Here is a 144,179-nt window from a genome sequence, read left to right as displayed (position 1 = left end):
TGCCAGGAGCCGGCACACGAAATCCCACCCATGACAAGGTCATGAGGGAGAAAACCTGACAGGCAAGGTAGATCAGGTTTTCAGGGATTCCAAAAAGCTGCCCCCCACCTCTGGCGCTCACCTTAAAGATGATATCTGTCTTTCTGATGCTTGCTTCAATAGACTACTCCCTAATTTCTGTGACACAGGCAGAAGGCCTTCCCCGATCTCTTCCCAAATAAGAATCAATTTAGAACTTTAATCAATAAGTTTCCCGGGTGGTGGTATCTTATGAGATTATCCAGGGTGAAAGGAGTGTTTTAATTTAAACTCCTTTGCTGGTATTTGAGTTTTAGTTTGTTTGGCAAATGCGTTTATGCCCTTGGTACTAATATGCATGATTGCTCATAATACCCTAATCATTAAACAGCAAAAAGAACCTGATCATGTAAAGGCCCTAGTAGACATAGAGCCCTTCAGGGAGTGAGGAAGTCCTATTAGAAAACATAAGAAAAATTATTCTAAAGGTGGTTATCAGGTTGACGTTTGCTTGCTGTGTTTTGCTTTTAATGTGCTAAGGTTGTGTTATAGAAACCATTGTTAATATAGTTAAAGATCTAGAGAAATAAGAGCTTAGCCCTAGTGTGGTAACAATGAGATGGTTGTTAATTGTCAGCCAGGAGTGCTAGGCAGAAGCTGCCTCACCAAAGTCGCAGAGTCAGTGTGGGGTAAACTTCTTAGATAAACACAACTGACAACTTCTACAGAAGAATTAATTTTTATATTAACAAGGTTATACTTCTACTCTGTACTGTTGCCCTATGAGACTGCTACCTTTCAGTTAAGGTCACCATAGAAACGGAAAATAGGTTTACATTCACCTGACCTCCATAAAATGTTAATAGGCCCCAAGGCCAGAAGATAATGTACAAGACCCTCATAAACAAAGACGTATGCAGAAAACACCCTGGTTTCGTGAAGGACAAGCTGATGTAATGTTAAACTATCTTCCCCTTAGAAATGTACTAACTTAGGTTATAAAAGCTACGGTAAAAAATAAAACATTGCCAGACCCTGCAAACACCCCCGTCTGGTTACTCTCTCTCTCTCTCTCTCTCTCTCTCTCTCGTCATCCTGAGACTTGGCCCTATCAAGGCTGGTCTCCCATGTGTCCTCTCTCTCGCCAACGCCGTTGATGCTGAGGGTACCCCCTGGATCCTGCCGAGGCTGGACCCCGGCAGTTTATTTACCATATTTTGTTAGTTTCAGTTGTGTTGGTTCCAGGTATACAACATGGTGACTCAGTTATGTACACACACACATATTCCCTTTCAGATTCTTTTCCCTTGCAGGTTATTACAAGATATTGAGTCTAGTTCCCTGTGCAGTCAGTAGGTCTTTGTTTATCTATGTTGTATATAGTAGTGTGTGTCTGTTAATCCCAATTTCATAATTTATCCCTCCCCTACCCACCTTTTCCCTTTTGGTAACCTGAAGTTTGTTTTCTATGTCTGTGGGTCTATTTCTGTTTTGTAAATAAGTTCATATGTATAGTTTTTTTTAGATTCCACATATAAACAATATCTATGATTTTTTTTTCTTTTTCTGGCTTCACTTAGTATGATAATCTCTATGTTCATCTATTTTGCTGTTTTTTTTTTTAAAGTTAAAAAAAATAAACATGGGGGTTTTATTTGAACATGGGTCTAGAGTGACAAAGTGACCAGTTAAGCTTTCTTTTGCAGTTCTACATATCTTTAAATTCTGGACAAAGGTTGCATTTTGTCTTGAATTATGCTGAAACATCTTCAGTTTCCATTCAGATACTTGTGTTCTGTTGGGAGAGCCTCAATGAGTCAGGTTGGAGCAAGAAGATACTCATTCAACATTGTGCCTTTATTCCATAAGACACTCAGGGATCACATTTCAGGAGATAAAGAAGTTATCCGGTTAACATTGGCACTTAGCTCAAAGGCACAAAGGCTCATGGGTGAAATGTTTTTGCCTAAATAAGAGCACCATTCTTATTTTACATTTAGGTAAAGAAGACAGCCGTTAATGGTCCTTCTGATAAATTTATTGCAGGTCATTCCTGACCTGTCCCACAGAGACACTTCAAGTCATTGATATATATTTTATATCTTTGGAATTGACATCTGTATAGCAAATCTAACAAAAAGTAACAGGTGCTAGTCCTGTCCGGTTGATTAATACAATGTCTGGCCCCAAATCCCATCTTATTATTAGAGTAGATATTACTTGTTTTCTGAAGGGAATCTACATAAGAAGCCAGGAACTGAGCATCTAAAAAGTTCCTTTTCTATATTTGAACAATTAGAGAAATGTAATGAGCATGTTGGAAAAAGAGGATTGCTCTTCAGTGTCTGTTGAAAATTAGCTGTCTTTGTACTGTATACAAGTACAATCTGTAAAATATCACATTCCTCAAAGGTGAATTAATGAAATTCTGAAACCGTCTAAATATGATACACCTCTTGGGTAATCTGACATGTATTAAAATTATTAGAGACATTTCTGTATCACTATACATTTCTGTATGACCATTTGTGTGTGTGTGTATGGAAAAAAAAGGGAAAGAATTCATAAAAGTAACATTAAGTCCTCAGTATGTGGTAAGTCCATCAGCTACATGATAAATCTTTTTCAGTGCTATACTCTGTAGGGTGAGAATGCCTCTTCTCCTCTTCTGCTACCTGGCTTTCAAAAACCCAGTACTTCAACGTAAAATTGAGCTTTGCAGCAAAGCAAATTTCCAAAGGCCCCCAGTGAGCAGTTTGTTCCTTGCTGAGTACACTTTAAGGTTGTATTTTGATTTGTTTGCCTTTCCTGCCCTCGAATGCCATGAAACAGTTTACTAGAGCAGAATTGCTTTTATGTGTTCTTTCTCTTTCATGTCCCTTGCTGGCTGGCTCTTCAATAGTGTGGCCGTTGGCATGAGCCATAATGCTCGGGTAACTGGGCAAGCGTTTAGTCGAGTCAGACAGATCTTCCTTTTTTTAGCCAGGCTCTCCTGGCTTCTCCAAACACAGCCAGAGAAACAAAGACCCTGGGAAGCAACCAAACAGTAAGTCACTTGTTTCTTTAAGAGAAACAAACTCAAAACATCATTCATTGTTGCCATTTTGTAGTTGAGGACAAGATGCGTTGAGGACGAGCTGCTTCAGCAACCAATGCCATGAGGGTAATGTTGGAGGGGATGGCTGGATGCCATCCTAGCCCAGACTTTCCTATGCTGACTCCTTGGTGCCACCCTGCCTCCACTGTAGCACATCGGCTTGGGAAAAACATTCAAGATTTCACATCAACCTATGGCTAGTGGGAGAAGCTTCTGGAAATCTCCACAGACAAACGAGAAGCCAGCCTGAAAGGGAAAAACTGTGTGAGACACCTCTTCACACATTTTAGAAACAAATGCCAGATGAGGGCTGGAGCTGTTCTGAGAGCCTGAGGTTTATTCCATCCTGGAAACAAAACCAACTAGAGGAAAGGGGAAAAAAATCCAGATGTAATTTGTAGACACAAAAGGAACAATTGAATTAGGAAGAGTAGGCAAGAGCTCAAAGGTAAATCGGAGCATGCATTCTGTAGGCACAGGATCAGATGAAATGTATTTTTTTCCAAAGCTTTCCAAACCTCTGTTGCTTTTGAAACACAGTTGACAAAATGGAAAAAGCATAGCTAGAAGCTCAGTTGAAGCCAGGAGAGTAGAAATTCTTGGATCTAGCAGGCTGAGCTCATTTCAGGGATGGGGAGTGAAGAGCAAAAGGAACTGTGTTCCCACATCGTCCCTGTGGAGTACACAAGAGCTGGAGCCTCACCCGTCCTTTGTAGACACCATGTGGGATCAGTCTTGGTGATGATGATAAGTCCTTGGTGACTGATATTTCCCTTTAAGATCATTCAGATTTGACACGAGACTGGGGTAGAATGGAAGGGCAGAGAAGAGGAGGGAGAGAAAGGGATCACTGGGGATGAAAGAGGGTAATGAATTTCAAACACACCGCGGAAGGACAAAAGATTGGACTCCCCAGAAAAGTTTCAACACTTCCAAGAAAAGTAAGTTAGGGAAACCTCATGAAATGTGCTGCCCATAATTTAAGGTAGTAAACGAATGGGTTCTTTTGTACTGTGCTTTCTGAAAGCTGGAATGATTCTGGTGGATACTTTCGCAAATAATGCTGTAATTCTTTCTTTCTCAACTTGCTGGTGCTTGCCACCAAGCAGCACGCCTAGGACGAAGCTGCTTTGTATATTTTTCCAGTTTACGAGAGCACTCATGAAGGGAAGAGCACTAGGTTAGGAGACAGCAGATCTGGGTTTCTGCCGTGACTTGTGCGACCTTAGGCTAGTCAGGTAGCATCTCTGAACCTGCTTTCTAATCTGTAAAATGAAGGCTTTGTGTTGGATGACCTTTCAGCACCCTCTAAGTTCCTTATGCCCTCAGATGTAACATTCTATGGCTTTATTTTATACCTTAGTCATCCCTCTGGCAGTTTCCTCAAAATTCTCTTGAAAAGGAAAATTTTGTATAAAGTATTTCTCATATAGTGATGGCATCACCACTCAATGGACATGAGTTTGAGCAAACTCCAAGATATAATAAAGGACAGGGCAGCCGGGAGTGCTGCAGTCCATGGGTCACGAAGAGTCAGACATAACGACTGAACAACGAATAACAAATATAGTGAAAGAGTTCAGAACACACCACCTCCAAATATGCTGATCTTGCATATTGGCTATTTTGAGTTAATGGCATTTGAAAAACATCTGATGGAAGAAAGGCATTCTGACCTTCCTTTTCCTTCCTGAAAAAAGGAGATAAAACTTGCACATGAAAGATGTCCTCCATATACCAGGAGGAAAGAAACATTTTTGTCACCAGGGATGGAGAGAAATTTGTTCAAACAAACCCTGCTAATGTCATCCTTAACCTCCTAGTCACTTCTCCACAATTAACTATTTAGTCCAAGCCCCTTTGCCTTGTCATATTTTCATGATATACTCCAATTTAACTGTCCAACTTAACATATAAGCTTTCGGCTTTGGCTGTTTCTTTGGATCTTCATTTCTCTTGTGAGGGCTCCAATGTACAAGTTTAAAAAAATGCAACTTGTGTGCTTTTCCTCTATTAATCTTTTGTAATTCTAATTATTTAATTAGACCCAACTGGAGACCCAAAGAGGGCAGAGGGGAAATTTTTCTTTCCCTTCAATGGGCAGTGTATGTCTCTAGTTTTTATTGGCTAAAGACATGTGACATACATTGCCATCCATAGGCATGTGGTTCTCTTCCATGTCTTTCTTCTGGGGGCCAGCCTTCCTTCCTTTCTGTTAGCAATTGCAAATGATGAGGTCCAAGTAGAACCCTTTAAAATAATATAGAGTGAAAGGAAGGAAAGGAAGAGAAATGTGAAAAGGAAAGTCTGGTTAAGATGAGAGGAAAAGGAGGAGGATACGAGGGAGGGTTTGGTGAGGGAAGGAGCTCCCACCCTGCCCTAAGGAATGGATGTGGTCCCTGGGGACCCCTCAGGATGAGAGGATCTCCACAGTGCTGAGTCCAGCAGCTCTCCAATGGGTCAAAATTTCTACAAAGAACTAGAGATGCTTTAACTAGTCTTGTTGTTGTTCAGTCACTAAGTCATGTCTGACTCTTGGCAACCCCATAGACTACAGCAGGCCAGACTTCCCTGTCCTTCACTATCTCCCAGAATTTGTTCAAACTCACGTCCATTAAGAGAAGATACCATCCAACCATCTCATCCTCTGTCATCCCCTTCTCCTCCTGCCCTCAATCCTTCCCAACATCAGGGACTTTTTCAATGAGTTGGCTCTTTGGGGGGCTCCTAAGTTTCATGCAAGCCCCCGAATTACCATTGGACCCATGGATAAAGCTCGCTCTGCCTCTCCATTCATTTTCCCAACCCAAACAACTCACACACTCAGGGTTGCCACTAGACCTTTGTATGAGATGGACACAGTATCCCGCCATGACCTGGGCTGACCACAGGGGCCAGGTTGGAACTCAGCTGGGGCCCCCTGTTGGCAGCTGTGTTCACCAGCCCTGCTCAAGCTCTTCCATATGGGAATTCTTGTCCAGGTGCATGGGAGGCAAAGCTCAAATCGCCACCCACTAATCAGCAACTCATAGTGCTTCAGAGAATTAGAATCTGGTAAGGTGCAGGCAGTATAATGTCAGTGTTATTCCCCTGGAGGAGAAGCTCTGTTTGGAAAAACCAGTACTTAGTTTTCCTCTCTTAAATCTCCTTCGAAAGTGAGCTTCCTTCTGTAAAACTTGGCTTTGTTAAAGGTCAGGAGAGTGGTTAACCTTGGCTGGGGGCCAGGGAAGGCGTGGCCATGATTGGAAAGAGCAGTGAAGCTCCTGAGTGCTGGTAATGTTCTCTTTCTTGATTTGGGTTCTGGTTACACACATGTGTTTGGTTCAGTACAACCATGATTCATGTGCTTTCATGTGTATATGTTAAGTTTAATTTACAAGGTTTTCTTTAAGAAGTGCCCAAGTTGCACTCTTTTTGAGGCAAGGGACCATGATGCCATTCACACTGTATCCCCTATTTAAGCACAATGTCTGGCTCATAATAAATACTTAAATAAGTACTTTTTCAATGAAACCAAAAGGAGAGAATGTCTTTCCTCTGGTATCCCAGCAGCAACCATTTGCCATCCTTCGAAGCATTGGCTTCTGACCCAGAGAACTGCTACATCCATACAGTTTATAGAAGTCAGAGGGTGACAATCTCATAGCACTACTTTGATAAGGAAACTCAATAGACAGGTGCCTGGCCTTTTTGTGTTCTAAGTTCTCTTAAGCAGGATGGATGGATTTTAAGGATGGATTTTCAAGCCTGGAGAAACCATGCTGATAATATATGTCAGTCTTTCAGGACAAGGGCTCCATGGTGGAGAAAAAACCAGACTTCAAGTATGAAGACCCAGCTGTTCTTGGAAAAGCCAAGAGAACTGCCCTGGCAAGTTCTGTGTTACCCACAGTGGGTAGAGCAGCCAGACACCTAATATTTCCAGGTCAGCCTTGCTGTTTGGTATTACGTTGTCACCATGGGACACATTTGTCCTGGCGCACACACACACAGTTACTTAGAATCTCATTGGAACAACCACAAACTTACAGAAAAGTTGAAACTATTATATGAAAACATTAAAAAATGAAAATAAACCAAACATCTATCAAAAGGCTAATAAATAAGTAAATGGTGGCATATTCATCCAATGAAGAACTACTTAGGAATAAAAAAGGAAGGAGATAAGAGGAGTGAATCCCAAAAGGATCATGCCAACGGAAAGAAGTCAGACCCCTAAAAGTACATGTTGTGTGTTTTCATTTAGATAAGAATTCTAGAAAAGACAAATCTGCATGATGAGGCAAGCGGAACAGTGGTTGCCTTGGGCTAAAGGTGGGATTAGGGATCAAAGGGGATGGGCACAAGGACCTTTCTATGACGAACAGGATGTTTCCTATCTTGATTGTCATGGTGATGCTATAGGTGTATATATTTGTCAGAAGTTCTTGATATATATCTTAAATTGGTATGTTTTATTGTATGTAACTTTTAACTTAACAAAATTTTTAAAAATTGCAAAAAGAAAAAGAAAGTTGAAACTATGGTATAAAAGCATTTTTTTCTGAACTATCTGAGAATAAGATGTGGATCGGATGCTCCTCATCCTTGAATACTTTAGTGGGTATAGCATGCAAACAAGGGCATTTTCCTATCTAGCCACAGTACTACTATTAGATTGGTATTAGGTCAGGGTATTAGCAAATACATCCTTGCCACCTAAACTGTAGCCTCCACTATAGTTTCACCAGCCGTCTCCATAATGCCCTTTATTGTGTGAGAAAAGATCCAATTCAGAACCATGCATTGCATTTAGTTATTATACCTCTTTGGTTTCCTTCATTTAGCTGCAGTTCTTCAGTCTTACCTTGACTCTCTTGACCTTCACACCTTAAAAGAAACAGGCCAGTGATTTAGTAAACTGTCCGTCTATTTTGGTATCTCTGCTATTTTCTCATCATTAGATTTGGGTTACCATTTTGGGCAGTGAAATTGCAGAAGAGAGGCTGTGTTCCTCTCATTGCAGCAGATCAGAGGCACAAAGACTTGAATTTGTCCCATGATCGCTAATATTCACTTTGATCACTGGATTAGGGTGCTGTGTGCCTGGTTTCTCCACCATATGGTTGCTTATAAGTATTTTGGGGGGAGATAATTTGAGACTGCGTGAAACTACTCCATTGAAACTATCCCATTCATCATCAAACTTTCAATTTGTTCATTTATGAATTACGTCTGTGTGGACTCATCCCTTCTGTCCTCTTTACTTAGTGGGCATTGCTATCATTGTTCCTTTAAAAGCTTTAATTTTGAGGTCCCTCAATTTGATCAGTGGGCCTCCAAGCTGACTTCGGTGTCCGTTTGACATGTGTTCATCATTCTTTGAGTACTTTTGTATTTTGGTGTAACTTTCATTTCTTCTAGGCACATCTTGTGTTTCCCCTGCTCCAGTGGGGAATATGCCTTTTCTCCCAGGAACAAGAACAACACACACACACACACACACACACACACACACACACACACACACACACACACACATCTTTATTTCTATGACTTTGTGCTAGTGCTAAGTTGCTTTAGTCATGTCCAACTCTTTGCCACCCTATGGACTGTAGCCTGCCAGGCTCTTCTCTCCATGGGGTTTTCCAGGCAAGGATACTGGAATGGGTTGCTATTCCCTCCTCCAGGGGATATTCCTGACCCAGGGATCGAACCCGTGTCTCTTGCGTCTCCTACATTGGCAAGCAGGTTCTTTACCACTAGCGCCACCTGGGAAGGCCCTTCTATGACTTTGTCTTTGGAAAACTACAAGTTCACATCTGTCAACTAAGAAATATATTCAAAACCTAAAAGTTGAGAGTTTTGTTTTATTCGGCAGGAACTTTTAGGACTTCAACCCCAGGAGGCAGCATCTCAAGTCTCCCTGAGAGAACTGGTCTGAAGAGGTGGGGCAGGGAGGGGGAAGCTAGGATATAAAGGAGTTTTGCAACAAAGGGCACATTAGTCTGAACTAAATAAAACCAGATATCTCAAGTTAAGGAACTGAGTGCTTTTCTATGTGTGGGAAGATGCAAGAGTCTGGGCTCACTGAAATCATTCCTTTGATATTCCCTCAGCTTTCTGGGGCCAGTATCTGGTGTTTTCACATCCTGAGTTTCCTCAGGGCTCACCTTAGGGTGTGGCTGCAGTCTGATGGCTGCTGGATGGCACAAATTCTTTGTTTTCTTCCTGCATTCCCTCAGGGCTTATGAGCTCACCATCTCACCTTTGGTGGTGGCTGCAGTCGCAGATGGCTGTGACATCCTTTGTTGACTGACAAGGCAGGAAATATTCCATGCATCATGTTCATGCCCCTAATTCTAGCCCAACACCAACATCACACGGTTCATATCTGTAGTTTCCCTCTCCAACAGTCAGAGACTTGACTCATGAGCTTTAACATATTTGCTTATTTGATCTATCTTCTTGAAGATAACTGATCTCCCTTCCATTCCATCTCCTCCTCTATAGGGGACCCCTCCAAACCCTCACACCCTGCCAGGAACCCCACATCCTTTGCTGGGTCACCTCTCCATCTGGCCCTTCCTCACCCTTCTTGGGCTCTGACATCTACACTAAACCACCTCACATGGGATGCCCTCCTGTGCTACTCCATCTCTGGCTACCTCTGCTGCCCCCCATTTTACATTCTGTGCTGGACTGACCTGCATGTGGGGACCCTCCTTACCCCATCTGAGCGATGACGCCCTGACGTAGCTGCATCATCCACATATGGCGCAGTCTCATCCCACCTGGACCCTGACCTCTGCTCTGGGCTCTGCAGCTCCCATCTCTCTCCCACTGCCAGTGTGGAAGTGAGGCGGGAGACAGGCGGGCCCCCAGGGTAAAGCAATTGGAGATTCATTCTCCATTGACCAAAACTCCAAGACAAGAATAGCAGGGCAATTAAGAGAGGAGGCTGGGCCCTGCCGGGACTACATATTTCTTTTCTCAGAGTCAGGAGACCACCCGACCACACATGCACAGAAAAGGCTCCCTGGAGACCAAAGAGGAGCCATGTCAAGAGATGTTCTACCCAGATGCCTTTTTGGTTGGATCCATCTTGGCTATGAGAGGCTTGGACACACATGGGAGGATCCAGAGATATACCAAACATGGGCTGTGAACCAGACAAATCAAAATCATTGGCCAAAGGAAATCCGGAAGAAATGCCCCATAAAAGTAATTCAAACTGCCACGAGGGCGTGACTCAGTAACTCAGGGACTCTCCGTCTGAGTCCGCTTGTGTGTTTGTCCACACATACTGTGCTCTTTTTCCTCCTAATAAATACTTTGCTTGCTTCACTACTTTCCATTTTTGTGGAAATTATTTTCTGCAAAGTTGAAGGGCCAGGGCCCTTGTCACTGACCATTGGTCCAGTGGCTAGGATTTGGTGCTTTCACCACCGCAACCCAGACCCAGTCTCTGGCTGGGAACCCAAGCCCCACTCCAAGCCATTGCAGCTGAGATAACTTGAGATCAGAAGCCTGCCTCGGTCTGCCCCACTTAATGGCTTTAGGATCGAATTCTTCAGGAAAGGAAGGAAACAGAAATGAAGGGGAAGGGGAATTGGGGAGAAGGAGAGCTTTCTCCTAAATTTTGCCGCGCCCCCCCCACAAAAATTTTAAAATGTGTTCAGCATAATTGTTTTAACAGCATATTATGTTCTATTTAGATACTGAAGGAGGAAACAGAACAGGCTCCCTCTAGAAAGCAGGACTCCGTCTCGGGCCGGACTGTGGACTCTGAGCTCTATGCCCAGTATCTATGGAAACGACATACCAACTGGAAATCCGGGCCCCCTGGATGGAAGAGCCCCAGGGCTCATACCTAGACTCTCCTGTTGCCTAAAAGAATACCCTAATTATCGTGTAACTGAATAGAATCATAAATTCTATTATGCTTATTGGGGTATGACCACAGGCCTATTGATAATTGTCTACTGTTAACCACCTAGGCTTAAGGCATATGAATCACAGGTTAACTTTGATTGTATCTTTCTTTTCCTTTGTTCAGACTAGTTTCAGAGAATTTGGGGCGGTGGGTTTGAGCATGTACACAGGGTATGTAAGGTTTTCACAAAAACTGGTCGGAGTCCTTGGCTAAGAGGAGACTCTGCCTGGGGCCCGCCGGTATAATAAACTGCACTCCACTATCTGCATTGTCCTTCTGAGTGAGTGTGTTTCCCGGAACACGTGGCTACAACAATACTTCACTCATATATTTTGACTTATAACTGAGAAAGAGGTATCTTTTCAGACTAGTAAGGAGAACTGCCTGATTCTTTTTATCATACTTTTCAGAAAAGTGTTTACCATGTAAGTCTTACTATGATTTCAAATAATCCTGATCAATCCATCCAGGCGGAGAAAGATTGAAGAAGTGAGTAACAATTTCAGTAAGAGCAGAGGAAGATGTTGCTTTTAATGTGTGGCTGTTAATCAACAGTCTCCAGAACCCAGCTGGCCATCCTTCCTTCTCCCAGAGATATCCTGGTCACACCACAGAGTCTGTAGGCATTGTCTGGGTAGGAAGCGGGTGGGGTGAGAATGGGGTGGGGTTCTGTTCCCCTGTACCCAGGGATCGGCCTCGGGGGCATTCCAGTGGCACTGCCTTCCCACGCACCTTACTTTTCCCTGCTTCTCGATCTTGTTCTATCTCAGAAAAACCCTTCCCACCTGAAGGCACTCCCAGGAGTTTGGAGCCAGCTTTTGGGTCTTTTTTCCCATTTGAGATGCTTAATTTGGAGTCCTAAGAAAAAATATCAGTAGCAATGCCATTATCAACATTTCTTCCAGAGATCTTTTATGCCAAAGTTCTCCTGGAGACTTGTGCTAGTAAGCCAGAGGATCACACTGTCTTCTCTAACTCTCCCTGTTGTTGTTTAGTTGATAAGTTGTGTCTGACCCTTTTGTGACCTCAGGGACTATAGCCTGCCAGGCTCCTCTGTCCATGGGATTTCCCAGGCAAGAGTACTGGAGTGGGTTGCCATGTCCTTCTCCAGGGGATCTTCCCCTTGATCAGGAAAGGGTCAAACCCATGTCTCCTGCTTGGCAGGCTGATTACCACTGAGCCATCTGGGACGGCTGTAACCCTCCCTATGTTTGTAATAATCAGTAATATCAGTACTGGTTTTAAAAGATGCAGAAATGATGTAGTAAGAAATCTCACAATGAATAATAGCTTCATGGAAATAATACCTGCATGGAAAAAATGCAGGTAGAATGATCAGTAGTGACCTTGTTAATGCTTATTAGTTCCTTTTCCTTTAAGCCTACACGTAACTAAAAATTGAATTCCTAACCATTTTTTTTTTTTTGGACTTATAGCCATTGCTATGCATCATCTCTCCCCTGAATAAGGTTACATTGGGTCCATCACCCTAAACTTGTTATAAGAGCTTACCTAATTATAGTCAATTAGTCATACAATTGTTTATTTAATGGCTACGTTTTCTACTAGACTTTAGCCTTCTTGAGGGCATGAATTTTATTAGGCTTATTTACCACTTACAATCCCAGTGCTTAGCATAGCACTTTGCCCATAGAACTTGGAAAAAAAATACTTGTTGAATGAACAAGTTATGTTTTCTGAGCTATGATATTGTTGCAGGAACCAGTACTCAAGAGACCAAGCACCACACTCAGAGAGTTGGAGGACTCAGGTTTACTACGCCGGCGGGCCCAGAGGAGTTACCATTCCAAGCTCTGAGCCCCGAACAAAGGGATTACAGAGTTTTTATAGACAGGTTATAGTGGGCAACACTAGCTGTTAATAGGCTGGTTTACACTAAGGGGTTTCACGTGCACGGGAATAGCAATCAAGATGGAGGGGGGATGCCTGACCTTTACACTGACAGGCATGATTAAGCACGTTTGCAGGGGCCGGGTGATTGCAAAGAGCAGGACAAGGGTGAGTGAGTTAAACTCCAGTTCCTAGTATTGCAAGTCCCCACTTTCTGAGACTACGTGACCTACATGATCTAGACTTTGCAAGGGGCAAGCTGAGTTACAGAGGCAGAAGGAGGTTATGTAAAATTTTAACTTTTCCTCTTCAATATTACTGACTTCACATTATTTAATCCGAACAACACCCAATTTTATAGATTGGTAGACAGGCTCTGAGAAATTAAGGAACTTATGCAAGTATGTGTAGATTTTAAAGAGTTGACTCTGAATTCAAACCCACTTAGAAAAAGGATAACTTGTAGTAGTTAAGAGCATGGGTTCTGTAGCCACTGCCTGTATTCAGGAACTTTACAGGCTGTTATGAGGACTGGATAAACTAATGAAGGCAAAGCATGTAGAAGAGAGCTTGGCACAGAATCAACAGTCAGGAAACATTAGAGATTAATATTATTTTGCTTCTTACCCTGTGTCTTTTCTGTTCTAACATGTTGCCTCCTCTCCTTAGTGAAGAGACTAGCCCATGGGCTAAACCTCCTCTCCCTTATTATCTAAAAGACTAATCAAAATTAATGTAAATTAATATACCATTTATGGACAATAATCGAGAAATAATCAAAGTCTAGAGTCTAAGCTAGAAGATGGAGGGAGCCTGGGTCCCTGAGTCACTGTGTGGAGGAAAATTGCCATCCAAGAGGTGGGTACCCACCACAAATTAACTTATACAGGTCTCTAAATTTGTCGGTTTACTTGTTACAGCAACTAGTAATACCCTGATTAATACATCTTTTTTGTACAAACAATGGGGTGGGTAAACTCAACAATAGTTGCTTTGCAAAATTTATTATTTCTATCTTTGTTTCTCTCTTCCATTCATTCTCTTTGTCTTTATCTTTGTCTCAGTTACTTTCCTGTGGAAATCTCACCTGAGCATTATTTAGATTTTGGAGGAAGTGGAGAAAGTAAACAAGAAGTCCTATATAAATTTTCACATCCAAACAAACCCTATATTGGAGTATTGGGACTTGCATAGATTTTGTTCCAGTTATTAATTTTTTACTATTATTCCGTTAGGATGAAAATTCTGCTGTGAGGAAGGTGGTGGTTAGGGAAGGATTTGAAATTCCTGGATCTCCATTGATAATATGATCATAAAAACTCACCTCTAAGCTCCATAGGCAGAGAATTGCCTATGTATTCCAAAGAGGGAATTTCATATAAAAGCTTGTTGCTTTCTGTTTCAATTAACCCCACCTATAAGAATCCTGGCTGTTTGGGAAAAAAAGATTATGAGATGATCCCACTTGTAGACTAACAACTCAGATAAAAACCATTGGAGTCTCAGGCTTAGTACCACAAGTGAACTACAAGAGTTTCATACTTAGCCTGAATTATATTTATAACCAGAGGAAGAAGCTGCTTTCATAAAAACAAAACAACGGCAGTAACAATAAACCCAGAAGTATCAGGCTTATTTTTGGAATGTCTTATGTTAGACACTGAAAATCATCCTATTGCCTTCTCGTCCATCTGTCTAACTTGTTTAGGAATTAACTCGATTGATGGACACACTTCCTGACATTCACCATAGAAATTACAAGGAATACCATGTGGTTATGGTAGGTTTTTTAAATATATATTTTTATTATGATTATAAAACTAATACATTATTATTATTTAAAAAATCCGTAAATAGCCCCAAAATGCAACAAATACTATAAAAACATCTGTAACTTCACCACTTACTTAAAACCCTTTTGTATTTGATATCTCCCTGTGGTTTTCAATTTTTTTTTCAAAATCTGTTTCTCTATTATACATCTATCATCTAGATACCTACCTATCCAAAATTGGAGTCACAACTTACATATAATTTTTAACCATATTTTCTCATTTAATATGCACGAGAAGAATTTTTCCATGTCCCTGAATGGTTGTGTAATGTTTCATTATATATATATTTGTTCTCCAAATATTTTCTGAGCTCCTACTCTGAACAAGCAAAGATCTGCTGTAATTTATTTAGTCATTTCTCTGTTGTTTGAACATTGTTCAAACTTTTAAAAACATAAGTCAAATCATATCTGTCTGCTCCAAATATGGTTCCCCATTTTGCTAAGAGTAAAAACTTATGTTTTGAGTTCCCTGGTGGTCTAGTGGTTAGGATTTAATGCTTTCACTGCCACGGCCAAGGTTCAATCCCTAGTCTGACAACTGAGATCCTACAAGCTGTGTGACATGGCCAAAGCTTAAAAAAAAGCCAACATTTCTTAGAAAGCTTACATCCTTATGATGGTCTTTGAGGCCCTTCACCATTGCCCCCAGTCCTTACCTCTCTGGCTTCTACCCCTCTCATTGCCCAGCCAGACCAAACGCACTGGACTCCCTGCTCTCTTTCTAATTGCCAGACAGGCTGTGCTCCTGGGCCTTTGCACTAGCTGTTCTCTCTGCCTGGAATGCCCAAGGCCCCACTACCCAGATTTCTCACCTCCTTAGAATTTTTGCTCAGGCATTCTCAGGAAGCAAACTGTTCCTTTTTGTCTTGCCTCTAGCCACTCCTGATCACTCTTGCTCTCTTTTGTCTTTTTTATTTTTCTTCAGTATCTATTATTTTCTCACAAAGGATTATACTTTATTTATTCAGTTTACCATTTATTGTCTTATCCTCCCACAGTAATGTAAACTCTATGAGGGTAGAGTATTTGTCAGTTTTGTTCACCAATACACTGCAGGTGCTCCAAAGACTGCTTCGCAAATAGTTAGTTGCTCAATAAATGTTTGTTGCATGAATGTATAAATGTTTTTGCATTTTTAGCTACTTGTGAACAATGCTATATAGGGTCTAAATCTTTAACTGAATCTCTTGTGATTCTGAGATTTCATGGGGTTACTGAGTCGAACAAATTTTACGGCTTTATGATATATATCATTGAATAGCTTTTTAGAAACGCTCTGATTTATGTTTTTAGCAGCATAATTTCATCTCATCACATTAATACATGCAAAAGTTAACCTTTGTTAACCTGAATGCTGAAGAATACTACTCATTTTAAAATTTTACATTAAAAACTTTCACAGCTATCTGACTACTAGTAAATTTGAAGATTTAAAATTTAGCTTATTAGTTATTGATCACCTGATCACATTCCTTATTGATGGCTTGTAGCAAATATTAAGATTTATTTTCATTTTTGTTAGGTATAATATGTGCACACCAAGCAAATATATTTAGGGAAAAAAATACTCTTAAACCCACCACCCAGTTTAAGAAGTAGGACATCATCAATTCTTTTGAAATCCCCGTGAGTGTCTCCCAGTCCCATTTCTCAACATCTTTACAGAGAAACATTGCTTTTTTTATGTGTCCCAAATGGTATATTGTTTAGTTTTGACTATTTTGAAGATGGAGTCATACTGCACTTCAACATTGTGTTTCTAAAATGTTTGATTTCTACAACTGCAATTCATTTACTTTTACTGCTTTATCCTATTCTCTTATGTATATATACCACCATTTATTAATCCAGTGTCTTATCAATGGGAAGTAGGGTTGTTTCTAACTCTTTGGTATGATAAATGACACTGCTGTAAACATTCTGTTTATGATTTCTGAGCCATTATATGCAAACTCTCTGTGGGTATATACTTAGGAGACGAATTTCTGGGTCATCGAGGATGTGGAGGTTCAACTTTTCAAGATAATGTGAAACTTTTCCAGTTTGGTTGTATTAATTTACGTTTCTAATAGCAGTAGAGGGCTTCCCAGGGTGCTCAGTGGTAAAGAATCCGCCTGCCAATGCAGGAGACACAGATTCGATCCCTGGGTCAGAAAGATCCCCTGGAGTAGGAATCGGCAGCCCACTCCAGTATTTTTGCCTGGAGAATCCCATGGACAGGGGAGCCTGGCGGGCCACAGTCTGTGGGGTCACACAGAGGCGGACAGGGCTGAGCGACTGTGCTTGCAGCACTAGCAGTGATGGGCTTCTTCGTTGCGTCACAATTTTTCTAACGCTTGGGACTGAACTGGAGTGGCTGAAACATGGTATCTCATTTTGGTTTAAACCTGCATTAACTTTTCAGATGATTATTGGCTATTTACCTTTCTTCTTTTTATTTAAAGAGTGATGGTCACGGTTGGATGGCATCACCGACTGAATGGACATGAGTTTGGGTAAACTCTGGGAGTTGGTGATGGACAGGGAGGCCTGGCGCGGTGCAGTCCACGGGGTCGCAAAGAGTCGGACACGACTGAGCGACTGAACAGCAACAACAATATATTCAGTTCAGTTCAGTTCAGTCGCTCAGTCGTGTCCGACTCTTTGCGACCCCATGGACTGCAGCACGCCAGGCCTCCCTGTCCATCACCAACTCCCAGAGTTTACCCAAACTTAAGTCCATTCAGAAGGTGATGCCTTCCAACCATCTCATCCTCTGTCGTCCCCTTCTCCTCCTGCCTTCAATATATTACAGACCTGTATTTCTTCCAAATGATGACAAACTGTATTTCTTCACATCTTTATAACATGTGACTTGAGACCCAAGGCTAACGTGTAATCTTGTTAGACAGTGGGTAATTTGACAGTGCATAGCTAATTTCTAAAGTTGATCCTAGGTCTTTCAGAGATTAAAAAAAAATCACTAATAATTGTATGAAAAAAAAATTTCTAGAGTTAATCTCCAGAGCCATTTTCTTGTTATGTTAGCAGAAAGGAAAAGGTCAATGGCATTTTTGTCACTATATCTAGAATGACTTAAGAAATCACTTACACATCAGAGTACTGGCTGGAGCAAGGTACAGCCCTCTCTCAGAGGGATTGTCTCCTGAAGGAACCTATTTTTTTAATGAATATTTTTTTCTGTTGGATATCTAAAGGGGAGTTGGCTGATGGTTATACAGGTCTGGAATTTTAGAAAAAGGGAATGTCATTATTGTTTCTTTTAAATGAATCAATCTAATGAGCATCTATTTTTAGTCTGCTTTATAAAAGACCCTAAGACCTGAGATGTTTGAGAAAAAAGAGAATATTACTCCTATTTCCACTCTGTTTCCTTTTAAGTTAGAAGATTTCAAACTCTCAAAAATAGGATTCATTCACTTTTATTTATTGCAAACAAATTTTTTGTCATTGATGTGTACCTCTGATGTGTAATCATTAAGCCAAGGTTAGGTTAGGTGGCCTGGTTGGTCCCTAAATACATAGAAAGTCATCATTTTAAGAAATGTTTTCAATAATACTATGTCAGAGTTAAACAACCAGCCCAGAGCTTTCTGTCCATCTTCTTGTGAGAAAACCCATAGGAAATAACGTGGAATTGACCCAAGGGGACATGGGAAAGTATTATCATTGAGCTATGGAAGGCTTGGGCTAGACTACTGCAAGCTAAACAGGTCTTGACCCCCAGAACCCCTCTACCTGATGGAGAAGGCTCCAGCTGGCCTGACGGAGAGCTATATATTGTGGAAGTGGAGATGGGTGACTTGCTTTGCTGACACTCACCTTTGGGCCAAGCTAAGCTCAGTAAGTCCACTGGGCCACAAGACTCCTGGTCTCCAGGCAAATGGCCAAGGGTGGATATGCAGGAGATCAAGAAAGGAGCAGAGGAAAGAATGACCCCATGGACCATGGGGCCAAATCTGAACCTGACCTTTCCCATTGCACCTCTGGGTGGGTCTTCCCTTCGGCTGTCTGCCAACCCAGATTACACACACAGCATTGACACACACATATTCCACACTCATATTCTTTTCAATCTTTACATCACTCACTTTACCTTTAGCATATGTCGCCTTGTGCTATATTCACTTCAAAAGATAATTTCATTGAAGTGTAATTTGCATACCATGAAAGTTACCCATCTTAACTGTATAATTCAATGATTTGGGGGGGGGGGGGGTAAGTTTACTGGATTTTGCAACCATCACCAAAATCCAGTTTTTCAGTAGTTCTGTTACCTCAATAAGATCCTTCATGTCCACTGGCAGTCAATCCTTGTTTCTCACCCTCCAGGCCCAGAATCAACTAGTAATATGCCTTCTTATAGATTTACATTTTCTGGACACTTCATTTGAATGGAATCATGCAAAGTGTGATCTTTTGTGTTTGACTTCTTTTCAGTGAGCATGACGTTCTTCCATGTTGTAGCATGTATCAGTTTTTCAGCCCTTTTTATTGCTGAGCGACTGGTGTTCGTTGTGTTCAATCACTTGCCAGTTGATGGACATTTGGGCCGCTTCCATTGGGGGCTGTTAGGAATAAGGCTGCTGTGAACAGTCATGTGTAAGTCTTTGTATAAGCACAGTTTCCGTTTCCCTTGGGTATATACGTAAGCGTGGAGTTGCTACATGATATGATGTCTGTGTCTAACTTTTTAAGAAACTGCCAACCTGTTTTCACATCAGCCGCACCATTTTACGTTCCCTGTGATTGACTTCTTATGAGCTCTGTTTCCATTTTTAGGCTGTAGTTTCTTGGGGACAGCACTTCCTGCCTGTAGCTCTGGGCAACCATAATTCTCAGCATAGAGTAGTCTGTGGTCCTTAATGATGATCACTGTAGTGGGTTGAATGGTGGGTCCAAAGATATATTCACATTGTGATTCTTGGAATCTATGAATATTATGTTATATTGTTACAGGAAGGGGGATCGCTTCCAGGACCTGAGAGTGGGCTTTTGTCTAAAACTTGGAAATGAATTGTCCAAGGAGACACATGTGTAGACAAAGCAAGAGGTTTTATTGGGAAGGGGCGCCCAGGTGGAGAACTGCAGAGGAAGGGAACCCAGGAGGACTGCTCTGCTGCGTGGCGACATGGACAGGCTACAGTCCATGGGGTCGCAAAGGGTCAAGCATGACTGAGTGACTAACACTTTCACATATAAAGAACGATAAAGGCTGAAATTAAAATTTTTTCTTTATTAGTCTGGAAAAGCCCTATTACTAACCTCGGATCCTGTCTTGTTCTCAGGAATGATTAATTGCTGTTAGAAGAGACCCATATTTAAGGGCATGAGCACCCAAGAACAGCAGGGATTTAGAAGCAAAGTGAAGGGAATGTGAGCTGCTCCACATCTTTATTAGAGTGCTTGATGCATTCAGAGCACTTTGGGCTTGAGAGCTAACTCTTAGGAATAAAGGAAGGGCCCAGAGAGGGGCATAAGTAGGGCAACATCTAGCTTAAAATGTGCCATATTGGAGGTCTTGGGGAAGAATGACTACCTAGAGAGTGACAGAGCTGGAGCTTTTTGTTCCCAGTCTATTAATCTTTAGATAGACTTTTGTTCTCTGTCCACCCCCTCCACCTCTGATTTAAAGTTGACTAATTTTTAAGAAGCAGTGTGGCGATTAAAAATTGATGAATCACTGTAAACAAAGTAGCAAGGCAACTGACTTAGAGACATGTGCTTTAGCTAGGTAATTCACACGGGCTTCCTGAATGTTGGGTGTTACTTAAATACCTAGAAAATTAACTCACGATAGGGATCCATTTATCCTTCTGTTGATAAAACTAGTTCTGTGAACTACAAACTTAAATCTAAAGTTTAAAAGTACTTATAGTAATGGAAGTGTTTTTTAATAATCCTTTAAATGAGTAAAGCCAGAATGTTCAATTCATTCTGGAATACATAGTGGGAAAATAAGCAAATTACCTAAAACCAACTGATTTACAATTTAAATTGCAAGTTCTTTGTGTTGTGAGCTTAAAATTTCAGTTTTCCTTGGATTACCTTCAGACAGATAGAATAACATTAAAAATTCTGAAGGAAAAAAGGGTGTGGTAAAGAACCCCCCTCCGGAGACTTCAATCTGTTCTAGGGTTTTGCTCCCCTAAGTGTGCTGTGTGGAATTTTATTCCTGGGAAATGCTTTAGAGCAGAAAGATCTCTGAATAAATAAGTTTGGGGACTGCGACAGATTAGTCCCCTCTTGAAGGTATACAAGGCTCATTAGTACAATCTCTGAGCGGTGCTATCATAAAGACAACTCCCTAATTTTCTGTAACTCTCCATCTCTTGGGCTTCCCAGGTGGAGCCAGTGGTAAGAAAAAAAAAACCAGCTGCCAATGCAGGAGATGCAGGAGACGCGGGTTTGATCCCTGGGTCAGGAAGATCCCCTGTGTATGAAATGACAACCGACTCCAGTATTTTTTTCTGGAAAATTCCATGGACAGAGGAGCCTGGCAGGCTACAGTCCCTGGGGTCACAAAGAGTCAGAAACAACTGAGAGTGTGTGTGCGCATGTGTACACACACACACACACACACACACACACACTCCATCTCTTAGACTTATTTGACCCCAGAATCCTGTTTTCATGTAACTCTTATTAACATCTTGAGCAATCAGTGTTCTCCAGGACACAACTTTGGAATCCCCACCACTAGGATGATTATTATTGTTTCTGAGTTATTTTATGATCTTCAGCAACCCCCAGCCTCAGTTTCTCCTTTGAACTAATAACCCCCTCACAGACATGCCGGGAACCAAAAGCTCCACAGAAAGGTGCCCTAAAAACTTTGGCATGCGGTTTCTGTGCTGGACTAAGTTCACTTACCGCAAAGCCACCCTGTTAGTTCTCCTGTTACCCCATTCTGCCAGGACTCCCAGTAATGCCCCTCTGTGGAATGTCCATCTCGAGTTGGCACCCACATAAAAAGCATGGACACACAGCAAAGCCAGGAAGGCTACAACTTGCTTAAATTTCAACCTGATGGTCCATTTCAAAGGTCGTCCTTTTTTCTTCTAAAGGCGCAACCGCGGCAGTCATTTCCTTTTGAGCATTTTTAGCCACTTACATCGAGACGAGTTGTCATGGAATAACCTGTGTTCACATCCTCCTTTCAAGGGCGGCTTAAATGTGGAGCCAGGATGGCTGTAGCCTTAAGGCTCACCTCGGCTGGTTACTCTGAAGCTGCTTTCTCAGTCTGGTTTTGGTTTAGAAACGAGGTAGTACGTAATCCAAATAAACAAGCCAGGGCAGAAGATCCAAATGGCTGAAAAGCAAAACAGCTTTAAAACTCCACTTGGATCCTTGGGGTTCAGTGCTTGTGACCCAAGCCAAGGATTCATTATTCACCAAGGTGCCCCAGGGACCAGGCACCCACGGTTGCTTTGCTTCCACAGGGCCAGTGTTTGTTACTTCCCAAAGTGTGTTATATTTCAGGTTTAAATGCAAACTCTGAGTAAATATCTTTACAAAGTAAGAAAAAGATCACAGATTTGCTTTTTAGTTTTGGGGTGTTCCCTCGGAGTGAGGAAAGACTAATGTGGACTTTGAGGACATTTGTCTTTGGAGTTTCCGGAGAGTGTCATACGGCTTTGCATTGACTCAAGCTTCCATGGGTGGAGATGAACTTAATTTTTATCGCAAGGCTTAAGATCTCAACTCCAGCCAGGTTTCTGCCTTCCTGTCTCCTAATAAAGAACACCAGTTAGAAGTTAGAAAACCCCAAGATTATCTTTTTGGTTAAAATGGATTATTCACAGAATTCTGAAATTCAGCTTTTCCTTGTGAGCTGTAAACTTAAAGCTATAAATTCCTTCTCAAGCAGCAACTGAGGAACTTGACTGGATTGAAGCATAAAGCAATAAGTATTTATCCCTTAATCTGTCCTCTACTTTCCTTCCTGTTTTTGTGTGTGTGATATTAATACAAGAGAAATTTAGTAAATGGTCACTGACTTTGGTTTGATAGCTACCAAGTCGTCCATTCTCAAGGCTCGGGTTCTCGAGTCGGGAGAAGGAAAGACGAAGGAAGAGCTCATTTGGTCAGTGTCTAATGAGAGGTGATGCTCTACGTTTTACTGAAACCGCCTTGTCCATGGACCAGCGGCCTCGCTCCAGGTCAGGGCCGGCCTCCTGGGTGTGTGAATTGTGCGATTGCCTGAGGACCCACACAGAGAAGGGTCCCAGGCTCCGTTCAGTGCCTCGTCACCATCTTCATAGTGCTAACACTTTTTTTGAACAAGGGGCCCCACATTTTCACTTTGCTCTTAGCACCTCAAATTTCATAGCTGGTCCTTCCCCTGGATTATGGTTCATTAAGGCTCTCTGCTGTTCTCTGCTCTTTTCTCTCCCTTCCCCTGCCACCATGACCCCAGTGAACAGAAAGTGTAGGTGTTAGTTGCTCAATCATTTGCAACCCCATGGACTGTAGCCTGCCAGATTCCTCTGTCCACGGGATTCTCCAGGCAAGAATACTGCAGTCGCTTGCTGCCATTCCCTTCTCCAGAGACCTTCCTGACCCAGGATTGAACACTGGGTCTCTCACATTGCATGCAGATTCTTTACTGACTGAACTGTCAGGGAAGCAGTCCATGACCCCAGATTCAGCCTCAAGACCATGCTCAAGGCAGGACTGTCCAGTGTCATGTCCATTGAAGCAGGAAGCTGAGTATTCACCCTGCGGTGAATCAACTTTCAATGATCCTCCTGTGGATTTTACAGATTATTTGTCATTTCAGGGTAGCTCTTCTTGGTTTGGATTTTTGATACATGCCAGATAATTTCAATAGTCATTCAAGCCAAACACCATTAGGAAGAGAAATGTGTTACCAAGGAACAATCCTGTAATGCTAATGCTTAGTAAAGAATATTTTCCATTTGTAATTTTGATATTCTTAAGATAAACCAGTAAACAGGTGCTAAGTCAATTTACATTTTAAGTTTACATTAGAATTTTTAAAAATCTTGCTGAATACCCCAATACTTTATGATGTCATTTCCTGTATATGGTTTCTATTTTTTTTATCTTGAGCCATATGGAGGACATTTATTCAATATGCTTATTAAACTTTTATATTTGTACCACTTGCATAAACTGTCTAAAATTATGATGATGAAACTCCTGTCTTTGGATAGTCATTTGTTTTCCTTTCTTTTCTTTTTCATTGCCTCAGGAAATTCTTCTGAAACGGCCGTGTTTCTCATTTACCCAATTTAAAAATTGCTCACCTGGCGATAGCCCTTTCCTCCTTACTACTTTGGTAGAAAAGTTTTCATTAAACTGTACTTTGTTGTGATGATTTGTCCCTTCTTGAAGAATATGGAAAGAAACAATCCTATCTATTGTTACTCTGTCGATATGACTGAGAGCGTTGTGTATTACATCACATTCTGATCTCTTAGGAGAACCTGCAGGAGACATTGCTCTCTGCTCTCAGTTGGAGCTGGTATAAATGCAGGCCCACCTAGGGCTATGCGAGCATGTCGGTCTCAGACTGTGTCATTAGGCACACTGGACATGCAATGAGAGAAAAAAACCTAGTTCATACGTGTCTTATTTTACATTCCACATATAAGTGACTTCATACGATACTTGTATCCTCTTTCTAAATTACTTCACTTAATATGATAATCTCTAGTTGCATACATGTTGCTGCAAATGGCACAATTCCATTCTTTTTTTATGGCAGAGTAGTATTTCATCAAATATAGGAACCACATATCTACAAACATAAACAAACTCACAGACCTAGGGCACACACTTGTGGTTGCTGGGGGTTGGGGGCGGGCGGAGGGGAGGGGGAGGGAGAGGGGTGGTCTGGGAGCTTGGGGTTGTTGCTCAGTCGCTCAGTCATGTCCGACTCTTTGTGACCCCATGGACTGTAGCCCACCAGGTTCCTCTGTCCATGAGGATTCTCCAGGCAAGAGTACTGGGGTGGGTTGCCTTGCCCCCAAGAGGGATCTTCCCAACCCAGGGATGGAACCCAGGTCTCCCTCATTGCAGGCAGATTCTTTACCATCTGAGCCACCAGGGAAGCCCTTGGGGTTGGTAGTTGCAAGCTATTACATTGAGAATGGATAAACAACGAGGCCCTAATGTATAGCACAGGGAACTATATTGAATATCCTGTGATAAATGGAAAAGAATCTGTAAAAAGAATGTATTGCTATATGTTTTTAACTGAGTCACTTTGCTGTTATAGCAGATTGGCAACACCATTGTAAATCAACTCTACTTCAAAATAGAAAAAAATCTGATAGAACTTTTTAGGAGGAGTACTGTATATGGTCAGAGGAGATACTTTGTGAAGCCACTTGCAGAGGTGTTAAGAATTTCAAGGGGTGTGATCAAGTAACAGTATGCTCAATAAACTCCCCTCTGAGTAGCAAAACTGGACTTAACTAGAGAGCTTTTGTCTGCTGGGTGGGGCACAGAATTCAACAGTCAGAGACAAATTGCCTGGGATATTGGATGAGAAGCTGAACGCTGTCAGCAACCCTTATTTAAAGACCTGTCATACATGCAGCTCCTCTGTAATGTAAATAAATGTGGAAATTTTAAAGACTATCAACTTGAAGGTGTGCCAAAAAGGAGCTTTCCCACACACCTACACATCTTGATCTAGTGCTAATGTGAATTCCTTACATAGTTTAACTTCCCCTGAGCAACTAGTTCATTTTTGTGTTTATGATCTCTGGGCCTCATTACCAATAATGGTTTCTTCTTTGAGGTGCTGGAGCATAGCTTAGAGCCATGTATATGGTCCACTTCTCTCAAGTGTGAAAAGTCCCTGTATACCTCTGTCCTAAGCTCATCCCTGGGTCCATTTTATTGTCTAACTTTTTTATTTCCTCTTGCCTCACTTCTCCTAATTATTTTATCTTACCAAATGGTGTACATCTTCTCAGACTGCCTTCATTCAGTCCTACTTCAGCTTTTAAATTATTATTTGTGTGCTTGCTAAGACACTTCAGTTGGGTCCAATTCTTTGAGAACCCTATGATCCGTAGCCTGCTGGGCTCCTTTGTCCGTGGGATTCTCCAGGCAAAACTACTGGAGTGGGTTGCTGTGCCCTCCTCCAGCGGATCTTCCCAACCCAGGGATTGAACCCATATCTGAGGTCTCCTGCATTGGCAGGCAGGTTCTTTACCCCTTCCTCCTCCTCCTTCATTGTCTTCCTCCTCCTCCTCCTCCTCCTCCTCCTCTTCTGTGGTAACATCATAAGAGTAACAACAAAAGAGCTGACCTCCACTGTTGTGATTCTACATAAACTGACAGTGACCAAAGGGAATATAATTCAGATGAAAATTCATAATGCATATGGTGGAGGGCAAAAAGGCAGAATGGCTCAATCAATTTGCCCAATAGTAAAGGCCACATTGTTATATAAATAAACATACGTAGGTAGGCAGCAAAGTATGTTAACTGTATGTAGAATCTAAAAGCACAATAAAACGCAAGTTAGTCATACTGCCCCTCACCAAGTAAAGCTAATATGTATATTGTTATTAAAAGTAATTCAATATATAATGAGTATCCTTCATTTATAATATGACTACTAGTCAATGAATTTTTGGGCCTAACCTCCTAGCTGTATTTCCAAATGCCTTAGCAAACAACTCCACCAAAATGTCCTAAAGGCACATTAAACTTAACGTCTTCGAAACCAAACTCAGCATCTCTGGAAAGGCACATCCCTGCTCACTCTTGTTCCTCCTTACTCATTAGCATCCCTGTCCAGGTTCCTTTCTTTTCTTCACCCTTACATCCCATCAGTCATCTAGTCCCCTGTTTAGATTTGATGTTTCTTTTGAGTCTAGGCTCTCCTCTCTGATGCTAAAGCCATTTCAGATCCTACTATCTCTTCCCTTTACCTGAAGTCTCCTATGGGGGCATGTGTGTACTCCAGGTGTATGTAAAGTTACCTTTAAGGGTAAGTGAAGGAAATAATATGTTAGAGATGCTACATATATTTTTACCTCTTCCTTTTTTAAAATTTATTTTTATTGAAATATGTTTGACTGCGTGTGTGCTAGTCACTCAGTTGTATCTGACTCTGTGACCCCATGGACTGTAGCCCACCAGGCTCCTCTGTCCATGGGATTCTCCAGGCAAGAATACTGGAGTGGGTTGAATGCCCTTCTCCAGGGGAATCTTCCTGACCCAGGGATCGAACCCGGGTCTCCTGCATTAGCAGGCAGATTCTTTACCATCTGAGCCGCTGGAGAAACTCAGCTGCTGGGGAAGTACAGTGACTCTGGTGTTGTGTTAATCACTGCTCTATTACAAGGTGATTCAGTTCTTCACACACATACATACATTCTTTTTAAAAATATTCTTTCCCATTATGGTTTATCACAGGCTATTGAATATAGTTTCCTGTGCTACACAATAGGACCTTGTTGTTTTTTCATTCTGTGTATAAAAGCTTACATCTGCTAATCCTGATCTCCCACTCCATCTCTCCTCCAACTCCCTTTTCCCTGGAAACCACAAGTTTGTTCTCTGTGTCCGTGAGTCTGTTTCTGTTTCATAGTTAGGTTTGTACCGTGTTTAGTTACTCAGTTGTGTCTGACTCTTTGCGACCCCATGGACTGTATGTAGCCTCTGACTCTTTGTGAACCCATGGACTTAGCCCTCCAGGCTCCTCTGTCCATGGGGATTCTCCAGGCATGAATACTGGAGTGGGTTGCCATGCCCTCCTCCCGGCGATCTTCCCAACCCAGGGACCAAATCCAGGTCTCCTTCTTTGCAGGCAGGTTCTTTACCGTCTGAGCCACCGTAGTTAGGTTTATTTGTGTCATATTTTAGATTCCACATATAAGTGATATCATATGGTATTTGTCTTTCTCTTTCTGACCTACTTCCTTTAGTATGATAGTCTCTGGTTTCATCCATCTTGCTGTAAATGGCATCATTTTGTTCTTTTTTATGGCTGAATAGTATCCCACTGTATATATGTATGTATGTATGTACCATATCTTCTTTATCTATTCATCTGTTGATGGACATTTAGGTTTTTTCCATGTCTTGGCTATTGTGAATAGTACTGCTATGAACATAAAATATATTTCTGACCAAAACAAATGATCCTTTCATATGTTAGACTCTGGGAGAGAAAAGTAAAAGTGCTTCAGAACAAGTTTTAAATATTTAATTCTTCTAAGAGCTATTTCTCCCAAGGTTTTAAAGTTGTCAAATAGAGTTCTTCTGTTTGCTTAAAAAACAACACCTTCTTAAGCAATAGATTTCTCTTGAAGGGTGTATGAATCTTTTTGAATTATAGTTTTTTCCAGATATATGCCCAGGAATGGGATTTCTGGATCATATGGAAATTCTAATTTCAGTTTTCTGAGAAACTTCCATACTGTTTTTCATAGTGGCTGCACCAGCTTACATTTCCACCAACAATGTTGGGTTTACCTCTTCCTTTTAACATTTCTGGCTTTTATAATGTACATAGTGGTACAGTAATACATGTAAATAAATAACAGTCATATATAGGACTATGAGGGGCTTCCCAGATGGCACTAGTGGTAAAGAACCCCCTGCCAATGCAGGAGACTTAAGAGACGTGGGTTTGGAGGAGAGCATGGCAACCCACTGCAGTATTCTTGCCTGGAGAATTCCATGAACAGAAGAGCCTGGTGGGCTATGGTTCATAGGGTCGCAAAGAGTTGGATACATATGAAGCGACTTAGAACGCACGCACACATAAGACTATGAACTCAAAAATTTCTGCTGGAGTGTGCAGTCAAAATGGTTTGGAGATGACTCACCTAGACTATTGCAGTTTGTCACCATGCCTTCAGTCCAGCTTCCTTACAATTCTATTCTTCATTATGAGTTAACACAAATAAAGTGTTCAGAATAAACTAAGCACTATATGTGTCAGCTATTATTATTATCCTATTCCCAAAATTAACTTTCTGCTACCTCTCAGATCCTCATAATCATGCATCTGGACATTTATTTAGAAGTCTTTAATAAGTAAGCCAGTTCTCATATTAGGATTTCCTGGCTTCTGGTCTGCTTTGCCAAGTCTATGTGAGCACAGGCTGACACTCTGGGCTCTGGCTAGTTAGAGGAGAAAGACTGCTGTGGTCAACCACCTCAGCAAGATGTGATCACTCTGCTTCCAGCCTGTTCCTTGATCTCCTCCTCTGACACATGTCACTTCCCTATATCACACAACTGATTATGTCATTGTCCAGTGTAAAAAAGCTTGTGAACTTTAGACTATCTATAAAATATGGTCTACATTCCATTGGGAGAATGAGGCGAATAATTGGTTGAGAAGTTGCTACCTAGGATTTATAGAGTTTTGTGTTCTGCTCTATTTGCTGAGAAAAGGAAGAAGAGCACAGTATTAAGGCTTCAGAGGCAAGTGGCATGAACTCAAGCCCATCCCTATTATGCGTGGTCTTGGGTAAATCTCTTCCTGTCTCCATGACTTGGTTTTCCTCTATGCAAAATTGCATGATGATACCTGCCTTATAGGATTCTAAGATAACACATTTCATATTCTTGGGAACCAATAGGTTCTTAATAAATGGTAGCACTTTAAAAAAAAGTTGAAGTATGGTTGAATTACAATTTATGGTAGTTTCTGATATATAGCAAAATGATTCAGTTTATATATATATATATATATATATATATATATATATGTTCTTTTTCAGACTATTTTTGAGTATGGTTTATTACAGGATATTGAATTTAGTTCCCTGTGTCATATAGTAGGGCCATTGTTTATCTGTTTAATGTATGGTAGTGTGTATCTGCTAACCTCAAACTCCGAATTTATCACTCCTCCACCCCCTTTCCCCTTTGGCAAACAGATTTGTTTGTTATGTCTGTGAGTCTGTTTCTGTTTTGTAAATAAGTTCATTTGTATCGTACTTTAGATCCCACGTGAGTGATAGAACATGGTATTTGTCTTCTCTGACTTCATATAGTGTGATCCTCTCTAGGTCCATCCATGTTGCTGCAAATGGCAGTTTCATTCTTTGATGCATGAGTAATATTCCATTGCATACCACATGTTCATTGTTTAAATTAATTTTATATTGGAGCATAGTTGATTAATAATGTTGTACTGGTTTCAGGTGTACCCCTCAAGTGATTCAGTTATACATATACATGTATCTATTCTTTTTCAAGTTGTTTTCCCATTTAGGTTATCACAAACTATTGAGCAGTGTTCCTGTGCTATACGGTAGGTCCTTGTGGGTTACTTTTTAAAATTAACTTTCATGGGGGTACAGTTGATTTTCAACGTTGTGCCAGTTTCCACTGCGCCGCAAAGCAACCCAGCGACACACAGACATCCACTTTTTTCCCAGTTCTTTTCCCAGATAGATCATTACAGAGTACTGAGTCAACTTCCCTGTTCTGTACAGTAGGTTTCTATTAGTTATCTGTCTTATATATAATAGTGTGTATATGTCGATCCCAATCTCCCAGTTTATCCTTCCCCATATTTTCCCCTTTGTTACCATAAGTTAATTTTCTATATCTGTGACTATATTTCTATTTTGTAAATAAGTTCATTTGTACCATTTTTTTTAGGTTCTCCATATACGAAATACCATTGTTTATCTTTGTCTGATTTACTTCACTCAGTATAATGATCTCTCAGTCTATCCATGTAGCTGCAAATAGCATTACCTCATTCTTTTTGTGGCTGAGTAATATTCCACTGTATATCCTACATCTTCTTTCTCCTTTCATCTGTTGATGGACATTTAGGTTGGTTCCATGCCTTAGGTATTATAAATAGTGCTGCTGTGAATGTTAAAATGCATTTATCTTATTGAATTATAGTTTTCTCCAGATATGTGCCCAGCAGTGGGATTGCTGGATCATATGGTAACTCCATTTTTAGTTTTTTAAAGAATCTCCATACGGTTTTCCATAGTAGCTGCATCAATTTACATTCCCAGTTGGTAACACTTTCATTTGTAATATTTCCCCACCATGAGAAAGTCTTCACTAACGGGATATTTAGCATATTCTAGTTAGAGAAGATTTCTTGAAAGAAATGACAGCAAGCTGGGAGCTGACATAAATAGGAGTGTTGCAGGCTCTGACGACAGAGTATATATAGGGTGGCATGGCTGAAGCAGAGAGAGAACTGGGAGGGCAAGATGAGGCTGGAGAGCTAGTCCAGAGTCAGGGAAAGGATATCTTCTCTTTTTCATGATATTGCAAAGTTTTCTATTCAACTGCAACCAACTTTATTTCCATAAACTAGCACACGCAAAGATCACTCCATACCACGCTCAGAAAACTAAAGCAGCATCTTTATTTTATACATACAAACAGTATAAAATGTTTACGTAAGAGCTGTGTTTTGTTTACAATATATTATATTGCTTCAAGCCAATGCCAAAAGTTCATACATATATTCCCTATTTTGTTGTGTTTACAATATATTATATCATTAAATGTCACTACCATAGTGTTATTTCTTTCTCTTTCTTTTTTAATACTGAATTCTCTGGAATCATGATAAGGTCAAAATGTATTGTGAGTTTAAGGGGAATTTTTAAAATGTGACAAATGTCTAAATATATAACAAAATAAGTTGAAATGCGAAAACTTCAGCACTTTCAACTGCTTCATCCAAACCCTTGTGATTTATGCATTTTTGTTCCAGTTATCTTCTCTAATGTTGCCCAGCCCCTCAATACCGTGAATACATTGTACTTTTGGAAATTATCTGCCAAGTACACATTGAAAAGACAAAAATTTAACCTGAACAACTGACATAACATAAAGTTGGTCCCAAAGCACCGAAACAAGAAAATCTATACCATCATGCTACAGATGTACTTAGAAAACTTAAAAGGAAGAGTAAATATCAGCTCAGTGATTTATAATGAAGCTAATAAAATTCAGGCCAGTATTCTTAACTGTAATAAACATTATTTGAACATTCAACACATGAAAGGTTAACAAAGGCTATGAACTTGGTGTAACTTAAAATGTTTCAGATGTCGGAGTTCACCAGATGTAATTGGATTCAGGTGGGTCCTGCCGCTCCTCGGCCTTTTTAACTGAAGGCGTGTGCTGCCTGAGCCGGGCGCCTGCTGGCCTCAGGGCATGCAGGAGGCTGGCTCCATACCCTGCAAAATTATTCACAGCTTAAAAGAAAAGAAACTACAAAAACACGCTCTTCAGATTCATTATTCACCATTCAAATAAAATCCATTTTCTCTTTCCAACCCAGAGTGAAAGACCACAGCGACCACAAAAAGCTACCTGAATGATGAGATGTTACAGGTTCAAGATCTCTTTTAAAAGAAATTCATTTTACTAACTCCATCAAATCTGGCTTCCATTGAATCTCTGATTCACTATATATTTTGGTCATGCCACGCTTGAAGCAAACTTGGGATGAATGTTATTGAATGAAAGGATTCTCCATCCAAGGGCTAGTAAGGATTGAGCACTGAGGTCCCATTGCAGAGAATGTTGTCATTGATCCTTTCGTTGCCTTGCAAAACCAACCTCCATTATTATTGATCTGCTTCAATAATAACAACCCCTATTCTTCATACAGATCACATGATTAGGCATTGCTATTGCATTTATCCAGAATAGGAATTTTACAAAAATCAAGGACTTCCCATAAGTCAGACAGAGAAGGAGAATTATTGTATGACATCCCTCATATGTGGAATCTAAAAAGAAATGATACAAACAAATTTACTTACAAAAAAGAAAGAGACTCAGACTAGAGAATGAACTTAGGGTTGTAGGGGGTGAAGGAGAAGGATGGGTAGAAGGGATGGCTAGGGAGTTTGGGATGAACATGTGCACACTGCTATATTTGAAATGGACAACCAACAAGGACTGCATAACAAGGGCTCTCAGTGTTATATGGCAGCCTAGATGGAAGGTGAGTTTGGGGGAGAATGGCTACATTTACATGTGTAGCAGAGTCCCTTCGCTATTCACCTGAAACTATTACAACATTATTAACTGGCTATACCCCAATACAAAATAAAAAATTTTTTAAATGAATCAATCTAAAAGAATTTAGGAAAAGAGAAGTGTTAAAAAAAAAAAAAAAGTACTTCCAGTACACAGATTGGAGAAGGGTTAGGATTTGAACGGACTCCTTCTCAGTGGGCATTTGTGAGCTTTGGTCAAGATGGGTGTCTACTGATAGCATTTCCAGTTCATCGTAAGAGGAGTGTAACACAATTATACAATGTCAGTTGTGAGTTACACAACTCAAGGCTTCTTTTCTTATTACTTATGAACTTCTGAAGATGCCTGGATCACTGACTCACTTCTGCTGATTTCCTAAAACTGATCTAAGACAGCAGTTAAAAATCTGCCTCCATCTTCCTGTGCCTTAGAGTCAAGTTTGGCATTTCATTTGTTCCCTGTGGTTTTTAAATGCAAGAATGCCATTAAGTCACTGCTGAGAACAGAATACTTTGTTCTTGAATGCTTTTCTTTGAATTGTCAGTATGTAGGCTAGTAGCTCAAGGACCCGCCAAGACAATGAGCCAACAATCCCTACCCCGCTGCTCACCCTGCCACCCATGAAGCAGAGCCCAAGCCAGGAAGTCTGTCTCCAGTATTCTCCCTCCCAACTAGGATGTCTGGGTGCCTGGGACCTCCCAATGTGTCGCCCCACTGGGAATCTGTTCTTAGCAGAACTGTGCCTCACAGCTTCCTTGTCATCTCCTTTTAAGCAAAATTAACCTCATTCTTTCAGCCTGATTCTCTCAGCCACTGTACAAAATGGCTGGGGGGCCTCTTCTGTAAAACATGCTTGCATTTTAATCAAGTACCGAGGCATCTTCTTGACATGCATGCCTGAATCTGAAGGCGGCCGAGATGACAAAAGCTTTCAGCAGCCAAGTCTACAAGTGAGCGTGCTCCTGGGGCTGGCAGACCTGTCAGAACTGCTCATCTAAACTGCATGCATGAGGGCCTCTCACTTGCCTTCTTGGAATGGTTAATTTTCTATAGGTCATTTACCTGAAGGAAGGTCCCTTTCGCCCCATATGGTACCATTCCATCATTCCCACCTGGGTAAAGGAGCCATTTTCCAGAGGAACTCCACTTGTTAAGCTATGTCCACCTGAAGCCAATTCAATCTACCATCCAGTGAAGCAACAGTGAAAAAAAAAGACTCAAATCAATGGCTCAGTGTAGCCTAGGCCAGACACCAATATACTTTAAGACAAACAAACATATAAAGCTACACATAACTGGTTTTATACATATCAGAATAGTACAATGTGAGTTATAAAATATGTACAAAAAGAATTAGAGATTGAGATATATAACTATACATAAAAAATTCCTACCTAAATGTAATAAAAGAACATAAAATATTTTTTAAAATGTCTTCAAACTAATATTTTTCCCTCAGCACCCCAGATGATCATTCCACACTCACTGGGCTATATGCATCACCCTTTGGAGACCACTGATTTAGAAAAAACACCTGATATGAAAGTGATCTGTTCACTTTGTGTGCACTATTTTGGAAACAATTTGATAGGCACAATCTGGACTTCTATTAATCAAGGGAGCTGCGTGACTGAATGAAGCCTTCCTTTGCCCACAGAAAGTAGCCAGTGGATCCATCCTCAGGAGACAGAGTTCAAGCTGCAGGATGAACCTGCAGAGATGCATTATTTATTTCCTCCACTTGCTGATCGACTGCCCCTCCGTCTTGAATCTGGGCCCCACCAGGCAGGGTCTTTTCTGTCTGTTCACTGGTAAGTTTCCAGTGCCTGGATCCATGCTTAGCACAGAGACGATATCAATCAAAACAGAATGATTGAATTTAGCAACTTTAACTTTCATTTTGTGTATAAAACAGACCAGTGGTTTATTATCCTATAGCTAGTCCATGTTGGGTGGTCAGTAAATGTGGAAGAAATACAACTCCACGTTAACATCTCTCCTGTACTTCACAGACCTTTTCTCTCCCTCGAAAGAACCCATTTAAAGCATCCCACAACCAACACAGCGTAAAGATTTTACACAGCAAAACTAATGCTCCTTGATCAATCCTGAATGATGAAATGAGAACCGTGTAGCTACTGATCTACATGTGATTTAGAAATCTTACTCCTTTCTATCAAAGTTAGCATATCATATTACCAAACCAACCTGTAGTATTAATTTAACCTGGAAAATATCTGTGATGATGTTTTACAGATGTAGTGGTATCTTACAGTGATGCTTTCTTTCCTCTACAGGCGAAAGCTAGAGCGTTCTGGTGGTGGGGGGTCCCACTGGAGAGAACAGGAAGAGGAGGAGAAGCTGGCTTTATGCAGCGGAAAGCAGGGCTGAGTTATGGCTTGTCTGTCCTGGCCCTTGGAGCCAGGAAATAGACGTGCAAGGGTCTGGCTCCCCAGACAGTTCACACTCACTTTTATTGCAGTACCTCCCATGCCAGCCCTCCTGACACTGGCATTTGTTGGGTTCATGGCAGGTTCCGCGTGTACCACAGCCAGGCTTGCAGACAGCTAGAGTCAAAGGAGATAAAGAGAATGTTTCCTGAGCTGTCACCGGTTAACAGAATTACGCAGCCGACTTTCCTGCAGTTCTTTCCAATGTGTTAGTTTTGGCTTCATCCCTTCATGTGTTTTTCTAAGTCAATCTCCAGCTAGAAGTCAGTTTTGGACTCTCTTGAGTCAGTCCTGAAAGTGCTCTAGACTTGATGTTTCTCATCGACAAAAGACACTCAGGAGGACATTGAAACTGCTAGGCAATGGAAGTTTATCTTCCTTAAGAAAATTCCTAATAGCTAAAAAGTTTGGTGGTGTGTGCAAATGTGTCTAAGTTTTTTTTTTTTTTTTTTTTTTAACATGCATGGATTTCATGTCTTTGGTCTACCTCAAGAAACATAAATGTCACTGAAGAAAGGTTAATTGTGATGCCTCAGCAACATGCAGTAGGTACAGAAGTTAGGAAGTAAGGAAGAGATCCCTGCTAGTTTAACTGTCCCATAACACAGGTCAGCTGTGTGTACAGGGTACTTACGCTTTGAACAGAGGTCTCCTTGGTAGCCTTTGGAGCACTTGCATTTGTTTTTACCAATGCATTTACCTCCATTTCGACAGGGCTGTGGGCATTTGCCTGAAATAGAAGAATGCAAATAAGCAAGGAACTCTGTTCTCCTTTCAGAGGCAATTACGTTTTTTCAAAGGAATTGCAAGGCTTTGAGAGGATCAATGCTTTTAAGTGGCAGTTATTTCCACTTATTTCAGATCAACCCTGGCTTTGTTACTGTTTGAGCTTCGTTTTGGGGACAAATAGGCTCATATTTTTACTTATGATTTTGCATATGAATCTTCCACAATGAATATTGTTCAAATGCTGTATTTACATCACTTTTTTGACAAACAATGTTTTAACTGATTCATAAAAACTTGTAATTTAAGATATATTAAAAGTGAAGATATGGATGGCCCCCTAAGTGATCTTTCCTCTGAGTTCTGATTTTTGTATGTCACTATTTCTGAAAGCAGACCTATACCTGGACATGATGACTTCTGCCTTAGCCTAGGATTCTCCAGAAATAGGACCTGCCTGCAGAGTTTATCTGGGGAAGTGATCCTTGGAATGAGGAATAGGGGGCAGGAAGAGTAAACAGCAGAAGAGAAAAAGCCAACACAAAAGTATGTCTGTAGGTTGTTCATCACTAAGGCAACTGGGCTCTATTCTGCAGCATCTTTCTGAGGAGTGAGGTAGATGGACTGCTCCTTCAAGTTGCCTGAAAGAAGGGAGAGGGGAGCGTTTATTCATCCGCACCTGTGTCCACTGACCGAAGGTCACCCCATGGAATAACTTTCTTGAATTTCTAGTCTGTGACTACAGATTATATACGTATTATCTGTATACATGTGTAGTTGCTCAGTCATGTCTGACTGTCAAGAGTCTTCTCCAACACCACAGTTCATCAATTCTTTGGCGCTCAGCTTTCTTTATGGTCCAATTCTCACATTCATACACGACCACTGGAAAACTATAGCTCTGACTATACAGACCTTTGTCTGCAAAGTAATGTCTCTGCTTTTTAATATGCTCTCTAGGTTTGTCATGGCTTTTCTTCCAAGGAGCAAGCGCCTTTTAATTTCATGTCTGCGGTGACCATCTGCAGTGATTTTGGAGCCCAAGAAAATAAAATCTCTCACTATTTCCATTGTTTCCCCATCTATTTGCCATGAAGTGATGGGACTGGATGCCATGATCTTCATTTTTTGAATGCTGAGTTTTAAAAGCCAACTTTTTCACTCTCCCCTTTCACTTTCATCAAGAGGCTCTTTAGTTCCTCTTCACTTTCTGCCATAAGGATGGTGTCATCTGCACATCTGAGGTTATTCATATTTCTCTCCACAATCCTGATTCCAGCTTGTGCTTCATCCAGCCCCGTATTTTGCATGATGTACTCTGCATATAAGTTAAATAAGCATGGTGACAATATACAGCCTTGACATACTCCTTTCCCAATTTGGAACCAGTCTGTTGTTCCATGTCCAGTTCTAACTGTTGTTTCTTGACCTACATATAGGTTTCTCAGGAGGCAGGTAAAGTGTTCTGGTATTCCCATCTCTTTAAGAATTTTCCACAGTTTGTTGAGTTTTATATATATATATATATTTATATCCAGTACTCAGGAGTCTCTGGTGGGAAGCAACAGACGTGTGGCTCAGCTCAGGTGCAATCAGCCTATGTTTGTACAGAATAGGTCATAGCAGTGATGGAGGGAAAGGCTGGCTGAGAAGGACATGAGGTGGGGCACACAAAGTCCTTGATTCCACACCTGGGCATTCTTCTGGAATGTCTCAGATCCTAATGATACTTCATGCTTTTATCTCTGTGCCAGATGAGGAGTGCTGATATTTTCACAGATCTCTGCATCCCAGGATTTTAGAACTGGATGTAGATATAAAAGTCATATTTTTCTTCTTTCTTACTTCTGAAGCCATTTATTCTCCATTTGCAATCGAGAATTTGCCATCCTAAGGCTGAAGTTTTTTCCGGGTAAGCATTATGCTTGACAGACATGAAGTGAATCCCATATGAAAGTCATTTTGCTAAAAACACTTTCTTTTATTTATCCAAAATGACTTTCCTCACATGTAAATAAACCAACATGTACTCACTGTGGAGATTAGAGAGACAATTGAGATGTTAGTGTCTCTCAGAAAATTGAAATGCCATTAGAGCTATAGGCTTTTCTGACACAGAGATGTTTCCCAGAAAGGTATTAAAACAACCTTAATACTTGAATGCCACCTTTCTATCAACCGTTAAAATCCAAAAGAACACTTTTTGCTAGGTTTGGACACAAAGAATAGCATTTACTCTGTGGTCAAGATCCAACTTCAATTTAAGGAAAGGAATATCTGCCTCTGAATTTCCATTTGTATCAAAGGACCATCTGATCCCATCATATGCTCAAAATTGGATTGTATCACAGTACTCTGCAATGCACTGGGGTTTTTCAACTAAGCAAGATGTGGGACAATAATCATATGGCAGAAAAGATAGAGGATGTATTGTGAACTACTTGGGGGGCCCAAGGTTCCCCATATTCTATGAGATGTGAACTTAGTATCCAGAGAGAATGGAGAGAATGGCTGATAGAATCTTTCCATTGCCTCCAAGGATGTTTTTGTTCCCTTGGCAAGAGGTGAGTGAGGACCCTGAGACTCACTGCAGCCAGCAAGGAAGACATTCTCTCCTGGTTATCACAGAACAGAAATCTCTTTGCAGGTGACTGTTAGAAGGCCATTCCTATTTCAAGCCTCATGGAGCCAAAATATCATGAAGGGATGACTGTTTTAAAGTTCAGAATTCTATAAATATCTTTAGTATAGACTTCCTTTTCCTAAAACTATATTGCAAACCAATTCTTATCATTGGACAGTGGAAACCTGAGTCAACGTGAGAGATCACACATTTTTACCCAAAGGAGACTAAGCACTGCCTGAAGACAAATAGATTTGACTAATTCTAAACAGTTCGAATTTTACCTATAACCAGTGAGGACAGTGAGATAAGGTATTGACAAAATAAAGATATTAAACTTCCTCCACCCATCAGATTGTGAAGTAAATTTGTGACTATCCTTCACATAGAAAAAAGATTAAAGTGGTTTACCATAAGTGCCAACAACCACCATCTCTGGGTCTTAGAATTTTACAAGTGATTTTTAACTGTTTTATCCAATATTCTAATTTTTTATGGCAAGCACTTTATATAGATTACCTTTACAATAATAAAACCCATTAAGGTATTAAAAAACCCACTTATAGTACAGTATAAATAATTTGGTTTTTTAAACTGAAGGTTTGTTAAGGAATCTTATAATGTTTATGAACCTTAAAGAATAAGAAAAACATATGTACATATATCCAGATACTTCTGATCATAGTCTTATTCGTTAACCTGCAAGTATATCTCACAATCAAGTCAGAATGAAGTTTGAGAAGCCATCAACTTTAATAGAGACCAGGAGAAATGATAATAGCGTCAGAATACATATTTTATTTAAAAAAGACAATAACAAATATTGGTAAGGATATGGAGAAATTGGAACCCTTGTACATTGCTGGTGGGAATGTAAAATGGTACAGCCACTTTGGAAAATAGTTTGGCAGTTCCTCAAAAAATTAAAGAGTTAACATATGGTCTAGCAATTCCACTCCTAGGTACACTCAGGAGAACTGAAAACATGTTCACACAAAAACTCGTACACAAGTATTCATAGCAGCACTACTATTTGTAGTAGCCCTGAAGTGGGAACAGCCCAGGTGCCCATCAGCTGATGGATGGGTAAACAAAATGTAGTTGGTATATCCACACAATGGAATATTATTTAGCAAGTAAAAGGAAGTAATGATATATGTAACAATAGAGGTGAGCCTTGAAAATATGCTAAGTGAAAGAAGTCAGACATAAAAGGTCATATATTGTATAATTCTGTTTATATGAAATATCTAACACAGGCAAATCTAAAAAGACACAAAGTACATTAGTGGATTCCAGGGGTTTGGGGTGAGGACCATGAGGAGTGACTGCTGATGGGAATAGGGTTTCTTTGGGGGATGGGAACATGTTCTAGAAGTAGATGCTGCCAACTTTGTGAATATAATCAATATCAATTGTATGCTTTAAAACAGTGAGTTTTACATATGTGAATTATATCTCAAGTTAAAAATAAGATATATAATTCAACTTTTTGTCTCTATTACACTATAGGCACTTTTCAGTACAAGGCCCATTTTAATTTTTCCTGGCAATATGGTTCTGGTGATAGAAAAAAAAATTTCCTAAAAGGATCTGAGTATAACTTGTGATGGCAATAATCAAGAGCTTTCAAAGGCCCACATTTTTGGTGCAATTAGGGGAAAAAAAAAGAATAGAAAACATTATCTCTGCCAATGGAAAGGTCATAAACCTAAGGGCATGAAAGAGCATATGTCCATGAAGAGAAAGGAACCCATGAACAAAGATTCATAAACATGAACCAATTAAGTATGAGAAGTCTGAGTGTAAGTGTGTGGAGAAAATTGAGGGGAGTTAGTTCAGAGATATCTTTATCAGGGCAGGGTAATTAATAAGAACAGAAACCACATCCTGACAATTAATTACATGTTCTATGAAAACTTCAGAAGTATTTCATTTGAACTCTATAAAAAAAAAAATCGTCATTTCAGCTATTACTCATTAAAGTGAAAAAATCCCCACAAACAAATTAGAGGTTGAAAGTTAAAACAATAAGTCAGTATTATTTAATTCTGAACCCAGTACAACTTCAGAAACTATGGCTAGAGCAAACACAGTGGTGTTTTACGGATATAATACAGCTGGAGGTGAAAATGCCATATTCCAGAACTTCCAGAAAAGTAGGGACATGCTCACTCACATCCCTTTTGTTTCTTTCTGAGCCAGGCTTTGGTGTTCTCTGTTTTCTGGGTCACAGAGCAACCTAGCGTGAGGTTGGCTCATTTCTGAGTTGAGCAGAGAGCTTCAGTGACGGGAAGGTAACAGGGCCAGGGCAAAGAGTTTGGTATCCTGATTCCCAAAACAATGATTATCCACCACATTCCACCCTTAAATTTGTTTTTTTGTTTTTTTTTTTGTATCACAGCATGACAAGCATCTAGAGAAGGCATAATGTGCATTGATTTTATCAATTAACTGTTTTTTGTTTTACCATAAACAAACACTTAAGAGACACTTCCTCAATCTGGATACAGAGCATTTTAGGCACACCATAAAGTTCTCTTGTGCCCCAATCACTATTCTGGTTTCTATGATCATCTATTACTTTTGCCTGTTCTTGAACTTCATGAAAATGGAATCATGCAGCATGCATTGTCGTGTGTCTAACTTAGCATAACATCTGTGCGATTCATTCATGCTGTTGTGTGTGCTATTAGATGTTTTTGGTTTTTATTGCTCTTTGCCTTACTTCCCTCCTTTTTCTTGAGTCTATCCTTTTCTCTGAGATGGATTACTAGGCTCTGTCTGGTTGGGAAATGTGGCGGTGAGTGCCAGAGTGGGGGAAAGAAAAACTCTCTATGTCTGCAGGTAAGTGAACAAATTCCAGCTGTCCTAAAGCTCTGGTCTACATTTCTAGTCTGAAACTATGGACTCTCCACAAGAAACAGTGCAACCTGGAGAACAGCGCAAAACCAGACATAACCGAGTCAGGGTGTTTAATAAGTCAATTGAGCTGATCTATGTCCCTCCTCTATCCCACTGTTAGCCAACATGGATGGTGGCTGAACCTAGTAAAAAGAAACCACTGGCCCCCTGAGCTGATCTATGTCCCTCCTCTACCCCACCATCAGCCAACATGGATGGTGGCTGAATCTAGAAAAAGAAACCACTGGCCTCCTGAGCTGATCTATGTCCCTCCTCTACCTCACTGTCAGCCAACATGGATGGCGACTGAATCTAGGAAAAAGAAACCACTGGCCTCCTGAGCTGATCTATGTCCCTCCTCTACCCCACCGTCAGCCAACATGGATGGTGGCTGAATCTAGGAAAAAGAAACCACTGGCCTGAGACCTCAGACAAGCTATTCATTGTTTCAGGACTTCAGATTCCTCATCAATAAAATGAAGGGGTTAGATGGTGCTTCTAATGTTCCCCACCCCAAACAAAGACATTGCAGGTCAGTACTCACTTATTTCACACTGTTCTCCCTCTAGTCCTGGAGGGCAAATACACTTTCCAGGGTAGAAACAGGTCCCTCCATTAAAGCAGGTGGCTGAGCAATTTGCTGTTAGAATGAATAACAGGGTATTGCATTAGATAGTCACTTAAATCTAACAACAACATTTCATCAAGGCTAAGTGATACTTCTTAGGCATCTGCTACTTGCCCATTTACTTATTTAATAAAATAAGCCATATTACCCAGACAGCAGTGGTAATCAACTGCTTGACCATTTGCAGATTCAGGCAACATAACAGGATACCACACACGTGACACCAGACCCACCTCTAGGGGTTTGCCTCTAGGCTCTGTCTGGTTGGGAAATGGCAACAGTGGGTAAAAACAAATATCTTTTTAATTTTATTGTAAATATCTATGCTCTTAAAAGGAGAAGAATGATATAAACCCAAGAAAATACTTAAGATGAATGAGGAGTAAAAGGAGAAAACCTTCTTTGGAACAGATAAAAGGGAGAGAAGTCATAAATATTAGGATTGGACAAAGGAGAAAGCAACTTTTTTCCTGGTTAGGAAGAACAGAGATGCATCTTCTATAACAGAAATTTTTGAAAAAAATAAGTTTTTACGACGTTTGCAAGAAAGAGTAATTGTATTTCAGGAAAGGGCAGCCTATTCCCCTTTATGAGATCCCGTAGGCAGGGAAGCGGCAGCAGCATGAGCTTGGGGGATGAAGAAAGTGGGTATGTGGTTGTGGGAGTCCAATAAACTAGATTTTCCAGGTGATAATCATACTGCTGGTAATTCATCCTAAACCCTCCTTATTAGAGTCAGCTTCTGGAGTTTCACTGCTCACTGGCACCTAAAATAGAGGCGGGACAGAAATGAGAACGGGGGAGAGCAAGTATCTAAAAATAGACAAGTTGGCTCATTCTATAAAGGAGATGAAAATAAGAACTCAGCTATTCCAGTTTTACGGCCTATTTGTTCTTGGCCTATATAAAACAGGCCAAAATTGGCTGTAGGTGAATGAAAGCTGGAATAAGCATCCAGGAAGAAAATCAGAAAGGATTTCCAAAAGTTCTAAGTGTGTGCTTTCTTTGTGGAAATGAAATCCAACTAAAATATTCTATGAATATCATGCTTCCTAAATGATAAAGCTTTTGTTAAAAATCGTAAGCATCTCCTAGCTTAAGGCCATGCTGTACTTGCCTTGGCAAAATCAAGCTTCCTGTCATAGAGGGTAACAACAGCACTGGAGGACAGAATTTAGGATTTAGGAGAATCAGATTTTTGAGCTTCCTCTTTGTTACTTGCTGTTAATATTGTTGAAAGTGAAGTGTTGCTCAGTCCTGTCTAACTTCCGCATAGGCTGTAGCTCACCAGCCTCCTCTGTCACGGAATTCTCCAGGCAAGAATACTGGAGTGGGTAGCCATTCCCACCCTTCTCCAGGGTATCTTCCCCACCCAGGGATTGAACCCAGGTCTCCTCATTGCAGGCAACTACCATCTGAGCCACTGAAGCTAATATTAGGGCTGGACCTTTTTTTTTTAAATGGAATGTTTCACGAACTTGCCTGTCATCCTTACACAGGGGCCGTGCTAATCTTCTCTGTACTGTTCCAGTTTTATCATGTGTATTGCCAAAGTGAGCATAGGACAGTTGTCTTTGTGAGCATGTCCTATCTACCCACTTGTCCCTGTTTCTCCTGGGGACAATAGGAGATGAGAAAACATCAGGATCTGTGTCCACTTGGCCGGATCTCCCTGGGCACTATCCCTACTAACATGTAGAATGCAGTGACCCTAGGAGTTTAATTAAAAGTTACAGAATGTGACAAACATCACAAATGTGTCAAAGCTGATTGTTGAATCTGGCCACACCCTTCATATTTGCATAATACTGGAGTTTCTCTCTGTTGTGCGATGATTCTGGACTAAGAAAATGAGCCAGAGACACCAAAAGACTTTCACTGGGGCTGAAGGTGTGCTGGGCCAGTGTTTAACCACTCAACTGTTAACAGTTACAACAGATGGCCCAAGAGCCAATGAAAGTTAATCTTTAGTGTTTCTTTGAATATGTAGTGCTAAGGTCTAGTTCCATGCCAGTAATTAAACCATTTTTCAGAAGCTCTATACTCCCTCCTGGATAATATAAATGCATCTTTTGGTTGAGATAATAAGAAAACATTATTTCTTTTAATGTTCCCAGATCTCCAGTGAGACCAAGTGGAATTTCAAAAGACTTTCCAAAAGAATAAGAAAAAGTTACTGGAGTCTAACAAGTAGGAAAACCTTTCATCTGAAAGGTAAAATATTACAAATGTAAAAGGAACTGGAATACACAGAGATATTTTCCTTCATAGGACCATGCAGTGTGGAGACACCCTGGCATAAGAAAGACATTACTGTTGACAGTCAGTCTATGCACACTACACCAATAATAAGCCTCACAAATGGTCTTTTAAAATCTGATAGTACCTTCGTTCTTCATCCAAATTTCTGAAGGATTGGCTCTATTGCCTAATAAATTTGAGATAATATGAATTTAATTCTGCTTCTAGAATTAAATTCTGCTCAATTCTGAAGGGCTGAATGCTAAATTTAGACAAATGAAAAGAAGCTGCGCAATAAAGAATTTTAGTCACTGGCTATTATTATCAGTGCCATTAGTGATTAATCTTTATGAATATAAAATTTTTAAATTGTTTTCATTCCAATGCTATAGTTTTCAAAGACCACCTACAAATAAAAGGTAGAGATGTGAACATGTGCTCTCAGTTAGCTTAGAGATGGGGGCCCAGGGGTCATGGCTTAATTTCCGTTTACAGTTAGGAAAAGCATGGCCCACAGAGATTGGTTTCTCTACTCAGAGTCACTTGTAGAGGAGCCAGGTTCTGAAACAGGTAGCCTGAGTTACAACATGGTACAGTGGAGGGTGTGAATTTGGGTCAAGCTACTCAAGGTCTATAAACTTTATTTTGCTTATCTGGGACTATGATGAATAATTATTTACACATCTCAAAAAGATTGTTAGAATTAAAGTCAGGTAATTGTATGGAGGTACTTTGCATATCACAAAATAACAGACAACCATAAATGATTATTCTGACTCATGCTAAGGGCTCTTTCCTTTAGCTTTTCTTTCATTTTAAAAAAGTTGCTCATTTCCATCTTAATTGGTGCTATCTGTATTATCACTAAAGAGACACTTCTCAAAAATTAAGCACACCATTTTATTTTGGCCAATCCAATATTTATTTTAGAAAATAGTGCCCTACTCATGCGATTGGCTTTTCTGGTGACTCAGTGCTAAAGAACCCGGCTGCCAACACAGGAGATGTGAGTCAGTCCCTGGGTCGGGAAGATCCCCTGGAGGAGGAAATGGCAACCCACTCCAATATTCTTGCCTGGAGAATCTCATGGACAGAGGAGTCTGGTGGGCTACAGTCCATGGGGTTGCAAAAGAGTCGGACACAAGTTAGCAACTAAACAATAACAACAACTGACACAATTAGCATTTTTGACAAAAGGATAATTTCATTAAATACACATACTTTAAGGATGTTAATTTTTTTCCATCATACACTTTAAGGATGTTAATTTTTTTTCCATAAAAGACGTGAACCAGGCAAAGTAGATAGGTGTCTTGCAAGAGTATGAATCACACTATTCTACTCTAGAGCCATGTTTGAATCTACTTTCTGAGAGTAATATCTGGCTATGCTGCTACTTCATAGGAAGGAGGGACCCAAGCTCTCAGGGATGTGATCTGTGAGCAAAGAATTAAATGGGTGATCAGTGAACTTCTAGGTCACGCAATTTGGAAAAGATTGTTTTATTTCAGTCTTTGAAGCTCACCCATAAAACTGATTTGGGACATACAAAAACAGCAATGGGCCAAGAGTAGCTAACTGTTCATGAAACGTCACGCTCCCCTTGCCTAAAGGGAGACAGCTGTCCAACCAGGAATGACATTTCTCCTGCTTGCATCCAGGTAGGTCATCAGGCTAATTCCTATCCAGGGAATGTGGTTGAAAGTTTTGTGCATCACTTTTGGGCTTTTTTTTTTTTTTTAAGCAGTGCCTATTCCAATCTTTTTCTGTTTATTGGCTGGAACCAGAGCACTCCAAAGCTCTCAGCAGGATCATAGATGGAAGGTGCCTGGGCCCCCTAGTCATTGTATGGAGAACTGCCCTGCCCACTGATCAGGTTCCTGCACTGGAGCGTTCTGTGAGTGAATGGAAACCTGTACTGTGTTAAGCTACACTAAAATTTATGGTTAATGTTAAAGAAACCAGCAAAGTGATACACCCTATTTATAAAGCTGTTATGAAGGGTATTGATATAATAAATATACTTCTTTTAATTAAAACATATATATTACCATATGTAAAACAGATAGCTAGTGGGAAGTTCTTGTATAACATAGGGAGCTCAAACAAGTGCTCTATGATGACCTAGAGTGGTGGGAAGGAGGTTCAGGGGGAGGGGACAAATGTGTCCTTATGGCTGATTTACCTGGTTGTACGGCAGAAACCAACACAACATTATAAAGCAATTATCCTCCAGTTAAAAAAAAAAGTGAAAAGAACCTTGTTCTTAAGAAGTTACCTTTATCACAATTGACTCCATAGAATCCAGGAGGACAGAGGCAGAAACCGGGAGTAACACAGAGCCCGCCGTTCATGCATCGTGGTGCGCAAAGGACTAAATGGAGAGAGAATTCTAATTAAGGCCAAAAGGGTTTCACAAACAGGACCACTTTGGAAATGTCAATAATATGATAATATAACAGGTCTACATTTTTGAGCTTTGGGGTTGACTCTAAAGTGGTTGCTCTGTAAAGACAGGAGTTTGCTATATTAAAATTATTTTTGTGCAGTAAATAAGGTTATTTTTTAAACCAATTTCATAGAAGAGAATTTTGGAATTGTTCCATTTGAATGGCTGATTAAAATTTGCCCAGAATCATTTTTTTTAAGTAAGATGTGGTCTTCTTTTTCTGCCTTATTTCCTCAATCTTTCAATTTCAAAATCAGTCCAGATGGAGATCAGAACAAGATGGCGGAATAGAAGGACCTTGAGCTCACCTCCTCTCATGAGAACACCAAAATCATAACTGCTAAACAATCACTGATGAAAAAAAAAACACTGGAACCTACCAAAAAAGATATTCTACATTCAAAGATATAAAGAAAGAACCACAACAAGAGAGTAGGAGGGGACACCCTCTACACAATCAAATCCCATATCCGCTGGGTGGGTGACCTGCAGACTGAGAAGATTGCAGAAGTTCTCCCACAGGAGTGAGAGTTCTGAGTCCCACGTCAGGCTCCCCAGGCTGGGGGTCTGGCATTGCGTGCAGGACTTGAGTGCAGGAGCTCTGCTGGACTGCGGGAAGCAGAGACTCCACTCTTGGAGGGCATACCAAGGTCTTGTGTTACCAAGACCCAGGGCAAAAGCAGTGACTTTATAGGAGCCTGGGCTAGACCTACCTAGTCTTGGAGGGTCTCCAGGAGAGGTGGGGGGAAGCTGTGGCTCACTCTGGGGACAAGGACGCTGGTCAGAAGATTCAGGGAATTTTCACTGGCATGAGCTCTCTTGGAAGCCAGGCCAACATTTTGGCACCAAGACCTGAACCCACCCAGCAGTCTATAGGCTCCATTGCTTGTACACCTCAGGCCAAACAATAAACAGGGTAGGAACACAGCCTGCTCATCAGCAGACAGGCTACTTAAAGACTTTGTGAGCCCACAATCACCTCTTCTTGTTCAGTTGCTAAGTCATGTCTGACTTAGCGACTCTTTGCGACTCCATGGACTGCAGCACAGCAGGCTTCCCTGTCCTTCACGATTGTTTAAACTCATGTCCACATGTCAATGATGCCATCCAACCATCTCATCCTCTGTTGCCCCCTTCTCCTCTTGCCCTCAATCTTTCCCAGCATCAACCACCACTAGAGACACCCCTTGACATGGCCCTCCCCACCAGAGGGCCAAAACCCGGCTTCACTCACAAGGCCCCTCTCCACAGAAAGCCTACACAAGCCTCTAGACCAGCCTCACCCATTGAGAGGCAGATACCAGATGCAGGAAAATCACAACCCCTCAGTCTGAGGACCTAGCCCACCCACAACAGGCCAGACCCTACCCTGGGACCAACTGGGCCCCAGACCTGCAACTAGCAGGCCAACACCAGCTTTGGGACACCATGGAAACAATCCCACTTACCATCACATCAAAAAGAATAAAATACCTAAGAAGAAACCTATCTGAGAAGACAAAAGATCTATACTCAAAAAAACTGTAAGACACTGATAAAAAAAAAATTGAAGACAATACAATCAGATGGAAAGATATACCATCTTCTCAGATTGGAAGAAACAATATTGTTAAAATGACCATACTACCCAAGGCAGTCTACAAATTCACTGTAATCCCTATCAAATTACAAGTGGCATTTTTCATAGAACTAGGACAAAAATTTTTAAATTTGTATGGAAACACAAAAGACCCCTGGAACAGCCAAAGTAATCTTGAGAAAGAAAAACAAAGCTGGAGGAATCAGACTCCCTGACTTCAGATTATACTACAAGGCTACAATCATCAAAATAGTATGGCACTTGCATAAAACCAGGCACAGAGATCAATGGAACATGATAGAAAGTCCAGAAATAAACCTATGCACACCTATGGTCAATTCATCTGTGACAAAGGAGGCAAGTCCATGCAATGAAGAGAAGATGATCTCTTCAATAAGTGGTGCTGAGAAACATGGACAGCTCCGTGTAGAAGATGAAATTAGAACATTGTCTAACACCATACACACACACAAACATAAAAACCAAAATGGATTAAAGACCTAAAGATGAGACCAGACACGATAATACTCTTAAAGGAAAACATAGGCAGAACACTCTTTGACATTTGCAGCAATATCTTTTGGGATTCATCCCCTAGAGTAATGGAAATAAAAACAAAACCAAATATGACCTAATTAAACTTAAAAGCTTCTGTATAGTAAAGGTAACCATAACAAAATGAGAAGACAAGCTGCACAAAGGCAGAAAATATTTGCAAATGATGTCACCACCAAGGGATTAATTTTTGAAGTGTACAAACAGCTCATACCAGTTCAATATCAAAAGAACAAACAACCTAATCAAAAAATGGGCAGAAGTTCTAAATAGACATTTTTCCAAAGAAGAGATAGAGGACTACCAGGCACATGAAAAGATGCTCAATATCACTAATTATTAGAGAAATGCAAATCAAAGCTACAATGAGATATCACCTCACACTGATCAAACTGGCCATCATCAAAAATTCTACAAATAATAAATGTTGGAGAGGGTGTGGGGAAAGAAGAACCCTCCTACGCTATTGGTGGGAATGTAAATTGGTGCAGTCACTATGGAGAACAGTATGGAGGTTCCCAAAAAACTGAAAATAGAATTACCATATGATCCTGCAATCCCACTCCTAGGCATATATCCAGAGAAAACCAGAATTTGAAAATATACATGCACCCCAGTGTTCATTGCAGCACTATATATAATAGCCAAGACATGGAAGTAACTTAAATGTACATTGACAGATGAATGGATAAAGACATGGTATACATACACACACAGTGGAATAATACTCAGGCATAAATGAATAAAATAATGCCATTTGCAGCAAAATGGGTGGACTTAGAGATTATCATCCTAAGTGAAGTAAGGAAGGGAAAGACAAATATCATATGGCATGGCTTATCATGTGGAATCTAAAAACATGATACAAATGAACTTATATGCAAAGAAGAAACAGACCTATAGACATAGAGAGCAAACTTACGGTTACCAAAGGGGAAAGGAGGCCCAGAGAGGGATAAATTTGGAGTTTGGAATTTATATATTTATACCACTATATATAGAACAGATAATCAACAAGGACCTAGTGTAGCTTAGGAAACTATACTCAGTATTTTGTAATAGCACATAAGGGAAAAGAACCTGAAAAAATAGATACATATGTATGAATAACGGAATCATCTTGCTGTATACTTGAAGCTAACAACATTGTAAATCAAATACTTCAATCCAAAAAATAAAGAAAAAAATCAATGCAAACAAGAAAAATTCTTATTTTTTTGAAGATGAAAAATACTTTGCTTATTCTTGTTAAATAAGCTCAGTATATGTGAGCTTGTGGTTTATATACCTTTGTGGTTGAGAGTTGGACACAACTGAAAGACTAAATATGCATCCAGTCATGTGATTAATAAACATTTTCATGTTCATCTCTTTTTTTCGTATAACTTTCTTAGTAGTGATTTCACTGGAACAGATATATTTACTACACAAATGATCTTCATCCTCCCTTTTTTGCCTAGAGCACCTTCATAACTCAGGTGTAGACTTAACTGTGATTCAAGCTACTTTTAATTGGAGTAGATACTTTCAAATTGGTCACAATACTCTTTTAAAAACCCATTTTAGTGGAGGGAGAAAAACTCAAAACTTCTGTAAGATTATGCCAAAGCAGAGTGTATATAATAGTGAACCCGGGTGGGGGGCGTGGAGGAGAGTAAAAGTGGCCACAGAGAATGAAGACCTTGTGCCAGCTTTCTGCGCCTGCCACCACATATTGATTTAACAGAAAACCACTCCTAGGAGAAACACTTTCCAATAGCTTTCCTGTGGCTTTTTAAGACTGCAAGAATCCATATAATGTGACCAGAAAGATAATTTCAGGGGATGGGCTAAAAATACATGCGGGGCTCCCGTGTGACACCCATCTCACTAAGGAGCAAGCCAGGGGAGCCGGCTGTCCGTGTCTTTACCTTTCTCACAGTGAGGGCCGTAGAATCCATCGGGACATTCGCAGACCCGCCTTTCATTACAAAAGCCTCCATTTCGGCATCCTCCTGGGCACTCAGCTTCACCAAAGAGAAACAAGCTTTATATAGCCACTTTTCAAAACATATGGAGTGAATTACGGGGAGCATGAAGAGGTGAGCGGTCACATTTTCCCCAGCACACCGACTGTAATTTATTGAATACCAATATTTCCACTTCATTCTCTCTACATCACTTGTACTTTCTTAAGTTTTCAGGAAAGTAAGACGTTGCTTCTCTCAATCCTACTTTTGACAGTAAGGGGCTCATGGAAGAAGGCAAAGCAAGCTTTATGTTCTTCCTTCATCTCACCTATCAATTTACTGCACTGAACCTTCAATTCACACTGAGACAGAATGATGGATATTGCCCTCTGTATTCATTTTCAGAGGGGGTAATGACCTCTTGGTACATCTCTAGGGCACTGAAAGCCTCCAGAGCTAAAATTCTGTGCTGGAAGAGCTTATATCAGAACAGGGAAGGGGACAGGCCTTCCTTTCCCTGGTTCCCCGGGCTGTGGTGGGAGGTGACTTTGCCTGGCAGAGATCACTGGTGAGATGGCAGTGACCTCTTTTCCATGAAAGTCAGAAGGATCAAGCGTTTGGCAGTGGGTATGGGCAGTGGTAGTTGCTGGTGATGACTGGTGACCTTGCTATGAGGTTGAGGACTCCCAAAGACTATGCTGGAAGAGGGAGATAAAGAGGTGAAGGACAGAGCATTTTGAAGGGTACTGGCATCCCTAAAATTGTGAGTGGGGTCAAAGTAGAGCAAGTCTATCTTAGTACTATTCCTGGACCCTGCACTTAGCAGTCCCCCTTCCCACTGGTGTGGTTATAATTATACAAAATAATTAGCTAGCTAGCTACAATTTTTGGTCCAAATCACACCTGGAAGTTTTATGTCTTCTCTCGAGTCACCGTCACTGATTACCTTGTTGACATGTTTTAAAGAAGATGGCATTCTGAGGTGTCTGCAGGATGGTGTTGCCTTCAGAATTCATGACAATCACATTCACTTCAAATGCTGCCACTCCATCTTGTTTGCCGAGACATGGGAAACCAACTTGAACAACTAAAGAAAAAGGAAGTATGGAGAAACAGCTTATCTAGTTGATTCCATTCAGACACCTCAGTAAGAGAGCAAAGAACAAAACAAAAATGTTTCCATTCCGTTATTTGACATTCTTGTTTCTCCACTAAAGTAAGGGCTATATTTTGACTATCTGGGCATTCACCCTAGAACATGTACATTGTGCTGGGTAGAGAAAGAATTAATGATCCTCATTAATTTGTCCCCTACTAATATAAAACTGAGGATAATCTGTTCATAGTCTGAACTTGTACCATCTTGAAAAAAAGATCGTAAAATTTTCTCTGAAAAGTAAAGGTGCAAATAGGTAGCTTAGATTAATTAGTTAATTAATTAGGAAAAGAAACTTTGTGAGCATCTTTACCAGCCTCCATTTAATTCAAAAAGAGCTAAAAATCACATTCCAGAAGCCATTAAATAAAGCTCTATAAGCTGGTTTACTTTTACTCTCTATGGTTGAAAGTGACAAAGTATCTCATTTGGAAATATACTACAACTCAGACTAGACCCTAGTCATTGGACCGAGTTAATGAAGTTAGTATTTCCTCAGGCTATTGGTCAATATTAAGAAGTGTTCACATCTTAGGGATTTAGAAGAGAGTTTGCTGTGGTGAAATAATCTCACAATAGACGTATATCTAATGGTTTAGGTTCCTGAATAGGAGCTACTTCTTTTCAGTGAGATGGATGATCACTTGGGGATCTGGGTGTGACTCTGCAGAGAGTGGGAACTAATGCTGGTGTACAAGGGGGTGAGGGGGCCACCAACTGTGAAGTACCCACAAGTCATTAGGCAGAAACTGGCTCAAGCCATTGGCTGAGAGGCTGACTATATAACATTTCTGAAATCCACAGGATTACCATCACATATCCACTGGGGAAAACTGATCTAGCTGATCCACTAGATTCCAGTTCTTCCTTATGAATAGGAGAAATATTACTAAGGGGCATACATATGAAATTCTGCTTCATTTTGTTTCTGTATGGCAGGTTATGGTTATTGCCAAGCTTGGGAAAATCATACCACACCAAGAAAAATTCTTTCCCTTAAGAGTTTTTATAAACCTCTCCCTAGGTTTATAAGAAGAAATGAGCTAGAAACTGATCTTCTGTCTTCCATAAGGCACTGCACACCAGCTGGTCATAAAATCTTCTTAACATGCTTGGCAACTGAAAACCTACTCTCAAGGCTTTGGCATTGTCAGTGTTCATTACTGTGCCCTTCTCCAAATAACATGAATTTCTTTCCTGAATCTTGAGATCTGACCATTGCAAATAATCAATTAAATGGTGGGGGGGTGGGGGACAGTTTAACAGAACTATAAAGAGAGGAAAAACCAAAATTGTTTCTGAAGTTCCAAAGTAAAAATGTCCCCATGGAAAACCTTGGTTAAATGAAATCTTATATATGAAAATGTAAGTTTACAAAACACTAAAATCCATTGTAGGGATTTCCATTTCAAAAGAAGGTGAAGGAGCTGACAGGTAATTTCTTTCAATTGTTAACTCTACAATGCATTTTCACTTTGTTCAGATATAAAGTGTTTTTCTCATGACTCTTGGACAGATGGGTAGGCCAGTAATTGTCTGGAACATGGAAGAACCTAAAAGACAGAACTTTCAGAATCTGCTTTACCACACTGTTCAGATTTATCTTTTTCTTGGACCTTACTGACCTCTACTTTGTAGCCCACCTAATTCTCTTCAAGGCACTTCAGAGTTTTTTTAGCTTTCAAAATCTTCGGATGGAAGAGAAGATCCTTGTATGCAAACTCATCTTCATTTCTGTTTATCAGCATTGTTAAGTTGCAAAACATATCTTAGATATCAAATATCAGAACATGTCTTATATATGTATGGGAAATTCACTTAAGAATAATTACTAGTTTGTCCATATTTCCAGATGTGCTAAAAGCAAACCATTTACAAATCTAAGTTATGACTACATGTCCATGTGCTCAAGTCATCAGGGGGTCTTCTAGACAATCTGGAACATTCTCATGTAAATGTGTGATTAGTCAACATAGCCTCTAAGTTCAACGTAGGTACCAAGATGCACAGAGTTCCCTGGCCCTAAACAATATGAGTGAGTGTCAGTCACTTAGTTGTATCTAACTCTTTGCCATCCCATGGACTATAGCCCACCAGGCACCTCTGTCCATGGAATTCTCCAGGCAAAAATACTGGAGTGGGTAGCCATTCTCTTCTGCAGGGGACCTTCCTGACCCAGGGATAGAACCCCAGTCTCCTGCATTGCAGGCAGATTCCTTACCGTCTGAGCCACAAATAGTCCCACCTAAACAACATGGCTCTGAGCAATCCCACAGAAGGAAAATGAGGATGTAAAGTCCAACAGAAAGAAAACATGCCATAAGTAACTTCTTTAGAGTTTTCAAGATGAATTTTTCCCTTTAAATGGATAAATACAAATTTGAGTCAAAATACAAGCAGTTTTCAGGTAGCACTAGTGGTAAAGAATCTGCCTGCCAATGCAGAAGAAGCAAGAGACTCAGGTTCCATCCCTGGGTCAGGAAGATCCCCTGGAGTAGGAAACGGCAGAGCTGGACATAACTGAGCTCACACAAAGGGTTCATCCATTCAGTAAACACTTCCTGATGTTACCATGTGACACCGTTCTAAGCAGGGGGGTGCTTTAGCAAACAAGATTAAAAACCCCAGGCTTTTGTGGCACTGACGTCTCAATGATTTATTTTGGAGATATTTTGCGACAGTTCAATATTTTAATCATTCAAAACATCTAGAAAAATAAAGCAAACATTGACACATGTTTAAAGCTACAGACCAGTTAGAATTCAAAGTAGCTTAATGTTTGAGTCTGCAACTATTGGAGTCTTTGGGTCTCAATTTTTATAACCTAAGTTCAATTTGCCTATATTGTAACTTCACAACAGATGCATAAATGTCTTAGGAGCATATTGTCTAATGCTTAAAACAGGATCAGGTGGAGAATTGCACTTGCTGTGATCCATTGATTTGGATGGATCACATGGTCTAGTTAAACTTCTCAGGCCTCAGTCTCCTCCTTTTGCCATAAGATCAATAATAATACTACTAATGTAGTTAAAAAAAATTTTTTTTTTTTTGGCGTGGAAAGACCTGTCATTGGAAAGGTTAAAACTGCAATGTTACTGTTCACCATCAAACATGTCTTTCATTTTAAAAAGTTATTAAAAAAACACACATATAGCATAGTTCTGCAAAATTAAGCCAAATGCAAACAGAGGAAAATAAAGTCTTTTATCTTTTTGAATAGGAAAACTTGAGGCAATCTTGGCAGAAAACTAAAGATGTGACATCTTCATCTTCTGAGTAAATAAATAGAAAAGAATTTTTTTTACCAATCTAAGATTATACTCAATGAACATTAATATAACAGGAAGTATTTTCTATCTTCATCATGTAAAGGTATAATAAACTCTAGGTTTAAAATTGTGCTTATTTTACTTATATATTGTAGTTTCAACCTGACAAATTCAACTTCCAGTGAAAGATGAACAGATGAAAAATCCTCTCACCCTAGGTAAAAATATTTTCCTACGTATATTCACCTCTTTTGATATAGGAGGCATGTAAACATAACTGTTATGTTAACCTCAGTACAGAATGATTTGAAAGGAACTAGGAAATAAAGTTCAGAAGTTAGGAGGGACATAGTTTATGAGTTTCAATAAATTCACTTTTAAAGTAAAAGTAGAAATTAATGAAAGTTGTATAAATTGCACTAATTACACTTGCCCACTTTTCAGCTTTGAAATGTGAAATAGAAATTTTATTCCTTTTCTGCAAATTCTACTTGTCCTGTTTTCTGTTTATAAATTTTATCTGTAAGACCGTTCAGGTAATATGAATTATAATTGAACACCTTTTTAAACATATTTCAAAGAATTTTGCTTAGAAAAACAAAACCTGACTTTAGTTAGCCTCATTTTCAGTGACGTGTATATAACCTGTGCTCAACTCAAAATAGATTCTTTCAGTTCCCAAACATGTGGTGCATGTCCGCAGTGCCTGACTCTGCACACCCCTTCTGCTGCCTGGAATGTTCTTTCTCTTTTCTGTCCAGAGTTCTCCCACTCACCTCTCAAGACCCAAATTAAACAGCACTCGTTCTCTGTAGGTTTCCCTAACACCCCCCAATGGCATCATTTCACATATACCTCTGTATACAGTTGCATTATAATCTAATGAGATGATTATGATTCTGCATCCTTTGCTAGGCTTCCCAGACAGCTCAGTAGTAAAGAATCCACCCGCCAATGCAGGAGACGCAGGTTTGATCCCTGGATCAGGAAGATCCCCTGGAGAAGGAAATGGCAACCCACTCCAGAATTCTTGCCTGGGAAATCCCATGGACAGAGAAGCCTGGTGGGCTACAGTCCATGGGGTCACAAAAGAGTCAGACACGACTGAGCCACTAAACAACAGCAAACAACAAATCTTTTGCTAAGAATGTGATTCTCAAAGGGAAGGACCCTATGGTATGTGTTTCTATAACCTCAGCACCTACTACATTGTCACAAACTAGGCACCAACAGTAACAAAGATATACCTTATGGGAGACACATCCATATGCCTTTATACACACAGACACACACTTGCACATATACATGTGCACACCTGCACAGAAAGAGACAGAAATACCCCTTAGGCAGTGGGAGACAGAGTAAAATATGAACAGTGTGCACTCAGAAAAAACACATGCATAAAGAAAAAGACCTCAAAGGGGCAAACAAGCACAGGCTCTCTATTTCCAAGGAATAACAGAAACGTGAAAGTCACCATGGGCTTTTGCAGCAATAAGCCTATGAGCAGAGAGCCACTTTTACCTAAAGCTAGAGGCAAATGAGGCCAGATGTTGTGAATTCCATGCCATCGAGGTTGTATGATCGAGACCAGGGTAAATTACAGCAACTCAGAAAAGCTCAAGTAGATTGAACATAACTCACATGGCATTCGAGGACACTCTGATGTGCCACCAACTGCACATAAACTAACTCTTCTATAGACGTAAACAAGAAACTCATCCTGATTAAACGCTCTTCTACACTGAGACCGGCGGTGCTCACACAATCTCAGCCTTGGTCATGCAAGCCACTGCCTCCCAACAAAGGAAGAAATGAGAAAGGCAGGCTAGGCCAGAGTTCATCCTCAATATCACATGATTATATGCTGCTCCATGAATATAAGGCATTCAACACAAGTAGTCATCCATGCTCCACGCTGTGCTGACAACCATTCATTCTCCCCGCAATACTTACTGAGCATCTACTCTGGGCCTCACTTTCTGCTCAGAACGGGGGTCACCGAGAAGAAGATGGTCCGCCCAGCATGAACACCTATTTGACAATTCCTACGCATTGGATTTCTGATGGTCTTGGTTGAGAAGCATTCCTGCTGCCTTGGTTTCATGGGATGACAGAGACAGTGTGTTCCAACAGGCCAAGCCTTGGCTTGATGGAAAATGTTTTTTGTTATCCAACTCAGGCATTTTACTGAACCACCCTGCGGTTTGTATTTCCTGTTTTTATTCCCTTCTGACGCCAGAAGCCAGGCACTTCCTAACTGTTAAAGATCAAGAGTTTTCTATTTCATGCAATGCTTAGGCACATAGGAGTCTGTAGGATAAAAGAACACCTTAGCAGCTTGAGGATATTAAATAGGCCAGCGGAGTAACAAATGCTACCTGGATGCTTAGGAGCAAGACACACTGATTTGATTACTTTTTAATAATTCAAGTTACCCTCATGGCTCAGGCTGGGGGTACTGAGCTTAATGAGGCAATGAATAACTGCCCTGCAATGGACCAAAATTCCCATAAACTTCATGCACCTGCGTTTCTGCAAACAAACCCTACATCTGCTTCCAAAAGCCTATGTGGTAGGAGAGGAGGTTATCTGTGTAAAGTGCATGTGTGTGCGTATGCACACACATGCATGAATCACCTCATCCCAGAAGGTTTGTTCTTTTTAGTCTTACCTTGTTTAATGCATCATCCACTTTCCCCTCGACATTTGATTTATAAAGGTTCTAAATTATTAGTAAATGATGTTTTCTCTAAATGTAACCAATTGAAATATATTGTATATTCAAAACCTTACAGTTTCAACATCCCAAGAAGTAGATTTTCAGTAAGCTTTTTTTCCCCCACCAGACACAAAAAATTAATAAAGCTGGGAAGATTTTGGAGACAAGCATTAGATTAGAAACCCAAAGATACAAGATTAATTTTAAGTTGAACAGGTGTCACTGTGCAATTAATTTAATTAATGCATTTTCAAAGGGTTAAATGAGTTTGCAGTTTTTTAATAACAGGAAACGATGAAAGAGAAATTCAAAAATATAAAATGAAAATTGAGAGACACGTTGTATACTTCTTATTCCTGACCACTTCTTAAAAGAGCAAAAAATATCAAGAAAAATTTTATAGAAAATTATCTTTGACCAAAAAGGAACATCAATTGACAAGGCACAAGACTGAGTAATGTCCTATTCTAAGAATTTGGTGGTCATATTCTAAGAACTTTCTTCTCTCCATGATGCAGCAGTATGCAATAGTACAAGCACGATCATCTGAGCAGAATTGCAGTGTCCCTGTATTTGGAAATGGATATGACATCCTTGGGGCTATAAACCTCAGTTAAGTGTATCTCCGGAACCCAAGGCCTTTTCCTTCATGGGAGCTTCCATCTCGATCAGAAGCAAATCCTCTGAGAGGGCTGTGAGTCATAGCAGCGGCATTGGGATGACCCACGAGAAACTCAGATTCACTCTTCCTGTCTATATCACATGGGCACCTAAGCCAGAAGATTAGAAAAACTCTGTGCTTATTTAGTCCCCAACTCTTAGAGTGCTGGGATGTGTCAATACAGATACATCTGGAAGTAGTAGATAATCACAACCTGAAAACGGACTCTGTAAGGGTGCCTGATTTCCTGTTTCATCAATTTAAATGAGCTCTGTAGGGAGGAAACCATAGGCAAAATGAAAGGGCAACCTATGGACTAGGAGACAATATTCACAAATGATGTGACTGACAAGGGGCTAATCTCCAAAATATGCAAACGGTTTATACAGCTCAATATCAAAAAAACGAACCACCCAATCAGAAAATGGGCAGAAGATCCAAACAGATATTTCTCCAAAGAAGAGATGCAGACAGCCAACAGGCACATGAAAAGATGCTCAGTATCACTAATTATTAGAGAAACTCAAATCAAAACTAAAATGACATACCACCTCACATTGGTCAGAATGGCCATCATTAAAAAGGCTACAAATAATGAACGCTGTCCATCACAAATGAAAGATAGTTTTGACCACACAGGATTTTAAACCCTCCTCAAAAAAAATAAAACGTAAATGATAAGTTGAAAAAAACTACAATCAACAAATACTTTACAGTGAGCTTTGCAAATTAATGAAAAGAACCACAAAAAATGAGTAAAACACACAGACATTTTACATTGTCTAACAGATACAAGAAAATAGACTCCTACCTCCATAGGCATTTAAAAAATCAAATCAAAAGAACATTGAGAAACCACTTTTCACTTTTTAAGCCAGCTAAACAGCTAACATGATTAATAACCCATGTTGATGAGACTGCAATAAGGCTCTCTGCCACACTGCTAGCCAAGGTACCAATGGGTGCAGCCTTTGCAGAAAGCAATTTGGGATTTTGGCAATTTGTTCTAAGAGCCTTTAAAAAAGTTCAAGTTCATATCTTTTGACACAATAATTTTACCTCTGAGAAACTATTTTAACAAAATAATGAGATGAACTTTAAGATTCTGCTACACCCATTAATCCAACAAGTGTTTTCTGAATGCCCATTCTGTGCAGGCCCTTGTATTGACAGTCGTGATGTATTGTCCATCTATTACTTTAAAAAAGGATGGTTACTGTGATGTTTTTAGTATACAAAACCTAAAAACAATCTAAGTAACATACAATAAGGAAACATAAATTATGGCATATTCATAAAATAGAATATTATAAGGGCATTAAGAACAACTTTTGGAAAAATCTGCAATGACATGGGAAAATGCTTATGTTAAAATATTAAAAGCCAGAAAAACATTATGTAAAAACAATATATAGTATTACTACAATTATGTAAGAAAAATAGACTCAAGGCAGAAGGAAATATTGCAACATGTTAACATAAGAGATCTCTGTATTTTTCTAAAAGTCATAAAACCTGGGCTCCAGTTTCAGCTCCACCACTCACTACTAATATATGACTTTGGGAAAGTCAGTTAAACCTCACAAGCCTAGATTTTCTAATTTGTAAAATGGAGATGTAATTCAAGCCTTGACTCTCTCCCAGAACGTGAATTAGATAATGCATGAATTGGTGCTTTGTAAGCTGAAAAGTTCTAAATACCTAACTGCATACTGTACTTTCTAACCAGAGAAGGATGATTAGATCTGAAAGACTGAACCCTTTTCTACCACTTTGCATGTCTCTTCTCTACTTCAAATTCCTATTAAATACAATGTTCATTTAGGGGAAGTTTTTCTTGATTTATCCCATTCCCTCTCAATCACTTAGTTTGTATCTTTGCCACATTTAAATGCATTACATTAATTAGCACTTGTTGCCAAGTATATTTCATATGGTGACTTTCTTTTTTTAATCTGGAATCATTTATGAACTGAATTTTTAGGAAATTCTAAAACTTCCATTTCTTCACGCCTATCCTAATCTTTTGTCCAAAGGAAATTGGGACGTAACAACTGATTTGCCCTAAAATCAACAGCTCTCTTCAAGAAAACATCCTGTAATCTCTCTGATGGATGACATCTGGATCTAAAATAGTATTCCCACCACTATTATATTTTAAGCATAAACCTTTCTCTGAGGCAAAGACCACCCACCTGACGCCTTGTGAGGCACTGTTCCCAGAAGAGGGACATTGACGGTTGGGTCTGCCATGATGCCTTTATCCAAGGAGCGCAAGGACAGGAATTCATAGAAGTATTCTGCCTACAACAAAAGGCGTTGACAATCAGCACCATGGAAACCACAGAGAGTGGGAAGGCACTTCTCAATTCATCATCCCTCTGATGGAATACTGACATTTTTCACCATAGGAATTCTGGAACACACGACACCTAAAATATTGTGTAGGCATAACTCTCTCTTCTGGGTTTTAGAACTCTAGAATTAAGACTGCTTGGAGAGAAGTGATTCTTTCAAAACATTAATAACACATATCCAAGATATTTACAAGGTAGTCTTTTAGCTTAAAAGGATTGAGAAAAATGCTCTGAAGGAAATAGGTGATGTCAAAACAATCTTCAACCAGCCCTTATAAAATCCATCTGTTTCTTGGGTCATTCTTTAATTCTTTTCAAATGTGAAGTGAGGTTTTTTTTTTATCAGAATTTGGAAAGACATAATAAATAAGTGATAGTGAAAGCAGAAACCTACGTGCAAAAGAAGATATCAAAGTCCAAAATTTAATGATCTTGGTGTTAACATTTATTTTTCAGTATCATTCCCTTTGGAAGGTTTATATAACATCTCAATTTAATTATGGAGAGAAAAGTCTAAAAATGTAAAAACCACCTCTGCAATATGACAATGAGCCATAAAACTTTACATTGTAAACATTTTTCACTTTCCCACTGAGTCTAGTTGAGAAGATGATGCTTGTTACTTGAATGGCCACGAACTACTGAAAGTAGTAATGTATAATCTCACTGTAGAGCTTCGATGCTTAACTGATTCTCATCTGGGTTATTAAAAGGACTTGTAATGGAAACAATATGCTCTTGCTTAGGAATAAATAACAATCAATAAATCATACAGATACCAAAATGAGAGTTAGGCAGACTAAGTGGTTCTGTAGTTATCTGCAGAGATATCCAGAATTTGGATCGGTTAATTAAGCTGATTACATAAACATGGGCTAGGAAGAGGTTTAAAAAAATACAGCCTTTCTTACATGTGTATAAAAAATTTACATGCATTATGAAATTTATTTTCCAACATGGAAGATATGAGAGATACATGGTAGACACTGGCACAACTTTCTGCTGTAAGTCACAATATCAATGAATTACACATTAAGAACTTCATGAGTAAGATAATGTAAAAGGTTAACCTTAGAAGGTAATCTGTAGGGATACTGTCTACACCTGTATCAAGTTGAAAAGCACTTCACGGTTTTACCAGGTCAAAAGGAGCACCTTCATTAACCAAAATTCCACTGCAACTGTTTCTTTGACTTGTGTCAGTGGTTCCATAAGACCACTGTGAAGGGGTTCCCTGGGTGGGTAAAAATGTTGTGTGAATTAATTTTACTAAATTCATTCATTAGGAGGGCCTTGAGGATAAAGGGTCATCAAAGAGTTAATTCCTACCCTGTTTAAGGGAAGGCAGAAAATTGCAAGAAGTCTGATGAAGGGAGTATCATCAGGAAAGGTCATTCAATTGAATGAATTCCTTTGAAACCAAGAACATTAATTATGTCCCTTCAAGAAAATCAATGATTATTAAAAATGGGCTTCTTCTTAGATGGCATTTCGTGAATTCAAGTGTTTTAAATGACTTCTACCAGCTGTGCTTCCCTCTACACTTAACTAGATAATATCTATCATTTCACATTTTGTTCTAAAACATATCTGGGTTGGCATTATAAAGGATTTGATGCTGTATGCCTTTATAATTAATAACTTTTGGTTATTTATATTACCAAGTACAGTAATAATAACTAGCAACAGTAAAACAACAATCACTCATGAACTGCATACCACAAGCCAAGACTTACTCAAAATATTTGTATTTGTAGTACATTTAACATTGGAAAAGGGCTGGGTGAACAGAGTGCAAATATGTTGAAAATAAAACAATCCAGTTTTATTGAAAATAAAACAGTTTGAAGCTATATTGCTTCAAATACTACATGTTATCATCTGCTGCTCTGTAATTATACCTTTGAGCTTTATCACATTATATATTAAATCTATGTTTATGTGGATGATATGTTTTAAAATTGCATTTATAAAAACAAATATAATTTCAGCAAGTTTTAAAAGTGATTTTTTGGTTTAATAAGAAGAAGGATGAAAGATAAGAGATGAAGATTAAAACAATGGCTGCATAGGATTGATGGTAACTGATTTTTGCCTTTTCTCTCTCTCCCAAATTTTCTACATGTGGTTCCACGCCTTTCATAGTGAAATAAATACACTTATTTAACAACAGACATAAATCATATACCCTGCTTTCAGTTCTGTGTGGCTGATGATAATCACCGGCTCTGCTTGTATAAATCTCTGATCATAGACGAAATATTCTTCTTAGGTTTTTATTTAGCATGGCTGCGCTCAGGTAATAGTGTATTCAAATCTCTTGTTCTTCTTCCTGAAAGTGTGCTTCAAGAAAACAACACTCAATATTTAAGCAGCTTCTAAATGTCTCTTTCAGAAGCTTTTGATGATGTTCACCCAACGTGGGACAGAAAGAATTTCACCCAGTCCAAAAACGTAACTTCACAGAACCTTTGGGTCTCCTGTTATTATCGTTTCATAACAAACACACACGACCTTTGCCAGTTCCTTTTAATGGTTTTTAAATTATCATTTGGCATGCTTCAAGTCTTAGTCATGGCATGTGGGGTCTTCGTTGCATCTTGCAGGATCTTTCCTTGTGGCGTGCGGTCTCTCTTGTGACGGGCAGGCTCAGTAGTTGCAGCACGTGGGATCTAGAACACACAGGCTCCGTGGTTGTGGCACACAGGCTTAGTTGCCCTGTGGTATGTGGGATTTTAGTTCCCTGACCAGGGATTGAACCCGAGCCCCCTGCGTTACAAGGCAGACTGTAAACCACTGGGCCATCAGGAAAGTCCCTCCTGTTGTTGCTTTTCAGTGTGATCACGTAAGGTGGGCTGGGAAGCATAAATGTGCTATATTCAGTCCCAGCGAGTTTATAATTAGCGTTGGCATGACCTCACTGCAGGATGTAGCTGGGTTTAATAGACTCATCTGGCCAACCAATACTCTGATCTAATCAATCACAAATTTCACAGTAGGGTGACCCTTTGATTTCTTTGAGAATCAGTAAACATCATGGCTTTTCTGCTGCAATTCTAAGACTGTATCACAAAGCAGGAACTGGTCAAAACAGTTTCTTCTTTGGATTTTATCAGCAAAAGACAGTTGCCAGAGAAAACCATTTTTATTTGTTTGGCTTTCTTTTTAGAGATATTGATGCTCTAATCTCTAAAATAAACAATTTTCTTCATACATGGTATATTTGTTTTTAAAAGAAGTTTGTTTATGTCCACTGCCTTCTTAAAAACTCTAAGTTGAAAATCACTTAGAAATTGACCAATTCTTTGTCTGATAGTGGAACAGACTTCTTTCAAAGTTTCACTGTCATTATAAAGCAATCTACCCAAACCACCAATACCATATAAAGGTTTTTACAAATAAATTATCATCACCATGAGGTCGAGATGAAATATATTCCTCATTTAAATTAAGAGCTTAAATACTTCCCTCAAAGTCATAGAAAATGGTTGATGAAATAAGTGATAGATTTATTAATGTTGTAACTCCTAGATAGGACATTCTGCTTTTACTTTATTTATAATAAAATAAATATTCTTAGTCCCAAACTCTCTCCTGGAAAAACTTATCTGGGGGCAAATAAAACCTAAATTCTATGCCAAAGGGAACAGAGAGCTAGCTTTAAAGTTTGGGAACAAGTCTCACAAATTTCAGATTTATTACTAAGATAAAAGGAGCCCAGAGGACGAACTGTAATAGGGAGGGGGCATGCTGGAGAGCATAAAACCTCTATTAGGAAAAAGTACATTTTGTTATACTAAGTGACACTAGTGGAAACTCAGGTAGAAGTAACTAGGGTGCTTATTTGGGAAACACATGAAAAGACTGCCTTGTACTCAAACAAAGAATGGATCTATTCAGAAGAATAATTCACTTCTAAATTAAGTTGCTGAGAAATCTTGCTGGCCTGGTTTGCCACGCAGTAAATTTTCTTTTCATAGAGAAGTATAAAAGACACCCAAATATTATCAAGAAAGGAGTGCTGGAGCCCATTTAACTTGCTTCCAAGCAACTTGGCTAAATATTCAAGTTGTTCCTTCCAGAAGAGATGAAGACATCATTTAAGCAACAAATGGGACAACTCAGAAGGCCTTCACTCTGGCACTCTTTTTTGGGTAGACATAGGGAAAGGAAGCAGAGAACTGCATTAACCATTGGAGGGAATGGAGAGAATCCAGTATTTCTTTTTCACCTTTGAAGTTCTGAGTTTATGGTGTACACTTAATCTAATAAGCACAATAATTGCAGGAACCTCTGAGTTAAGAATCAAAGGTTCTTCCTAAAACCATGGCTCTCAAACCCCTTTCAACTTCACGTATTATGATGTTGGCTTAAGCATTCATGGGAAAACACTAAAATAGTAAAGGCATCATATCTGTCCCCCCTAAAGTTTCAAGTAATTAAAAAATACAGAATATAGTGCTGTGAAGTTTGAAATTTTACAAATAATTTTTGCTAAGTGTTTACTGTACTCCAGTCACCGCTCATCTAATTCTCACAACAACCTACTACTATTATGGCATACAAGTATGTTCCGATGAGGCCCTGAGCGTGAGAATTACTAAAGGAATATAAAATAGCTCCTATACAGTATGTGAAAGGCAAGAAGAAACCTACTAAAATAAGAAAGGAAAATAGTTCAATGTTGAAGTTCCAAACAAAACGAATAAGCATGCCTGATGTTTAAAATAATCTGACGCCTGAATGTCTAGACCCCAAATTGCCGGATCCCACATTCTTCCTCAGCATTCTTCTTGTCACCTCTCTGCAAAATTTCATCCTTCAAATTCGCAACTTGTTATCCTTGGATTCCGTGACAGTCTGCTGATTCTTCTCCGACATCTTGCTCTTCCTGCATTTCCTTATTAAGGCTCCTATCAGCTCACAATCTCAGAAAAACCACTAGGACCAAGCCTCAGCTCTTCAGTCTTTATAGTCTGTCGTAAAACTCCTGAACTTTCACAGACTGAACTTTTTCCCCTGAGCAACGAGATGCTCGGTGTGAATAGTTCACACCACGTCATGGCTCTGCTTCTGCACACAGGGCCTCATTCATCACCCTCCCCAAACAGCTTCCCCACCTGATTTATTGGTTTCTGTTGACAGTATTATCATTTTTTCATGACAAAGGTACTGAACTTCAGAGTTGTCATTTCTTGCCTCTCCCGATAGCCAGACACCAAAATCTTATCCTTTGTCTCTCCATAATATCTTCTGAGTCTGTCTCTTCCATTCCCGTTGCTTCCATCTTAACTCAGACTTTATTTTCTCAAGGTGACATTATTGTAAAATTTCTGAAATATCCTTCCTCCCTGCCTCTTTAATGCCATAATATAAGCTAATATATCTAACTGAAACATCACTTTTTTTAACATCACTTTTTTACTGAAGTATAATTTACAATATTGTGTTGTTTTCAGGTGTACCATATAGTGATTCAGTATTTTTGCAGATTATATTCCATAACAGGCTATTACAAGATAGTGGGTATAATTATCAGTGCTATCCAGTATATCTTTGTTGCTCATCTATTTTATATATAGTAATTTATATTTCTTAATCCTATACTCCTAATTTTTTCTTGGGGATGGTCTTGATCCCTGTCTCCTGTACAATGTCATGAACCTCCGTCCATGGTTCATCAGGCACTCTGTCTATCAGATCTAGTCCCTTAAATCTATTTCTCACTTCCACTGTATAATCATAAGGGATTTGATTTCAGTCATACCTGGATGGTCTAGTGGTTTTCCCCACTTTCTTCAATTTAAGTCTGAATTTGGCAATAAGGAATTCATGATCTGACTATACCAAGGCCTTTGACTGTGTGGATCACAATAAACTGTGGAAAATTCTGAAAGAGATGGGAATACCAGACCACCTGACCTGCCTCTTGAGAAATCTGTATGCAGATCAGGAAGCAACAGTTAGCACTGGACACGGAACAACAGACTGGTTCCAAATAGGAAAAGGAGTACATCAGGGCTGTATATTGTCACCCTGCTTATTTAACTTACATGCAGAGTACATCATGAGAAACGCTGGACTGGAGGAAGCACAAGCTGGAATCAAGATTGCCGAGAGAAATATCAATAACCTCAGATATGCAGATGACACCACCCATATGGCAGAAAGTGAAGAAGAACTAAAGAGCCTCTTGATGAAAGTGAAAGAGGAGAGTGAAAAAGTTGGCTTAAAGCTCAACATTCAGAAAACCAAGATCTTGGCATCCGGTCCCATCACTTCATGGCAAATAGATGGGGAAACAGTGGAAAGAGTGGCTGACTTTATTTTGGGGGGCTCCAAAATCACTGCAGATGGTGATTGCGGCCATGAAATTAAAAGACACTTTCTCCTTGGAAGGAAAGTTATGACCAACCTAGACAGCATATTAAAAAGCAGAGACATTACTTTCCCAACAAAGGTCCGTCTAGTCAAGGCTATGGTTTTTCCAGTAGTCATGTATGGATGTGAGAGTTGGACTATAAAGAAAGCTGAGTGCTGAAGAATTGATGCTTTTGAACTGTGGTGTTGGAGAAGACTCTTGAGAGTCCCTTGGACTGCAAGGAGATCCAACCAGTCCATCCTAAAGGAAATCAGTCCTGGGTGTTAATTGGAAGGACTGATGCTGAAGCTGCAACTCCAATATTTTGGCCACCTGATGTGAAGAACTGACTCATTTGAAAAGACCCTGATGTTGGGAAAGATTGAAGGCAGGATGAGAAAGGGACGAGAGAGGATTATATGGTTGGATGGCATCACCAACTTAGTGGACATGAGTTTGAGTAAACTCAGGGAGTTGGTGATGGACAGGGAGGCCCGGCGTGTTGTGGTTCATGGGGTCGCAGGGAGTTGGACATGACTGAGCAACTGAACTGAACTGAACTGATACTCCTAATTTGCCTTTCCCTAATTTCCTCTGCCTTTTAGTAATCACAAGTTTGTTTTCTCTATCTGTGAGTCTGTTTCAGTTTTGGATATAAATTTTCCCTGATGGCTTAGACAGTAAGGAATCTGCCTACAATGCAGGAAACCCGAGTTTGATCCCTGGGTTGGGAAGATCCTCTGGAGAAGGGAATGGCAACCCACTCCAGTATTCTTGCCTGGAGAATTCCATGGACAGAGGAGTCTTGAGGGCTACAGTCCATGGGGTCACAAAGAGTTAGATATGACTGAGTGACTAACAACACTTACTTGTATTATTTTTTCAGATTCTAGATATAAGTGGTATCATACAGCATTTTTCTTTTCTTCTCACTTCACTAAACATAATAGTCTCTAGATCCATCCATGTTGCTGCAGATGGCAGTATTTCTTTCTTTTTTATGGTAGAGTAATATTCCATTGTGTTAGTTGCTCAGTAGTGTCTGACTCTTTGTGACCCCCATGAACTGTAGCCTGCCAGGCTCCTCTGTTTATGGAATTCTCCAGGCAAGAATACTGAAGTGGGTTAGCCATTCCCTTCTTCAGGGGATCTTCTCAACCCAGGGATCAAACCTGGGTCTCCTGCATTGCAGGCAAATTCTTTACCATCTGAGCCACCAAGGAAGCCCTGGATTTAGAAAAGGCAGAGGAACCAGAGATCAAGTTGCCAATATCTGTTGGATCTTAGAAAAAGCAAGGGAATTCCAGAAAAACATCTACTTCTGCTTCATTGACTACACTAAAGCCTTTGACTGTGTGGATCACAACAAACTGTGGAATATTCTTTAAGAGATGGGAATACCAGACCACCTTACCTGTATCCTGTGAAACCTGTATCCAAGTCAAGAAGCAACAGTTAGAACTGGACATGGAACAGTGGACTGGTTCAAAATTGGGAAAGGAGTACATCAAGGCTGTATAGTGTCATCCTGCTTATTTAACTTCTATGCAGAGCACATCATGTGAAATGCCGGGCTGGATGAGTCACAAGTTAGCATCAAAATTGCCAGAAGAAATATCAACAACCTCAGATATGCAGATGATACCACTCTAATGGCAGAAGTGAAGAGGAACTAAAGAGCCTCTTGTTGAAGGTCAAAGAGGAAAGTGAAAACCTGGCTTAAAACTCAGCATTCAAAAAACGAAGATTATGGAATCTGGTCCCATACTTCATGGTAAATAGATGGCGAAAAATGGAAACAGTGACAGACTTTATTTTCTTGGGCTCCAAAATCACTGCGGACGGAGACTGCAGCCAGGAAATTAAAAGATGCTTCCTCCTTGGAAGAAAAGCTATGACAAACCTAGACAGTATATTAAAAAGCAGAGACATCATTTCGCCAACAACGGTCTGTATAGTCAAAGCTACAGTTTTACCAGTAGTCTTATACAGATGTAAGGGTTGGACCATAAGGAAGGCTGAGCACTAAAGAAGTGATGCTTTCAAACCATGGTGCTGGAGAAGACTCTTGAGAGTCCCCTGGACTGCAAGGAGATCAAACCAGACAATCCTAAAGGAAATCAGTCCTGAACATTCATTGGAAGGACTGATGCTAAAGCTAAAGTTCCAGTACTTTGGCCTCCTTATGAGAAAAGCAGATTCACTGGAAAGGACCTTGATGCTGGGAAAGATTGAGGGCGGGAGGAGAAGGGGGTGACAGAGGGCGAGATGGTGGGATGGCATCACCGAGTCAACGGACATGCTGCTGCTGCTGCTGCTAAGTCGCTTCAGTCGTGTCCAACCCTGTGCGACCCCATAGATGGCAGCCCACCAGGCTCCCCCGTCCCCGGGAATCTCCAGGCAAGAACAGTGGAGTGGGTTGCCATTTCCTTCTCCAGTGCATGAGAGTGAAAAGTGAAAGTGAGGTCGCTCAGTTGTGTCCGACCTTTCGCGAACCCATGGACTGTAGCATATCAGGCTCCTCCGTCCATGGGATTTTCCAGGCAAGAGGACTGGGGTGGGGTGCCATTTTCTTCTCCAGTCAATGGACATGAGTTTGAGCAAACGCCGGGAAACAGTGAAGGACAGGGAGACCTGCCGTGCTGCAGTCCATGGGGCCACAAAGAGTCGGACATGGCCGAGCAACTGGGCAACAAGAGTGTGCTGTTGTACGATGTACCACACCTTTATTCACGCCTCTGTTGGACATCGAGGTTGCTTCTATGTCCTGCCTATTGTAAACAGTGCCGCTATGAACGTAGGGGTGCGTGTATCTTTTTGACTTAGTATCACTTTGTCACATCACCATTCCCCTATTTCTCCTTATCTCCAGGATAAGGCCTTTAGCCTGTTTGAATGCTCTCCACAATTTGGCTCCATATTTCTCTTATTTCTTAATATTCTGCAACAGGGACATGCTGCTGGAGCTCAACTGGCCTGCTTTGAACATACCAGAGCCTGCCTGTATTCCAGTGTTTTCACTTCCACTGACCCGTGTGTGTGTGTATGTGTGTGCTAAGTTGCTTCAGCCATGTCTGACTCTTTGCGAGTCAGACTGTAGCCCACCAGGCTCTTCTGACTGTAGGATGTCCCCAGCAAGAATACTGGGGTGGGTTGCCCTGCTCTTCTCCAGAGGATCTTCCTGACCCAGGGATCAAACCTGCGTCTCCTGCAGCTCTTGCATTGCAGGCGGATTCTTTACTGCTGAGCCACTGGGAAGCCCATTCTGACCTGTGATAGGACTTAAACCAATCTGGCCCTTAAACATGTATCACCATGTATTATTAAGAAACTTTTCACATGGGTATATCATGTATTCTCACATACATCTTGGATTCTTTGTGTTAAGAATGGGATTATATTTTTTTTCCAGCACTCTACTGGAGATTCATTCAGCCTTGTACACAACACAAGGGATTGAATAAACATTTGCTGAATGAATGAATGACCTACCAGGAAGCATTCAGATGTGTAAGCCAGGGCATCCAGAACACTCTGTTGTGGTGAAGTGGCATTAGCCTCTGATTCTACTGACAGGCAGCAGCTTCTCTGCTTTGGCAATTGGTAAATTACTTTTACGGGTTGAAAGAGTCTCTCTTATTTTGCTGTCTGGCCAGTCACCCCAGCATACATAGAGAATAGAGAAGGTTTTGGAAGAAAAGATCAAACAAACATTGACATTTGATATCCAGCCAATCCGGGCATAGTTTGTAACTGTTTCATGCTTGTTTAGGGACAAAACCTTGGCAATCAGGCTCCTAGAAAGAATATAAGCAAATAATGTAAACAAGGTCCAGTTCTAAAACACAACTTTGCCCAGTGCTTTTCTGGTTTATATTTTCCACTTGCGTCTCTCCTATAAGTGACATATGTATAATTATAAAGACAAGTAATTTGTATAATTTTAAAAGTTAATTAAATTTGTGAAAGGCACTCAGTTGTGTCCGACTCTTTGCGACCCCATGGACTATACAGGTCATGGAATTCTCCAGGCCAGAATCCTGGAGTGGGTAGCCTATCCCTTGGCCAGCGCATCTTCCTCACCCAGGAATTGAACCAGGGTCTCCTGCATTGCAGGTGGATTCTTTAACAACTGGGCTACCAAATTTGTAAAGTTGTATAAATTTACATAAACTTTGTGTTCTGTAAATTACAATATGCAATTGCAATGTCACTAAAATATCAACAATGACTTTTTTCCTGTTTTCTTTTGAAACTGGCCCTAAGAGGAATTTGCTTCAAAAACAAAAAGAAAAAGCACCTTCTCATGCAGGGTAGTTATTTCATCATGTCGCTGACTTGGATTAAATTGACACTGAGATTAACAAGGCTTAAAGAGAGAATTTCAATCTGCCTAGTTTTTCTATTCTAGTAATCATTTTTTACACACCCTAGACTAGACCACAGTCAGTGGACCGGTTGAGGGAGTGAAGTTATTGGAATATAATGGTAATACTAAAACTTAAAGTCCAAGTAAACACACCCAGGACCACAAGAGTTTTGTAAACTAAAACTGGCAGGAGATCACACGGTTTGGCTTCACATGAATCTGAAATATCTAAGACATTTTCCATTTTTTCCTCCTAGGGTTTGGAACTATCCTTGCTCATGCAAACCAAAAACAGACCTGGCTATCCAACAAATCCCTGGCTAGTCACTCTCTTTTAAGAGTCCTAAAGATAGGAAAGCAATGCAATAGAGACTTAAATTGCTATTTAGGATTGTTTATTTTTTTATTATTTTTTGTGGGAGCGTTAACAAGGAAGTAGAAAAGCAAAGCATTAGACAATGAAAAAGGTTTTCTTAAGTGCTTTTGAAGACTGAAAAAATGGATATCAGTGTAAAGACCATGTCCGGCTTCCCTGGTGGCTCAGTCAGTAGAAAGAATATGCCTGCAATGCAGGAGACCTGGGTTCAATCCCTGGGTCAGAATATTCCCTGGAGAAGAAAATGGCAATGCACTCCAGTATCCTTGCCTGGGAAATCCCACGGACAGAGGAGCCTCCTAGGCTATGGTCCATGGGGTTGCAAGAGTCGGACACAACTTAGTGATTAACTACCACTACTATCACCATAAAGACTGTGTAGGCGCTAAACAAAATCCCGTTCAGCACACATTCATCAGACTCCCAAAATTTTCCTTGGAAAGAGCAATGGAGGTGAAGTAAGAAATAGATGGGTCCCCAGACTGAACAGCTGGTCTTTGTCAAGTAGAATAAAATTGAAGATTTGTTCTCATTCAGACACTCGAAGGACAAAGCTAATGGCAGAAAGCTGAGCTCTGCTAAAGAGATAAGATGACCTCTCCTGAGGTCAAGGAAAGCTTCCCTGTCTAGCACATGTGCAGGAAGGCTCCTTGGGGGTTAAAAAAGGAGGGGTCACCACCCCATAATAAGTGTGGACATACTCCAACAGGCCTCTGCAGTGGGACCCATCTTAGCAAAAGGTTGCACGCCTTTTGTGTATTGGGCAGGGTCTATGAATCAGTCAGGTGTGAGAAAAAAAATAATTGGCCAGAAGTAAACAAAGGCCCAGAAGTACTATCCTATATAAGTGATTTAAATCACTTCTTTACCGTGCCCCTTCTTAGAGAGGAGGCCCATATTCTTTCTCTCTGGGTGTGTCTCTCTGCCTAGCTTCTGACTTAGCTGTGCTTCTTCTTCAGGATGCCCACACTCCTCTCTGGGTGTGTATTTCTGCCTTGCTTGTGTCTTAAACAAACTGCTTCTGTGCTCTCACATGTTACGCTGTCTCTGAGGACAAACTTTGGGCCTGTTTTTGCAGTTTTTGCCTCTATGAAACATTCTGGCTTTCAAAGGAGGTAAGAGCCAGGGAAACTTTGCCTCTAGCCCCTGGTGGTCTAGCAGCTAGGATTCCTGGTTTTTATCTCGGTTACCCAGTTCAACTCCTGGGCAGGGAACTAAGATCCCACTTTAGGACTGTTCACTGCTGTCTTTCTGAGATCACAGGCAGCAGTGGGGCCCCTGACCTTGAGGCTTCTGGGACAAGTACCTCCTTCTTAGAATAATCTTGCCCTGATTCAAACATTTGCAAAGTTATGGGTCACTGCCAAGCTAAAAATTGGGCCCTAGGAAGGAGGACTGTTTTGGGCAATATTGAGTGGGGTGAGGTAAGGGATTGAGGAAAGAAAACACCATTCCAAGAGGTGCAGATGGCACTTTGGAGGCTTGGGACAGTCTGTAACTATGGGGGGAAACAGTGTGGAGGAACTCAGGAGCACAGCCACAATTTCTCCCAAGTACTAAGAAAAGTTATTGGAGACCATGGAAGGGCTAATAAAGCAGTCTGAATGCAGGTGTCCTAGAGGAGATGGGAGAAGGAGGGTTCAGTTCTAACAAAGAAAAAGGAATACTTTTTCTATTTTTTCCTTCACATCTCAGGATTTATATTTCAGTATATTTTTCTTAAAGCTTTAGAAGCGTCATTGGGTATTCATGCCTTGGATAGGGTGGAGGGAGAATGTACTAAGAGTTATTTCTTCAATAATTATTTAAACTGAGCAATCACCCTTTTATCTCATTTATTCTTCATCAGCATCTCATCTCCTTGTTCTCTCCTTCACACAATTCACATGATAGTGGATTTCAGCACATCACATTTTGGGGGGACATAATGACACTTACAAAATGTACCAATAAATTTGGGTAGTACATATACATGGCAAAGTTAATATTGCATTTCTTTCAGACTTCTTTATAATATACAGTTATCTTTAGAGGTATACATATTTAATTTTATTGATAAAAAGTGCTAAAATTTTTAATGGGGTTAGAAATATTGGAGATATTTTCAATGATGGCTTGTACCATATTTAATTTTAGGTTGTATTTTTCTTAGTCTCAGCTTCAGGTAATTTTCTTCAATTATTTCATATATTTTTCTTGAATCCACACGGACAGTATTAACTTCTTTGATAAAAATCATAAAAACCAAAAAAAAAAAAATCATAAAAACCAGACATTCCCCCTTAACTTTATGTTTTAAAAAATGATACATTAAACTACCTTGGTAATGGCTGTGAGATATGCCTTAATTTCACTTCTTTGTTCATATAATTTCAATTTCATATACTAGAATACTATGTGATAAGATATCCTCCAATGTTTCCTACCTAAGAGTCAAACAGAAAAAAAAAAAATCTGTAATCTCATAACTAGATTTTCAGAGGCCAAAATTTAAAGAACTAGTCGAGTAATCAGTTCAGTTCAGTTTAGTCACTCAGTCGTGTCTGACTTTTTGTGACCCCATGGACTGCAGCATGCCAGGCCACCCTGTCCATCACCAAATCCCGGAGCTTGCTCAAACTCATGTCCTTCAAGTTGGTGATGCCATCCAACCGTCTTATCCTCTGTCATGCCCTTCTTCTCCTGCCTTCAATCTTTCCCAGTATCAGGGTCTTTTCCAATGAGTTAGTTCTTCACATCAGGTGACCAAAGTATTGGAGTTTCAGTTTCAGCATCAATCCTTCCAATGAATATTCAGGACTGATTGCCTTTAGGATGGACTGGTTGGATCTCCTTGCAGTCCAAGGGACTCTCAAGAGTCTTCTCCAACACCACACTTCAGAAGCATCAATTCTTCCACACTCAGCTTTCTTTGTAGTCCAACTTTCATCTATACATGACTACTGGAAAAACCATAGCTTTGACTAGACAGATCTTTGTTGGCAAAGTAATGTCTCTGCTTTTTAATATGCTGTCTAGGCTGGTCATAACTTTTCTTCCAAGGAGAAAGCGTCTTTTAATTTCATGGCTGCAATCACCATCTCCAGTGATTTTGGAGCCCAAGAAAATAAAGTTTGTCACTGTTTCCATTGTTTCCCCATCTATTTGCCATGAAATGATGGGACCAGATGCCATGATCTTAGTTTTCTCAATGTTGAGTTTTAAGCCAACTTTCTCACTCTCCTCTTTCACTTTCATCAAGAGGTTCTTTAGTTCTTCACTTTCTGCCATAAGGGTGGTGTCATCTGGGTATCTGAGGTTATTGATATTTCTCCTGGCAATCTTGATTCCAGCTTGTGCTTCATCCAGCCCAGCATTTCTCATGATGTACTCTGCATATAAGTTAAATAAGCAGGGTGACAATATACAGCCTTGACGGAATCCTTTGTCAATTTGGAACCAGTCTGTTGTTCCGTGTCCAGTTCTAACCGTGGCTTCTTGACCTGCATACAGGTTTCTCAAGAGGCAGGTCAGGTGGTCTGGTATTCCCATCTCATTCAGAATATTCCACAGTTTGTTGTGATCCACACAGTCAAAGGCTTTGGCATAGTCAATAAAGCAAAAGTAGATGTTTTTCTGGAACTCTCTTGCTTTTTCGATGATCCAATGGATGTTGGCAATTTGATCTTTGGTTCCTCTGCCTTTTCTAAATCCAGCTTGAACATCTGGAAGTTCACAGTTCACGTACTGTTGAAGCCTGGCTTGGAGATTTTTGAGCATAACTTTGCTAGCGTGTGAGATGAGAGCAATTGTGTGATAGTTTGAACATTTTTTGGCATTGCCTTTCTTTGGGATTGAAATGAAAACTGACCTTTTCCAGTCCTGTGGCCACTGCTGAGTTTTCCAAATTTGCTGACATATTGAGTGCAGCACTTTCACAGCATCATCTTTTAGGATTTGAAATAGCTCAACTAGAATTCCATCACCCCCTCTAGCTTTGTTCATAGTGATGCTTCCTAAGGCCCACTTGACTTCACATTCCAGTATGTCTGACTCTAGGTGAGTGATCACACTATCATAGTCATCTGTGTCATTAAGATCTTTTTTGTATAGTTCTTTTGTGTATTGTTGCCACCTCTTAATATCTTCTGCTTCTATTAGGTCCATACTGTTTCTGTCCCTTACTGTGCCCATCTTTGTATGAAATGTTCCCTTGGTATCTCTAATTTTCTTGAAGAGATCTCTAGCCTTCCCCATTCTTTTGTTTTCCTCCATTTATTTGCATTGTTCACTTAAGAAAACTTTCTTATCTCTCTTTGCCATTCTTTGGAACTCTGCATTCAGATGGGTATATCTTTCCTTTTCGCCTTTGCCTTTTGCTTCTCTTCTTTTCTCAGCTATTTGTAAGGCCTCCTCAATCATTTTGCCTTTTTGCATTTCTTTTTCTTGGGGATGGTCTTGATCACTGCCTCCTGTACAATGTCATGAACCTCCATCCATAGTTCTTCAGGCACTCTGTCTATCAGATCTAACCCCTTGAATCTGTTTGTCACTTCCACTGTATAATCGTAAGGGATTTGATTTAGGTCATACTTGAATGGTCAGTGGTTTTCCCTACTTTCTTCAGTTTAAGTTTGAATTTGGCAATACAGAGTTCATGATCTGAGCCACATGATCTGAGTCAGCTCCCAGTCTTATTTTTGCTGAAAGATAAGACAATGAAAGATGAACTTCCCAGGTCGGTAGGTGCCAAATATGCTACTGGAGAAGAGTGGAGAAATAATGCCAGAAAGAATGAAGAGATGGAGCCAAAGCAAAAACAACACCCAGTTGTGGATGTGACTGGTGATGGAAGTAAAACCTGATGCTGTAAAGAACAATATTGCATAGGAACCTGGAATGTTAGGTCCGTGAATCAAGATAAACTAGAAGTGACCAAACAGGAGATGGCAAGAGTGAACATAGACATTTTAGGAATTGGTGAACTAAAATGGACTGGAATGGGTGAATTTAACTCAGATGACCATTATATCTACCGCTGTGGGCAAGAATCCCTTAGAAGAAATGGAGTAGCTTTCAAGACAGTCCAAAATGCAGTCCTTGGATACACTCTCAAAAATGACAGAATGGTCTCTGTTCATCTCCAAGGCAAACCATTCAACGTCACAGTAATCCAAGTCTATGCCCTGACCAGTAATGCTGAAGACGCTGAAGTTGAACTGTTCTATGAAGACCTACAAGACCTTCTAGGACTAACACCCCCAAAAGATGTCCTTTTCATTATGGGGACTGGAATGCAAAAGTAGGAAGTCAAGAAATACCTGGAGTAACAGGCAAGTTTGACCTTGGAGTACAAAATGAAGCAGGGCAAAGGCTAACAGAGTTTTGCCAAGACAGTTCACTGGTCATAGCAAACTCCCTCTCCCAACAACACAAGAGAAGACTCTACACATGGACATCACCAGATGGTCAATACCAGAATCAGATTGATTATATTCTTTGCAGCCAAAGATGGAGAAGCTCTATACAGTCGAGTAAGAGTCACCGCTATAAATGTTCTTTATACTTCAGGAAAAACCATTGCCTATAACATGTAACACAATTAGCCTTTTTAATTTTTTAGGCTCCTCTGGATATTTGCTATTTTAAATTGTTACTTATACATACACCAATCATCCCTCTTCAAGAAACAGAACCAAAGGAATTTCCTGGAGAATACTGGTGCTGAAAATCCATAGTCTGAGGACTGGCTAAATCTATGTGGCCAACTCCAGTAGTCTCCAAGGACCCCTGAGCAATTCTTTTAAATGTCTCTTCTCCTACACACAACAATTCCATAGACTCCTTGAAGTCCTCTGCCCATTCCTAATGTCTTCACTCAACTGATGACAATCTCTTATCCACAACACTGTTAGACAGGAATACTGTCCACTTTCCTCCATCCATCTACAAACAGGCACATCCACTTTCCATCTTGCTTCCTTCCCACATCCTCTGAGTCTGGCAGCATCAATAATGTCATCTTCTCTCATTTATATTAATGTAATGAAAAGGTTAAAAACCCAACCCTGTCTCTACCAGGCTATCTTTCTTCCTTCCTGTCATTATGATGCTGCCAGAGGAGGCTTGGTTTTCTTGCCCATCAGTTTTCTGCTCACTACAGTATGGCTTTTGCCCTCATTACTCATAGCATGCTTTCCTAAAAGGTCACTGATGACTTCCAAGTTGTTAAATCCATTGAGAGCTGGACCTTGCTCCTTGGAAGAAAAGCTATGACAAACCTAGGCAGCATATTAAAAAGCAGAGACATCACTTTGCTGATAAAGGTCTGTATAGTCAGAGCTATAGTTTTTCTAGTAGTCATGTAAAGATGTGAGAGTTGGACCATAAAGAAGGCCGAGCACTGAAGAATCAACACTTTTGAACTGTGGTCCTGAGAAGACTCTTGACAGGCCCTTGAATAGCAAAGAGATCCAACCAGTCAAACCTAAAGGAAATCAACCCTGAATATTCACTGGAAGGACTGATGCTGAAGCTTCAATGCTTTGGCTACTTGATGTGAAGAGCCGACTTATTAGAAAAGAAACTGATGCTGGGAAAGACTGAGCGGAGAAGGGGATGATGGAGGATAACATGGTTGGATGGCATCCAAATCAATGATATAAGTTTGAGCAAACTCTGGGAGATAGTGAACAATGGGGAAGCCTGGCATGCTGCAGTCTATGGAGTCACAGAGAATCCGACAAGAATTAGTGACTGAACAAACAAAAATATTCTCTTAAATGTTTTTTATTACAATCAATTTCTCTTTCTATCTTTTTTTTTTTTTTTTGGACCTATACATTGCAACAATTTCTCTTCTCTCTCTCCTTCTCTGATGTCTTTCTCTTTTTATGTCTTCTCTGATGTCTTTCTCTTTTACGTGCTTCTCTTATAACTGCACCTTACAAAGAGTTCAGATATGGGCCCAGACACCATTAGACAATCCATAGCTTTTGTGTTTCCATAAATATGACTGTTTCTCTGGGGAGAGTAGACTCTTGCTTTTATCACATTCTTAAAGGAGTCCCTGACTCAAAAAAAGGGTTAAGAAGCACTGCCTTCAAGGTTAATGTTTCCAGGATACAACTTCTGGGCTCCTCTTCCTGCTTTTGCTTTCTTCTTGGGGTATCTTATCTGTTTCTCTGTCTTCAACTTACACCTATGTTTCCGTGATCTCCAAATTTTTATCTCCAGTTTTACCCTTCTTCTGAGTTCTAGATTCATATCAACAACTATCTACAAGACAGCTCCCCTTGGACTTAGCATGTTTGAACCAAACTCATTATCTTCCCAATGAACCTCTTCACTTTTATTTCTTAAGATAGCAAGCAGTCCATAACCGATTGTCCAACCTATAAATATGTTAGTCTTTATAAACTATTCTTTCACCAATCACCTCCACAAATCCTCATTGATTTTTTCAGATCTATCCCTTTCTTTTCCTTTCCACTGTTACTACCAAAATTCAGACACTTCTCACCCATGCGGCTTTAACTGTCCCTGACCTATCTCTCTATTAATTAATGACTCCCAGATTTATCCCCTCCAATCCACATTATCATCCAATTTTTCCTCTTTCATGCCAGCTGGACCACATCACTGTTCCCACTTAAAACTCTTAATGATTTCTGATCACAAGGAGGAGTTCAGCTACAGCTTTCCATCAGGCTCTGCCCACAACCTCATCTGTCATGTCTTCCCTCACAAGGCTTTGATCCAGTAACAGCAAGTGTTGAGTCCATTAAGCTGCACGCTTTCACACAAACACTGCTCCCTTCTCTATGTTTGAAATGTTTACCACCTGCCCTTGTAGACATGATTGAGTGACTGAGCATGCACATTTTTGTCTACCAGGCAAACTTTGACTCAACCTTCCAGACTCAGGTAAAACGTCACCTCTTTAGTCAAACTTCTCCATTCCAGATGAATCTTTCCTGTACTTTCCCTTATCTTTACTATTGTATGTATACTAACAATCCATTTACTTGTCTTCCCACTCTCCTCTGTGGAGAGAACTTTGTCTATTGCCTATTTTTATTTGAATCCCCAGTGACTAATATTAGGTTGGCCGAAGAGTTCATTTGGAGTTTTACAGAACATCTTACAGAAAAACCCAAATGAACCTTTTGGCCAACCCAATATATATGTTTGTGGCTCAAAAACTATTCTTATTTGAATCTCCAGTGACTAATATATTTTTGTGGCTCAAAAGCTTCAGGTCCAATTAGTTATATCCTTAAAAAAGAAAATAGGTAAATCATGTCTTACCATGTCTAGTCCAAGTCATGAAATTTCTGATTTTAAAGGAAACAGAAGCCCCAGTATACTTGTGAAGCTTTCATTGAGAGAGGTAGACTGGAATTCCAACCACAACTTAGCAGGAAATGGGTGACAGTGAGGCCACACACAAGGAAACTCTGCTGGTCCTGAGCCTGCTCTCCATGGAGATAGCTAGCAGTTCAGATAATAGCATCCAGAGGCGGGCGTGAACCGGGGCTACAGTCAGACCAACTTGGCTTGAATCCTCATCCCACTGCTTACCAGCTGGCCTGGGGCAAAGTCTTAGCCTCTTATCCTTTCAACCCATGTTCCTGAGTGTGCCAGGCACTGGGCATTGTGTATGCCTACAGTGCCGAGGGTAAGTCAGAACAAAACCAGTATTTGTCCTTTTGGAGTTTGCAGGCTAGAAGGGAGTTGATCACATAATTAAGACTGTGATAAAGTACTTCAGAGGAGAAGTGTGTAGTGCTTTGAGAATATGTAATTTGACTTTGCTGGGCTTTCCAGGTGGGACTAGTGGTAAAGAAGCCATGGCAACCCACTCTAGTATTCTTGCCTGGAGAATCGCACGGAAGAAGAGCCTGGCAGGCTACAGCCCGGGGGGTCTCACAGAGAGGGACACAACTGAAGACGGCACGGACACACGGCGGGTCAAGACAGGCTTGCCTGACTTCTGCTGCGTGAGGGGAAGTTACACAGGTGAGAGAGGGAACGGAAAGGTCAGGTGAGGAAGCTCTGACAGAACTTTGGCAAGCATGAGGAACTGGAGGGAGGCCAGCCCCCACTTCACAGCACTGTTGCAAGGATTAAAATAAATAACATGTGTAAAGTAGGCAGCCAATGCTGCCACATAGTAAGCATTCAACCAATATTAGGATCTATGCAAGTCCCTTATGGATGGGGTGTGGCAGCAAAAGTTTCCAGACAGTGGGAGAACCCACAGGTAGAAAGAAGCAGTCTGGAGGTTTCTGGACGTTTGGGGCTGGAGGAATGAAATCAAACCATCCTGAAGGACATCAGCCATGAGCTTTGGTGACAGAAGAGTTCAAAAGGGAAGCAGTAGCTGAGAAAATAGTCTAAAAAACTTTTCCTTTTTCTGCTTATTGCAGACATGTATTTATAGTCCATGTTATCATACATGGCAAAATTGCAATTACCTTATTTCTTTAGCTTAAAAACAAGTTAGAAATGCCTTATCAAAGTATTAATGTAGAGATGGTTAAAATAGGATGTTTTATATTTTATGTGATGTTTACCACAATAAAAATTTTTTAAACTTTTTTCCTACAAATTATACTGTATCTGTAAAATGGAATATTATGTAGCTATACACTGAGGTATAGCTACAAAAAATATTAATTTAGAAGACAGAAGAGCAAGTGAAACTACACCACAAAGATGTAATCTACAAAATCTAGGTTATGGGAACCTCTATAGGCCAAAAACCTAGTCTCCTCAACAAAGATTTGAAGCAATTTAAATAAAGAGAGCAACGAAGGGCAAACACAGATTACAAGAGACCTAAGACTTAGTCCAACTCTCACATCCATACATGACCACTGGAAAAACCATAGCCTTGACTAGACAGACCTTTGTTGACAAAGTAATGTCTCTGTTTTTTTAATATGCTGTTAGAGTTGGACTATAAAGAAAGCTGAGCACTGAAGAATTGATGCTTTTGAACTGTGGTGTTGGAGAAGACTCCTGAGAGTCCCTTGAACAGCAAGGAGATCCAACCAGTCCATCCTAAAGGAGATCAGTCCTGGGTGTTCATTGGAAGGACTGATGTTGAAGCTGAAACTCCAATACTTTGGCCACCTGATGTGAAGAGCTGAATCATTTGAAAAGACCCTGATGCTGGGAAAGATTGATGGCAGGAGGAGAAGGGGACGACAGAGGATGAGTTGGATGGCATCACCAACTCAATGGACATGAGTTTGGGTAGACTCCAGGAGTTGGTGATGGAGAGGGAAGCCTGGCGTGCTGCAGTTCATGGGGTCACAAAGAGTCAGACAACGACTGAGCAACTGAACTGAACTTAAAAGACTTAACCAGTCACAATATGTGGACCTTATTCTGGATCCTTATTCAAATAAACAAATCTTTAAAAATGTATGATGTTTCTGAGAGATAGTAGGAAATGTAAACACTAACCAGATGTTTGTCTATATTAGAGAATTATTTTTACTAGTTTTGTAGGGGAGTTGTAGTTATCTTTATAGCTACATACTAAAATATTTGTGGATGAAATGATATACCACCTGAAATTGTTTCAAAATACTATGGGGAGAGGAAGTAGGTACAGAGTATAGATAAAATAAGACCAGCCAAAGTTAATAATTCTTGTATTTGGATGATGGATACATAGGTGTTCATTTTACTATTCTGTCTATATTTGTATATGTTTAAAATTTTCCATGATAAAAAGCTTTTTAAAAAAGAAAACAACATCTCATATTGACATCTGTGTGGAATGAGTAAGCTTCAATTCACAGAGAATAACACATCCCAAGTGATACAGAAGAGTTTCCCTGGCAGTCCAGTGCTTCCAATACAGGGGGCACAGGTTCGATCCCTGGTTGGGGAAATAAGATCCCACACATGGCGTGGCAAAACACACATACACACATACACACAAAAAAGGAAACTTCATTCCCAAGTGCTACCGCAGTGCTAACCCTCTGGCTAGATGTTCATAACCAAGGCTCCCCACCCACTCTCGTCCAGACACACCAGCTTCCTTGTTATTGCCTTAACATGCCAGGTACCTTCCCGCCTGGGGAGCTTGGCACTAACTATTCCTTCTGCTAGGGTGCTCGCCCCCCAGATATGCACACAGTTACACCCTGAATTTTATTCTGGTTTCAAGTAAAATGCCATCTCATCCAAGCAACCTTGCTCATACCTTCTCTCTGAAATAACAACTCCCACCATGCATATCCTTATTTTCTGCTTTAATTTCCCACGTAACACTTATCATTACTTGACCTATGTCCACTTAAACTTTTTATAATGATATGTCCTATTCACCACATGGACAGTCAGCCCCACGAGGGCCAGTACTTTACCTGTCTTCTCTGCTGCATCCCTACCACCTCGAGCAGTGCCTGCCGCATTGCAAGTGAGAGATGGAATGAATAAAGATCAGCTACATACAATGACCTATTCTTCTGTTTATGTTTCAATTTGGAAAAGATTTTGTTTTTAATTAATCAGAACTAATTTACTTTAAAACCTTTGCCATCATCAGAGCTGTTGGATGAAATGGAGCCATAAGATAAAAGGCAAGATCTAGGAAAATCAAACATGCTTTTGGAAATATACACACAGTATAAGTTAATCACAGTATCATTTTTACCTATTGTGTGACTTCTTTCTGTTCAAATTGAAATATAGGAAATTGGACATATGGGAAAAACATTACATTTAGTTTAAGCAGAAGCGAGACAATCGACCCTCTGCATCCATTGGTTTTGCATCCATGGATTCAACCAACCACTGATGGAAAATGGATAAAGCTGCAGATACAGAAGGTCAACTGTGTTCATTGCACTGTGCCATCATATATACTAAGGGGTAGAACATCATCAGATTTGGGTGTTCATGGGGGCTCCTGGATACTCCCCAGGTGGCGCTAGTGGTAAAGAACCCACCTTCCAATGCAGGAGACACAAGAGACGTGGGTTCAATCCCTGGGTCGGGAAGATCCCCTGGAGAAGGGCATGGCAACCCACTCTAGTATTCTTGCCTGGAAAATCCCATGGACAGAGGAGCCTTGTGGGTAGTAGTCCATGGGGTCACAAAGAGTCAGACATGACCGAAGTGACTTCGCACATGTAACCAACACCCTGTGGATACTTATACCTCTTAGGTAAATTCAGTCAAGTAGTAGTTTCTTGAAGACAGAGGCAAAGACGACTTCCGTCATCCTTACCTTGTCTAACACTGTACTATATAGACAATATAGGCAATAAATACTACTGACTTAAACCAGTACTTTATATATATATATATACACGTTGTTGTTTTTGTCAGAAAAGTGTCTGTATCTATATAAGCAGGTGACTATGAGGATGAGAAATCTTGTAAATAATTGAACAAGTATCTGAAGAAGAGCACGCCAGCACAAGGAATGGTTATTGCCAAGTCCCTCAGGCGGGATGGGACACGGGACAGTCAGGAAACAGCGTGGAAGACGATGTGGCAAGACCAGAGCAGGCTGGGCGCTGTGATTATGAGCGCCCAGGGGGGAGGGAGGGCATTGCCCTGGCAGGCGAAGGTGCCAGATTCTCCCAGTGGAGGGTCTCGGGAAGGCTGCCCTTAATAACAAGGTCAGCTCTGACCGTCCTCTGGGGGTTAATCGTGTTTGACTGTGGGTGATCCCAACACCCTGCCTCGCATCTCGTCTCGCTCTTTTGTGGCCCTCCACCTGCACGCTGGTCATCCAGCCCCGGGGGAGGTCTAGTGAGAACAGTCAGCCATGGTGCCTTTCAGGTCCCAGTGAAGGGCGGGGAGGAGTTTCAACTATGAGTACATTTTTACTACTACACAGAAATGGATATTTTGATTACTGAAAGGAGAACAGTTTTAGCACTAATCAGAAGACATTTTATTATTTCTGGCTGACGAGCGAAATTCCAGGATCTGCCTGAGGATTTGTCCAAAGGTCTAGCAGAAAGAAGCCCACATAGTAGATTTAGAGATGCTATTGTGAAAAAGACTGCTCTATGGTGTTTTGCTTATTTGCTGTAATAGTTGTAAGTCCTTAGATCCTTACAGGAGGATTTTTAAGAGCCAAAGACAGGGCAGCACCTTTTCCATTTGAGTGTAAGCCAACCTCACAGCCTCTCATTTTGCCCACTTAAAACATGTCAGAAGATTAGCACCATTCTGAACCCTCCTTTATTACTATCTAATTGTTATGTTATACAGTTGCTTTTTCATTTCTGAAAGTTATTTCCTGTAGATTATTTAGTAATCTACAGTATAATAAAATGTCCTCTGATTAGTGCTAAAACTGTTCTCATTTCAGTAATCAAAATACCCACTTCTATGTAGTAGTAAACATGTATTCATAGTTAAGACTCCTCCCCGCCGTTAGCTGGAACTTGAAAGGCACCACGGCTGACTGCAGCTCCTCTCCTTAGAGGTAAACCTAGTTAAGGATAGCACTGTCTTCCCAAGCACAGTGAATGACTGTGCTTTACAGGTAAAATAAACAGTTATGAGGCAGATGCAAGCAGACACCACAGTTAGTCAAGCTGATTCATTAAAAAAAAAAAAAAAAGCACATTAAAGCTGAATCAACTGTCATCTTTCCATGATGACTGCTGATCTGATGTGATGAGAGAAAGTTCACACACGTGGATGAGTCCATCAGGCTCCCCGATGGTCTGGGACATCGTTAACTCGTACAGACTGATTCTGGCCCTGGTTCAAACTTCTAAGCCTTTGTTCTTGGGGCTCAGAGGATGGCTTTGAAGTCCAGGATAAAGCTCTTCTAACACACCATTACCAAAGAATAACCTTTTGATTATGATCTCATGAAAGTCTAATCAATAACTTACATAAGTTAAAACCATGGCAAACAGTGACGATCCTGTAATTGGACCTTTATGAATTCCATATGTTACAATCTCGGCATTAGCTAGCAGTCTTGCATAATACATGTATCTCTTCCCCGAACATAGCTGCTGAACTTTTTTAAAAGGCTATGAAACTTTTCACAGCTACCGAAAAGAGTTCAGCCTTGAACTCTCTGGGCCCTTAAACTAGGGTGTGGGTACCTAACGGGTAGGAATTTGGGGAAAGCTTAAAAGGCTACTTCCTCCAAATCCAACAGACACTCATTTGTGTAAAGCAATTAAATCAAAGCCAGTAACTTTTTACTTAATTGCATGGCTTGTGTGCTTTGAAAAAATATTATCAGGGGAATAAAAGACTTCAACAAATCACTGTTAAAACATAAATGGAAACTATATTCATTCAGCAAAAGGCATGCTCTCATGTGAAATTCTCAGATGACCTGGACCTGGCAAGGAAGCCATTATGTCATTATCTATAGCATCTAAGATTTATATTTACTTCTAGCTTTCTCTCTCATTACGCTAAATTACATTATTACTAAATTTTAAAATGTGGATGTTTAGTGTGGATTCACTAGCTTCACTTTGGGCAGAAGGGCAGTAGCAAATGAGAGAAGATATGGAAAGCAAAGTACCTAATCCAGAGCCATGGGAGTTAAATACAAACAAAACAAAACAAATCCAGGGTTTTCTGATCTGTGTAAGGGGACAAAGAAGAAGTCTAAATTGAAGGAACAGTTAATGACAGAATTAAAAATATCCAAAGATCAGTCCTACCTTTTTGGACTAAACATCGGATCTTTAAAGAGAAATGAGAATATAAAGTCAAAAACAATAGTAAAGACAGGACATGTCAAAGGAGTAACTTTTGCACGTTGGCCCCGCCCTCAAAACTATTACTACCCCCGCCCAGGGTCACCGATTCAGTTTCCTTACCTGTAACCACGATTTTTTTCCTTTTGGAATATATTTTAAAGCTGCCAAATCTATTTCTTAGCAAATGTATATATGCCTTTAGATGCTTTAGTTCAAAACAGCACTGTTAAATGTTTGTAACTCTACTGCTATTGTATAGAATGTCTCCACTTGCAAATATGTTACTAGCTTTCAAATTAAAATTTGAATTACTAACTCACAATGCATTCACTGTACCCATCTACAAAGAAATATGATATCTGGCTTCATATCTCCTCTGTTTGATTATAATTCCTAAAGGCTGAGACCATAATTTTTAGCAATCTCTTTAAAATGGTTTAATGTCATTTTATAAAAGTAAATTCAAATATCTTGTGCATGCACGCACGCACACACACACACACACACACACACACACACACACAAAGGGATGATCAAAGAAGACCATAACATCAAATGGAAGAAGGATCAGGCTTTTAACGTCTTCAGTTTGATTTTTTTTTTTTTTTAAGAAAATATCAGTGAGCTGATTTTGGTCCAGGTTCAATTCCTGGGCAGGGAATTAAGATCTCGCCCCACGCCCCCTCTCATTGCTGCCTTGCTGAGATCAGTCCCCAGTTGTGACAGAGGATAACAGGTTACATAAAGAGGAAAAGAAACAGACCAATGGGAAAACTGTATGTATGCAAATCAGCAGAGCTTATACGATCTCAATCATGATTTGTGTGAATGTGTGGAAATTCAAAAATACTGAAAAAATGGGTCTCCTATATTCAGGAGGGGCTCGATTAGCTTCAAAAATGTCCTTGGTTCTGGGCTGCACTTCTGTGGCATTGGGACAAGGCCTCTCACCTGTTGCCTGGGGGCAGGACTCAACATTCTGGGACTGCCCTGGTGGTCCAGTGGCTAAGACTCCACGCTCCCAAGGCAGCGGGCTTGGGTTTGAGCCCTGGTCAGGGAGCTAGAGCCCCACGTGCCACAACTAACAGTTTTCACCCCACAACTAAAAGATCCCACGTGCTGTAGCTAAGACTCTTTCAGGAGGGGAAAAAAAGGATGGCTCTGGAAATCACAAACACATCAGTACCAATATCTCTCTTTTAATAGCTAAAGGGAGAACCTAGACCTCAACATAGAGTCACAAGACACAAACAGTGCCTGACCTAACTGATGGTTTTCCTTGAGAGAGAGAATAGGAAACAGTGGAGAGAGTCTACCCGTATTTCAAAGTCACTATGGATTCCTTCCCACAACTGAGACATCTAGCCTTTCTACCATGCTATGGAATGGTGACACAATCAAACCAAGAGGTATGCCCAAAGCATAAACCCATAGAAGGCTGGTCTGCACACTGGTGTTTCATTCAGACTGATCTTGGAAAGCCAACCACTTAGATATCTTACTAGTGGCTTTCAGAAACAAAATGTGAAGTTGCTCACAACGGCTGTAGACTTTCTTAAATCAAGTAGATTTTAATACACAGCAGGACAGAAGTGTCCACATCTTAACCTATTTTATTGGTTAAATTAAACATTGTTAAAACTAGAATAAAATATGCCAACCACTAAAGCATAATGGGGCAACTGAAACTAGGCAAATCAATCTAGAAAATCATAGCTTATCACAACCTGAATTTGAGTAAGCAATTTCGTGCTATGCAAAAAGTCAGCTTGATTCTGAAACCTATTGTGTGCAAAAATGCTTTCGTGCCATGCATTAAATATAATACTACTATTTATTTAAATGATATGAATCCAAAATTTCAAAGAAACATACAAAAAGCTTATTAAAGCTATTTAAAATGGCTTATGAAAGCTGCTTTTGAAAATTAAGTATTACTTTTCTAATTTTGTTTTTTGTCTTTAATTCTTAGTGGGCTTTCTTTCTTTCTCTTTTTTTTTTAACATATCAGTATGGGAAACTAGTCTCTGATGTCAGTGACTTTTTGCTAAATGACTGTTCTCAAGTCCTTCAGGGTACAACAAAAAGACGTGAGATTTCATTGTAGCAAGTGAAATTCTGGATGGATAGGTAGTGTGGGCCATCAACATGACGAAAGTCTGGATAGCCAAAATGATGGGGGAGTTCTTACAGAACTCACTTGAAGATCCACCCTGCAATGCTTCCTGTGAGAGGCTGAGCTCCCTTCCAGCTCTGCTCACCTATGGTTGACCTTGAAAGTGTCTTGTTCACAAGCAGCCTCTCTGTCAACATTTCCTCCCCACTCCTGTCTGGACTGGTGCACTGGCTCCTTCTTGTTTCAACTTTTTTCCACTCCCAAACTTTGTCATTTGTTCATGCTACTCTTTCTGAGCCCCCCAAACTGCTTTATTCTGAAGAAAAAAAAAATCCTTCCATACATTTATTTTTAAGTTATCTCTCTCCCACAGAACTCTTTCCATCAGCTTTTTTTTAGAGTCATTTTGGCATTATCCCTTATATTTCTGTCTTGAGTGTTTTCCCTCAATTTGCTTTGGTTGTGCCATATCACTTTTCATACTATTAGAGGAAATGAAAGTAACAGAAGTTCTAGTGCCATGGGGGAAAATCATGTTTATTAAATGGAAGAAGGAAGGAAAGGAAGAGAGGCTGTAATTCTAAGATTGGTGGGTTCTAGGGGAAAGAATTTAGCCCCAAGGAAAGCCAACATTCTAAAGTGAAATGAGAGAAGGACAACAGAACATAAAGGTCACTACACGTTGTGCTGACATAATGACTTTCTTCCTTCTTAGGCAGTGGACAAAAGACAAAGCCAATCTATGAACCCAGGTCAGCTTTTCAAAGGCAAGTAAAAACAGTGCTATGTCTAAAGATATATATTATCTGACTATTAAAAACTTTTCAGCTCTCATTGAAAAATCTATATCTATGGTTTCTTTTGATGTTGTTGGAATCTCCACAATTCAGGATCTCAGAGAGCTCTGTAAACAGGTCAGTCTTCACAAAGCCCCTCTAAGGTAAAATGGTAAAACATGGTAGCTTTGAGCTGGAAGAATTCTAGGAGATCATGTGGGGAAATTGAAGGTCATAGAGGTTAGGTTATATTTCCAAGGTCAGCACTGGCAGAACTGGATAAGCATGTTTTCCATGATATCACACTGCCTCCCTAACAACCATTTCCATGATGCTAACATTAAATGAAAGGGGGAAAACCCACACTGACACTCGCCTGGGATTTGGGGGACTGCTATCGTTAAATATCCACCGTGTCCTAGGCACTGTGCTGGGTAAAACATACCATGGCCAGAGCTGAGCAGCGTCTGTAAGGATTCCATCCAACTGCTGCCCCCAAATTGAACTTTAAAGTGCGTGTGGGTATGTGTGTGTGTTTATTGGACTGGATAATACAAGAACAGGTCAACAGACTTCCTTAACTCCATCCTGGAAGAAAAATTGTAGGCAATTCTTTCCTTCCACATTTTATGGGGCCACTGAACTGTGATGTGGTGATGCTACACCTTTTCACAGCTTGAAGATTCAGACCAAAGCAAAGTGGAAAGCTCTGCTCTGGCTGTCAGCAGATGTGTGCTCTTTGGCCAGCTCTGTGGCTAGCTTTCTCTGTGATCCTCAGAAAATCAGTCCTCATCTCTGGTCTTGAATTTTCTCACAGAAAAATAAGGTGTCTGAGGGATCTTTAAGATTCCTTTTCCTTTAAGAGTTTGTCATTCTAGGTGGAGGCAGCCCTTGACAAATCCTTCCAAGGTTTAACCTAGAGTCTGAACACTTGGGAAGAATGTAGCTCATCCTGCATAGATGACTAGATGGAGAACTGGGCTCAGTGAAGAGTTAGCTCTTGAACTTACAGTTACCAGAGGAAGGATGGCAGGGGGAAGGGATAGTTATGGAAATTGTGATGAACATGTACACACTGCTGTGTTTAAAATATAAACCAACAAGGTCCTACTGTGTAGCACAGGGAATGTTGCTCAGTGTTATAGGCAGCCTGGATGGGAGGGGAGTTTGGGGGAGAGTGGATACACGTTTATGTATGGCTGATTCCCTTTGCTATTCACCTGAAACTCCCACAACACTGTTAATTGGCTGTGCTCCAATATATAATAGAAAGTTTAAAAATATGATATATATATTTTTTTAAAAAATAGTTAGTTCTCAATGTTAAACCATGGCATATTAGCTCTGTGCTCTTAGTGATTGGAGACTCATGATTGATTAGAGTCATTCTTGCAGACCATATGGAAACATGGATATTTGACACACAGACATCCTTGTTTGCACATTTTTGTCTTTATCAATGTCTGAGTTCTTCAAAGTGCAGAGATACATTTTGATAAGCAAGCAAATAGATGACTTAGAGCGAGGGAGCCAATGGGACAATGCTTACGCTCCCTTAGACCTGCCCATTTCTCTTCAGTTCATCATGAGTTCACACAGGAGATCTCAGAGGAACATGGGAAGGGCTCCTGCCTTCGAAGTGGCTGCAGAAGATGCTCACAGCAGAGAGGCCAGCAGTTTATAAACAATCGTTTGAATCTACCTACCAGATTTTAGTTCCCCCCTGAACACTGTATTCCACAGACAGCACATTCAGCAGAAGTTAACAGACGCTTCAAACGCTAACATGCAGAGTATTTACTCAGATATCAAGACTGCTGAGTCAAGTGAAACCAGTTCTTTAGCTGCCTGAGCATTTTCTCTTAAATACTCCCCCTTCCACTCTCCCCTTCTACCCACTTGGATGTTCAGCTCTTATTAGCAAATTAATTTGTCTTCTCTGTTACCAAACACCCATAGTGAAGTGAAGTGAAAATCGCTCAGTTGTGTCCAACTCTTTGCGACCCCATGGATATAGTCCATGGAATTCTCCAGACCAGAATAATGGAGTGGATAGCCTTTCCCTTTTCCAGGGGATCTTCCCAACCCAGGGGTCGAACCCAGGTCTCCCACATTGCAGGTGGATTCTTTACCAGCTGAGCCACAAGGGAAGCCCAAGAATACTGGAGTGGGTAACCTATCCCTTCTCCAGTGGATATTCCCAACCCAGGAATCAAACCGGGGTTCCCTTATTTTGATAAATGTAGCAAACTATGACATTCTTCCTCTTAGAAAGTGCTATCTTCTAGCCACTGATGACAGTAACTCTCTAAGCTTTGAAGTTGATCTATTTGCTAATTCTTCTCTGCCTTGTCCCAATCAAAAGTGACAAAACTTTACTGCAGAGTGTTGGGAGAAAAAATTACTTAATATCTTTTTAGGAAAAAATTTAATGAGTATACATGCAAAAATAAATGTTTCAATCACTATTTAAAAATATTTTTGGATAAATATGTCTAAATATGTATATGAAACAGGCAGAGAAACTCATAAATATTTATTCATAGTCACTGGAAATTCGTGGGAAATGTGTTTTGTTGCTATGTTAAAGGAATTACCTAGTTTATTCTTTAGAAATTACCTACTAGCTTTGTATTTTTAGATTAGAAGTATAATTTTAATTACTATCTATCTGAAGAGTTATTTCCACAGTCAATAGCAGTGTTTACCTTGGAGGGCTTCACATCCCTGTGTGGAAAGGAAAGTTGCTTACTACTGTCCCACTGCCCCCTATAGCAGGAAATTCCCACTGAGGAGAACTGGTTAGAACTTAGCAAAATACAGGCTAAAATCAACCTCCATCAGTACCATTTAGAAAACTTCATTTGGAGGTTTCGAAATAAGCCACCAAAGGATACTGAAAAGGACACCCCTGCCTGATTGTGTTTGACATGTGTAGCTATGACAAGCTCTGTCTTCCGTCCACAGCCACAGTGTATGTGCCAAGAGCCTGTCCAAGGATATCCCAGGTGCTTTGACACAGAATTCCACTTGTGGAACTCAGTCCTAAGGGACAATTTTATTCATACTATTAATCCTAATATGGAAAAACTTTCATACATCAAGATGCCCTTCACAGAGTAATTTTTGTAGTGAAAAACTGTCTAGAGACATAATCAAAATAGGAGAATATTTAAATAAACCAGAGAATAAACGTAATAACATGCGACACTGCTCCCCCTTATCCATAAGCAGACAACAAACAAGTGAAAGTCGCTCACTCCTGCCTGACTCTTTGCGAGCCCATGGACTCTACAGTCCGTGGAATTCTCCAGACCAGAACACTGGAGTGGGTAGCCTTTCCCTTCTCCAGGGGATCCTCCCAACCCAGGGATCGAACCCAGGTCTCCCACACTGTGGGTGGATTCTTTACCAGCTGAGCCACTAGGGAAGCCCAACAACAAACAAAAAAGGACATAAATTGTTACCTCAGTGAAAACAACTAGATGAAAAAAAGCAAAATGTTTTTATTTGTTTTTATAGGCGTATAGTTGCTTTACGATGGTGTGTTAGTTTCTGTTGTACAGCAACGTGAATCAGCTGTACGTGAACATATATTCCCTCTTTTCTGGATTTCCTTCCCATTTAGCTCAGCAGAGAGCAGAGCAGAGTTCCCTGAGCGGTGGAGCAGGTTCTCATTAGCTACTGATTTTATACACAGCAGTGTATATACATCACTCCCAATCTCCCTATTCATCCCACTCCTTCGCCACTTAGTATCCACAACTTTGTTCTATAAAAAACACCAACATATTCACATTTCTTAACACAAGTTAACCATACATGACTTCCCTAGTCTTCTTTCTCTTTTCCTATTTTTTCCAAAAAAATTTAGAGTGTACTAGTTTATGACGGAAAAAAGTAACGAAGTTAAAATAAAACTATAAGCATTCGTAAAAGAAATAGTTACACCTGGGAAATAAAGTACTACAAACTCTAATGAAGTCTAGTTTATGTTCCTGAGTATTGGGTTTTGCAAGTTATAATTATTATAAAGACAGTTTGCAATTAAAAAAAAAAATCTCAATTTGTAACAGTGAGACAAGATCTGAGTTGATTCTCTATTCTTTGTAAAGAGCCAAGCCAGGAATAAATGTTATGATTTGGAGAAGCTCTTAAAGGATAATCAATAGTAATACTATAGCTGCCCTGTCTTACCTGCCTCTGAGTTTAGCTCTCAAAGTCAGTTTATTAGTCAAACTGAATGGACTAAAACCAAGCTAATAAGAAAACCAGAGAAAAGTTGTCTAAAATAGATTTTAGGAGATTTGATCTGCATTCTGAAGGCAAATAGGATTTTGAAAAGTTAATGCTGCTCAAAATTTATTTTTTTGTTGTTGTTGTTACAATTAACTGAACAGTCCAAACTCTTTTTTCTTCCTATGATTTGAATTCAGACATAAAGCTAAGAACAATGAGGAAATGGTAATGATGAATAATAAATCACAGACATTTTAGAACTGAAAGGAACTCTTATTTTACAGATGAGAAAGAAAATGAAATACTTGTCTGAGGAACCAGATAAATGGTGTGGGGGCCAGGCAGGAAGCCAGGTCTCCGGAGGCCGGCTCAGTGTGACTCTGAGTTCAGAGAGTGAGCTGCCATGGCTTGGAGTGGGATCTGGGCACCCCGCCAGCACGCTCCCTGCCCGGGATCTGGCCAACTACCTTCCTTTGGCTTCGTGGCTCCCATTTAGCACTAAGAGCTCGTTAACACAAAGGGAAGAAAAGGCCTTATTTTTTCAGTGTCCACTATGTGTCAAGTACTTTGTACACATTATGCAACTGCATTTTGCTGCCACGGTACAAAGTAAATTAATTCTTTTCTTTTAGCACTTGAAGAAACCAAGGCCCCAAGAGTTTAAGTCAATCAGGATTTGGCCGAGGTTGTCATTTGTCTCTTTTTGATGGTAACTTCTCCCACTGTTAGGCAGCTGACATGGAAACCCAGATGTGTTAAGAGTTCTCCAGAGAAAAGAAACCAAGAGGATAAATAGATTGACTTGCTATAAGGAGTTGGTTCATATAATCATGGAGGCTGACAGTTAGCAAGCTGGAGACGGAGGAGAGATAGTGGTGTTATTCTAATCAGAATCCAAAGGCCTGAGAATGAGGAGCATCAGTGGTCTACATTCCAGTCTGAAAGAAGGCAGGCTCAAGACCCAAGAAGAGCCATTCCTTCTGTATGAAGGCAGCAGGTAGGAGGAGTTCTCCCCTCTCACTCCTAAGAGGGTCAACCTTTTGGTTCTATTCAGATCTTCAACTGATTGGATGAGGCCCACCCGCATTAGTCCTTAGTCTACCAATTCAAATGTCAATCTCATCCAAAACGACTTCACAGATAAAGCAAGAATAAAGTTTGATCAACTGTCTGGGTACCCTGTGACCTGGTCAAGCTGACACATAAAATTAACCAGTATACATCGTATTCTTCGGTATGTTGAGGACCTGGACTAGGGAGAGGTAAGCAAGGCACCCAGATCACAGATTTACAGAGGAGCTCACTCCCAGGTTCAACAAGCACCCTGGAAGCCTTGCCTGTCCCACCCTAGCCCTGGCTCTATGCTCCACTCAAAAGGGCAGATTCAGTTACCTTTCTTAAACTGAAGTGTTTTATATTATGAAACAACTTTCCGGAATCATGTAAACACCATCTTAGAAAAGTCTTGGGTAGGCAGAATTTCTTAAGGAATTGAAAGCAAAAAATATCTGGGATACCAAAAGAAAACAGATCTGGGGGAATTCCCTGGTTGTCCAGTGGTTGAGACTCCATATTCCCAATGCAGGAGGCCCAGGTTTGATTCTTGGTGACGAAACCAGATCCCACATCTGCCACTAAAGTTCCTGCATGCCACAACTAAGGCCCAGCACAGCCAAATAAATTAATATCTTAAAAAGGAAAACAGATGAAAGGTAATTATTTCTATGCTTACTATGGAATGGAATGATAACCCACTTATATTTTCCATGGAAAATATTTCCTTATAATTTAAACAGTATTCTGCTGCACAGATCCTAAAGCCCTCCTATAAAATCACAAACACACAAATCTGTGCATTATAGAAAAGTGCATAGCTATTCAAGATTATGCTTGAATTATTTTACTTTTGGCTAAGGCCACTCCCTGTAAATTGTCGTTATCTCTCATATTTAGTTATCTGCAATTACATTAATGCATGATTTTTTTCACAGTTATTGGAAGGACTGAATGAACCTAATGAGATCATATAAATGAAAATGTGTTTTAAACTATTAAGTGCAATAAAGAAAGGCATCACTGCTATTAATGGGATGATAGAACAATCTCTTACCTCAATTTAGGAGCATGTGTGTGCTAAGTCGCTTCGGTTGTGTCCGACTTTTTGTGACCCTACAGTCTGTAGCCTACCATGGGATTTTCCAGGCAAGAATACTGGAGTGGGTTGCCATTTCCTTCTCCAGGGGATCTTCCTGACCCAGGGACTGAACCCACATCTCTTATGTCTCCTGCACTGGCAGGCAGATTCTTTATCACTAGCGCGTGAGCTGTACTAATTTATACACTCTCCTTCCGTTAACAAGCAAATGTCCTCGAACTCTAGACACCATAGGACATGCAATGATAATTCTCTAAACTCAAGTCTGTGGGTATCCAAGAAATCAGATTAATTTAATAATCAAACTTGGGGACCCAAAGACAGTCAGTCAGTCTGGAGTCAAGTTCTATTTGGCATTTGAAATAGGTCTTGACTTAGACGATTTGTTATTTGCCTTGTAAAGTAAGACTTTAAATGACATGGGTTGCAGAAACTCAATATTGATGTCTTCAGTTGGGGTCAGGGTCTTAAGCTGTGCTGCATTAGGTATCAAGTGACAGAGTTCAGTGCTAAACTTTGGACAGGGGCAGACTTATTTTTGCACAGAACACCAAGCTGCTTTGAGGCTGTAAAGCTTGTGAAGAATATAGCCCAACTTGGCCTCTTGAGTTTGTATAGCTTAGGAAGCAAGGAGAGGCTGAACCTGGCCCTGAGGAGGCGGCTTCTCTCGGCGCCTCACTGCAGCAGCAGAGGTCAAGACAGTTCCCTCCAGGACGGTGTGGGTACGGCCTTTCTAAGAACTCACAGAAATAGTTGGTCTTTGCTAGAGAAGTAGGAGGAAATGAAACAGAGGCCCTACATCAGCAATGGAGGGGACAAGTCAGTAAATTTAAGGGTACAAATGCAAAGTAGGACTCACCAAATGTGAGTGACAGACTGATGGCGTCTTGGAATATTAAAGTTACAACAGGAAGACACATTTGGGACCATTAAGAAGAGCAACTGTCTATGATTAACACGATCAAGATCACTAAATAAAATCTGCCATAATAAGTTCACTGCCATGAGCATGTTCAGCTAGAGGTTGTGTGACCATGATCATGGATGCTTCAAAGAAAGATTGGGATTCATGGGGTAGATGAGCTCTGAGATCTCTTTCAACTCTGCTAGTCTGTGACCTTTAAATAGAAACCAAAGGAAAAAAAAACTGGATGAACATGGAGAGATAACTCAAAGCTTGACGCCTGTCTGAAACTGAGCAGTTGTTTAAAAGGAAGAAACGGGTAATCAGTGTATTATGAAATCATTCACATTTTTAGTTATTCAGGATGAGTTCTCAAACATCTGATGAGTTTTAATGTTTACAGGGACACTGAATTTGGGAAAGCTGTTTTCCAACTTGCTGAATATATGAATGGTCTAATGAAATGAGTGACATAAAGATCACAGTACCCACAAACAGGTCTCTGTGAGATAGAGAGCACCCCTACAGCCTTTAAAAATGCTGGGGTGGAAAACTCCACAAAGAAGTAACCTTTACATTGCCATCTGCTGGCTATTGCTCTAAGTGCAATATAATACAATCTTAAATATCCTAATCAGATCCAACTGGAAATAAGAATACTGATTGAACTTACAAATGATAGGAATGGCTTCACTAAGTACTCAAATGCCAAATAAATACTAGAATACTTTTATAAGTCTGTTGGAGACCCACCTGGTTATTGCCTTAATTAGATGTCCTATTTGACTTGTGAATTCTCCCAGTGCTACATCCATGACCGGTACTGAAACAGCCCTTGGAAACAAGGCATCCTGACAAGTCCTACACTGGCAGTTTATTCAGGCCAGTCTTCAGCTCCCAAAGATAGTTTCCTTTGGGAGAGCTGACTTACTCTATCCCCTAGTAGTATAGTGACATTTGTTATATTCATTAAAAATATATATATATATATATTATATATATATTTATATACATACATAATATATGGCAAGTATATAAATATGTATATACATACATATATAAATATATATGTATTTATATACACACATAATATATGGCAAGTGGAAGGCAGAATACATTAGGGCAAATTATCTCAGGTACATAAAAGTCATGAAGTCAAGCAGAGAAGCTGTTCCAAATGCACATATCTTAGTCTCACAGATCATAGGCTAGGCCTTGAAGAACACAGGGCCCCTATGCTGATAATTCACTCCTCTCCCAACAGACGTAATGCGCCCTCTTCAGTACTTTCATAGCATCTTGTTCATTCTGCATTTAAAACACGGTTGTTACTGTATTATTGTTATTTTGGTTCATATCTGCTCCTGTACTAAATTGTAGTCTCCTTGAAGGCGAGCATCATATACAATTTACATTTTATTTTTTTTAGCATTCAACACATGCTTTGTCATTAGATAGTCCCTCAATAAATATTGATTGAGTTGAGGTCAAAAGGAGGAAGAAAGAGAAGAAGACAAGAAGGATCCAAAGTGTTCAAAATCAGTATTTCTATTCTATACCTCATGCTTAGCTCTAGATTCTAGTTTTCAAATGCATACCAGACTTTGCCATCTGAGATGTTTAGCAGAAATTTCATCTTCAGCAATTTTGAAATGAACCCGACTGTCATTGTGCCTCAAACTGTTCCGTAATTAGTTTACCAGTTAAGACCTAGCTATCTTCCCAACCATGTAAGTCACCCTCTATCCCCCCATCTCCAGAATACCCACATTCAATAAGTTCTGCCAATTACACTGAAAGAGACCTATCAGTGGTATCTTCCTACTTCCTCCCTCTTTCTCCCAATTACCTGCCTTGGTTCACATCCTTGCCACCTCTTGTGGCATCTTAAATAATTTCCTAATTTGCTCCTGTCCTCAGCCAGCTACCTCATCTACCTTTCATCTGCCACCAAGTTACCCTCCATACAGATACATCATCATCTACTTTTAAACTCAATGGCTTGCCACTTTTTATAAGACAAGCCAACAGTGGCATTCAGTAGTCATCATAATCCTCTCAAACTTACTTTTTGAGATATTCTGTTCCATAAACCCTAACAATTCTGAACAAACTGTCTTTCTCCAGCCGCTCCGATGATTCTCAATCCTGCGTGCCTTCCCACAGGTCATTCAATAGACCTAGAATGCCCATCCTAACCCCACCTGCCTTGGTCACTGTCTGCCTACTGAACAGTTGGTGACCCAGTTTAGATGTTACCTCCACTGTGCTGTTTACTCCAGAAGATAAGCAACTGCAAATTTACCTGATCAACGGCAAGATCCTCTGATTTTATATCCCCCGAGCACTTTCCTTAGTGCATTTGATGGGGGCAACAGCTAGCCCATAGGAAGGCTCTGTGCAAATTAGGGAGAAGTGTCCCCTCTGGGCGGAGGCAACTCTGTGTCAGGCTGTAAGACTTGACAAGTGAAACATGGGCTGGATTTCAGCTTAGTCAGGTTGAACTTGCCGCTTTGGTCAGATTCCCTCAAGCAGTGAAAGACCCTGTCCAACTGAACGTGGTAGCCCAAAAACTTACCACAACGATTACGATTGCCTTTTCGTTTTGGGTTTGTTTGTTTGTTTTTTTTTTAATATTTATTTATTTGGCTGCACCAGGTCTTAGCTACAGCATGTGGGATCTTTTAGTTGTGGGATGAAAACTGTTAGTTGCAGCACATGGGGATCTAGTTCCCTGACCAGGGCTCAAACTCAAGCCCCCTTCCTTGGGAGTGTGGAGTCTTAGCCACTGGACCCCAGGACAGTCCCAGAATGTTGAGTCCTGCCCCCAGGCAGCAGGTGAGAGGTCTTATACCAATGCCACAGAAGTGCAGCCCAGAACCAAAGACATTTTTGAATCTAATTGAGCCCCTTTGTAACCATGGCCAAAAGCCCCTCATCATCACTAATAAGCTTCCCAACTCCAAATTAGGCAAAGATGCCCACTCCAGCAAACACCTTATAGCACTCTAACCAATCACCTAACACTAACCTTTCAGCAGGAATTTTCTTTGTCTTGAGGCTATAAAAATTGGTTATTAATCCATGAAAACTGTTGACTCTCCCTAGCCTGTGAGGGGGTCACCCACTGTGCTCATAATACCCCTTTATCTCTGCTTTTTGTCCTTAATAAACTCACTTTCTTCTAAAATGCTCTATGTGTGGAAATTCTTTAGCACCCAGCACTTGGATTACCCCAATACATAATGGCCTTTCTGATGCCAGTCTTGACCACCAGCTGATGAATTCCTAGAAGGCAGGTAGATCAATCAAAATTTGTATTCTCAGAACCTAGGCCATGTAAACATTGATAAGTATTGTTTGAATTGCTATTTTTTGGCATGAGGAGATATTCCAAAAATTATCAAAGCTGTCGTAAGTATATAAATGTGTACATAAGTGTTCTTAGTTGTGCAGTCTTGGGCAAGGAATTTGACTTTCTTATGCCCTGGTTTCCTCATCTACGTGGTGGAGATAAAAATAGTACCTACCCTAGGACTGTTGTGAGGATCTGATGAGACAATATCTGTAAAGTGCTCAGAAAAGCACCCAGTCCAGAGTATGATTTATTAAGTATTGACTGTTACTTAATAATAATATACTATATGTAACATAGGATAAAAAAGAAAAGATTCTGAGATGAACCTTTTTAACATTGACAATGAGACAATTCTGGAGGAAGAATTTCTCTGCTTTGATTGAAAAAATACAGAGACATTGCAGTTTATATAAAGACATTACCATTAATATTAAATGATTAATGATATTTTAATATTAAAGTATAGAATACTAATAGTTCAGAATTTGGAAGGAGTTTGGAGGTAATCCAAACAGCTTTTGTTATAGATATAAGAACTGGTCAAGTGACCTTTCTATGGGTTCTAGTGTTTCACCATCTGACCCTTACCAAGTGTCCAGCATCATTTCTTCATCTCCCCTCTTCCAGAATGCCCAGTATTTTCCCTTCCACTCATCTAGCCTCAGTCTCAGGTACCATTAGCCTTGCCCAGAATGCATTTCCACAACTTTTTTTGCCTCTGCCTGTGATACCTCCCTTCCTGTGCCTTGCTCCCATCTCAGAGGATCTAACCCCTCATGCACATTCTTCAAGTCCCACTTTGATAGTTAGATCTTCTCTAGGGAAGCCTTCGCCTACTTCCTCAGCCAAAGCTAGCTGCTTCCTCCTCTGTGTTCCTAGAGCTCGCTGTGTGTTCATACACCTATTTAGCACGAATCAGAGTAAGGCCAGGACTTCCCAGGTGACTCAGGGGTAAAGGACTCATCTGCCAATGCAGTAGATGGAAGACACTGGTTTGATCCCTGGGTCGGGAAGACCCCTGGAGAAGGAAATGGCAACCCACTCCAGTATTCTTGCGAGGAGAATCCCACGGACAGAGAGGAGCCTGGTGGGCTACAGTCCATGGGATTGAAGAGAGTCAGACACGACTGAACAGCTACACACTGGAGTGCAAGGACTCTGGGTCCCACCTGTCTAGGTTTAAATCCCAGCCCTGTCACTCTTCTCAGTTGTTTTATCTCCCAAATGGGAACCATAATGTATCCATTCCTTCAACAGTTCGTTATTGATTGCCTGTTGTATGTCAGGAGCTGTTCCAGGACCTAGAATTGTAATGCAAATAGGTCAAAGTCCTTGCCGTCACGAACATTTATGGGGAGAGTCAAATAATTAAAAATGAACAGTGGTTTGACCAAAAAGTTTGTTTGGGTTTTCCATAACACTATATAGAAAAACCCAGCTCAGAGGCATCCCCCATTCTGCTGACAGGATGATCTAAACTCTAACTCTGCCTCTGTCATACTCTGGTGGGTTAGTCGCTAAGTCGTAGCTGACTCTTGCGACCCCACGGACTGTAGCCCGCCAGGCTCCTCTGTACATGGGATTCTCCAGGCAAGAATACAGGAGTGTCTTGTCATTTCCTTCTCCAGGGGATCTTCCCCACCCAGGAATCGAACCAGTGTCTCCTGCACTGCAGGCAGATTCTATTGTACTCTTTCATACTTTTTTATAGACTGACTCAACATTACCTATAAAGTAAGTTTCAGGTGCCTTGACATGAAGGATGAAGTCATGGAGACCTAGCCCCTGCCTTCCTCTCCACTGCCTGCCTGCCACATACACTCCAGCCACACCAAAGTGCTAGTTCCCCAGATAATGCATGTCTGGTCTCTATGCCTTGCTTTATGTTGTCTCCCTTCCCTGAAAATCATCCCCGCGTCCACATTTGTGCTTGTCCAGTTTAGACTCAGGGCCAGAGTTCTTTCTCCTATGTGATCTCATTCTAAACTGGGAATGCTTCAGTACTTCTACAACACCACTCACCAGGAATTCTTAAAATGATCTGTTTCTAGATAGCTGCCTCTCCAGTTGGGTTTAATTTTCTCAAGGGCGGGGACTGGGTTCTTTTGTCTTTTTGTCTTTGTTGTTTCGTTCTGGTTGTTTGTTTTTTTTTTTTTTTTTGGTTTTCTATTTTTAAAAACATTTATTTTTAATTGAAGGATTACTGCTTTACAATATTGTGTTGGTTTCTGCAATACATCAACATGAACTGGCCTTATGGGACTGGGTTCTTAATTACATTTTGTACCCACGGCATGATCTGAGTTATGGCCAAGAACAGCTAAGCAGGGACTGGGTTCATGTCCTTCATCCCACTGTCCTCTAAGAATTTACTCCCTAAATGTGTCTCTTTGTCCCTGGCCCACAACACACTGCTGCCTGGGAGGTCTGTTCAGGTGAATAGGTTTCAAAAATGCCTGATATTTTCCAAGTGTCTTTCATCAGATTCATCCATAAAATCTAAAAAGAAGATAAAATATCTCTCTCAGAGGCAGAGACATTTGTTCCTTGATCCTAGAGTTTTAACTCATAGGGTTTTGAAAGAAAATTGAATACTTGAAGAAGCAGGCATAGTTTGCATTCATCCATTTACAGTGTTCAACTTCTCATTATTTCAACTACAAGATCACCTGCCAAGTATAATTTCTATTATCTTTATCATACTTTTTCTTGATACTTGGAAAGTTTTTCTTGATAATTAGAAATGTAGTATGGGAGTTGAGAATGCTAAGTCAATTCCTCTTTGAACATTATTTTCTTTACTCAAGCATCCTTTACAGTAAGTTCAAAGTTCTAGATTCCATTAGAAAATTGTTTTCCTATGCACTTACATAAAGTGATTTTTTAAAATAAAGTGATTTTCTTTAATAGTTCTATGCTCTAATCACCTAAAAAAATTTAACCTGGAGCTGCGACTAATCATCACAAACTTTCAAAAGTTTAGTAAGAAAAACAAGAGCTAAATTATAGTTGTAGAAAAGCCACTGTCATGTCATCTAAAATATGACACAAATGAATTTGTCTATGAAACATGCAGACACAGAGAACAGGCTTGTGGTTGCCAAGGGGGAGAGGGTTTGGGGAAGGGATGTTTTAGGAGTTTGGGATTAGCAAATGCAAACTATTACATATAGAATCGATAAACAAAAAGGTCCTACTATATAGCACAGGGAACTATATTTCAATATCCTGTGATAAACCATAATGGAAAAGAAAATGAAAATCAATGTGTGTGTATCTGTGTATTTGTATATCTGAGTCACTTTGCTGTACAGTAGAAATTAACACAACGCTGTAAATCAACTATACTCAAATTTTAAAAAACGAAAGCCACTGTCTACTTAACAGAGAAACCAGATTTACTTAATACGTCCCTGGGACAAAGCTGCAACATGTTGAGTCCATTCTCTTCATGGCAGAAAAGAAAGAAACCTCCTTAAACTGTTTCTACCTTCTTCTCCCCCAAAACCCTTGTCCATTGTTTGACCTTGCCATCCCCTTGACCGAATTTCCATGACCTCTCAGATGAGATACAAGGTCAACCATGATCACCTAGAAGATGCCTTCCCCTTTAAGACCTCCATGCCCTTGAACAGCCTGAACTCTTCACTTGAAAAGCACTTGCCTGTCTTGCAGGTCTGATGAAAGCTTACTTATCCTGCAGGAATTAATTTGGAAGTCACCTGCTCAGCTCTTGGCTCCCTTCCTCCTCCAGACAGGGAAAGGGGTGGCCTTCTTTGCGCTCTAAGCCAGTCCTGAACTTTCTAACCTCATCTGCCTGGGTGTGATGGATATTTGTTTCCTAGACTATGAGCTCCCTGAGGACAGGGACGTGTTTACTCCTCTTCATGTGCTCTAGTGACTGACCGAGTGTCTGTATCTGTTGACTGAGTACCAGAGGCAGAGGGAAGCACTACATGGGAGAACAACTCCTCATCCACGAAGTGTTCGGGGGAATGTGACCAAGTTCATCCCAGGCTGGCAAATGGAGAAAGCTGGCTAAAAAAACTGCAGCAAAAGAAGCCCTGATCTGATAATACCTCTTCCAAAGATCTGGCTGAAGGATGAAGGGGAAACACTAACTGAAACTGTATTCCACCCTGACTTGGCACCGTAGTAATTATCTGCGTGAATCATCTTACAACAGGACGTCCTGGTAAGGAACATGGAACTAACAAGCCACCACCAACCGGAAGAATTTGGGAAAGGTCAAAAGGAGATGCCACATGTCCTACCAACCTCCCAGAACCCTCCTTGCTGGAATCCCTCCTGGCTGAGCAATGCATGTGCCACGAGAAAGAACCCTCAGTCAGAATGACTGGCTAGAGACAACCCAGAAACTAATCCCATCACCATAAAACCCAAGACAGCAGGCCACGTGGCAGAGCAGTCCTCCTGGGTTCCCTATCCTACTGCTCTCCACCCGGGTGCCCCTTCCCAGTAGCTGTGGCTTTGACAGCACGTGTCTCCTTGGACAGTTCATTTCAGAGTGTTAGAGGAAAGTCCACTCTCGGGCTATGGAAGGTGTCCCCCTTCCTGAAACACTCTCAATCCCCAATTCTTTCAACACTCATCCTACTCATCAGGGACATTTAAGTTAAATGAGTTTAATCCAAAACAAAATGCTTTATCGAACATCATTCCTTTCCACCCAACCACAGAGATTTAAAAGATTTCTATTGGTGCAAACATTCAAAAGTCAGGAATAAACATGGAGGATAACAGCAAAGGGTTTGTTTATGTGCCTTGACACCATCATGTGAGGAAGACACAACAGGGTTTACCTTTATGCCCTGTAAATTGCTCTAGAACCAGATGAGGCTTACAAGGTACCTTGCAACTCATCTCCTCTAAGCTATAAAGTCTTTTTTTTTTTTTCCTGGCAAAAGTTTGAGAAACTTACTGCTGTTTTCTATCAGCGGATACAACAGATGGCTGGCACATGCCTGCTTGCTAAATGAGATGGGCCCTCTGCAGAATTACTCTTTGATCCCTGGTGGCATGTCCACAACAATGCAAAATACCACAGTGTAGCAGAATCTAAACACTAAAGGTTTAAAGTTGTGCTTTTGATATGAGTATCTTCTTTTTAAAAAAAAAAAAATCATGCCCACAATATGTAAATATTTCCACATTCTCACTTGGAAACCATGGAACAGGGGTCAAAAAACAAGGCATTTCCTTCATTTGGTGACATAAAACCACTGCAAAGGTATGGCAGCAAACTCCAAGAGCGCAAAGGGATGCAACCACTTGGGTTGTAACTACCAACACAATCATAACTCCATCAGGCAAAAAATGTGGATGGTACACATTAAGGGGTTTAACTAATAACAATAAGTACTACCATAACTTCAGAGTTGGGAGGAGGTGTTTAAGGGCATTTGGCAGTTGCTTTGAAGAGGGAGAGGAAGTATTTGAATGAAAATTCACTCTCTATTGTTTTTCTTTGATTTTTGTCAAGGGGAGAAAGGAAGGAAAATACCGTTTTAATACAGGTCTTCTTAACTCAACCAGTCCAAGGGGAAATTTGAGACTTGGAATTGCAGCCAATTTAAGGGGCCCAGTGTTACATCATATCAACCACCACATTGCAAAACAAGTTCTCTAGGGGATGATCCAATCGATCTTATAGATACCTGTCAGTAGAGTGATCCTATTAAGAAAAAAAAAAAAACAACCTAGCAAAAATGTGAGTCAGTTGTCAGGAAAATGGTCTGTTTCCGACTTTTTCTTCCCCTCAATGGTACTTTCTTCATTTTAAAGCTGAATTTGGATATAAATACACATATGCAGGCTTTCCAGGTGGCACAGTGGTAAAGAATCTGCTTGCCAACAAAGGAGACACAGATTTGATCCCTGGGTCAGGAAGATCTCCTGGAGAAGGAAATGGCAACCCACTCCAGAATTCTCGCCTGGAAAATCCCATGGACAGAGGAGCCTGGCGGGCTACAGTCCATGGGGTCACAAAGACACACATTATGCATGCACGCACATCACGTTACACACTATTATATATAAAATAAAAAACAAGGACCTACTGTGTAGCACAGGGAACTATATTCAATATTTTGTAATCTATAATAGAAAAGAATCTGCAAAATATATATATACATGTATAACTGAACCATCTGAAAAATAATATATATATACGTATAACTGAACCACCTTGCTGTCCATATAAAATAGCACAACATTCTATAATAAAACAACAACGCTTCACTTGAAAACAACCCAAAAAGGCTAAATTTGGGTGCTAACTGGAATCATTTACAGAGACACAACAATTTAGGCAAAGTTCTCAGGCTTTCCTTATATTTGGCTTTGTATTATTGTTATTACTTCTGGCAGTTTTCATAATTCAAGAAGTTTTTTTAATTGTAGAGAGCTAGTAAAAGTTATGAATACATTTATATATTTAACCTTACATTTTGGAAGATATTTCACTTTATACACTATATCTTCAGCATATCTAATATTTTCTATTTTCAGTGATCACACATTGAACAAAGAAGCATGTTCCTGCAGTTTAATCCAATAAAGTAAATTTTCCACACCATACACATGTCCACCCACTTCCCCAGGGCAGCAGGTAAAATGTTCTTCCTTTCCTGTACCCACAGCAATATTCTAAACTTCTATTTTTAAACATCCTAAAACTGAGAAAAACGAATATTTATATATGTATATATTAGTGACTTCTAGAGGTTGCAAGAATCATGCCCTCTATTCATGACTACTATACAGGGCTTCCCTGGTGACTCAGTAGTAAAGAGCCTGCTTGCAATGTAGTAGATGCGGCAGGAGCCTCGGGTTCAGTTCCTGGATTGGGAAGATCCCCTGGAGAAGGAAATGGCAACCAACTCCTGTGTTCTTGCCTGGGAAATCCCATGGATAGCCCATGGGGTTTTAAGAGTCGGACACGACTCAGCAACTAACCAACAACAATACATGACAAAAAGCTTACTCTAAGATCTGGACCTGTTGGTACAGATCAGCAGAACTTGCTTCATAATCCAGGTGGTGGATTTAAAGTTAATATTGGCCCATTGTCTTCATCCAGGTGATTTCTCTTCCATAGATACCAATTTCATTCTAACCCTTGCCAAACATCATGAAGTACAGGCATTCGATTGTGAGAAGATAGGAAAACTAGTATAGATGGCTCAGCATAAATTTATCACCACTGCTAAAAGAAGCCAACAGAAAAAGGGATGCCCTATTAACTAGGGACCAGAGTCATAGTACCTTAGCATCTTTATGCAGGTGATAGAATATAGTAAAGTGATTAAGATCAAGTCTATATAATCTTTATAAACAAAGATTTATATGATTTCTAGAAATAAAATATTTTGCCTAACACCAAATTTCTTCATGTGGAAATCAACAGTGGTGTCTCAGCATTAGAATTCAGATTTGTCTAACAAAACTTCTCATTAAAGTTTTATTTGAAAGCCTTTAGGTTTAGAAAGGTTTAGAAATGTTTAATTAGTGTGTAGTGTAGAAAACCAAAGTAGTTGCTCTTGGCCTCTACTTGACTCAAATTTAGGGAAAAATTAGAATAAAGAATGCCTCATTGAAAAATATCAACTATTAAAAGTTATATACAATAATAAAGACTATTTTCCCTTTAATTACCCCAAATCTTTTAAGCTTAAGCCTCTTTAGTAGAAATTCTCTCATCTAAAAGCCTTGAGAGGGTGCATGTCAGAAAATGAATGAATATTTTAGATGGGCAATCAAGTAGAGACAGGATTTTTCATGGATAATATGAATTTAAGAGAGAGGAAGAGGTCAAGGAATCTGATTTCAGGCAGGAAAGTTTAGCAAAGCAGACTTTTGAAGATTTCACAAAAAACTAGTCGGTGAGGATCAGATACACATAAGCAAATTCTTTGGGCTCCATAGGTTAAGATCAGCCATGGAAACAAACTCTTTCACCATTTTGTTGAGGGATCTGCAGTGCAAAAATGAAACTGGATAAAAATATAAGTAAATTATTTGTAATACAGAACATTATCCAGTTTTAGATTGTGAAGTATAACTTTTTACACATATTTAATGTAAAACAATTTTTAAAATTACAAATCAACACACATTCACTGTGGAAAAACCAAAACATAATAAAGGTAGATATCACTAATGTTAACACCTTGGAGGATTAGACATTTATCAGACATGTTTTTCTACAACTGTCTACATATTTTGTAATAAAACTAAACAGAATATACTATTATAGGTTATTGCATAATATGTCATGAACATCTTTCCATGGCATTGAGTAGATGTCTAGATATTCTTATTAATGCTTCCTGCCATTATCACAGACTTCTAGGTTCTGCCCATTTTTTTTTCTTTTATTAATAGCATGACCATGAATAGGCTGGCACCAAAAACTTTTATTCATAGCCATGATTATTTTCTTAGGATGAATCTCCGGGAGTAAAATATCCTAGTCAAATGATCTATGTCAATTCTTTTGCCATCAGAGTCAAATCGCCCTGCAGAAAGGCTAACATGCATCAGAAACAAATCAGTATGGATAATTCTCCACAAACTAAAAATACTTTTAAAAACTTGACCAATGTAGTATGAGGAAATGAATCTCACTGTAATTTTTATTTGCATTTGTTTGGAGTCGAACATGAAAGTAATTTTAGATGGCCCCAAGAATATCTTGGGTTAGTGAACAAATACTTTACTGGAAGTAGATAACATCTACTGAATTTTCAGTCCTAAAATTCTTAATTTTCCATGGGTTATCAAAACATTTAATATTTAATTTTTAAATTTTCATTAATCAGTTATGTGTCTTGCTTGTGCTGAAATCCCTAGAGGTTTGCTATTTTGAATGAAATAACTAGATAATGGAAGGAACTCTTTATTTTTCCATGTAGAGGTTTTGATGTGGTTTGGATTTAGCCAAAGTTGCCTTTCAAAAATCTTAAAGTATTTTTTTTGGTATTGAAGTCATATTTTTTCCATATTCAAAATTTCCATGCATTTCAAATATTATGGTGCTGGAATCACAGAACTTTATTGGCATTAGTCACATCTAAATAATATTTTAAAACATCTTGCTGTTTGGCATCATGTAGATCTTTTCCCCTTTCTCAGTATCCCCAACTCCCCCAAGAGAGCAACATAACAGATTTTACACAGTTACATATGGTAACTATCTGAAGCAAACTGAACTGAGGTGCTAACATCGGCCAGCATAATCCACAAGAGTAATCAACACCTAAACCAGAGAGAAAAAGACTCTGGAAGCTTCATCTACATACCAGTTCCACCACTCCCTCTAATCCTCTATAAAAAATATTCCTCAGATTGTTTGATATGCAATCCATTTTGTACTCAACAATATGCCAATGTTTGCAAAGGGGAGAAAGCATGGAATTTAAGCCTTTGCTTCAAGTTCCATTCTTCAGAAGACAAACTAATAGGAAAAATAAATAGGCTGATAAACCAATCAAATCAATTAACCAGAGCTATTAACATTTTCTACTTTGCCTGAAGTTACTGAACACTTTCAGCTAGGGAAGGGTGCAAGTCAAAGTAACTAATGGTTCTTTGTTGTTGTTTGGTCACTAAGTTGTGTTCGACTCTTTTTTTGACCCCCATAGACTGTAGCCTGCCAGGCTCCTCTGTTCATGGGCTTTCCTAGGCAAGAATACTTGAATGGGTTACCATTTTCTCCTCCAGGGGATCCCCAGCCCAGGGATCAAACCCTTGTACCCCACGTTGACAGGTAGGTTTCTTATCACTGAGACATCAGGGAAGTCCCTAATGGTTCTTACAAATCTATAGAAGTAAAGAAAATGTTCTTTTTAAAAATCACAGAATCAATACTGATCCCAGCTGACAAGTGATCAAACACAATAGATTCAGGTGAAAAATAAAAGGTGACAATTAAAGGCCATTCACTGATTTATTACTGGGTTTCACAATAATTCAAGATTAGCTGTCCATAAAGTATCTATGAAGAGGAAACTGTAGGGGGGGGAGGAAAGGAATACCCTCCCCAGAGGGCAGTAGGAGCCTCAGTGAGCTTATCTGCAAAATGGGGGTATTAGAATAGATGACCCTCCTGTTAGGAACTCTGGTGGACCCAAAACCTCTATTCCTTTATGACAGTGGAAGTGTTGAAGGATCTAGAGTTGAAAGGAAAAATGGGAGAACAGACCTGTGGAAAAGGCAGCTTAAATAATCATGCCTATACCACAGCAGGGAATTAGAGAGAACCGAAGTGGTGTCTCAATTCAAAGTAACTACTTTTTAATAAAGCGTTTTCTGGATCACATTCTTTATGAAAATAGCCATTTAAGCAGCTTTAGAATAAAAAGACCTAAAATGTGATTTTAATTACAATGATTTTCATAAGTAGACACATTTTACCCACTAACAAGCAGAAGAATTTATTAACTTACCATTTGTCCTCTAGAGTAAATTCTCCAACTGAAGAAAAGAAACTAAGCTTACATTTTATCCTCCCTTTCTTTTCCAAATTACAGGTCATTTATGTAATACTGAAACATAAAAAAAGATGCTAATATGCTAAGAAATAAAAGAACTGCTTCTTCATAAAAATACGGTGTAGTTTTCTTTTTCCATGTGAAGGTATTTAAAAACCAAGAGCTTCCAATATTTTACAAACATTCTTTTATGACACTTTGAGTCTGTGAACTTGTACCAGAAAAATATAGTGTTATCATTAGTGAATAACACTCAATATGCCATTTTTTCAAAGGCACAATGTCAAAAGTACTTATAGACTTTAAAAATTGTTTTAAAGTATAAACAATGTCACAGGTGGTTGCTATATATCAATACTATGGGGAAAAGAGTCTTTTGAGTATTATGTTAAATTTTACTGTCAATGAGCACAGAAAAAAGTAATGCTGCTATTTGAGGTCATTATATTTCCAGCAGTCTGAAGACACTGAGACTTATTAAAATAATGATCTGAGGCACTTTGCCTAGCTTTTTCTTTTGGGAATCTTCAATTTATGTGACATACTTAAATAAATGGGAGTTAACTCTTTATTTGCTTTGGAGATCAGATGAGAAATCACTCTGGAAAATTGTAAAAAAGAAAAATGTAGCCGACTACACACGATATGGCCTTATTTCTACCTGCCATCAGGTGCTGGAAATATTAAAGGGTGGTTTTCTCCAGCCCTTCTCGTTAACGGGACTCACCTGCCCTGCAGCTTGCCAGGTGAAATTCATGGACTGGATATTGACAGGAATAGCTGGCATCCTCTGCTGTGCTCTTCTGAAATCATGTGTAAAGGGGGCCATTTTCCCCTCTGAAACAATCAAGATATCTTCTTCCAGTCCTGGTTTAAAACACACACACACACAAAATAAAGCTATCAAACTAGCTGAACTGAGAAGAATCCAAATCAGAACTTGCGTGCCAAAAGAACACCGAAGAATTAGTAATGGGTCGTTTCTTTTCACAAAGCACCTGCCCTCAAGTACCAATTAATATTCCTGGGGATGATAAGAATGATAGCAAAGACGTGTGCTCTCAGTGAAACGGAGTGAACTGTGGAGTAAACCGATGCTAACAAATGCTCGGTCCACTGAAAAACGCTGGATTGTAGAAACCAACAACAGCATGATCAGAACATTAGAACAGCTGAAATTTATGGAGAGAAGAGTTTAAACTCTTAGATGGAAAAGCGATAGTCCATAGAATCGCAAAGAGTCCAACACGACCGAAGAGACTTAGCAAGCACGCAGCTAACTAAAAAGGGGACAATCCTCCTTGGAAATTAAGTTTTAAAAACATTCTAAATGGATGTATCTCCCCTTTAAGAGAAGAGCTAGAGGGAGTGAAGACCCAGGCATCTGGGAACAAGCAGAAGCTCCCGCGAAACCATACCTATGAGCACTCTCGCCTGGTGAGCGTCGATCCACAGGTACAGGCTCTCCGGCTGCTGCCCGACCTCCGCTCGCAGCACCAGCAGGCACGGGAGGATGCTCCAGAGCCAGAGCGCGCCGGCAGGGAAGGCGCTTTTCCGGGCCATGCTACTCCGGACCTCCGGGATCGTGGTTCTCGCAGCTGAAACTCCTCCCGTACCTACCCAACCTGCCGCCCTTAAGTTGTCTCCCAGCCCGGGCAGTTCCCCGCGTAGCCGGCTGGGCGTGTAGCCTCTTGGCTCTGGGACGCGTGAGCCTGGGTGAGCCGGCGGAGGAGTAGGAGGAGGGAGAAGAACTGGCGAGAGCCGGACAAGGGAAGGGGGCGTAGGTGCGAGAGGAGGGAGAGGAGGCGCAAGACTGGCAAAGCAGGAGAAGCCAGCCCGCCGAAGGAGACACAACGGTCAGAGGGTTAAATATAGCGGGAGTTAGAGCGGGAAGGGCAGGCGCAAGTGAGGTGCGAGCTATGCGTGACGGTGCCCAGTCGCCGCCACTGGGCGGCGCGGGGTGGGGGGGCGGCACGCAGCCCCGGAGGTCGAGTCCACCCGCCGTGCGCCGCGTGGGAGCAGACGCGGAAAAGGGCGCTCCAAGGGACCCCAGGGACGTCACTTGCCTCCGCCTCTGGCCAGACGAGGCATGAACGGAGGGAAATGCGGTGAGCTGACTTATTCCGGCTTGACTGAACCCAGATGATGCTGATGTTAAGTTCCATTGGTACCCCGGTGTTAAATAAAGGCTCAGATTCCTCCTTTTCCCACTGTCCCACTTCTCCCACATTCCTCCACTGTCATTCTTCACATCTGCAAACACTTGGCGCATGCCCATCCATTTAAAACCCGAGAGGCCAACTGTCTAGAGGCACCCTGGTTGCTGGCGCTGGGGCTGGCCGGGGCATGGGGCTTTCACTCCTCGCGGGTCTGACACCGCGGGGAATGCTTCTTACAGCTGTGGAGGCTCTTCTGCCTGCTCACCGGCAGCACCCTGAGCTCTGACCTGCTGGGGTCGGGCTTTCAAAAGTCATGACCATCTTCACAGTTGGGGGTATATCGAGAAATTTGGAGGCGCGCCGCGCTGGTACTGAAATCGCAGGCGCTTTAGAGCAAGCCAAGGCTCTGGCCTTGCATAGAGGAAGAGTAGTTGGCTGGCAAGGGGCTCTGGCCAGCCGCACCCATTAAACCCCAGGAGAGATTTGATTTGCCCCCTGCCAAATCCCTTGGATGTGATGAAAACGGAAGCAAAAGGGGGTTTCTTGTTTTAACTTAGATTTCAGACTCAGAAAAAGGTTGTTTACTTCTGTTTTTTTGGCATCCAAATGCTGCGACCGAAGTCCCAAGGATTGAGCCTGTGGGGTTTGGCGTGTTGTTCAACTCAATCCCTTGTGGGGAGGGCTCAATGGTAAAGAATCCGCCTGTCAATGCAGGAGAGGCAAGACAGGTGGGTTCCATTCCTGGGTCAGGAAGATCCTCTGGAGAAGGAAATGGCAACCCACTCCAGTATTCTTGCCTGGGAAATCCCATGGACAGAGGAGCCTGGCGGTCAACAGTCCAGGGGGTCACAAAGAGTTGGACATTACTGAGCACACACGTACAATGTGGGAGAGCAAACCTGAAGTGGAACAGGTGCATGCATTAAGTATTGGGTCATGAGTTCCTAAAGAATATGCATTTCTAATTATGAAATATTTTCAGTTGTACAACTGTTGATCTTCGAAAAGAACAAGTGTTTTGCTGAAAGTTTTACTTTGATTTTAGGTTTGAAGGATTTGTTAACAAAAGAAACCACTGGTCACACACAATAAACAATTTCAATATTTAATCGAGGACTGACTTCATTTCAATTATACAGTCATTAAAAGAAAAGACAAAGGTCCTTCTAGTCAAAGCTATGGTTTTTCCAGCAGTCATGTATGGATGTGAGAGCTGGACCATAAAGAAAGCTGAGCACCGAAGAATTGATGCTTTTGAACTGTGGTGTTGGAGAAGACTCTTGAGAGTCCCTTGGACTGCAAGGAGATCAAACTAGTCAACCCAAAAGGAAATCAGTCCTGAATACTCACTGAAAGGACTGATGCTGAAGTTGAAACTCCAATACTTCGGCCACTTGATGCAAAGAACTGACTCTTTGGAAAAGACCCTGATGCTGGGAAAAATTGAAGGCAGGAGAAGGGGAGGACAGAGGATGAGATGGTTGGATGGCATCACCGACTCAATGGACATGAGTTTGAGCAAGCTCTAGGAGTTGGTGATGGACAGGGAAGCCTGGCGTGCTGCCGTCCATAGGGTAGCAAAGATTTGGACATGGCTGAGCAACTGAACTGAAAAGAAAATAAACAATAAAGAAAAGTAAAAGCACACACATCACCAAATTGTGCCAACCAACATCCAGGCTTGAACAGCCCTAGGAAGTCCCTCATTGATAGCAATCTGGAGTCCCATTTGGGAAAAGGTCCTGGGCAATGCACCCACCCCATGGGTGAGACTTCAAATTACAGTTTCCAGGGCTCCCATTTATAATCCTGGGCTACAAACACATCATCAATTTGCACACAAAAGTGCAGCCCTGGTTCTTTTTTAAACTTCTACAGTGCTGTTTGTTTTATCTTGTGAGTCATAGGATTTTGTTAGATCTGGGGTTGGGATGTGGGGATGCTGGCCAGACCCTCAGGAGCTCAAGAATTCCAGCCCACCTCCTTTTTTTATCTGTAGTGCCGCCTGACCTGTGTTTGCAGGCAGGCACGGAATCCAGGCAGTGGCCAGGCCAGTCAGAAGCAGGTCAGAACCTGCTCTCCTTCTTCTGAAGCCAGAACAAGACCTCCTCCATTTTAATTTCCCTAACAACAAGAAATCTCCAATGGATTTGAACTTCTTAATTGTAAAAGTACTTTAGGAGCTTACTTAATTCTCACAACACTTTTAAATAGGTAGGTGCTATTATTATTCCCACGTTACTGATGGAGAAACAAGGCTCAAAAAGGTCCAGTAAGTTAGCTGACTGTGGTTACCCAGTGGTAACTATGGTTACTTACCTGGTCAGTGGCAGAGTCAGGGTTCAAATCCCAGTCACTCTGATTTCAAAGCCTATTCTCTTAACCACTATACCTCACACTGACAAGTAAATCAGTGTGATTTACTTGTAAATGATTAAGTAAATGATTAAGTCTATGATTAAGTCTGTTTGCAACCAAATCTTCACAGCCATTCTACCTTTACAATAAAATTCACGTCTATTCAAAGATTTCACTATTTTTTATTTCAGTGAATATTCATTTATGTAATGCAGTCATATACATTTAGCAATATTTAAAGCACTTTAGCATTGTAATGCCAATTTTTAATTGTGCCCCAGTCAAAGATAATAATTTCACAACACAGTGGACATTCTCTTTACTCCAGAAAGGTGCAGGTTTAGTTGAAAATATTTTTTTCCCTCAATAGTGGTCTAACCCCTACAGCTCTTGATGTAAGGACGCCCTCTACAGGCTGTTCTAATCAAATAGTAATTGAGAAATATCCTTCATAAAATTTACTTTTTGGTAGAGAAAAAGAGGCACTAAATTCCCTCCTACCTCAACTTCTTCTGAGGGAGGTTCTTCTGCAACAGTTGAATCTGGTACTGGTGATACTGGTAATATATCGAGCTGTAAGGAATTTTTTTCTCTGTTTACTTCTCCCCAGCAATTGACACTTAGAGAAATTACATTTTATGACAGAGAAAAGTGTTATTTAAAGATATTGGATTTGCTTTCGTTTGGTTTTTGAAGGGAAGGAAGGAACAGATGTTATATGCCAGTCAGCTATTTTCAAGAGTAAGAGGGTGTATTTTTGGGGAAGAAGGTCCATCTAAGACTGAATCAGGCTGGACTCTTCTCATGTTAAAGAGCACAGAGGCTTTTTCACTCAGAAAAAAAGTCATATTTTAAGATTTCTCTGCTCAAATAAAAATGTAATGTAACAATAGTTACTGGCACAGGATAAAATTCTGGAAATGATGTGCTAGGACGTATTACAAGTCAACTTCATTTAGTTTGAAAACTCTACCATTTATTTTCCAGTCCATTATCCTTGCTTTCCTTGTGTAACTCACTCTCATCAATTGCATTTGTGGGGAGCTTCATATATTTGTTCACTCATTTACGCATTTGACATATATTTATTAACATCTATTTTGTGTAAGAAACTATCCTAGAAGCAACAGGAAAGACAAAGGCAATAAAAAATATCATGAAACTACATACTCTTATGTAGTAAACACAATCCCAAGCCTAAAAGACCATTGGGGCTATTAAAACGAGTAAGATAAGGATCCAGTAACCATAATTCAAGGCAGAATATAGTGATTATTGATGAGATAGGATCGGAAATTCAAAGGAGAAATCTCATACCTGGGATTCTGAAAGATTTTTGGTTCATTCATTCAGAAAAAACTGTGTGTCTGACGTATGCACTGTACAGGTACAGAGGATAGAAAGGCAAGTTAAAAGAGCCCCGGCTTTTGATCTCAGTCTAACGGGGAGGTTGTTAATGAACAATAGGGAGGAATGAGCACTGTGATGGGTTTGTGCACAGGGTAGTCTGGGACTTCAATAAAGGTTCCCTAATGCAGACTGGAACAACAGACTGGTTCCAAATAGGAAAAGGAGTACGTCAAGGCTGTATATCGTCACCCTGCTTATTTAACTTACATGCAGAGTACATCATGAGAAACGAAGCACAAGCTGGAATCAAGATTGCCGGGAGAAATGTCAATAACCTCAGATATGCAGATGACACCACCCTTATGGCAGAAAGTGAAGAGGAACTAAAAATCCTTTTGATGAAAGTGAAAGAGGAGAGTGAAAAAGTTGGCTTAAAGCTCAACATTCAGAAAACTAAGATCATGGCATCTGGTCCCATCACCTCATGGGAAACATATGGGGAGACAGTGGAAAGAGTGGCTGACTTTATTTTTTTGGGCTCCAAAATCACTGCAGATGGTGACTGCAGCCATGAAATTAAAAGATGCTTACTCCTTGGAAGGAAAGTTATGACCAACCTAGACAGCATATTTAAAAGCAGAGACATTACTTTGCCAACAGAGGTCCGTCTGGTCAAGGCTATGGTTTCTCCAGTGGTCATGTATGGATGTGAGAGTTGGACTGTGAAGAAAGCTGAGTGCCGAAAAATTGATGCTTTTGAACTGTAGTGTTGGAGAAGACTCTTGAGAGTCCCTTGGACTTCAAGGAGATCCAACCAGTCCATCCTGAAGGAGATAAGTCCTGGTTGTTCATCGGAAGGATTGATGCTGAAGCTGAAACTCCAATACTTTGGCCACCTCATGCGAAGAGTTGACTCGTTGGAAAAGACCCTGATGCTGGGAGGGATTGGGGGCAGGAGGAGAAGGAGATAACAGAGGGTGAGATGGCTGGATGGCATCACTGACTCGATGGGCATGAGTTTGAGTAAACTCCCGGAGTTTGTGATGGACAGGGAGGCCTGGCGTGCTGCGATTTATGGGGTCGCAAAGAGTCGGACACGACTGAGCGACTGAACTGAATGCAGACTGGGATGATGTCCAGCAGTAGCAAGAACCAAGAGATGAGAGAAAGAATGGTATGATCCAGGCCCTGCAGGTACTGATCTGCGGTGTGATGAGCCTGGAGTTGGGGAGAGAGGGATAGATGAAGCCAAAAGGGTAAATAGGAGTTGCTTATGGAAACTGTGCTGAGAAGAAGTCTCAATAATTTATGGAGACACATTGTCCTCAAGGGTTTCCCCGACGGCTCAGCAGTAAAGAATCTCCACGCCAATGCAGGAGACTTAGAGACACCGATTTGATCCCTTTGTCGGGAAGATCCCCTGGAGGAGGGCATGGCAGCCCACTTAAGTATTCTTCCCTGGGAATCCCACGGACAGAGGGGCATGGTGGGCTACAGTCCCAATGGGGTCACAAAGAGTCGGACACGACTCTTCTGCTGGCCACTCTGCCTCCTGGTCTCAGCCAGAGCTATTTTGGTGACCACAGGGATGAGGACTGAGAATAGGGCGTGTCAGCTGCACTGTGAGCTGCGTTTGGAGAATGGGGAGCAGGCGCCTCTGCAGCGCACTGGTGTGGAAAGGGAGCCACAAGAGTCTAAGTGAAGAGAGCAAGTTGCCAAAGCATTATTCTTAAAAAATGTTTATTGACATAGAGCTGGTTTACAATGGTATGTTAGTTTCAGGTGTAGAGCAAAGTGAATCAGCTGGACATACATATACAGCCACTGTTTTTTAGATTCTTTTCCCACACAGGCCATTATAAAGCATTGAGTTCTTTGTGCTATTCAGTAGGTCTTTATCAGTTATCTGTTTTATATATGGTAGTGTGTATATCGGAGAAGGCAATGGCACCCCACTCCAGTACTCTTGCCTGGAAAATCCCATGGACGGAGGAGCCTGGTAGGCTGAGGTCCATGGGGTCGTGAAGAGTCGGACACGACTGAGCGACTTCACTTTCACTTTTCCTTTCATGCATTGGAGAAGGAAATGGCAACCCACTCCAGTGTTCTTGCCTGGAGAATTCCAAGGACGGGGGAGCCTGATGGGCTGCTGTCTATGGGGTCGCACAGAGTTGGACACGACTGAAGTGACTTAGCAGCAGCAGCAGGGTGTATATGCCAATCCCAGCCTCTTTAAATTAACATCATGCTCTAACCAGCTAGCTAACCGGCCATGACTGTTCACACCCTTTTTTTAGATTTCACATATGATAGCATATGATATTTCTCCTGGTCTTACTTCACTCGATATGGCAATCTCGAAGTCCATCCATGTTGCACCAAGCATTATTTTAATGCAGTCCTGTTTTAAAAACCAAACACGGTACCTATCTATCAAGTTAATGTGCATATAAAATCAAACATAGAAAATATCTAAAAGATTACATACCAAAATATTTCCAGGGGTTACCTATGAGGAGTGAGACTTGGACTAGGGAATAATTTTCACTTTATGCATATTTTCTGATTTTTTACAAAATGGGCAGATGCTCTTGTAATTAAAAAGCAATTTTAAAGAAGAAAGGTTGTTTCTCTCCTGCTTCAGTCAGTTTCTCTCGAAATAGGCAGCTGTCACCACCCTGGGCCAGCACCTCTTACGACACTGCTTGCATACTTGATCACTTCAGAGCTGTGCATCACAAACAGGACAGCTCATCACAGAAGCAGAGCACAGCTTGAGGGCTCCTCACCGCCGCATGTAACACGCTCGCTCTTCTTCCCTCCCATGATGGCACGCAAGCAACCTAGCATATCTTGTCTTCCACGAACCATACCCATTATTTTCTCTTCATCCATGCTGTCTCATCCCTATGACATTGAACACTGCTTTTTTTTTTACTTTTTAAAAATGTTTTAGTTGGTGGGAAATTGCTTCACAATGTTCTGTTGGTTTCTGCCATACAACAAAGCGAATCAGTCATAATTACATATATATATCCACACACACATATATATATCCACACACACACATACATATCTACACACACACATATATATCTACACACACACATATATCCATACACACACATATATCTACACACACACACACACACATATCCACACACACACATATATCCACACACACACATATATATCCACACACACACATATATCCACACACACACATATATCCACACACACACATATATATCCACACACACACATATATCCACACACACATATATATCCACACACACACACATATATCCACACACACACACATATATCCACACACACACATATATCCACACACACACACATATATCCACACACACACATGTATATATCACACACACACACACACACATATCCACACACACACACACACACATATCCACACACACATATATATCCACACACACATATATATCCACACACACATATATATATCCATGCACACATACACACACACACATATATCCACACACACACATATATATCCACACACACACATATATCCACACACACACACACATATATCCACACACACACGTATATATCACACACACACATATATCCACACACACACACACATATATCCACACACACATATATATCCACACACACATATATATCCACACACACATATATATATCCATGCACACATACACACACACACACATATATCCACACACACACATATATATCCACACACACACACACATATCCACACACACACACATATATCCACACACACACACACATATATCCACACACACATATATATATCCATGCACACATACACACACATATATATCCACACACACATATATCCACACACACACACATATATATCCACACACACACATATATCCACACACACACACATATCCACACACACACATACACACACACACACACACACACACATATCCACACACACATATATATCCACACACACATATACATACACACACACACAGACATATCCACACACACACACATATATCCACACACACATATATATATCCACACACATATATATATCCACATACACATATATATCCACACACACATATATACACACGCACACATATATATCCACACGCACACATATATATCCACACACACATATATATCCACACATATATATATCCATACACACACACACATATTCACACACACACAGACATATCCACACACACACATATATATACACACACACATATATATATACACACACACATATATATCCACACACACACACACACATATATATATATATATACCCATCCACACACACACACACACACATCCACACACACACATATATATCCACACATATATATATCCATACACATACACACACACACACATATATATCCACACACATATATATCCATACACATACACACACACACACATATCCACACACACACATATATATCCACACACATATATATCCATACACATACACACACACACATATATATCCACACATATATATATCCATACACACACACACACACACACATATTCACACACACACAGACATATCCACACACACACATATATATATCCACACACACATATATATCCACACACACATATATATCCACATACACATATATATCCACACATATATATATATATCCATACACATACACACACACATATATATCCACACATATATATATCCATACACATACACATACACACACATATATATCCACACACATATATATCCATACACATACACACACACACACATATATATCCACACACATATATATCCACACACATATATATCCATACACATATATATCCATACACATACACACACACACACATATATCCACACACATATATATCCATACACATATATATCCATACACATACACACACACACACACATATATATCCATATACATACACACACACACACACACATATATATCCACACATATATATATCCATACACATACACACACACACACATATCCACACACACACATATATATCCACACACATATATATCCATACACATACACACACACACATATATCCACACATATATATATACACACACACACACACACATATCCACATACACACATATATATCCACACATATATATATCCATACACATACACACACATATATATCCACACACATATATATCCATACACATACACACACACACACATATCCACACACACACACATATATCCATACACACACACACACTTATGTCCCCACACACACACACACACGTACGCACGCACCCTCCCCCTCCGGGGCCTCCCTCCCCTCCCCGCGTCCCCGCCCAGGTCGCAGCGGAGCACCAGGCGGGGCTCCCTGTGTTACCCAGCAGCCCCCGCTAGCCCCCTGTGTGACAAGCGACAGTGTATCTACTTCGATGCTACTTTCTCAGTTCGTCCCACCCTTACCTTTCCCACTGTGTTCACAAGTCTGTTCTCTACCAGGTTCATCAGTACCATTTTTCTAGATTCTATATATAGAAAAATGGTACTAACAGTGCTATTTTTTATGATAGAGAATAAAAGGAAAACAATTGCATCATCCAGTAGTAGAGAAATTGGAAAACAAATTTGAGTAAGATGAGTTAGTGAGATGAATTATTACTGAACTGTTAAAAAGTTCTGACCTGTGAATTCAACCATGAAATTACCATCAGTCAAGATAATATCCATTAACCATCACTCCCAGAAGTTGAACAAATCATATACGCTTTAAATACGTGCAGTTTATTATATGGCAACTGCATTAAATTAAATAAGTTTAAACATTTTTAAGAAATAAAAAATATTGACGTTTCATCAGGACACAAACACTAATCATAAAAGAAAAAAATTGGTAAATTGGGTGATATTAAAGTTAAGAAGTATTTTTTAAACAAAGGGTAGCATTGGGAGTGAAAAGACAAGCTATAAAGTGAGAGAAGGTACTTGGGCATACATGACTCTTATCCAGAATATGTAAACAAGTTCTATAAATTAGTAAGAAAAAGGTCAAACAATCCAGTAGAAAAATGGTCAGAAGGCTTGAATAAGCACTTCACAAAAGGGCATACCTAAACGGCCAATTAACACAAGAGAAACTGCTGAACTTCATCAGCAATCACAGAATTAAAACTACAGTGAAACCAATTCATGTCATCAGAATGGTTAAAATGAAAAAAAAAAAAAAAAAGACTACGTGAAGCTGGTGAAGAAGTGAAACATATTGCTGGTGAAAGTATAAATTAGTACAATCATTTTGGAAAACTGTTTGGAAATACTAGTAAGGCTCAGTGATTGCACTTCTATGGAGAAGCCCAACAGAAAAAAACTGCACCTATTCATCCAAAGACATGCACTATTCTGGGCTTCCCTGGTGGCCCAGTGGTTAAGACTCTGAGCTTCCAATACAGGGGGCATGGCTTCCATCCCTGATCAAGCTCCTACATGCCACAAGGTGTGGTATGGCCAAATAAACAAATAAATAATAATAGTAAAAAAAGACATGCTCTATTTATCTTGGTCCCCAAGTGAAAACTCAAATATCAACAGTGGAATGAATTAATAAGCTATTTTGTTGGTACAATGGACCACTTACACAGCAATGAGAATATGCAAACTAAGATCATGGCATCTGGTCCCATCACTTCATGGCAAATAGATGGGTAAAAAATGGAAACCGTGACCGATTTTATTTTCTTGGGTTCACTGCAGACTGTCTGCAGTCATGAAATTAAGACACTTGCTCCTTGGGAAAAAAGCTATGACAAACCTAGACAGCGTATAAAAAGCAGAGACATTACTTTGTTGATAAAGGTCCATATAGTCAAAGCTATGGTTTTTCCAGTAATCGTGTATGGATATGAGAGTTCATGTACAGATGTGAGATGTGATGTACATCTCACATGTACATCATATGCGATGTGGACCATAAGGAAGGCTGAGCGCCGAAGAATTCATGCTTTCAAACTGTGGTGTTGGAGAAGACTCTTGAGAGTCCCTTGGTCTGCAAGAAGATCAAACCAATCAATCCTAAAGGATTTCAGTCCTGAATTCATTGGAAGGACTGATGATAAAGCCGAAGCTCCAATCCCTTGACCATCTGATGCGAAGAACCAACTCGTAGGAAAAGGGCTGATGCTGGGAAAGATTGAAGGCAGGAGAAGGAGACGACAGAGAATGAGATGGTTGGATGGCATCACTGATTCAATGGACATGAGTTTGAGCCAACTCCAGGAGATAGTGAATGACAGGGAAGCCTGGCGTGCTGCAGTCCTTGGGGTCGCAAAGAGTTGGACATGACTGAGCAACTGAACAACAATTACATGCAACACAGATGACTCCTGCAGACCTCAGGTTGAGCTAAATAAGCCCAAAGGGTACATACTGCATGGTTCCATTTACTAAAAATCTCAAAATAGGAAACAGTATCCATGATATTAGAAGTCAAAACAGTGAAGGGATTAACTTCGGAAGGGGGTATTGATTGGAAGTGGCTATAAACGGTGCTTCAGAGTGTTGCTAATGTTTTGTTTCTTGATCTGGATGTTAGCTACGTGGGAACGTTTATTTTGTAAAAATTTGTTAAACTGAATCCTTAAGATTTGTGCACTTTTCTATGTGTATATTTCAATAAAACATTTACTAAAAATTATCATATAAAAACAAAAGTATAAAATATCTGGTAGAATACATACATGGGTGCTAAGTCCCTTCAGTCATGTCTGATTCTTTGTGACTGTAACCCATGCACTGTAACCCACCAGGCTCCTCTGTCCATGGAATTTTCCAGGCAAGAATACCGGAGTGGCTTGCCATTCCCTTCTCCAGGGTATATTCCAGTTTAACGGGTACAAAGTTTCAGTCTGGGATGATGAAAAGTTCTGGAGGTGGATAGAGGTAGTAATTGCTCATAATGTGAATATGGTAGCTCAGTTGGTAAAGAATCCACCTACAATGCAGGAGACCCCGGTTCAATTCCTGGGTCAGGAAGATCCCCTGGACAAGGGATAGGCTACCCACTCCAGTATTCTTGGGCTTCCCTGGTGGCTCAGCTGGTAAAGAATCTGCCTGCAGCGCAGGAGACCTGGGTTCAATCCCTGGGTTGGGAAGATCCTCTGGTGAAGGCACCAGCTACCCACTTCAGTATTCTGGCTTGGAGAATTCCATGGACAGTCCATGGAGTCACAAAGAGTCAGACACGACTAAGCAACTTTTACTTTCAATGTGAATATATTTAATGTAATCTTAAAATGTTGATAGTAGCTCTCTCAAGTTTTTAATTTCTCCACTTATGTTTCCTTTCTTCTTTTTGCTTGTTTTAATTTTATTTGCTTACTGTTATGTTCTAACATTTCTATAACAAAAAAAGTTACTTAAATATTGCAAATTATTGCTGAAACAGTAGCTATGGATTCTTGAGAAAGAAATGGAGGACACTGTCACATTAGTCACTTCTATGTATGAAGCATTTGTTTTACTAATTTACTCCTCACAAAAGTTCTGTCAGGGAGTCACTATGGATGTTTATAGAAGAGGCTCAATGAGGTTAGGTAACTTGCATACGGTCAAGCAGTAAAAACTCCACAGAGCCAAACAACCTCAGGAAAGTTTAATTCCCAAGTCTGTGTTCATGTCACATAGAGCTCATGACTATGGCCTTTTAAATTATTAAAGAATCAGGTCCCAGTGAAAATCCTAATTGAAACTCCACCCAGTCTGTAAAGACATATCCTGTATGAGAAATCGGGACAGGAAGGAAGGCGCTGAGGTATGAAGTCGGAGCTGGGAGTTGAGTTTGAGATGGACAGAGAGGTCGGACCGATCCAGGAATGTAATTTTCTCAGGTAAGAGACAGAAGAGCTGAAAAGGATGACAGAACACAAATACGTTGTTTCAACAATAACTATATAGTTCATGTGAAAGCACTTCGTAATCTGCAAAGCCCCACTCATAGCTAGTATTTTATGAGTTCCAGCAGCAGTGGCCTGAATAACTAAGATGCATGCCTGCCCTCACCTGTACGTCTGAGGCAGTTCTCAGGACAGAGGAGTGGGAGGATTTTCTTGTGATCACTGATCTCTGAAGTCTCCAGAGCACTATGAACCTTCCTCCCTTGATTCTTCTTTCCAGTTTATTTGCTAATCTTATTAAATTCTAATCTCATCTGAAAGTCATCACAGACACAGGTATCCTAGAACACAGACTCCTGAAGCAACAGAAAATTCCACGGGTAACAAATACTATATGAAGGAGCTCTTTTCAAAATAAGCCTCAAAAAAAAAAAAAGAAAAGAAAAGAAAAAGCAACAGGGCAGTTTTGACACAGAACTTTGATGAATTCATTTGGCCTGGAGCAGGAGACACACCACTTTCACTCATCCTCTTGAGACGGTTGTTTTGGCACCACTAAGAATGGTACAATTACCACCACAAGATAATCCTCACTCCTTCCTTCCTGGAGTCTTTCTGTTTAGTAAGGTTGGGGGATGGCAAAGAACTGACAGGTTGGGTGAAGACATCTAGTTTGCACACCACTTGGGAAAAGAAAATCTTGTGTCCGAGAGTTTGTAAACATTCTAGAAAAAATATAGATGAGCATTTAGCAATCTTTCTAAACTAACACTCCAAAGATATGCATGGATATATATCACATATATGTATGAAAGATACATATATAAGATATACATATGTATCTTTACCTATATAGATACATATATATACATACAACCATATCTATATCTACATCTCAGGGATATAAGAAATAATATTAAAAGGTAAATGATATCCTGAGGGAAATGCTGGTTAAAATCCTTCAGTTCAGTTCAGTCACTCACTCATATCCGACTCTTTGCGACCCCATAGACTGTAGCACGCCAGGCTTCCCTGTCCAGCACCAACTCCTGGAGTTTGCTCAAACTCATGTCCATTGAGTTGGTGATGCCATCCAACCGTCTTATCCTCTGTCATCCCCTTCTCCTGCCTTCAATCTTTCCCAGCATCAGGGTCTTTTCCAATGAGTCAGTTCTTTGCATCAGGTGACCAAAGTATTGGAGTTTCAGCTTCAACATCAGTCCTTCAATGAACACCCAGGACTTATCTCCTTTAGGATGGACTGGTTGGATCTCCTTGTAGTCCAAGGGACTCTCAAGAGTCTTCTCCAACACCACAGTTCAAAAGTGTCAATTTTTGGCACTCAGCTTTCTTTATAGTCCAACTCTTATATACATAAATCCTTAAAAAAGACAATTCTTGCCAAAATTTTTAAAAAGAGATAACTTTCCAATAGAAAAATACCAAATATGGGCAAAACTCCAGAGAACTGACATACACATACAAATAAATTAAAAACTATGGCCATTTAAAGACATGGAGTCAACCGAAATATTCACACACAATGGAATATTACTCAGCCATAAAAAGAATGAAATAATGCTATTTGCAACATGAATAGACCTAGAGATTGTCATACTAAGTGAAGTAAGTAAGACAGAGAAAGACAAATATCATATGATATCACTTCTATATAGACTCTAAAATATGACACAAATGAACTTATCTACAAAACAGAAACAGACTCACAGACAGAGAACAGTCTTATGGTTGCCATGGGGGAGGGGATGGATTGGGAATTTGGGATTTGCTGATGCAAATTATTATATATAGAATGGATAAACAACGAGGTCCCAGTGTATAGCACAGGGAACTATATTCAACATGCTGTGATAATCCACAATGGAAAAGAATATGAAAAAGAATATATACATGTGTAACGAATCACTTTGTTGTACAGCAGAAATTAACACAACATTGTAAGTCAACTAAACGTCAATAACATTTTTTTTTAAACTATAGTAGTTTAGCATTTTAAGATATCCAACTTTGCTGGTAATTGCAGAAATGCAAATAAAAACAATGAGATATTCCCTTTAACCTTTCATTAGAGGAAAGATGAAAATGATTGAAAGCATTCTCTGTTGTGAGGGTTAGGAATTGGTGCAGTCTTTCCAGAGAGTTATATGGTATCTCATATTAACGTTTATATACTTATTTAAACTTTTAATTTTGTATTTGAGTATGATTGGGGGCAGGAGGAGAAGGGGACAACAGAGGATGAGATGGCTGGATGGCATCGCCGACTCGATGGACATGAGTTTGAGTAAGCTCTGGGAGTTGGTGATGGGCAGGGAGGCCTGGCGTGCTGTGGTTCATGGGGTTGCAAAGAGTCGGACACGACTGAGCAACTGAACTGAACTGATGGCCAGTTAACAATGTTGTGATAGTTTCACATGAATAGCAAAGGGACTCAGCCATACACATGCATGGATCCATTCTCCCTCAAACTCCCTACCATCCAGGCTGTCACATAACATTGAGCAGAGTTCTCTGTGCTATACCGTAAGTTCTTGTTGGTTATCCATTTAAAATACAGCAGTGTGTACATGTCCATCCCAAGCTCCCTAACTACCCCCTCCCCCATTCTCTCCCACCCTACCCTGGCAGCCATAAGTTTGTTCTCTAAGTCAGCGACTCTGTTTCTCTTTTGCAGATAAGTTCATTTGTATCATGTCTTTTTAGATTTAATATATGTCTTTCTAGATTCCACATATAATGATCACATCAACTTTTTTTCTTTACTTTTTAATTTTTATTTTTTTAACACCAAAGACATTTTGTACTAGGGTATAGCCAAAAAACCCGTGGCTGATTCATGTCAGTGTATGGCAAAAATTGTGATGACAAAATTGTAATTAGCCTCCAGCTAAAAAAACAATGTGATGGTTTCAGGTGAACAGTGAAGGGACAGCCATATATCCATGTATCCATTCTCCCCCATGTATCCATCCCCCCCCCAGTATCCATTCCCCCCCATGTATCCATTCTCCCCCAAACCCCCGTCCCATCCAGGCTCCATGTGCTATACAATGGGTTTTTGTTGGTTACCCAATTTAAACATAGCAGAGTGTATATGTCCCTCCCAAACTCAACTATCCCTTCCCCACCATTCTTCCCCTGCCCCGACAACCGTAAGTTTGTTTTCCAAGTCTGTGAGTCCGTTCTGTTTTGTAAATAAGTTCCTTTGTAATGTCTTTTTAGATTTCACATATGTCTTTTTAGACTCTGCATGTGATGATCACATTAATGTTTTAGATGGGCGTATTCTTTTAACAAAAATTTTTACTTCTGAGAATTGATGAAATAATTAGATATGAATGAGACATACATGAACAAGAATGTTCTTGACCAGCTTTACTGTATTAAAGGACTAGAAGCAATTTTCATCAAAACTGAACAAATGACCACACAGTAGAATCCTTTGGTGCAAGTTAAAATGGGGTCTGGGATTTCACTGAAGGTCCAGTGGTTAAGGCTCCATGCTTTCACTGCATGGGTTCCATCCCTGGTAGGAGAACAAAGATCTGCATGCCGTGGGTGGTGTGGCCAAAAAAAGGGGGTCTAATGGAATTTGTTGACATAAAAAGAAGTACTCATTATTTTAAATGAAAAAAAGCATGGGTGATCATGGTATTCTCAACAGTATAATTACAGAATGGCTTAAAATATGTCTATGCATGTTAACATATTTGTGTATATCTGGACACTACTTATGTTAACAGTGATTAAATGATTACTTTATCACAGATTTTCACTTTCTTCTTTATCTTGTTTAGTTTTATTATCTAAGGCTTTTACAATAAAGGTGTATTAAGAAGAAAAAGCAGTAAAACTATTTCACTGGTTTGAAAAATATTTAATGGGTTTTTTTGCCCCAAGCAAAGAGACTGATTCAAAATGTCATGTGCCTCTGCAAATGATGACTATTTGAGAGTCTGCAATAGCATCATTTGAGGTTAGCTATCAACAAGCTTGATTAAAATCAGGTTTTACAAGACTGTTCTCATTTATGCAAGAACACCAAGGGACTGAATGCTGTCTGGAGCCTTGTTTACAATATATTTATAGTCCCACAAAATTTCACCTTCTCTTTGGGCTTTTAGTATTACTTGGGAAGCAATGTGGAGTAATGAAAAAAATACAGATTGTGGAAACAGGACAGAGTCCTCCCTTCCCTACACCCCATCAACTGAATATTTGAGGATGCTTTGTTTGATTAGCTACTTCAACTCAGATTTAGTTTAAGGAATGTTTCTGGCTTTAAAGTGTCTGAAATATAATAGGTATTTTGTAAGCATCTGTAAAATATACATGGAAAGATTTAATGCAATATTTGGATCCAAATGGCTCTCTCCTGTAAATTACTAGCTTCTTCCAAGTTACTACAGAAGGTCTGCAAAACCTTACTCTCAACAGAGGTTATTTTAATGGCATAAATGTCTTGAATATTTATCACTAATGTATATGAAGCTATATAACTTGGGCCCCAAGAAGAAACTTTGCTCTGCCCTTTGGTTATTGCAATAAAACCTTTACCATTAATAGACAATGGGGATGTAGGTCTAGCTTCAGAATCTGCAAGAATTTAGCAGCATCAACTAGTATCTCAGAAAACATCATGACTCTAAAAACTCTTCTCACCTATGAAAAAACTCTCTTCATAATTAAAAAACATTTACCAAGGCTTTTATAAAATATATTGTGGAAGTTGCCTTATTGATAACCATAATAAGGGTTGAATTCTCTCTTGCATTCATCCCTGAGAATACTCAAGTCTCTTGAGGCATTTTTCTCTGGATCATTTGAACATGATACCTTTTCTTTCCATTCATGGAAATAATCACAAGCAACAGTGCCAGTTTATGTGACTGGCTTCATTTATGTAACATCCTAAGGCAAAAAAAAAAAAAAAAAATAGGGTTTCCCAGGTGGCTCAGTGGTAAAGAATTTGCCTGCCAAGCAGGAGACATGGGTTTGATCCCTGGGTCAGGAAGACCCCCCTGGAGAAGGGAATGGCAACCCACTTCAGTATTTTTGCCTGGGAAAATCCCACGGACAGAGGAGCCTGGTGGGTTACAGTCCATGGAGTCACAAAATAATAGGACATGACTTAGTGACTAAATAACAACAACTAAGGCAAAACAGATTTTTGCATGTAGTAACCTTAAAAAATATGCACTTGTGAAGTTTTGAAAGGACACATTCAAAATTTTCAAGGGAGATTAGCTAATTGTGAAAGTAAGACCTATTGAGGAAAAAATACTTTGGCAGAGTTAGGTACAAAATAGGAAATTGATTTTGTCACTTTCAAGTTGATCAGGTCTTCAGAGACTGTTTAAAGCTAAACAAAAACTCAAAACAGAACTGGGATAAACCAAAATGATAACCTGTTAATCTCTAACATGGGGAATCTATTTTTGGAGACTAGAATCTAAAAGTCAGCACTCCAGGACTTCCCTTTCCTAGTATGAAGGTGTCTGCAGAATTCACTTGGCAATCAGAAGATCTGTGAACGGTGATCTCCACTAGAGTCTTGGCTAGCATGAGTTACTTCATCTTGGCCATCGAGTCTCCACTGCCATCCACCGGGAGGCATTTTAGAAAGGCCTTGTGGGGATGCTTTTGGTTGTTACAACAGTTGGAGGGCACTTCGGGCTCTTAAAGGGTGTGAGCAGGGATAGCAGATGTCCTGCTATGCAAAGACAGGACCACACATGAACTGTCCCAGAGTCGACCTATCTTTTGATGACTGCATTGGAGATTCATATAGATGAAAACCTCTTCATAATCATCTGAACCTAGAAACCTAGCTCCATTCTACATATAAACATACAGTTGTTAATATATACTGAATTTCCAGAAGTGCAACTACTGGCAGTAGTGAGATTCTGTGAAAAGTAAGACTGTGTTTGGTTTTGTTTGGATCTTTACCAAGAATTATTCACCTTTTGGAAAAATCACATCACACCTCTGCTTTTTTCATTTTCCTATACTTTTATATATAATACCTTCTTACCTTCGTATTTCCCTTAAAACCAAACTTTTCATTAAAGTAGATGCAAACATCCATTTGGATTTTATTTAAGGATCATAATGGGGGAATAACAAAATATCTAAAGCATTGGATTGGCAAAAGTTCACTGGGTTTTTCCATAAGATGTTACAGAAAAACCTGAATGAACATTTTGGCCAACCCAATAAAAAAGCAACTTTGGGTTAGTCTATCGAGGCTATATGTGATGTAATTCCATTTATGTGACATTCTAGAAAATCAGGAATACATCAACGGTTGCCAGAGGCTAGGGGTTCCCAGAAAGGTTTAATTACAACCGGGCATCAAGAGGGAATTTCTTGGGGACAATGTTAACTGTTTTGAATCTTGACTGTGGTAGGGATTACTGTATGACTGCATGCATTTGTTAAAACTCAGACATGTACACCAAAAAAGGTTGAATTTTACTGTATGTGAATTTTTAAATGTTTAAAAACTGGGGGGGAGAAAACCACAAACAAAACAAAGAATATAAACAACCAAAATGGTCGTGTTGGGCCTTAGTGTTGAGAACCACTGAACTGAGCCATAGACACCCTGATGCTATTTATGTTTCCACAGTTCACATCTCTAGTGACTAAACTACTCATTCTCCTCAGTCTTCTGTATAGTGTCAGATATGTGGAGAGATATATACTCCTCTTTATAGGATTCATGACAGTGAATGAACTACATCTCAATCAAAGCTGGCAAGTTATTGGCAGTTAGGATTAAAATCTAGCCACTTAATTCTAGTGATAATTTACTACATCACACGGCCTCACTAGTTTTGTGCTCCAGTGGAAGAATTCTGTGAATTCTTCAGCTTTTCCACTCACTGCTATGTTACAACTCTAAAGTAAAATAAAATAAATCACCAGGACTCACATTACACAACCGCATGAGTTTACTAAGAAAGCAAAAAAAAAAAAAAATCTTTTTTTGCTAGAAGAAAAGTGTACTATAATATTACTTCTACAAGAGAAAATACAAGTCTCTTGTATTTTTATAAGGTGTTTACAATTAGTCAATGTTTGGATTGGGGTGTTAAAGACCTTTTGCCATTTACAGTATTTATTCTTCAGCCTTCTGAAACTGCTTTGGGAAATTTTAAGATGTAGAAATGTCTAGTTCATTTATTGTAGGTGATTAAAACAGTTAAGGAAGGAACATTGATAAATGCCTTAATTTGGATAATATTCAAATAATAGATGTCAAAATGATGAATTACTAGCTTTTTACATTTTCTTATCTAATTCATTAATTGGTACCTGTGCTAAGAATTTGTAATTGATATTCAGTATGTTGGCTTTCTAAAAGAAGAATCAAATAAATGTCACTTTATTAAATTTGCTTACAATAATTGACACTGGAATTGAGTGTGAAATCAAACGATTTAAAAATTGAAAAAACCAAACTGTACTTTATTGACTGTAAGTTGAACCATGGATTTGAAGGCAAGATGAAGGCTCCAATGCTGATACCGTACATTCTATTATAGTATCTATTATAGTGGCGCATCATCAACCTTCAGGTGGCACTCCTATTTTACTCACAACTGTAGTTGTGATTGTCCCATTCACCATCAATTGAAAATTGGAGGGGTGGGAGTGGAGATGGAGGTATAGATGAAACACGATTGGCCGTGAGTAGATGATTATTGGAACTGAAACTTCCTCTGCTGCTATGATGAAGTTACTGGTGCTAGACTTGTCCTATTGCAAACAATGAGAAAAGTAGACAAAATATAAGAAGCAACTGTTTTAAGACATTGAATGATAGGAATTGTTAAGTTTGTAAACCCTAAAAGAAAGCCCAAGATTGCTCTGGATATTCTTCTGAAGGCACTTTCCTGACTATGGAGTAGAGAGAGGGAATTCAAGCAGAGCAAGTTAGTCTCTGGGGAGACAGAGCTGGGGACACCAAGGCAGATGGAATCTGTGAAGCAAAGAACTTAGAAGAGAGACTGTGGGGTTGGGAAGAAGCTCAATAAGTCTTTGCAGAAGTTCCCTTACTGAGCTGAAAATCCATAGGGAGGAAGTTCACAAGGCTGGGTAAGGATCTACTCAGAAGCAATAACCTTAAAAGTTCCTGGAGCTGATGCAGAGCAGGGAGATATTTGAGTTCCAATCAACCAAACTGTAGAGACTTCACTGAATGGCTAAAGCACTTGGTGGAGACCCCAGAAGGATAATCCTTTAACGGCAGGGTTAAACTAGCTCTAGAATATACATCACTCAGATCCACTCTAATGGCTTCCCTTGTGGCTCAGCTGGTAAAGAATCTGCCTGCAATGTGGGAAACTTGGGTATGATCCCTGGGTTGGGAAGATCCCATGGAGAAGGGAAAGGCTACCCACTGCAGTATTCTGGCCTGGAGAATTGCATGGACTGTATAGTCCATGGGGTCACAAAGAGTTGGACACGACTGAGCAACTTTCACTTTCACTTTCCACTCTAATGAAGCTTAACAACAAGATTCAAATGGATCAAACTAATCTGCAAGTTAACTCTCTTCAAAAACAAGACTCAACCCTTTAAAAAAAAATTTTTTTTTTAAATCCGGACATTTAAAACCTGAAATTCATAATGTCCAGCATCCAATAAAAAAATTACTAGATGTGTGAAGAAGCAGGAAAAGGTAATACATAAACTAGAAGACAAATGAATCAATAGGAAAAGAGTAAGAAATGATAGACATGATGAAATTCACAGATAACTACTTTTAAGCACCTACTTTAAGCATGCTCTATGGTTTAAAGGAAAACATAAATATAATGAGGTAAGAGATGGCAGCTATAAAAAGGATACAACTGGAACTAATACACTGAAAAGTGCAATATCTAAAATTAAAAAAATTCAGTGAATAGGCTTCAAATAAGATTAGACATTATAGTAGTTTTCTATAAACGTGAAATAGCACCAGAAACTTTCTAAACCGAAACACAAAGAAGGAAAAAGACTGCAACAAAACACAGCCTCAATGTCTGTAGAGCAACACGAGGCGGGCGCACACGCGCGTGGCTGAGCGCGGGCACGTGCGTGTGGCTGAGCGCGGGCGCACGTGCGTGTGGCTGGGAGCGGGCGCACGTGCGTGTGACTGGGAGCGGGCGCACGTGCGTGTGACTGGGAGCGGGCGCACGTGCGTGTGACTGGGAGCGGGCGCACGTGCATGTGATTGAGAGCGGGCACACATGCGTGTAATTGAGAGCAGGCGCACATGCATGTAATTGAAAGCAGGCGTACATATATGTAATTGAAGTTTCAGAAAGACACAGGGAAAGGAGGAAGAAAAAAGTATTTAAAAAAAGAATGTCTAAAATATTTCCAAATTAAATGAAAACTGTAAATGAGCAGATTCAAGAAGCTCAACAAATCCCAAGCAAGATGAACAGAGAAAACTACATTAAAGCTCATCTTAACCAAACTGCTGATATCAAGTGATAAAGAGAAGAAACTTTAAAGCAGGCAGAGAGTAAAAGACACATTACTTATAGAGGGATAAGCTTAAGCCTTCTTAGAAACAATTCAAGCTAGAAGAAAATGGATTTTACAGTGCTGAAAACAACACCAACCTAGAATGCTATATTCATTGGAAATGTTCTTTAATAAATTAAAATGAAACAAAAACTTTTTAAACAATAGTTGAGAATACTTGTCATCAAAAATCTGATACAAAAAACACAAAGGAAGATTATATAAGATGGAAATCAGAAAAGCTAAATATGAGGATAAATACAAAATAATCTTTTCTCCTTTAAAAATTTCCTTTAAAGCAACTGACTCTTTGAAGCAAAAACTGTAATAAAGTGTTGCGAAGTTTATAATATATAAAAGTAAGACATATGACAGCAATAGCACAAAGAATGAGAGGGAAGAAACTGAAGTATGGTCTTATTACTTTCTTTAGTATACGTGGACAGGTACAGTATTATTTGAAGGTAGACTGCATAGTTATAGATGAATGTTGTACATCCTAGGAAAAACAGTAAAAAAAAAAAAACAAAGAGGCACAGTTAATAAAATAATAGTGGAGATAGAATACTAAAAATAATCTAAAAGAGGGGGGAAATGAAAACAGAATAGATATAATAAGCAGAAAACAAATAGCAAAATGGTAGACTTAAACTATCTAACGGGCTTTCCCAGGCGGTGCAGTGATAAGAAAAGAATCCACCTGTCAATGCAGGGGACACGAGAGATGGGGTTTCGAGTCCGGCTTTGGGAAGATGCCTTGGAATAGGAAATGCCAAACTTGCTGGAAAATTCCATGGACAAAGGGGCCTGGCAGGCTATAGTTCATGGGGGTGCAGAGTCATACACAACTGGGCAACTGAATACAGCACAAAGCTAACTATATCTTTAATCACATTAACTATAAAAAGTCTAAATACCCATTTAAATAGCAGAGATTGTCAGACTGGATCTTAAGAAAGGAAGACTCAACAATGCTGCTTACAAAAAGAAAGTATTTTAAATATGAAAACTCAGGTAGGTTAAAAGTAAAAGGATAGAAAAAATGAAAAATGTGTATCAAGCAAACATTAGCCATAAGAAATAGAGGCATTATTAGCATCAGAGAAAACTGACTTCAAGACAAGGAATATAAGCAGAGATAACTGTTGAAGCTGGGTGATGGATATATGCCAGTTCATTATACTATTCTCTTTAGTTTTGAAAATGCTTGGCAGTTTTCATAACATAACATTAAAAATTGAAAGACGAGAAACATGTGTTAAAACAAAAAAAAATTTTTTTTCTGTGTAGACTGAATATACTATACTCATCCTTATTTCATTTACCCATTTTGAAACAAAAATAGCTTATGCTGTGGGTCTGCATTACCAGCCTTAGTACTATAGAAACCTACTTTTTCTTTTTTCTACTATAATCATTTTAAGAGAAAGTAAAGTAATACATATTCTGAAATCATACTTAGGAGCTTCCCTGGTGGTTCAGACTGCAAAGAGTCGGCCTGCAATGCAGGAGACCCAGGTTTGATCCCTGGGTCAGAAGATCCCCTGGAGAAGGAAACGGCAACCCACTCCAGTATTCTTGCCTGGAGAATCCCATGGATGGAGGAGCCTGGTGGGCTATAGTCCATGACTAAGTACACAAGCACACGAAGGAGTGTTAGAGAAGGTTAATAATTCCCTTGATGGATGTGGATATTAGGTTCTGGAAAGCTGTGGGTGGATTTCAGCTTTATAGAGTTCCCAGAGTTACTACATATTTGGAACACTGTATTGCAATTCACATTTTATAGCTACCTTTTTCAAACATTCCTGAACAGAAAAGAATGTTTTCCATTATTAACAGAATGTTTTTCTTTTCTCTTCTTTTTTTTGCAAAAAAGAGAAGCAATTTGAAAACTGCTAGATTGAAAATGGCATATAATTTACATGACAATAAACCATTTCACAGAGAATAGCCATACATGGCGTTTAGCCCAGTTTTAAAAGATTTTGTCATTTAACTTCCATCTTCTCCATTATTATTTACCATCCTTACTAGAGTTTCAAACAGTTTGTCACAGATAAGCATAATTTCCAATCTCAGACAAGATTTTGTAGATAAGCTGTGCTTCTCATATACAGAAGTCTATGCAATATTCTTCCCTAATTCACTAGGTAACATTCAATAAACTTCCAACAGAAACTGAAAGATAACGTTTAACAGAATTTTACCAAAATACACCTTAAACATGAAGCATTTTTTGTTATAATATTGATATCTTCTATTTTTATAACACCATATTTATATACAGGGCTTCCCTGGTGGCTCAGTCAGGAAAGAACCTGCCTGCAATCAAACCTGGGTTTGATCCCTGAGTAGGGAAGATTTCCTGGAGGAGGGAATTTCAACCCACTCCAGTATCCTTGCCTGGAGAATTCCGTGGACAGAGGGGCCTGGTGGGCTACAGTCCATGGGGTCACACAGAGTTAGACTTGACTGAGAATGCAGGCATGCACAGGTTTCAAGAAAGATTTAAAAAAAGAAAACTTTTAAAAAACCAAAAACCTTCTTATTTTGTATTAGGGTATAGCCCATTAACAATGTGATAGCTTCAGGTGAAGGGTGAAGGGAGTCAGCTATACATATACACGTTATCCATTCTCCCCTAAACTCCCCTTCCATCCAGGCTGTCACAGGACATTGAGTAGAGTTCCATGTGCTGTATGGTAGGTTCATTTTAAATATAGCAGTGTGTACATGTCCATCCCAGACTCCCAAACTATCCCTTCCCCTCATCCTTTCCCCAAACAGCCCTCACCCTGCCCCGCAACCATAAATTCATTCTCTAAATCTGTGAATCTCTTTCTGTTTTGTATGTAACTTCACTTGTAACACTTTAAGATTCCACATATAAGGGATTTATATGATATTTCTCCTTCTCTGTCTGACTTACTTCACTCAGTATGACACTCTCTAGATTCATCCATGTGACTGCAAGAGAGATTTCAAGTGGTTTAAAAGATACATTGAATATAACTGGATGGCATACATTTTCAAGACAGGGATTCTTAAAGTTTAAATCAGAACATATAATTCACTCTGCTGCTCCCTCCCCTCTCATGAAGAAGCTTTTCAGTTGCTTACATGGTTCACACTAGTGGTTCTCAATCCTGGCTGCATATTCGTGATCTCGAGTGGCCACGGATCGGAGCTTGGGTTCCCAGGCAGAGATGGAGGCCGGGTCATGGTGGTGAAAGCACCAGATCCTAGCCACTAGACCAGTGACAAGGGCCCTGGCCTTCAGCCTTGCAGAAAAGAATTTTCATAAAGACAGAAAGTAGAGAAGCAAGTATTTATTAAGAGGGAAAAAAAGTACAGTACATATGGATAGACACACAAGGGACTCAGGGGGAGGAAGAGTTACTGAGTCACGCCCCCGTAGCAGTTTGAATTACTTTTATGGGGCATTTCTTCTGGGTTTCTTTTGGCCAATCATGTTGATTTGCCTGGTTCACAGTCCATAGTTGGTGTATCTTGGGATCCTCCCATGTTTCTGCACACATCTCTCAGCCAAGACGGATTTTACCGAAAAGGTGTCTGGGTAGAGCATTCTTGACATAACTCCCCTGTGGCCTCCAAGGAGCCTTTTCTGTGAGTGTGTGGTCAATGAGGTCTCCTGACTCTGAGAAAAGAAATATGTGGTCTGGGCAGGGCCCAGCCTCCTCCCTTAATTGTCCTGCTATTCTTGTCTTGCAGTTTCAGTCAATAGGGAATGAATCTCCTCAATTGCTTTACCCTGTCAAGGGTTGAGATGGGGGGGCGGGGTGGGCATCTGCTTCCTACCTCATTAGAATCTCATGGGGCTCTTTGGAAACCTACCCATGCTAAGGTCCTAACCAAGCCCCAATACACCAGGACTGGCAGCATCAAGCTGGGGCTTTCGTGGTGATTCCAACGTGCAGCCAGTGTGTGGAACCTATGCCTGTCCCCCCCCCCCACACACTCTTTACCTCTCTGACTTCTACAACTCTTCCCTAGATCATTTCACTCTAGCCACACAGGCTCCTCACCAACTTTCTAGCCCATCCGTCACATTCCCTACTCAAGGCTTGGATATCTACTACTCTCTCCACCTGAAATGCTTTTCTCCCTGACAGGCTTGCTCCCTCACCTCCTTCAGGCCTTTGCTCAAACTCGTCTTTGCATTGAAGTTTCCTATCCCTCCTATTTAAAACCATATCCTCCTCTACCCTGCTCCAACATTTCCTGTCTCCCCTCCCTGCTTTATTTTGATCGGTAGTCTTTCTCGCCACCTGACATATCTTATGTACTTTTATACACTCTCTCATCTCTACACTCCCCAAAACTAAGTTCTGCGAGCTCTGTTCTGTTCACTACTATATCCCCAGGACCTGGGAGAATGCCTGGCACTTATTTAGCACTCTATGCATATTTGTTGAATCAATTAAGAGAGAGAGAGAAAATAAAAGGCCTCATATAGGACCCCAGGGCTTCCTAGGTGGCTCAGACGGTAATGCGGGAGACCTGGGTTTGACCCCTGGGTTGGGACGATCCCCTGGATGAGGGCATGGCAACCCACTCCAGTATTCTTGCCTGGAGAATCTGCATGGGCAGAGGAGCCTGGCGGGCTACAGTCCATGGGGCTGCAAAGAGTCAGACACGACCAATCCAGACAGCACAGCACACAGCACAGGAAGCCTAAGTGTGACCCACTGGGTTGGCCAAAAAGTCACGGAAATATCTGAACGTACTTTTCGGCCAACCCGGTATTTTACAGTTAACCATTACCATAACATTAGGAAAAAGATATCTGTAATTTTTTCCATGGCCTCCCTCCTTCTAAGGTCACCTTCCTGTAATATGGTACAGGAGAGATGCTTCTCTGGGCCACCATGTAGTTTTTACTCCTCCCTGCCACCTGAAACTTCAAATCTCTTGTCATTGTCACATGATGCTCTGAGCCCCACACAAATATCAGAAAAAGTGACTGTGGGGTAGACCTCACTGTCCATGCTGGTGTTTTTCAACCCATTGGACTGGTCTTTTCTTTACGGCCCAACCACTCACTCACATATAAGTACAGACAGGTGAGATTTTGGTGAAATCCTGGGAAAGGCGGGTTAAATCAAAGACATGCAAACACAGACTTAAATATCCCTTTTCCTTCAAGTTTTTTATTTGTTCACCTTATAGTTCCCACTGGCAAGCTTTCTCCCCAGGTTGCAGACTTGTCCTCTCACCCTTTTTTCTTCTCTTCCCTCCCACACATTCTCCCTCATCTCTCAGCTGTTTTTTTCTCCGCTAAGCACCATTTAGGTAAAATTCCCTCTTTCAGTATTTGCTCTGTGATCCCACTTGCACTGCCCACTTATTGTTAAGATATTTTCCTAAATGAAAACAGCTCTCCCCCACCTTGGAAAGAATTATGGTGAAGGCTGTAGAAATCATTTCTCTCAATAAAAAAAAAATGTATATACAATGAAGGGAAAGAGAGAGGTTAATGACTGTCCAAGGCAAAATCTCCAGTAATCGGATTCAAACCCAGGTCCTCTGTGATACCTTGTGTCTTACTGGGAAAATGATAAAAGAATCTTGTGTTAGGCAGAGATCAGTGTGACCACATCACAGAGAAAGACACTAGCTCATAGCAATAGTGCCTTGTTCATTCAGACGTGTTTATAAATGTGGGTCAAACCATTAGACTGGTCTTTTTATTACATTATAATAGCAGCTGTACTACTTTATGCTAAGAAACCATAAGTTTAGTTAATATAATTAATAGAACTGTATTAGTTAATATAGCTAATATATCTGTAGCATTTTATTTTGAGGAACTAAAAGTTTAGAGAGCTATATAATTATAGCCAACAATTAAATGGCATTTACCAGGTGTCAAGCACTCTTGTAAGCATTCTACATGTGTTAGTGTATTTAACTCATAATCTTGGTGAGGTCTCTAATAATGATGATGATGACCGCTCCCCCTTAACAGTCAAGGTCATTCAGCTAGTTAATGACAGTGACCGCTGGGATTTTAAACCAACTAGCCTGACTCCAGAGTGTTTGCGCTTAATCGCTCTGCAATATAAGGAAACCACCCGTCCTTTACATTCTGACTCCACCCAACACATTTGAGGACTGACTTATTGGCCAGGCTATTCTACGTGCTTTACATGTTATCTCATTTAATCCTTACAAAGTCCGGTAAGGTGGGTACTCTTATCCACATTTTACAAATGTGGAAACTAAGGCTCATAGTTAAATGATTCATATAAGATCATGGAGAAAATAAACGGTAGAGCCAAGATTTGATCCCATGTCTTATTTACTACACTGTATTCTCTTTTCAGAATGTATAGTACCTATATAAATGAACATATACAAATACATACATACCACATGGAATCGAAGAGCTCAATGAGCTTAAGAAAAAAAGCAAACATATGACCTTCTGATTTCATTTCTGATTTTAAAAATATGATTGGAACCACATTTTCCCCTTGACCTTGAGGGCAAAGATGTCCTATTTTTGTTTATATCCCCAACACTAGGCACAGTGTTAAGTGGGTAAAAAAGGAAATGTTCGTTCCCATGAATAGTGATTTACTTCTTAAATCATGAATATTGGAATATGATGGACTCCTGTAAAAATGACTTTTTATGCTTTTAGTGTGATAGAAATTGGAAGTGACCATAAGTATAAGAGACAGTGCAATACTTGGCAGATATTTGGCTTCAGAAATAAATTTCACTTTAGATATTCAATATAGCTCATGGGTTTCAGCCAAATGGTAAGTCTGAAATAAAACCAGCTATGAATAAGTGGAATTTGGTGACTGAAACTGCTCTTTGGGTTATGGAGAAAATTGCCACAGTCAACAAGGTACTTTAATATTCTGTGGGTGATTTAAAACAGAAAGGGGATAATAAAACAGTTTTTGAACAAAAAGGTAATTTGAACCTGGTAAGCACACTTGAAAAATATTTTTTGAAGGAGAGTAAGGGCAGTGTACCTAGGTAGGTTTCTACACTGGACCATGCTGGGCAAGAGCTACTAAAAGAATGGGGTGGTGGGAACTGGGGTAGGCAGAAAAACGGCCCCCAAAGATTTCCTGTGTCCTAATCCCCAGGACCTGTGGATGTATTACCTTGTGTTGTTGTGTTAGTTGTTCAGTCATGTCTGACTCTTTGTGATCCCATAGACTATAGCTCACCAGGCTCCTCTGTTCATGGAACTCTCCAGTCAAGAATCCTGGAGTGAATTGCCATTCCTTTCGCCAGGGGATCTTCCCAACCCAGGGATCGAACCCAGGTCTCCTGAATTGCAAGAAGATTCTTTACCTTACATGGCAAAAAAAAATAAATTTCAGGTGTGATTAAGTTAAAGATCTTGAGGTGGTGAGATTATGGTGGATTATCCAGGTGGTCTCAATGTGATCAAAGGGTCCTTCTAAGGGAAAGCGGGAGGCGTGAGGCAGAGGAGATGGAACAACAGAAGCATGGATTGAGTGATGCGCTTTGAAGATGGAGAAGAGAACCACAGGCCAAGGAAGGCAGGTATCCTTTAGGAGCTCGAAGAGGCCAGAAAATTATTTTCCCTCTTGAACCACCAGACACAACACAGCCTTGCCTACACCTTCATTTCAACCCAGTAAGACCCATTTTGGATTTCTGACCCCCAGAACTATAAAATAATAGATTTGTATCATTTTTAAGCCACTAATTATGCAGCAATTTGTTACTGCAGTGATAAGAAACTGATAAAGAAGCCAACTTATCCATCATTATCGCAGTTCAAACAAATCATTTTTAAAGAGCTAATCAGGCAAAAAGAATACATCATAAAGAATAAGATTAATAAATTTGACTATGTAAAATTTCCATGTATCCAAAATAAGAGACTAATGACAAACTGAGAAAAATACCCAGAACAAATATGACAGAGAGAGAAGAAATCATCTTTGTATTGAAAAAAGAACTCTATCGAACTAGAAAATTTCCTAATGGAAAAGTGGGCAAAGAACATAACGAGATAATAACCAGGAAGAATGCAAATGGTAAAAAACATATTTTTTAAAAAATTATCTCATTTTTAAGGAGAAAATGCAAATTAAAACAAGACTAAGATACTATTTTTAATTTACAAAATCTGAACAGGGGACTTCTCTGGTCGTCCAGTGGTTAAGACTCCACAATTCCAATGCTAGAGGGCACAGACTGGATGCTGGTCCAGGAACTAAGATCCCACATGCCCCACGGCCAAAAAAAACCACAACTGGAACCCTTTCAAAAAATTCATGTTCAAAGTTAGCAAGAGTTCCACCAGACAGGCAGTCAAAACCAATGCTGGTAAAGGTGTTTATTTATGAGTACTTTACCAAAAAAAAAAAAAAAAATTGCTAGCATGTATTAAAAGGTCTGGGGCATCCCTGGTAACTCAGCAGTAAAGAATCCGCCTGCCAATTCAGGAGAAGCAGGTTCGAGCCCTGGGTCGGGAAGATCCCCTGGAGAAAGAAATGGCAACCCACTCCAGTATTTTTGCCTGGGAAATCCCACGAACAGAGGAGCCTTGAGGGCAACAGTCCATGTGGTCACAAAATTGTCAGGTACAACTTAGTGACTAAACAACACTAAAAGGTATAAAAATGTTTACATTTTTTCTCCAATGGTTCAGGTTTAGGGACTGGCTGGTTCTTCTCTTTCTGTTCCTCCATGTCACCACTCCACCGTTCGTGGTTCTACTACATGCTATCCTCGGAAAGATCCCTGGGCTCCCTTGCTCTCGAGCATCTAGTTGGGTCTAGCCAGTGAAGGAGAAGAGAGCAGAAAAGCGGAGGAAATCTGAGGACATTTACCTCCCATCACTCCATCCCTCCCCGCTGCCATGGCTTGTGAACAACTTTGTTCCTTAAGCCAGTGGTTCTCAAACTTCAGGGCATCAGAATCATTTGGAGGCCTTGTTTCCAAATTGGTAGAATGGGGAAGGGCCTGAGAATTTGCATTTCTG

At 40.2% G+C, this 144,179-nt stretch overlaps 1 protein-coding gene and 1 non-coding gene across 3 annotated transcripts; both read right to left on the bottom strand.

The window, feature by feature from the left end:
* Nucleotides 1-31,049: 31,049 nt before the first annotated feature.
* WIF1 (WNT inhibitory factor 1) lies at nt 31,050-112,729 on the bottom strand. Of its 2 annotated transcripts, XM_043888007.1 has the most exons (10): nt 112,264-112,721; nt 111,573-111,712; nt 60,814-60,922; nt 51,754-51,894; nt 50,769-50,864; nt 46,554-46,649; nt 41,951-42,046; nt 35,788-35,883; nt 35,175-35,270; nt 31,050-31,892 (listed from the first exon to the last, which is right to left on the bottom strand). In XM_043888007.1, exons 1-10 carry the CDS (start codon nt 112,406-112,408, stop codon nt 31,771-31,773), a joined length of 1,137 nt encoding a protein of 378 aa, XP_043743942.1. In that variant the 5' UTR covers nt 112,409-112,721; the 3' UTR covers nt 31,050-31,770. The 2 variants fall into 2 exon arrangements, with proteins under 2 accessions (XP_043743942.1, XP_043743952.1); XM_043888017.1 differs by lacking the exon at nt 35,175-35,270 and having other exon boundaries at nt 112,264-112,729.
* Nucleotides 43,489-43,595, bottom strand: LOC122686184. Its single transcript, XR_006338645.1, has one exon. It is a non-coding gene; the product is annotated as a U6 spliceosomal RNA (small nuclear RNA).
* Nucleotides 112,730-144,179: the final 31,450 nt, after the last annotated feature.

This window comes from Cervus elaphus, chromosome 3 (assembly GCF_910594005.1).
Source record: "Cervus elaphus chromosome 3, mCerEla1.1, whole genome shotgun sequence".
Lineage (NCBI taxonomy): Eukaryota > Metazoa > Chordata > Mammalia > Artiodactyla > Cervidae > Cervus > Cervus elaphus.
This window is presented reverse-complemented; position numbering and strand designations above follow the sequence as displayed.

Coding starts and splice junctions, on each gene's coding strand:
- WIF1 (XM_043888007.1), bottom strand. CDS start 112,408: ATGGCCCGGAAAAGCGCCTTCCCTGCCGGCGCGCTCTGGCTCTGGAGC. Junction 46,650..50,768: donor CGGCCCTCACTGTGAGAAAG/GTAAAGACACGG, acceptor CTCTCCATTTAG/TCCTTTGCGCACCACGATGC. Junction 42,047..46,553: donor TGGAGTCAATTGTGATAAAG/GTAACTTCTTAA, acceptor TCATTCTAACAG/CAAATTGCTCAGCCACCTGC.